General features: G+C 39.0%; 5 protein-coding genes across 6 annotated transcripts; 2 read left to right on the top strand and 3 right to left on the bottom strand.

The window, feature by feature from the left end:
- Nucleotides 1-2,084: 2,084 nt before the first annotated feature.
- On the bottom strand, nt 2,085-6,574 carry LOC137278727 (T-box brain protein 1-like). Its single transcript, XM_067811241.1, has 4 exons — nt 6,424-6,574; nt 2,845-2,960; nt 2,313-2,459; nt 2,085-2,171 (listed from the first exon to the last, which is right to left on the bottom strand). The coding sequence occupies exons 1-4, from the start codon at nt 6,572-6,574 to the stop codon at nt 2,085-2,087; spliced, it is 501 nt and encodes a 166-aa protein (XP_067667342.1).
- A 2,089-nt stretch (nt 6,575-8,663) lies between these two features.
- LOC137278726 (T-box brain protein 1-like) lies at nt 8,664-9,335 on the bottom strand. The gene has a single exon (XM_067811240.1). The coding sequence runs from the start codon at nt 9,333-9,335 to the stop codon at nt 8,664-8,666; it is 672 nt and encodes a 223-aa protein (XP_067667341.1).
- A 21,184-nt stretch (nt 9,336-30,519) lies between these two features.
- LOC137277551 (uncharacterized) lies at nt 30,520-93,236 on the top strand. Its single transcript, XM_067809335.1, has 29 exons — nt 30,520-31,226; nt 50,370-50,407; nt 52,991-53,212; nt 53,740-53,882; nt 54,886-55,011; nt 55,927-56,085; nt 57,539-57,706; nt 58,725-58,766; nt 61,322-61,494; nt 62,441-62,545; nt 63,297-63,331; nt 64,184-64,242; nt 69,128-69,190; nt 76,829-76,873; nt 78,904-79,028; nt 79,929-80,099; nt 80,944-81,044; nt 81,687-81,800; nt 82,461-82,707; nt 84,054-84,156; nt 84,614-84,717; nt 85,326-85,433; nt 86,165-86,261; nt 86,851-86,975; nt 87,599-87,691; nt 89,615-89,700; nt 89,957-90,026; nt 90,858-90,974; nt 91,656-93,236. Exons 1-29 carry the CDS (start codon nt 30,618-30,620, stop codon nt 91,782-91,784), a joined length of 3,777 nt encoding a protein of 1,258 aa, XP_067665436.1. The 5' UTR covers nt 30,520-30,617; the 3' UTR covers nt 91,785-93,236.
- Nucleotides 93,237-94,286: 1,050 nt separating this feature from the next.
- Nucleotides 94,287-110,460, bottom strand: LOC137277554 (uncharacterized). The gene is made up of 7 exons (XM_067809346.1): nt 110,405-110,460; nt 106,371-106,791; nt 105,692-105,783; nt 100,810-100,949; nt 100,051-100,211; nt 99,141-99,380; nt 94,287-98,946 (listed from the first exon to the last, which is right to left on the bottom strand). The coding sequence occupies exons 2-7, from the start codon at nt 106,731-106,733 to the stop codon at nt 98,845-98,847; spliced, it is 1,098 nt and encodes a 365-aa protein (XP_067665447.1). The 5' UTR covers nt 106,734-106,791; nt 110,405-110,460; the 3' UTR covers nt 94,287-98,844.
- Nucleotides 110,461-110,662: 202 nt separating this feature from the next.
- Nucleotides 110,663-141,660, top strand: LOC137277548 (E3 ubiquitin-protein ligase RNF19B-like). 2 transcript variants are annotated; one of them, XM_067809331.1, is made up of 10 exons: nt 110,663-110,826; nt 123,300-123,907; nt 126,064-126,257; nt 126,610-126,754; nt 129,956-130,118; nt 130,407-130,518; nt 132,688-132,849; nt 133,782-134,016; nt 134,615-134,779; nt 135,603-141,660. In XM_067809331.1, the coding sequence occupies exons 2-10, from the start codon at nt 123,345-123,347 to the stop codon at nt 136,324-136,326; spliced, it is 2,463 nt and encodes an 820-aa protein (XP_067665432.1). In that variant the 5' UTR covers nt 110,663-110,826; nt 123,300-123,344; the 3' UTR covers nt 136,327-141,660. The 2 variants fall into 2 exon arrangements, with proteins under 2 accessions (XP_067665432.1, XP_067665433.1); XM_067809332.1 differs by having other exon boundaries at nt 110,736-110,826; nt 126,613-126,754; nt 135,603-137,309.
- Nucleotides 141,661-144,179: the final 2,519 nt, after the last annotated feature.

Genomic DNA, 144,179 nt, shown 5'->3' with positions numbered 1-144,179 from the left:
CCTTCTCTTTGAAAAGAAACACAGTTCGCTCTCCCACCACGTACATTGTAACCGTACGTAAACTATAATAGTTCAGTGCAAAGGTGCATTTTATTACATTATACATGGGCGAACTGCAGAGCGAACAGTATTTCTTAACTGCATTGCCATTTAATACAAAGGAGTGCATGAAAGTTAATCCACTAGTTCACGTGGATTTTTTCCTGTGAAATGCTGATCACCTTAAAACATTGATAAATAAGAAGAAATGGTCTATTTACACTCCTGCTCTGACATACCTGTCGTCTAAAGATGGAATGTGTGGAAATGTCACATACTTAAATTGGTAAATGCGTTACTCGATGCAACGCAACGTCAAACTGACATCTGTATTTAGGTTGCATTGCCAGATGATATAATATTGATATGCTGTATGAGAGAAGACAGGCAACCAAAAGCAACAAGTCATATCATGTGATGAATGCTTTGCGAAAATGTTATTGAAATACAGCTGAAATAGATTAAACAGATCAAGATGATATTAGAATCCAATAGCCGAATTTAAGTATGGCGACAAATTTGGAATCGGTTTTACCAATGTACTAAGTCTGACTACTACAAAAATTCTTTCATTTTGCATGCCGTTTTCTCCAATGCCTGCACCGAGAGTCAACAATTCGTGGTCTAAGATTGCCTGCACCGAGGCCCAACAAGGCTTGGTGTAAGATTGTCTGAGAGTCAATAAGGGGATTCAAACATATCAAATTGAAAAGAAAAACGTAAGACAAAAAAATCGCTTTTTTCCATGTTTACTGATATAATTATGTTAAGATACGTTCACTCACTCACACAACAAACACAGCGGCCAGATAATGCAACAAGTTCAAAATACAACAATTTTTCCGACAACCACTCAGCTCCAGTGCGTCAGAGCAGTTCACCGTTGGATCCGTCGCTGTTTCAATATTACTTCCAAATTAAACAGTGAAATGTTCTGTGGCGTAAATATACATTACCAATCATTCGCCAGTGCCATTCAGATTCACAACAGCGAACAACACAAGTGTCTTTGACGACAAGTCACTCTCGGCATATATACAATTACATCACATTCTGCAGTTCTACGTAGCGATTCCTGAAGTAATATCCGCATGAAACAGCAAGCAAGAAAACATTCAGCATCGTTAGACGCATTCCATAACAATAAAACCTGTAACAGCAAAACTGGCACCTAATAGTACGGGCTTTCCGGAACTGGAATACCGTAAGGCGACGCTTCCGTTTTCAAGGGGGTTAATTCAGCATAGTTACTATGTTGGGTGTGAAGTGCATAGTTTATCTCCCCAGATTTATAGGACGTCATATCTCTGTTGTCATATAAAGCTACGGTGCTAGAAGGGATGCGTTCCTCGTCTTCCAAGTTGTAATCATGCCTTGGTCGAGAATGAAGCGGCATGTCGTCTGAATCATTCACGCGTTTTCTCTTGGACGGGTTGACGATGTCGTGGTCCACTGACGGAGTGTCCAGAGACTGCAGTAGAGCTGGTCCAGGATACATACTGTTTCCACCGCCAAGGCCGCTCAGGACGTAGGGATTAGGTACATATCTATCGCCGTTCTTTGCGCATGCCTCGTTATGCTGAAGGAACCCTTGAGGCTGATATTCTGGCTGGACGTTATTGCTCTCACGGTACTGATAAACACTGTAGTCAGGAATATGCTGATTTCTTCCGTACACGGCAGGTGGCGCTGTTGAGTAGGGCTGTCCAGTGTACGAGGAATATGGCCGCTGGGAGTTGCTTCCATATGGAGTTGGGGGCTGACCCACCATATATCCAAGAGGAAAAGGGATGGAAGTATTGTCTTTGGCGGCGTATGAATCTCTTGAAGGGGGTGATGGCGTCCTTTCGGTGGATCGGAACATGGCCGAGCTGAAATTAAAGCAAATATTAGTAGAATGACGGACCAAAATCAAGTTTAGTATTTGGAGGAACACAATGGATCTGGTTGTTTGTTGTTGGACGCCGCACTCAGCAATATTCCTGTAACATGACGACGATCTGTGAACACTCCTCTCTGGATCAGTTGGGGTTAAACTCAAAATTTCAGAATGTATCCACGGAAACGTACCTGTCATAATTATCCCGGAATCCTTTTGCAAACGGATTGTGGTCAATCTTGAGTTGAGTGATCTGATAAAACAAAAAAAACACCGATCAGTACAATCTGTAAAGCACATTAAGTTACATTATGGTCCCTCACTGCAGTTAGGACTTTTGGTTTTACAGTCGGATTTTCAACCAATATTTGACCTACAGATGAGATAAACTTACGTCTGTGTTCTGATAGGCAGTAACGGAGATGAACTGCGTTTCCGGGAAGCTGTGTGTCAGTAACGTTTTCTGCTCTCCAGGTGCGCATGCGCCTACTTCGATGACATGAAGACGAGGTTGATACTTGTGCATGGAATTTAACACAATCTGTAAACAAGAATCGCTTTAGTCAAATATCACGAGAATATAACAGACACTCATATTGAAATAATGATTCATGTATCTGAAACGCTTATTTTGATTAACATGTGAGACGGTGGAGGCTGTTTCATAATGGAAGCGAAGTCCCGGGGTCCGTGTCCCCAGGTGAGGACAGTAACTGTACATCCAGTGTTTGTTTATTTCTAAGAGCGGCGCAAAACATCATTCGTATACAACGTGTATACGCAACTAACCGTGTATACTAAGCATGTTCCCGTGCATTGCTTCATCATAAAACACTCAAAATATGTTTCAGTGAATTCATTCAAACCGCATCACTGATCCAATAGGTCAATAGCGAAATCAGAAAGTAGTATATGACATTACTTACGTGTGACTGGTCCGTATTTTTGTTATTGGTCAGTTTAAGTTTCCCGAACACAATGTCCTGTTTCATCCAATGAGAGCCTCTGTTAGGGGAGTCGGGGTGGAGGTACACGCGGCCAGCTGAAAGGGAGATAATTCATCATTACACAATTGAAACTTGGATAATTGTTTTAAAACAATAAAAGGACTTCTTTGCGCATATGCGTGGGTGACAAATGCCCCTGACATGATAGGACATGCTCACCCTGGCCATCCGAAGTAATCAATGATCTATACCTATAATTGTAACTGTCACGTTGCCTTTAGCACAGTTAAGTCTGTTTGACTAGTTACAGGCTAACGCTGGCGTTTTATTTTCTAAATGTCTGTTATTTTTTCACAAAGAGAGAAAGATCTGTTTCTATTTAACTTAAACGTCATTAGTCTACGTTGATTCAAAATGCACATCAAATATAATTATTTATACTCAACTGAGGCCTGATAGCTATTATTGGAGTGGGCGGGAAATCGGGGGTGGGGTGGGGGTAGGGGAGGTAGGGGAGTTGTGAGGGAGAGAGTACGGAGATGAGCAAATGTATGACATACAGTAATTGGGGATAAAATATGACTCATTTCCTTGCAAAAGGGTTTATTATGAGGAGGTGTACAAGTGAAACATGATTGTTGTAGGATAAAGTTTGAAGTCGGCAAAATCAATATTATTAATAATAATCATAATACCCCTTATCCATAATTTATAGTCACTCCCTGATTACTGAATAACCTAAGCGAACACCTGTTCTGTTGTTGATAACACTTTCAACAAGGAAGGTGTACCCAGTAATGAAATAAGCGGGTTACCTAGCAACAAGAAAACTGGTTGCTTCTCAACAGCATATATAATAATTTGTATAATACATGTCTTCATTTCCGTCCTTATATCTGACCATTGTGATCGTCATAACTTCTAAAATAGCAGGACCCATCTAAATGTCAAGAAGAGTGAATATATTATAAGCTGTATGCTTCTCTCGAGGGTAATCCGACTACATAGTTTCTTATTACCCTTAACATAAATTTGTCGAATTCCGGTTGTTTAATCGCCAAATTGTACGAATGACCTTGACCTTAGAAGGAAGGTGGGTGCCAAAAAGGCTGATCGCTTCCAAACGCTTGGGATGGCGTGTACAGTTATGCGTATAAACAGAGTACGTAAATCGTTGCCATAATTTCTATTTGCATCAATGAATATATCCCCCAATAATTCACTTTAACAAAACATTCGATGGGTTTTTTTATCATAAACAAATGAAACTATCCCAAATAATCTCCCTTTATGACCTTTCGGGAAAACTTATGGCTAGATGTTGTTGTTTAAAGATGAGCTAAATTAAAAGATCTTAAAGGTAATAAATTCGTCACACTCTGTAAATACAGAAGTGTCTTACAGTCCCGCATACCCTTTCCAAACACCGTGTGACTAATAATATGTTTTGACTATTAACCATGGTAACGGGTAATATTTTTTTCCATTTCCATTCCAGTTGTCACAGAAACTTAAGGTGTTTACATGAAGGTAAGCTATTGGATAATGGCTTGTTTCGTCACACAGTTGTCAAATTGTCATTCACGTCATTACCAAAAAAGGAAACATACAGTTTTATGGCAGACAACATACTGGTTATTGCATAGCTTTTAGTTTGATAACCATATAAGCATCTACACTGAAACGCCTCTCTACGTGATAAACAAGAAGTTGTTATCCATATAGCTGTGTTTCATTTTTGACTTACCAACTTCTAGAAAGCCCATCAAACAAGTCATTACCACATGAACACTACGACAGTGACAAAAACAGCTCCGTCTAGCGTTCTCACATCCCGCCGGATACCATAATCAGTGCGCTAATAACAAATCATTAATTGCAGCCCTTTCCTTATTAATTTCAAATATAGCTCTGCTCTCACAACCTCGCACAAATCAACTCCACGGCACCGTCAGATGCAAAGCGGCCTTCATGTTAAGAGGCTATATTACCTCACTCTCCTAATTAGCACATTACCATGGTCTAATCATTATATGACAATTGTTACGATACGCTGACGGCAAGGTTATGCAAATCCGAATCTTACAATATCTCTGTTTGAAGGAGTGGATCTCTTATACCTTTTGAAGCAACTCCATCTTAATTAAGCTACCAGTGTAACAGTAATTGGAACGGATCTATAATATCAAGTATTAATTCAAACGACTAAACTTAAGGTTACAAATATTCAGCTATGTTACCTTGATCAAACGCCATACATGTATTTTCGTTTTATGCTAGCTAAGTACATAAGGACAATATATATTTTAGATTATATATATGTACATAGTATAACCCAGGCAGCAGGTGCGCCCGGAGGGTTAATGTCATATGTTCAAAAGGGTTAATAGAAGTGATAATTGGCGGTAAGTGACCTACAGATTGAACCGGAGTATAGTTAAGGAAATATTGCTGTGCGAGTGACTAATCCCCTCCAGTGAACAATGGGTACTTGGGGGAAGCATGACGAACGTCAGATAACCTGCATTATTCCAGCTCTAATTAACGATCATTTCTAGGAAGACCAATGCCCAGTGCCTATTATCTTTTGTTCAATGTGTAAACAACATGGCCGGCATATTGTCGTCTGCCAAAACATTCACTGCGGGGTTTCTCCTCCGTGGTCGTCAGATGTTTTGGCAGACGATGTGTCGTTTCAGAAATGGTCGAAAGGTACGACAAACATTAGAACTTAAACTTTTGTTACATGTCGAGAGGTGGACCAAATTACCAAAAGGAAGCTTCTCAGCGGTAACCACCTCTCGGGGGACCCCTTCCTGAGACTCGTGGCAAACTGCGAACACAACCAAGACCACGAAACTAGCTACTTAATAAAGAAAATTCCATTTACCCCAAGCTAATGATACTGTAAGGAATTTCCTATTCTTGAATTCTTCAAAGAATACAGATTTCCTTGTTGAAAATTCGCCTTGAATTCAACATGAAAAAAATTCTACATGTTACTCTATCCCCCGGGGCGAAACTACCTAATTATACATACACATTAATATTACTAACATATTACTTATTAGATTGTAATAATTAAATTGTCATCATTTGGTAGAAACATTTAAGACGAACTGACACAGACTGCAGGAAAATGCTTTTAAAAGCAACGATTATTTACGTTTGTTTTTGTGAGGTTTTGGGTACTGAGCCCTTGGTTCAATTGCTTTTCACTCACTCTTAATAATATCGCGCTCAGTTTTACGTTGATAGCAAACGACCTGATCATCAAATGGCACAATACCACTTATATATTTGATGTTACTCGAAGTTCATCTTATTATTCTATTTACTTTGTAACCAAATAATTACAGTGGTTGACATAAACAGAATGTTCTTACCAGAAGAACGTTTTCCCCCGATGGATCTGTAGTGTTATCGGCAAAATGCAAATGACGTTCTTTCAACATAAAAGCATAAAAAGGATAAAATATGTTTAATTGACTTATATTTTTTTAATTTTATATTGTACGCCAATAATAGAAACAAGCAATAATATTTAAAGGAACTTACTTGTTGATAGTTGTTCCGCTTGTCCGCAAGCCACCCAGCGACCATTCTGAAATTTCCAGTGATTGGGATCGCCGAGGATCATGTCGACGAAGACGTTGTACTGCTTAGATGGGTCAAGACCGGCCAGACTGTATTGAAGGGTTGGGAACATTCGCCTACGGGACAATAACAGTTCACAGGTACACAAAAGTGTCTAGCAGTGAGATTCGGACAGTGTACAAATTATTTCGAAACAGGTGACCGTTCATTAACTACAGTTGAACAGAATATTTTAAACATAAAATATACAATTTCTCGTTAAATAAATTTTGGATAATATTTTGGATGGATGTCAGAAATGGACTGAAATGAATACACAAAACGGTCATCTAATACCTACAACAAAAAACTGGTTGTTTTATTGTTTCAACTATATTGAAGCTTAAATATTTTACGGGTATTTCTAAGAGATTTCTTGAAAAGCGACAATTTCAAACAAATACAGATTGATAGTTTGATTAGAAATGCAACAATCCAACAATTAATTGAGATCAAGGCCGCGCGCTCACACCTTCCTAAAATCCTTGAAAATACAACGCCTTGAGAAAACTGTACCGCCAATTCCGGTAGCTCCAGCTCCCGAGGAAACCAATTAAACGTTCTTTTATCTTAATTACGATAGGTGAAATGTTTATTTAAGGCACACGACAAAGGAAGTTTCGGGTAGATACATTAATTGTCAGTCAACAGACAGATTGGCATCGTCTTGCACCTCTCCCAAATCGTGTACAAACATTTCAAGCCCTATTAGCCGCAACAGATTATAGAAATAACATTCCATGAGCGCACAGCGTCGCTCGTGGGCAAATATTAGTGATGAAAGAAATATACCTTTATTAATAGCAACAGATTTTTGATGATTTGCTACTCGTAAACGCATTTAAATAGAAAGCATAAAGTATTTTAATTTTGTGCAATAGTATCAATGAATGACAGCCCGAGGTTACTGCAACAGACAAATCTTGAAATAGACATGGACAATTTTAGACAACTGTTAAAAAGCTCACAAGTACGAAAAAATACAAAGTGGATTTTCCGCATAATAAATAGCATTATTTCGTAAGCTAAAGATATGTACTTTAAAGTTTTAAAATCTATATTTCAATGAAGCGACACGACGAGGACATGTATCAGAAGTCTTCACAAACGGTGCTGGGCGATTAACGTCTTTGTTTTGACAAGAATTATTCAACAATTCTAAAAACAACTACTTTCATGTTCTGTCGGTGAATCATAAGAAATCTTTTAATCGGTTGTTTTCACAAAAAAACAACATCTTCTGGTAATGTTTTTTGCTGATACACTTGTATCGCGTGGTAAAGCTATATAAAAAAGATATATCTCAAATGTCTGAGTGGTCAATAAATTGTCTTTAAATAGATTTCATCTGCCAACGAAAAGGATTTATCGCATATAGTTATAATAATGTATTTTAAGCGTAAGTACATTCGGAAAGCAGTTTTCTAAATAGAATATTTCTAGGTAAGAAAGAAAGCGTGGAATTTATAACACAAAATATATTGTGCGGCTACGATTCGATCTATATGATTTTTTCCTACTTTCATGCGAATTAATCATTAAGTATGTTTTCCGAAAATGGGTAAATTGCTCGCTGTACATTAAGCCGTAAAATATGCGGTTTCTTTTCCCATAAAACAATGTTACATTGAACATTTTCTTTCTAAAGTAACATGCTTATGAATTATAATAGATGTAGTTTCATCACGCATCAATTCACACAGTAGTATGCATGTCCAATGTATATTGTGTTTATATATATAAACGCTGCTTAAGTGAGTTGTCATCGAAACGTGAAAAAATTAAAAGTTACCGTTTCATCGGCATTATTTAGAAAGAAAACATTCACTGATTCAGTATAAAACTGTCACATTTATGAAAAAGGAAAAAAAGGTACTTAAGAGAGTCGAATCCAAAGGTACCTAGATGCATTAAAATCAGAATGTACTGAAGTCAGTTAAAAATTCAACACAGTGAAGAGAGTTGAAATTAAGACGTACTTAAGAGGGTTAAAAGTAGCGCCTCACTGGCAGTATTTCAGTCATGCAGCGACGGTGGAAATTGGGAGCTTCAATGCGTAGAAGATTCTAGTTCATAGGACACACCTCTGCACAGGGCGTTGAAACATTATTATATATTTTCTGCTTGACATTAATCGGGTTTGGGAATCGATATGGGTGCATTTACCTTCCTTGCTTTGTGATGATCATTTCCGTGGTGTGAGCGTTGAACTTGAGCCACATCTCTCGGTTGCACAGGTACACGCACGGCTTGCCAGATTGTGCGCCGGGGGTCGAGGCTATCAGACTGGGAGACTCAGGGGTAAGGGGCTCTTGGGGCGGAGACTCCACCCTTGAATAAAGTCCCCCACTTTCCACGGTGGACGAGTAGGGCTGGTGGTATGGTGTCATGTATGGGTAACGTCCTGGAATACTTTCAGAAGGATGATAGGGAACCATGGAATCTCGAGACGACTCGTGGTCGTAGTGGGCCTTAGGGTGGTCATAGTGGGGTGGGGGAACGTCATACTGGGGTGGGGCCGCTGGGGAGTGGTCGTAGTGAGCCGGCTGAAGGGACGTGTAGTTGGTGGTGGAGCTTGTGGGTGAGTAGCTGTCTGTGTCCTGACTCTCTGAGTTGTCATCCCGACTGGCGGAGTCCGGACTCTGGTGCCCGTAGGTACCCTGTTGTCCCTGGACGTGTCCTTGGCTACAGTAGAAGGACTTGAGTCCCTCTAGAGCCGTCAATGTGCCACCGCTGACGACGTCGTAATACGGCTTTTCTCTCCTTGTTTCAGCACACGGTGCAAAGTCTGACGAATTTGTCACCTCGCAAGATACTGGTTCTGTGCGAAGCATGGCTGTCACTTTGGCTAGTGGAATAAACAATACTTGTTGAAGTGCGGATAGGTTGAAACACGCGTTCGCTCCTCTTCAAATCTTTCTCACCTTGTTCTGAGTGATGTGATCAACAGTGACGATCAGTTCAAGTGGCTTTTCATCAGAACGGCATGAGACTTTAAACCCCCTTGCTTCAATGTACTGACAAATTAGGCATGTAAGCTCAGTTTATGAACAATGCCAAGAGAGATCACTGTAAAAGCGACCAGCCTCGGAGACCAATTGACGCGATCTGATTGGTCGACTGCTTGATGACGACATACAAGCGCTTGGATGTCAGGTGACTGACAGCTGAACACAACCATTCATCGATGACAGCTGATAGCTTGAATTGATCTTGAACAAAATGATTTTTGTTCAGTTGTCATGTCGGAGACAGTTTTACAACAAAAATATGTACTATCAATTTTAAAAAATCGTAACTTTTAGAAATCGAGAAACAAGTGTAACTGACAGCAATAATGAATGGTTCAGGTCAGAAAAGGTGCAGTAGACATGATAACATGGTACAAAACAAAGTAAGGAAACTGCATCAGACGGGATCTTGGTCACTGATATGTCAGTCTGGAAATCTCCCTTGCCACAAACGTTTTCGAAAACTCAAGCGGAAATGTCAAGACGGCTAAGTTCATAGAACACACGTATAGTTACTGAGTTTGGTTTTACGAAGCGTTTAGCAATATTCCAGCAATATCTGGGGACACAAGACATGGGCTTCACACACTGTACCATTACGGCATGATGATTGACAAATTATAAAAGTCATCGTCGTCGTCGTCATCGTCATCATCATCATCATCATCATCATCATCATCGTCATCATCATCATCATCATCAGGTGGGTTTCAGTTTGGAAACCCATCTCCATTATGATTGTAATGTAAAACTGTCAGCTGGCTATAGCTGTGTATCAGTGACAGGTGATTGTTTGATCTTATAAACAGTCCTCCAGTGGGATGAAACTGACAAGGAAGACTGAGCGAGACATCTGGAATATTATTCTGAGACAAAGTCAACAAGAACATCATCGCTGCACAGGTTTCAGATTTAATGAGCAGTCTCTTCCCTGTCCCAACCTGAAAATTACACACACACACACACACACACACACACACACACACACACACACACACACACACACACACACACACACACACACACACACACACACACACACACACACACACACACAAACACAAACACAAACACAAACACACAAACACACAAACACACACACATATATATATTAGTTATATTTAGATTCTTGAGTGTTTCATTATACTATGTCATCGTACACCTGACGGAAATAGCAAACGTAAGCGAGCACATACATGAACGTGTTAACAGGTATATGTTTCAATCACATTTATTTCTAACATATTGTTCAGAACTGGATCGGCAAACAAGCAAAACGATTATATTAATGCCCCATCCCCACCCACCCATCCCTTTCCCCCCTCCACCCAGACTCAACAATATTTATACGACTTACATTTCATAACAATGTTACAAAAGTACAAGATATCATTAATATCAATAAACATACACTATACATGAATATAAATATCCATACAGACAAAAAACCTTTTAGTTCTACAAAGGGCCAGATGAAAACTTAAGACAATTTTAAATCTCCCTGAAATGGTAATAATGGTATGTACAGATTTGATAATGTCTAGGTAATTCTAAGTTACCATATAGAGCGTCATTTATGTTTTATCCATGTTTGAAATAAACTAAATTGTTTCTCATGGCATCATAATTTGAACATACAAAAAGGTAATGTAGGATGTCTTAGATAAATCTACTTACTTTATGGGCATTTTTAGTGGCTGCATTCTAATCAGAGTCTACAGTGGATTAAACTGACAGAACCTGTTTCCAATATTGATATCAAAAGCGAGTGAAGTATTACAAGGTGAAATTTTGTTTTTGAATACACTTGGTGACTGTATGAGACTGAGATCTTCGGGTGAAGAATTCCAAAGTTCAATGATAAGAAAGATTTAGCATATGAAGTCGTTCTTCTTGTGATTTTTGCAGATTTGAAGAGTTTCATGAATTATATCGATTTGCAACAAGGACAGATTCTGGCACGATATTGTTTAAGTAATCTGGGGTTATGTTATGTATTATTTTATGGAATAGAGTCAATTTCCGAATGCTTCTTCTTTTTACTAAAGGTTTCTGAATATAATTTATCATGACTTGTTCCCCTTGTTGACCTATATATTATTGTTAGTGTATCAAGCTGCAATGTTTCAAGCATTGATGCTTGGCTAACTGTACACCTATCCCATATACAACTACATTAATGAAATAATCGCAAAATAAAGGATTTATACATAACAAATAATGTTGTTCTTGATAATCGATATTTGTAACTCCTTAAACAATTTATCATTGGTGAAACTTTATCGAATAGAGAATTTATTTGTGCAGTGCAATTTGCGTCTTTTTAAAACCAGAGGCCTAAATGTTTGTGCTCAGAAACTTCATTTATATAAGAATATTTTACATAAATGATCTCGGACTAGTCTCTGTGGAACGCCTTTTACTAAACAGCACGGTTTTTGTTTTAGATGGATTGAATTTGACCTGCCACCGTACTGCCCATTGAGAAATCATTTCTAAATCTTTATTAAAGCACTTATCGTCTTCGGTAGGATCTATTCTGACATAAAGTTAAGTGTCTTCAGCAAAGAATCTTATATGACAATCTATTATTTTCAACAAGATCATTTATATAGATCTAGACAAGAATTAATAACGTCCCAAGCACAGATCCTTGGGGGACACCCTCTAAAACAGATCTATTCTCGGATTTTTAACCGTTTATAATAATGTCATGAACTCTTTCTGAACAAGCAAATCAGGCCTGAAGTTCACATGCATTCTAAATAGAACAAAAACATGTTTGAGATGAAAATGTTAGAGTGTTTGAGTTATGAGATAATGTGTTGGCCAATGTCCGGGTGTTATTGAGTATTTGAAGCACGTGAATGCATTTGGAACCGACCGCGTCAATACATGATCGACATCGTAAACAAAAATATAAACCGAAGGGTTTTGCTGTCCGCACTCGTTTACATCGAGTACGGGTACAGCAGTGAAGTGTCATAAGCTGGCCGTTTCAGCAGGTTCCCATGGTAGCATCAGCATTCTGGACCTGCTCATTTGTGACGTCATTCTGACTTTACGTCATAATATGATTTGAATGACATCGACACTGCTGATGACACAACAAAACAACTGTTTGCTCCCTTTCTACGTGTCAGTACGCAGCGAATAGTCTTTCCGGGAATCAAGTACCATTTGATCATATTTTTCAACCAATCAGATTACAGAACGCAGTGACTTTTGGTTTACAATTTAGTTTTACGCCGGATTCAGCAATATTCCAGCTGTCTCGCGGGTGAAATTGTTAGAATGCAAATGGTTTTATGCATAAACATTATTGCTCACAACACAAATATAAACTGCTGTTCTTTTATTACTAGTACTGCTACTGACGCATCAGACGCATGTCTTCAAACATACCGGCTACAGGTGCCATTTGACCCGTGAAGGTCCCGGGGTAGAATAGGCCTTCAGCAACCCATATTCCCCATAAAAGGCGACTATGCTTGTCGTAAGAGGCGACTAACGGGATCGAGTGGTCAGGCTCGCTGACTTGGTTGACACATGTCATCGGTTCCCAATTGCGCAGATCGATGCTCATGTTGTTGATCACTGGATTTTCTGGTCCAGACTCGATTATTTACAGACCGCCGCCATATAGCTGTAATATTGCTGAGTGCGGCGTAAAACTAAACTCACTCACTCACTACAGGTGCCATTTTGTTTTCATGTTTTCCAGAGCGACAAATTGAGCATGGTATTGGACGATAAATCGAATCTCACTCCCGTGTCTTTTGATATTAAAATTATCTAATATCAAAAGACAGCCAGTTGTGACTCTGTTTATAACAGACGCTCGGTTGTGACTATTTATAACACACATCCGGTCGTGACTCTATCTACTTTACGTCACAATATGATGTGAATGATAGCTGATGACACAACAAAACAATTGTTTGCGATGTTTCAACATGCCGATACGCAGTGAATACCCTTGCAGTTTCCGGGAATCTAATACAATTTGATCATGTTTTCAACCAATCAGATTACAGAACACAGTGACTTTTGGTTTACAATTCTAAAAGACAGTCGGTTGTGACCATTTATCATGAGTCCAACCAAAATACACTAACACTACTCATCGTGAGCGTGTGTGTGTGTGTGTGTGTGTGTGTGTGTGTGTGTGTGTCTGTCTGTCTGTCTGTCTGTCTGTCTGTATGTATGTATGTATGTATGTATGTATGTATGTATGTATGTATGTATGTGTATGTGTGTATGTACATGTACGTGCACACATACGAGTTATATGTATATTGAATTCATCTCATAGATAGATAGATAGATAGATAGATAGATAGAAAAAATAGATTGATAGAAAAAAATAGACAGATTGATAGATAGATAGATAGAAAAAATAGATTGACAGAAAAAAATAGACAGATTGATAGATAGATAGAATTGACGACGAGATATCATTAAATACCACCATAAGTGCACAAAACATAAATAAGACACATGGAACCTCTGCAACCCAAAAGGGTCAGAAATCTGACGTTTGTTCATTGATCGACCACGGAAAAAGTTGTTTCAAAATCTATTACGTAATATTGTGTTATTTTTACGCTTCACACCGGGGATGACAAACGACTGGTGGAACAGCGCCTGTCCAGCTTGGGTCTTCTCACACAGCTGATCTGAATTACACCTTAATGTGTACTGACTTCTATCTTGTAAAATTGCAACAGTATTTGGAGAAATAAATCCAAAATATTTACAAATGCGTCTACGGTATACAATGTGTTTCTAGTTTTATATAATTTTTTAATCATATTTTGATTGACAAATAATGGAAAATCAAGTGATGTACGCTACACCTACCACAGCGAGAATCATCTGTATTTTGAGGGACATGAAGTAAGGAAGTTGACATCCGTATTTTGTATGTATATCATTTCTAAATGCTGTTCAATTGTAATACTTTACAAAGACAACATTGTGTGACTACTCCCCGACAAGACACCCGAAACATGTACACCTTGTCACGTGCGGTTGCTGAAAGAAGTACTTACTCGGGATCTGTAGGAAATTACATATCCGTAAGGGATAACTTCTTAAAATGGACACCCCCTACCCCGACCCACCAGTGAGTAGAACTGAAATCAACGTGTTTGACCATTATGTTTATGATGAACCCCACCAGACACTGATATAGTGAATTTTGAAACAAATCAACCGCCTGGAAGTACCAGACACAGCGTTTAAGAGACAACGCATTCTTTGCTCCTGTTATGTTTAGGCGTGTATTTAAACATTGCCCGGAAGTACTGTGACGTTGTTAAGAGTTAAAGTATTCTTTGCTCCTGTTATTTTCAGGCATGTATTTAAACAATGCCTTGGAGCTCTGTGACGTTGTTCACGTAAAAATAGTCAATGAACAGTTTCTGGGGTCAGTGAACTGCTATGCCACAGCAACTGGTGCATGATAAGTGATGCGTGTGACTCTGTAGACGCTTCACAGTCAATGTTATTTGGCACACAAATGTTAGTAAGTCTCAGTGAACTTTCGATTCCTGTGATAAGCCTTTCCATCACTTGTTGGCACCATGTAAGACCTAGGCACACTTGTCCATGACTGCACTTGGGCTGGTATCCATGAGCTTTGCCACTGCAACATAACACTGTCCTCCGGTGTAAGGGGAGGTAACTCCTTGCACCCCCAGCCGCTCATCGTGGAACGTTTGTTATTCTTGTTTCATCTTGAGACTCTCTTTCGCGTTGACCACAAATCAGGTTGCAGCAGTGGAGGTGCTGTGGGTAACGTCGGTGTCAAACGGCGCCCCAAAAACATTTGTGCTGGTGGTAGCCCCGCTATATCCACAGGTGTGTTTCTTTGAGCCAACCATACTTTAATATGGTTCTTTTGCTTTCTGTATCATGCCCTTCACCGTTTGTACAGTGCGTTCCGCCTGTCCATTACTTTGTAGATATAACGGGCTGCTTGTAACAGTAGTCCCGAGCAAATATAGCAAAAATGCATACCGAGGACCATTGTCTCTCATCACAATGTCTGGGATGGCATATTTCTTTTCTCAAGGTCTTTTTTCACAGTTATTCGATACGTCTTAAACAGCATGCCGATCATACTGGCTATTTCATATAATTTCACTTGGGGATTCTTGCCATCCATTCTTTGCTTGCTGAATTTCTCCTCGGCAACTGGTAAGTATGAACACGGGGTGACACTGTTCACTTCCATGTCAGGCACAAGCTCTTTTTGGACTCAGGCATTAATTTGATACCTTTGATTGTTCATCATGAGATGCTGCAATCTCGCAGATCCTTGAGCCAATGGCTTTCTGATTATGGCTTGGAGGGGTTTGTAATCTGATTCAATCTTAACCAATCTGCCATAGACATTGTGATGAAACTTGTGACAGCAAAAAACTATGGCCAAAGTATCCTTTTCTATTTGGGCACACTTCTGTTGTGTTGGTGTTAGCGACTGCGATGCATACGCCGTGGGACACTCATCTTGCAGAATCACGGCGTTCAACACTTCTGAACTTGCGTCCACATTCAAGGTAAGTGGTTTCTTGTCATCAAAGTATGTCAATACCGGTGCTTCGGTAACAATTGTCTTCATTGTGAAGCTTTGTTATCGTTGGGTTTCCTAGTGCCATTCTATTTGTTTCTCTAATGGTTTTCTGAGTGGTGTTCTTGCTCAAATATTGAGCAAAGCCGAGGAAAGTCTGAAGGTCTGCTTTGTGGTCGGTTCGTCTGCTCAAGCGGTTGTGGGTTGTGCTCTCAGATTTCAAACCCCATGGTTAATAATTACTCATGTGAAATATATTTCATTCAACATTTTAAGCGCAACTCGTGGTATATCAGATCGCATCCTATCGAGGTACCCACTTCACAGCTGGGTGGACTGAGATACATAGTCACAGTACTTTATCAAAGTGTAATGCATGCTGCTGTACTCGCAACTAACTGTTTGTGCTTATTGATGCGGCCACCATCTGGTCATATACCGACGGATTCGTGTTCTTTTAAGTGCACATGGTTGTGTACTACACACTAGGGGTTGTGACAGCACGGAAAGAGTTTGGACACAAAGCTGACACCAAGGCTTTTGCACCCGGTCACAGGTGGGTTCGATCCCGACACCTAGGCCTCGCTGTATCACTAACCTGGCGCTTTTTCCAGCTCGCCCACTGCTACACTTTCTAGGACTTTTCTTCCTCTCAAGTGGACACATTTCCCATTAACATTTTAACTATGTCCGTTTGGCTCAAAACTGGACCGGTGACTTACAATCTATCTCGAAACCTAATAGACAGGAAAGGTGCAGTAGACATGAGACTAAGGTACAAAACAAAATAAGGAAACTGCATCAGACGGGATCTTGGTCCCTGATGTGTCAGTTTGGAAATCTCCCCTGCCACAAAAGTTTTTGAAAACTTAAGTGGAAATGCCAAGACGGCTCAACTTGATAGAACACACGTAGGCGTGTCATTTTTTAGAAAAGAAATTCTTTCTCCAGTCACGGTAAGTAGGCATTTGGGGATAGAATGAAATTCATTTGCAATAAGATTGTAATGGCAAAATCGATGGATAGCTGACCAAAGCTGTTAATCAATGACAGGTGATGGTTTGATATTGTGAACAGTCCCACACTGAAGTGAAAATGACAAGAGCGAATGTACTTAACATCTGGAATAATATTTTGAGACATATAAAGTCAATACAAATACCATTGTTTCAACAGTACTCTTGTACCTCGGAAATAGCAAACGAAATCGCACACATACATGAACTTGTTAACAAGCATCTAGCATAACGTTCACATGTATACTAAACATATGTACATATACATACAAAAAACATGTTTGAGATGAAAATGTTAGAGTGAATGGGTTTAGTTTGCCACCGCATACAGCAATATTCCAACTGCATAGCTGCTGAAAATGTTAGAAAGCAAGTGGTTTTATGCCATAGACATTGTTACTCATAACACAAATAGTCACTGCTGTCCTAGTATTACTAGTACTACTAGTACTACTACTACTACTACTACTACTAGTACATCCTAGGAGATATCGTTTTAGTCAGTTTTGAGATGATGGTTGAATGGTCAACATTTTCGGCCTACTTTCTCTCCAAAGATGCAGAGAGTTATTTGTGATGATTTGTTTAAACGACTTGAAGGTTTACTTAAAATGGCACCCAAAATGGTGAAACTTATGTATATAAACGGCGATCCTGCTTTTAGTGTGCTTGTTTCTATCACGTGATGACGTCACTCGCTCTCTGTTCACCACTCTTGAACACCTAGATGTGTTCATACGCATCTCTTCAAATGAACATACTGGTTACAGGAGACGTTTCGTTTTCAATTTGTAGTGACAAATTAAGCACGTTTTTTCATGATTAATCGAATCTCACTCCCGAGTATTTTTCACTCAAATATATTTAATATCCAAACTATATCACTCACCAAACTATTGTAGACTAGCATCTTACTTCAGTCAAGAGTTTAAAGTTAGATTTTGAAAAATATTCCACTCTGATTATAGGTACTGTTTACACATGAACTGATGTATTATATAACAAATTGGTAACGTTGAAAAGAATATTGGCATGATTTCGGTAAACGAGAAACGCTACACCTAAGTGCAGCTGTTCACAAAGCTTTTAAGTGATATACACTATAGCTACCACAGCGAGAGTCATCTTCTGTATTTTGACGGACATGAAGTAAGGAAGTTGACATCCGTATTTTGCATGTGTATCATTTCTAAATGCCGTTCAATTGTAATACCTGTGAGTGTTTTCAATCTTTACAAGGACAACATTGTGTCGTCACTACTCCCCGAAAAGACACCCGAAACCTATACACGTAGTGCGGTTCCTGTAAGAAATTACTTAGTCAGTTTAAAATGGGCTCCCAATCGACGCGATTTTACGATGTAATTATATTAAAAGTAATTAAGAAAAATACGTCTTCGTGTGGAGCCAAGCTGTTGGCCAACGTCAAACACACACAGACCAAGACCAACGCTGTGCGACATTTACAGAACATCTGTTTGGTTGGCATTTTAGAAGTTGATGAATAATAGCAGGGATACTCTACAACAGGGATAGGTCACTCGCTTGCTTTCCTTACCATTTGTACGAATTAACGTGTGTCTCGTCATGCTCCAACGCACACAGTGACTTGGCTCGTTCCCAGTGCGACTTCAGTTGTGTTTAACCAGGGAGACTATATAGAGTATATACTTTGTAGATTATCCCTGGTTTAACAGAACTTCAGCCATAGTATATTCCCCTCATAAGAATTAAAGGTGTATGTGAAAGGTGTATTTGAAGTAATAACTAGAAACACTCAAACAATGGCGTATAGTATTTCAATGGCGGATCAGAGCATATCGGCGATATGTCACATTTGCCACACACCTCAAATACACCCTAACATTCTTTTTCAGATTATGAAGTTATCACAATTACTTGTAAACACATTTCAGCTGATAGTATATTCCCCTCATATGAATTAAAGGTGTATGTGAAAGATGTTTTTTGAGGAAGTAACTAGGAATACTCAAACAACGGCGTATAGCATTTCAATGGCGAAATGTCATATTTTTCACACACCTCAGTTACACCCTAACAATTTTTAAGCCATAAAACTGTCACTATTAATTGCGAATACCTTTCAACTAAGGGTATGTTCTCCTTCTAAAAATTAAACGAATGTGTGATAAAAAGTTTTTATCGGCACAATTTTCGCGGTGAATCGAGAATAGAAGCCAGCGAGCTATAATTTACCGACCTGAAACTTTACTACAAATCTACTGTCCTATTACGGACACTAATACCAATTATTTGACTTAAACTGAAGTGACAAAATAGTTCACCTATCATATACATGTTGGATTTTCAGTTGTTATAACACTCAGCAAACTTAATCAGCTGTTGAAAATAAACCGGGCTCAATCTTAAATACTACGCTGCCACCATATTGGCTACACTGGTTACGTAACGACCCGAGATATACGGTCAGCGGCTTTTCGAGGAGTTTCTTCTCCCCCTCTGTATAGGCTCCCTGATAATAGCAATACTATAGAGGCGGTGTACATTCGAATGACGTCAGTGGTGTGCCGTCTCCACCATGGCTTGCATCCCTGGCTGTTCCTCTCTTTGCACTCTCCCCTCATAGCAAATAGCGAACTGTGTCAAAATCGTAATGATAGTTTGTTAAACAAGTTTGTTTTTTTCAGGACAAAAAGTCTGCAAAAGAATCACCGAGTTGGGCTGATGTTTTAATTATGACCAGCGATACGATGAAACAAATCTTACCTCTTTGAATAAAAGGAGACAATCACAAAAGCTGTTTATGTTCTCGTGCCTGAATTTTTATTACCTCCCTTACCAAATAAAGCATCCGGTTCAACCACTGTATTACTTTGATATAAAATCTGTTCATTGCAATCATTCCAGTACAAACGTGGAAACGAATATGGAAATCTCGAAACCTATGCACAGCTCCATACCTTTATCAGGTAGATTGTGACTCTATCTACCTTACGTCACAATATGATGTGAATGATAGCTGATGACACAACAAAACAATTGTTTGCGATGTTTCAACATGCCGATACGCAGTGAATAGCCTTGCAGTTTCCGGGAATCTAATGCAATTTGATCATGTTTTCAACCAATCAGATTACAGAACACAGTGACTTTTGGTTTACAATTCTAAAAGACAGTCGGTTGTGACCATTTATCATGAGTCCATCCAAAATACACTGACACTACTCATCGTGAGCGTGTGTGTGTGTGTGTGTGTGTGTGTCTGTCTGTCTGTCTGTCTGTCTGTCTGTATGTATGTATGTATGTATGTATGTATGTATGTATGTGTGTGTGTGTGTGTATGTATGTCTGTATGTATGTATGTGTGTGTGTATGTATGTATGTATGTATGTATGTATGTATGTATGTATGTATGTATGTATGTATGTATGTATGTATATGTATGTGTGTATGTACATGTACGTGCACACATACGAGTTATATGTATATTGAATTCATCTCATAGATAGATAGATAGATAGATAGATAGAAAAAATAGATTGATAGAAAAAAATAGACAGATTGATAGATAGAGAGAATTGAGAACGAGAAATCATTAAATACCACCATAAGTGCACAAAACATAAATAAGACACATGGAACCTCTGCAAACCAAAAGGGTCAGAAATCTGACGTTTGTTCATTGATCGACCACGGAAAAAGTTGTTTCAAAATCTATTACGTAATATTGTGTTATTTTTACGCTTCACACCGGGGATGACAAACGACTGGTGGAACAGCGCCTGTCCAGCTTGGGTCTTCTCACACAGCTGATCTGAATTACACCTTAATGTGTGCTGACTTCTATCTTGTAAAATTGCAGCAGTATTTGGAGAAATAAATCCAAAATATTTACAAATGCGTCTACGGTATACAATGTGTTTCTAGTTTTATATAATTTTTTAATCATATTTTGATTGACAAATAATGGAAAATCAAGTGATGTACGCTACACCTACCACAGCGAGAATCATCTTCTGTATTTTGAGGGACATGAAGTAAGGATGTTGACATCCGTATTTTGTATGTATATCATTTCTAAATGCCGTTCAATTGTAATACTTTACAAAGACAACAGTGTGTGACTACTCCCCGACAAGACACCCGAAACATGTACACCTTGTCACGTGCGGTTGCTGAAAGAAGTACTTACTCGGGATCTGTAGGAAATTACATATCCGTAAGGGATAACTTCTTAAAATGGACACCCCCCTATCCCGACCCACCAGTGAGTAGAACTGAAATCAACGTGTTTGACCATTATGATTATGATGAACCCCACCAGGACACTGATATAGTGAATTTTGAAACAAATCAACCGCCTGGAAGTACCAGACACAGCGTTTAAGAGACAACGCATTCTTTGCTCCTGTTATGTTTAGGCGTGTATTTAAACATTGCCCGGAAGTACTGTGACGTTGTTAAGAGTTAAAGTATTCTTTGCTCCTGTTATTTTCAGGCATGTATTTAAACAATGCCTTGGAGCTCTGTGACGTTGTTCACGTAAAAATAGTACTAACAAATTTACAGTCTATATTGATGTATGTTTGTCAGTCTGAGCGTAGGCTCGTTTTGTTTGTATCTATTTTCATCCGTTCAGCTTACAAAAACAAAGGTTCCCCGACCTTGCCTTCCTTGTCTTGTTGTTTAGCTTGACCTGGTACCACATGCTGCGCTATCTTCCACATGTACCAACAGCGTTGTAATGCAATGAAATATAACAGAGGAAAAGGAGAAAAATATTTAATTATTGTGCCACATGCTTACATACGGTACATAATGACAGTTCTATGATATTACGAATATGTCACGCATGCAACACCATACCAATCACATTCCTGGAAGGCGAGACAGAACAAGACCGCATGGAGGTTCTCTCTTATTGACTAAGCCAGTCATACGAATCAATAACCTAGGTACCATAGATTACATCTCATCTCCCTTTTTAAGTATAACCTCGTAATGCAGAATTTACCCAAGTTAAAACATGCATTAGGTTTGAACAAACTCTGACTGAAAATGAACAAGCATTAAATTCTGCACAAACGTCTGTCCTTTTTGAACTCAGTTCAAGTCAATGAACAGTTTCTGGGGTCAGTGAACTGCTATGCCACAGCAACTGGTGCATGATAAGTGATGCGTGTGACTCTGTAGACGCTTCACAGTCAATGTTATTTGGCACACAAATGTTAGTAAGTCTCAGTGAACTTTCGATTCCTGTGATAAGCCTTTCCATCACTTGTTGGCACCATGTAAGACCTAGGCACACTTGTCCATGACTGCACTTGGGCTGGTATCCATGAGCTTTGCCACTGCAACATAACACTGTCCTCCGGTGTAAGGGGAGGTAACTCCTTGCACCCCCAGCCGCTCATCGTGGAACTTTTGTTATTCTTGTTTCATCTTGAGACTCTCTTTCGCGTTGACCACAAATCAGGTTGCAGCAGTGGAGGTGCTGTGGGTAACGTCGGTGTCAAACGGCGCCCCAAAAACATTTGTGCTGGTGGTAGCCCCGCTATATCCACAGGTGTGTTTCTTTGAGCCAACCATACTTTAATATGGTTCTTTTGCTTTCTGTATCATGCCCTTCACCGTTTGTACAGTGCGTTCCGCCTGTCCATTACTTTGTAGATATAACGGGCTGCTTGTAACGCGGAGGCCGTAGTCCCGAGCAAATATAGCAAAAATGCACTGGACACATACTGAGGACCATTGTCTCTCATCACAATGTCTGGGATGGCATATTTCTTTTCTCAAGGTCTTTTTTCACAGTTATTCGATACGTCTTAAACAGCATGCTGATCATACTGGCTATTTCATATAATTTCACTTGGGGCTTCTTGCCATCCATTCTTTGCTTGCTGAAATTCAACCTGTTTCTCCTGGGCAACTGGTAAGTATGAACACGGGGTGACACTGTTCACTTCCATGTCAGGCACAAGCTCTTTTTGGACTCAGGCATTAATTTGATACCTTTGATTGTTCATCATGAGATGCTGCAATCTCGCAGATCCTTGAGCCAATGGCTTTCTGATTATGGCTTGGAGGGGTTTGTAATCTGATTCAATCTTAACCAATCTGCCATAGACATTGTGATGAAACTTGTGACAGCAAAATACTATGGCCAAAGTATCCTTTTCTATTTGGGCACACTTCTGTTGTGTTGGTGTTAGCGACTGCGATGCATACGCCGTGGGACACTCATCTTGCAGAATCACGGCGTTCAACACTTCTGAACTTGCGTCCACATTCAAGGTAAGTGGTTTCTTGTCATCAAAGTATGTCAATACCGGTGCTTCGGTAACAATTGTCTTCATTGTGAAGCTTTGTTATCGTTGGGTTTCCTAGTGCCATTCTATTTGTTTCTCTAATGGTTTTCTGAGTGGTGTTCTTGCTCAAATATTGAGCAAAGCCGAGGAAAGTCTGAAGTTCTGCTTTGTGGTCGGTTTGTCTGCTCAAGCGGTTGTGGGTTGTGCTCTCAGATTTCAAACCCCATGGTTAATAATTACTCATGTAAAATATATTTCATTCAACATTTTAAGCGCAACTCGTGGTATATCAGATCGCATCTTATCGAGGTACCCACTTCACAGCTTGGTGGACTGAGATACATAGTCACAGTACTTTATCAAAGTGTAATGCATGCTGCTGTACTCGCAACTAACTGTTTGTGCTTATTGATGCGGCCACCATCTGGTCATATACCGACGGATTCGTGTTCTTTTAAGTGCACAGGGTTGTGTACAACACACTAGGGGTTGTGACAGCACGGAAAGAGTTTGGACACAAAGCTGACACCAAGGCTTTTGCACCCGGTCACAGGTGGGTTCGATCCCGACACCTAGGCCTCGCTGTATCACTAACCTGGCGCTTTTTCCAGCTCGCCCACTGTTACAATTTGTAGAACTTTTCTTCCTCTCAAGTGGACACATTTCCCATTAACATTTTAACTATGTCCGTTTGGCTCAAAACTGGACCGATGACTTAAAATCTATCTCGAAACCTAATAGACAGGAAAGGTGCAGTAGACATGAGACCAAGGTACAAAACAAAATACGGAAACTGCATCAGACGGGATCTTGGTCACTGATGTGTCAGATTGGAAATCTCCCCTGCCACAAAAGTTTTCGAAAACTTAAGCGGAAATGCCAAGACGGCTCAAGTTGATAGAACACACGTATATATAGTTAGTGAGTTTGGTTTTACGAGGCTTTTAACAATATTCCAGCAATATCACGAATGGGGACACCAGACATGGGCTTCACATATTGTACCCATTTGGGGAACCCGGGTCATCGGCGTGACGAGCGAGCACTTTAACGTTTATTCAGTATAGTCCACAGGCCTGTATTTCATAACAATTAATAGATAAATACATCTGACAATTTACATGCGCACTAATCTCCTCAGTATAACTGCTAGAACGAGCTTTTTCAGAGAATGTATGTCACAGGTATCAACAATGTCCACTCTGTCTAGGCTCAAGGCGTATATCTTTGTGGAAAGGTGTGTTTCAGTTTGGCGTTAAAGTGAGTCAGTGAGTTTCGTTTTATGCCGTACTCAGCAATATTCTAGCTATATGGCGGAGGTCTGTAAATAATCGAGTCTGGACCAGACAATCCAGTGATCAACAGCATGAACATCGATCTGCGCAAGTGAGAACCGATGACACGTGTCAGCCAGGTCAGCGAGCCTGACCACCCTATGCCGTTAGTCGCCTCTTACGACAAGCATAGTAGCCTTTTATGGCAAGCATGGGTTGCTTGTGGTGGTGAAGGATATGCCGTCGTTAAAACGTTAAGATAAGGCTTCTTTGACTTATCCTGAACACTTACTTATTACATTTTTGAATCTTCAGTGTGAAGTGATTATACGTAGACGTGTCATTTTTTTAGAAAAGAAATTCTTTCTCCAGTCACGGTAAGTAGGCATTTGGGGATAGAATGAAATTCATTTGCAATAAGATTGTAATGGCAAAATGGATGGATAGCTGACCAAAGCTGTTAATCAATGACAGGTGATGGTTTGATATTGTGAACAGTCCCACACTGAAGTGAAAATGACAAGAGCGAATGTACTTAACATCTGGAATAATATTTTGAGACATATGAAGTCAATACAAATACCATTGTTTCGACAGTACTCTTGTACCTCGGAAATAGCAAACGAAATCGCACACATACATGAACTTGTTAACAAGCATCTAGCATAACGTTCACATGTATACTAAACATATGTACATATACAAAAAACATGTCTGAGATGAAAATGTTAGAGTGAATGGGTTTAGTTTGCCACCGCATACAGCAATATTCCAACTGCATAGCTGCTAAAAATGTTAGAAAGCAAGTGGTTTTATGCCATAGACATTGTTACTCATAACACAAATAGTCACTGCTGTCCTAGTATTACTAGTACTACTACTACTGCTACTACTTTCAGTCGCCGCAACCTGTCTTTGTTCATTAATACATGTAATAGAAACTTTGTCCTTGAATTATACCTCTATTGTATAGCATGTAACCCTAGTGTGCTGAACTAAAAATTGGAAAAAGAAAACACCGAAACAGAGATTTATGAACCCGAAAGCTATTGAAACTAGAAAGCATGCTTAAAAGCATTTCGAGGCACACAGTAAATGTACACATACAATGAATTACTGGGACAATATATATATATATTTATAGCCCAGTGCCGGTATCTGGAGGAGATATTGCTTGAAGAAGTTCAAGCGATACATCCTAGGAGATATCGTTTTAGTCAGTTTTGAGATGATGGTTGAATGGTCAACATTTTTGGCCTACTTTCTCTCCAAAGATGCAGAGAGTTATTTGTGATGATTTGTTTAAACGACTTGAAGGTTTACTTAAAATGGCACCCAAAATGGTGAAACTTATGTATATAAACGGCGATCCTGCTTTTAGTGTGCTTGTTTCTATCACGTGATGACGTCACTCGCTCTCTGTTCACCACTCTTGAACACCTAGATGTGTTCATACGCATCTCTTCAAATGAACATACTGGTTACAGGAGACGTTTCGTTTTCAATTTGTAGTGACAAATTAAGCACGTTTTTTTATGATTAATCGAATCTCACTCCCGTGTATTTTTCACTCAAATATATTTAATATCCAAACTATATCACTCACCAAACTATTGTAGATTAGCATCTTACTTCAGTCAAGAGTTTAAAGTTAGATTTTGAAAAATATTCCACTCTGATTATAGGTACTGTTTACACATGAACTGATGTATTATATAACAAATTGGTAACGTTGAAAAGAATATTGGCATGATTTCGGTAAACGAGAAACGCTACACCTAAGTGCAGCTGTTCACAAAGCTTTTAAGTGATATACACTATAGCTACCACAGCGAGAGTCATCTTCTGTATTTTGACGGACATGAAGTAAGGAAGTTGACATCCGTTTTTTGCATGTGTATCATTTCTAAATGCCGTTCAATTGTAATACCTGTGAGTGTTTTCAATCTTTACAAGGACAACATTGTGTCGTCACTACTCCCCGAAAAGACACCCGAAACCTATACACGTAGTGCGGTTCCTGTAAGAAATTACTTAGTCAGTTAAAAATGGGCTCCCAATCGACGCGATTTTACGATGTAAATATATTAAAAGTAATTAAGAAAAATACGTCTTCGTGTGGAGCCAAGCTGTTGGCCAACGTCAAACACACACAGACCAAGACCAACGCTGTGCGACATTTACAGAACATCTGTTTGGTTGGCATTTTAGAAGTTGATGAATAATAGCAGGGATACTCTACAACAGGGATAGGTCACTCGCTTGCTTTCCTTACCATTTGTACGAATTAACGTGTGTCTCGTCATGCTCCAACGCACACAGTGACTTGGCTCGTTCCCAGTGCGACTTCAGTTGTGTTTAACCAGGGAGACTATATAGAGTATATACTTTGTAGATTGTCCCTGGTTTAGCAGAACTTCAGCCATAGTATATTCCCCTCATAAGAATTAAAGGTGTATGTGAAAGGTGTATTTGAAGTAATAACTAGAAACACTCAAACAATGGCGTATAGTATTTCAATGGCGGATCAGAGCATATCGGCGATATGTCACATTTGCCACACACCTCAAATACACCCTAACATTCTTTTTCAGATTATGAAGTTATCACAATTACTTGCAAACACATTTCAGCTGAGTATATTCCCCTCATATGAATTAAAGGTGTATGTGAAAGATGTTTTTGAGGAAGTAACTAGGAATACTCAAACAACGGCGTATAGCTTTCCAATGGCGAAATGTCATATTTTTCACACACCTCAGTTACACCCTAACAATTTTTAAGCCATAAAACTGTCACTATTAATTGCGAATACCTTTCAACTAAGGGTATGTTCTCCTTCTAAAAATTAAACGAATGTGTGATAAAAAGTTTTTATCGGCACAATTTTCGCGGTGAATCGAGAGTAGAAGCCAGCGAGCTATAATTTACCGACCTGAAACTTTACTACAAATCTACTGTCCTATTACGGACACTAATACCAATTATTTGACTTAAACTGAAGTGACAAAATAGTTCACCTATCATATACATGTTGGATTTTCAGTTGTTATAACACTCAGCAAACTTAATCAGCTGTTGAAAATAAACCGGGCTCAATCTTAAATACTACGCTGCCACCATATTGGCTACACTGGTTACGTAACGACCCGAGATATACGGTCAGCGGCTTTTCGAGGAGTTTCTACTCCCCCTCTGGATAGGCTCCCTGATAATAGCAATACTATAGAGAGTGGTGTACATTCGAATGACGTCAGTGGTGTGCCGTCTCCACCATGGCTTGCATCCCTGGCTGTTCCTCTCTTTGCACTCTCCCCTCATAGCAAATAGCGAACTGTGTCAAAATCGTAATGATAGTTTGTTAAACAAGTGTTTTTTCAGGACATAAATTCTGCAAAAGAATCACCGAGTTGGGCTGATGTTTTAATTATGACCAGCGATACGATGAAACAAATCTTACCTCTTTGAATAAAAGGAGACAATCACAAAAGCTGTTTATGTTCTCGTGCCTGAATTTTTATTACCTCCCTTACCAAATAAAGCATCCAATTCAACCACTGTATTACTTTGATATAAAATCTGTTCATTGCAATCATTCCAGTACAAACGTGGAAACGGATATGGAAATCTCGAAACCTGTGCACAGCTCCATACCTTTATCAGGTAGATTTCCTGCTTTTGTAAAATACTAAGATATAAACCATTTAAGTCCATGATTTCGATATAAAACATAATTACATAATTTTGCCACATACGTTTTACTCTACTGCCATAAGTGTGATTGATATACGACATTATTACTTCAGTTTAATTACACTTGCCAACAACACTCAAATACTGTATGAACCTGGTACAGCTATTATTGATTTTATGTGATGAGAGAGGGGACAGAGCGAGTAATTAAAAACCACTCGACTGGAACAGGTTATGTATTGGATGGGTGGCATCATTCCGCCAATCCCGCTAGCCCCTTGTTGTTACAAGCCACTAGTACCTCTAGTCCATCACCTGGCTGTTCTGTTAGCTGTACTCACTCCCCTGTAACTTGTTTATTTAAACCTCACCTCAGTATGAAACAGAGTTAACAGTACAAAAAGGCAAAATTGAAAAGTTGAGCCAAGCTGAATTATGAGAGACTAAGTTCTGTAAAATGCACATTAAATATTTTTGTAACTTTGTTTTTAACTTTGTTGTATCAATGTTTACGTCCATGCGTTTGATGCCGACTGCCGGTAGACGAGTTGACATTCGAATGACGCCAGTTTTTCTACCCCCAACTTCTCCACTTTACTGCAGCAATCTACCCCACTGTCGGGCTATAAGTCTTTAGGTATATGGTTTTAAAATTAGATCGACAGGCCAGTTCTCTTCTTGTTCGTCGGTCAGTAGTGAAATGCTGTTTTCACAGTGTCAATAACAGGGCAGAGTTTAACCGTCTGTAAGCTCTCGCAATTGTGCGAATCACACTCCGTGTCTAGAAGTCGTGTCACTTCTGTCAATGCACCCTGATATATCCTTTCAGGTGGATTTCCATGACAGACGTAATTATACCTGTAGTCTTCGTACTCAGAGCCGTGTTCACACAACTTCATGAAGTGCAAGTCAATGGCGGTTTAAGTCCCACCGCGGCACGCCCGTAGTAGCTGGCTTTACAACGTTCCTCGTCCCTTTGGTGACGGAGAACTGACGCAATATTCACACCACAGGTGATTACCTCCCTTCCAATCCTCCAGTTCGACTTCTTGCACATGTTACCATACTACGACTTCAAACGTGAGTGGGAGTTGTTTTACGTCGCAACTTTCATGTGCAGTGAAACACAGCTGTATCGAACTTTCATGTACAGTGAAACGCATCTGTGTCGGTTATCTCGACGTAAAATCTTATTCTCTGCGAAACAGCTATATTCTGTACTAAACAGTAAAAGAAAAACAACTCTGTTCTTGTCAAGTTTAAATGGAAGGCACAAACAAGAACTTTTATGAGATTTCATTTCGTTTCGTTTCTTTGCTGTTAATGTTCAGTATATTCTGCGAATTATACATCATTTAGCGATTACCTCCGATAACTCGGCATGTACAATGGTCCCTTCAACTTCGATACATCAGTGTTAGACTGTAACAGCGTTTCCCAGAAATTCACTTCGTTGTTTGTTTCGAACCTGGAATCATCTATTTTCCAGGCCCTCGAAACGTTTCCAACTATCTATCGAAAACTGACTGACTATTTATTCTCGGATGAAAACTGAATATCGTGGTTTTCAAATGAATTTTCGGTAGGAATGTGCAAACTTTACTTGCCCACATGCAAAGTATTATCAACTCCAGGGATTAAAACCAAAGTAAATCAAATCATCTCACACACTCACCAAAATGCTACCTAAACTGTTTGAACAAAATGCAGGCTAAGGGAGAGAAAACGCCGAGGTCAGTCTTTCGTAAGAGAAGCCACATCCGTTGCCATGGTTAAATAATAGAGCATGTCACGACATTATCTAACTCGAGCCACCAAGCGAACTCAACGACCCGCTGGATTTTTCCGGGATTGTAACACAATATCTTAATGACAACGACAACATTAAAGACGCTTGGATGCAATCTTTGAAAAATATAATCCGTTAAACATGTATTCGCACAGCCCTGAACACAAATTTAACCAACGCCATTACTTTAATTTAGGCACTATATATCTTTACAGGTCAGGCGGTCCGCGGTCATGGCTAATTTGCCCGTACCGATCCTATATAAGTCAACAGTAATGTTGTTGTTACTATCCCCGCCGTGACTGACGCAGGTTACACAGATAATACATTGAACGTATAGTGTGCCGAGGCAAAGACGACCCACTCATCAGAGATAGTGAAAGTAAGAGCGACGCACTCTGTGCAGCTTATACAGAGATTACTCTGCAAGCCAAGACACCCTAGCGTTGTTGTGCTGAGGGTGGGGATGGCGTCTTTGGGGATAAGAGGCTCGACTGAGGAGAGTGGTGTCGAGCAAGGAAGTGATATCCTGGCGAGGTACCAGGACAGGATCAAGAGAGGAGTTACTTTCACAGAGACAGAAAGAACTGTGTGGGGGTCGGATGTGTATCCCAGCAGCAGAGAGAGAACTGGATGGGGGTCGGATGTGTATTCTGGCAGTGTGAGAAGGGACACCAATCTACCAACAGGAAGACATAGGGATGACCGACGGGACTTGTCTGACAGAGGAATGACGTCCATTTATACGTCAGAAAGACGAAAAAATATTGAAACTATGGAACTAAAGGGAAGCAATGTCACAGACTCTAGTTTCCACCTTCCTCGGATTATTGTCCGTGATGTAGTCGGGCGGGAGCTTGACACGTTCACGACGTTGCAGGAAGCTATATACAGAGCCCAGTGGAACGTGCGGACCACATGCGAGTCCCGTTCCCCAAGAGAATGGCGTCTCCCTAAAGCTCCCCTTCCTTCACGCCCAGACTACTCTAGGCAAGTACCTCAAAACTCCACAACCAGACCGGAGTACCGCCGTACCCCACGGGTAGCCCAGAGCGCACCCCCGGGCTCTGTCGTGGTAAGTAAGTCTGCTGTTCTGTGTAATGGTGATAGTGTTCGATGTATATTCAAGATGACGGTTTCATAAAGCGACAGTAGCAATAATTTCATGTGAAAGGCTACTACTCAAAAGACATCAAACAACACCCTGTCATATTGCTAAAACCGCCCTGTCCTGTGTCTTTAGAATAGTAATGCTGAAGAATCAGGTGTCCCGTTACCTCTGTCGATGGTATTCTCTTTTGCTCTGATTACACAATTAGTGCTGGTCGGTCCATGCTGGGTCTGGTGGATGTCGAGCAGTCCGGCAAAAAGTTCCTGTTCTCTTAACTAGTATGACCCACATTATGTGGTAATTAAGTATATTAATACCGTAGTGATGTTCACGTGCTACTTGTAAGATTAGTTCATACTTGCTGATGTGATGCTGAGAGGTTTAAGTACTTAGACGAACATACTGCTGTACAGTACACCACGTGCAATCTCTGCAGGTATATATACCCGTGAAGGTCCGGGTTAGAATTGGTCTCCAATAATCCATGCTTGCCATGGGAGGCGAGAAACGGGATCGGATGGTCAGGCTAGGTGACTTGACTGACATACGTCATCGTATTCCAGTTACGTAGATTCGATGCTCATACGTTTGATCAGTGGATTGTCTGGTCCAGACATGACTATACACAGACCGCCACCATATAGCTGGAATATTGCTGGAATATAACAACCGATCAACCAACCATACATTTACTACGGTTGCCGTGGAAACAACATCCCAACCAGGCAGTACATTTCTGTGGGCACCATTGTGACTAGATATCCTCTGATGATGAAAAAAGACAAAATTGGCCACCAAATATGTGAAAGAGACAAGGTAACTCAAGCACCCAGGCTGGAAATGATGCGTCTTTCGTTGCCACTTCTATGGAAGTGTGTACAGGAGTTTACTCCTTGGAAAATCTTCTGTGTTAGAGTACCGTAGGATTCAATTTCTTCCACTGAGGAAGTTGCTGACAAAATACATGCTATACTATGAACAACTGACAACACCAAAACGTCCAATAATCAACACATGACATTCTGATGAACTAAGTATCACAAAGTTTGCAGTGTGACAGGTTCCAAGCTTTCTGAACGTTCCATTATCAGCAGTCTTCGTGAGAATTTACCTCGTCCAAGTGACTGACCTATAGAGAAGGACTACAGCCATTCAGCAACCTACCTCCCTAAAGACCAAACCATTAGTGACCAGTAATCGGCAGTTGTGTGAAGATATCAATCTGTGATCCCCTAACACGCCAGGACCTGTGTTCGTGGGTTCAAATCCCTTTGTGAACATGAACATCCGTGTAGGTGGATGTCAGTGGTATAAGACTGAGACTTACATCCCCAGGACTTACATTATAGATTAAGCAGACACACGGTGACATAGCTGACGTCTTACACGTCACCATTTGTGTGTATCACTGTCTTTATATATATACAAAGTAAACACTAACAGAGAAGCATAAGTTCGGACTAATTTATAATGCATATACATTTGATTAAATGAATTCAAACAACGCTTTACCAACAAAATCCAATTAGATTACATAATATATCAATAAAAGCGACAAGGCCCTTTGTGAACATGTGCTCTTTGCTTTAGCTACAATATTTCAGTACAAGACTGTACTTTAACACACTTGAGGTTGAGCAGTTCACTTTTTATATACATACTGATATGCACGCATGTTTGGGGTCAAAATCAACTGTCGTTATTTCGCCATATCGAACGTGTTCTTCGCGTTGTACAGCAATCGTGACTTATACCCCTTGACGTCAGCAGGCCATCCTTGTTGTAAGTGGCGACTCACGGGATCGACGCTCATGATGTCAGTCACCGGATTGTTTGGTCCAATGTCTATTATTTACTGACTGCGTTTACTGCAGCGTTAAACAAGAATTAAATAAAGACGTGGCTATTGAGATGGTTTGTTATGTCCGTTAGAACGGCATGTCTTATAAATACACTGATATATTTCACCGTTGGCGTCCTGAGAGAGTGATCTACACTGAGGTCCCCAGAGCCGCCTCAGCCGACAATGCAGGATCGTTTCTTATCGTCGGACAATATACAGCCACACTAGCATTAAGCTTGAGCATTATTACTTGCACTCTTTCAAAGCATGTTTTTGTTCTGTCATTGTTTGTTGGTATGCATATATCTGTGTAGCTGATATAGTGATACCAATTGCCCATTGAGAACACGACAGTTCCAAACAGTTTCATGTGCCTGGGCTGTTTCTATGTTGCATTGTATACGTAGGGCAACAGCATACACGGAGGACGCCCTTGGTGTTGTTTATGTTCAGTTTGACATGGGATAAATCACTGACAGGGGAGTGATTGTTAGCTCGCTCTAAAATATATGTCTACAAGTAGGGTCAATATGGAAACTAATATTATGTGATTTATTTCAACGGATAAGCTAATGAAAGGTGGGAGATTAAGTGACAGGAAAACCCAAAAAATTCGTTACTGCTGACCGAGGGTAATGTTCCTTGGCTGAGAAAATATCATTTAGTGGCCGAAGTGCAAGAATTCATCGAAATGATATATGCCCGCTTCTCAAGATCTAACATGTTTAAATTTTGTGTCACCTGTGATCACAGTGTTTGGAATTCGAGATGAGATATGAGGGGAGGAAAGTAGTGATATATATCAACTATTAACACTAGTAGACACTGGAAACTAGATGACACGTTGGGTTCCTGGACAGTGTTTGCCCTTAACCCTAAGGACCCAGAACCACAAAAAGCTTTTGGCCCTGATCAGAATGTGTAGGCCTTATAATCTATTGGGGATGAAAAAGCTGTCGGGCATGTAGAAAACAAAAGCTCTGGGTCCGAGTAGTTTTCAGTCGTCTACGGACCAAAGAGCCGACGTTAATTTCGAACGATGTTCCAGGACATGCAGACGTGCGTGCGTGCCCACATTAGAGATGATTAGAGACTGACACAGCGTTAGCTATGTACCGGTGTACATATATACATATATACGTCATGCATATATAGTGTATTTGTACAAGTTTCACAACAGTCCCTGTCAGATTCGCAGTGTACCGCGTGTACAATTCCTGGTGTCCCTGTCGAGATATTGGTGGAACATTTCCAAATTATATGTATATCTCCACGCATACCGCTACCCTACCCGTGAAAGATGTATACATGAAGAAAATGTATAAGCGTTACCATAGTTAACCTATAGTTAGTTGTTTTGGCCACATCTTTACTGGAAGTTTAACTCACCAAACGATCAAGCAATCTATTATGTTTTCTCATAATCGAGCGCAAACAACGTTTGAACACTTTTTTTGTAAAAACAGTATTATCCGCGGGGTAGGTTTTGTCTGTTACATTTTATACGCACTATAAGCTCGTTCTAAGTCCTAATTGAATGTATGTGAAGACTCTAGGAAATTTATGTTCGTTCGTATATACTATTCATCCTTTAAAGATGAAATGTTTTTGCTATTTGCAAAAAAGGAAACAACCAGAAACAAAACAAACCAAAAGAACAATATCATCTATCTATCTATCTATCTATCTATCTATCTATCTATCTATCTATCTATCTATCTATCTATCTATCTATCTATCTATCTATCTATCTATCTATCTATATGGAAGCAATTATTTTCGCTGATTGATCGATTGCAATGAAACAATCATCAATTATGAGATTTAAACCAGTTCCCAACAATACTCACCATACACCTGAGACACGTTCGGGTGTATGGTTAGTTGTACTTTCGTGAAAGCATGTTTTTAATGTTTTAAAAATATCCATCCCGGAATATCAAATATTCTACCCCATATATATAATGGACACGGGTCCACGTTTACCGTTTACCTAACTGTGTTGACTATGACCCTGCCCGTATTTGCTTAAACGTATGTCACAAGTATGGAGTGTGTGTGTAGTGTGCGGTCTTGACAGCTTAGATAAATGTTTGAATAGGAGAGACGGGATGGGCGGTTAATATTGAAATATGATAGGACTTTTGAGGGTACCTGTAATATATAGGTTAATTAACATGTTTATCTTTCGATAGAATTTCAAATAATCTAGTATTTATATGTTAAAGTTGTCTTGAGTCATAACTGGAGGGAACGATAGTACTCCAGAATTGGAATATCGAAACCCGTTAAATTTAGCTATATTTTTAAGATACATTACCACGTCCCTGATAATCCACGTGACATTCCGTTCTGGGAGGGTACCTGATGTCAGTTGTCCTATTTAAAGACATGACGTGATATTACTCCACCGTGGAATAAACAATACAAAAACAGAGTTCATTCAATGATTCCGATCATGTGTCAAAGAATCACTGTCTGATGATGCGAAGCAGATCAGTGTTTCACGTAGCACCTGTCTCAACACACGCCAATCTTCAGTAACCCATGCTTGGCGTAATAGTCCACTAACGGGATCGGGTGGTCAAGCATGCTGACTTTCTTGACACACGCAAAGGCAAGTCATTTGTCTACATGAAACTGACACAGATAGTAAGTGATTTTGGGTTGTACGCCGTTTTAGCATTATTACGGGAACAGATAAGATATTATAAGGGAGCTCTTTATTATCCAAAAAGGAATTCATATTACACCAAACACAGCATAACATGACACAATAAAATATATGGTAATTACGATTATAGACGAATAAACAGAAACAAATTTATACACTCATTCACACGCATAATACATACATACACGCAACATAACAACACAAATCATATACGAGGGGATGTCAATGAGTTTTGAGCCTTGAGCATTTTTCGTACCCAGGTGTCACAGCCTATGGTACGACATTGAACCTTGGGGTGTAGCTGATGTGATATATAAGTTTTGGTATCCTACTCTCAGAAATTATTGAACAGCTCACATTGACAGAAAGAGATCCCCCCCCCCCCTTTCAGGGCAGTGAAAATGAATAAATTTGAGTATAGAGCAGTAATTAAGTTTTTAGTTCTTGAAGGAAACTCGGCGAAGAACATTCAAGAAAGGCTTTCAGCAGTTTATGGGAAGTCTTCCCCTCCATCTGCTACCATCAAACGATGGGTCAATGAATTTAAGCATGGTAGAGAGAGTCTTGAAGATGACCCCCGTCCAGGTCGCCCAACAACAAGCACTGACAGAGTGCATAGACTTGTGCTGGAAAATCGTCGAATCACACTCCACAAGTTAGAGGAGATCACAGGCATTTCACACGGATCCATCGAGACAATTCTTCATGAACATCTCGTCATGGCTAAGATGTGCGCAAGATGGGTGCCAAGAATGCTTACAGATGAAATGAAGCAAACAAGGGTCACCATAAGCAACTCCATGCTAACCAGATACAATAAGATTCCAGAAGATTTTCACTTTAGGCTAGTAACCTGTGATGAAACCTGGATCCACCACTATGATCCTGAGAGCCAACAAGAATCCATGGAATGGAAACATGTCACTTCTCCCAGGACCAAATAGTTCAAAGCCTCCAGATCAGTGCAGAAGGTAATGGCGACAGTCTTCTGGGATAGCAAAGGCGTCATCCACATAGATTACTTATCAAACGGAAGAACAATGAATGGGGAATATTACGCTAACTTGTTGAGGCAAGTGCGACAGTCAATCAAGGAGAAGCGCCGGGGCAAGATCAGAAGTGGTATTCTTTTACATCAAGACAATGCTCCAGTACACACCTCTCGCGTTGCAGCCACTGCTGTCCAGGAATGCGGGTACGAAATCTTGCTGCATCCCCCCTACTCTCCAGACCTGGCACCAAGTGATTACCATCTGTTCTCAAATCTCAAGGAACACTTGCGTGATCGTAGATTTCAGGATGATAATGAGTTTATTGCTGCTACTGAGGCTTGGTTTGAGGACCAAAATGGCGCCTTCTACAGAGATGGCATCAGCGCCTGGCAGAAAAGATGGAACAAGTGTCTTGACTCACAAGGGGACTATGTTGAAAAATAAATGTGGTTCATACCAATATTTTGTGTTTTTCTATGCAAGGCTCAAAACTTATTGACATCCCCTCGTATGTACACGTTTCTGTATTCACAGAAATCACATACATCAACTCAACAAATGTACAGATATATCAGCTGCCATGAACGCATGTAGACATTTCAAGTATTATTTTCAAAGGTTTTGCTTTAAATTGTAAAGCTACAAGGAACAGACGATTTTATTGTCCTAAACATTCTTCCAGTTCAAGTCAATTAAGAACATTTGCTGCCATTTACTGCAGACAATAGGGAGAGGTTATCGTATGTCTTTCTAAAGTATGTCTTTCACCTTTCTGTCTCTCTCTCTCTCTTCTCTCTCTCTCTCTCTCTCTCACACACACACACACACACATATATATATATAATATCTGTAAAGGAGTATATATATATTACAATTATCTACCACGGTCCATTCTTTAGGGGGGTTATTATTAACAACTCGATAGTGGTATACATATGTACCATCAAATTAATTTTTTTTAGGTCCATAAATGATAAGAATCCTATCTCTTATAGGTATCTTACCTCATGTACTCCTCTACAGAGCTAATCGCTTATAATAAAGTGTGAACCGGTGGTTAAACCATACCGGTTCAGCTAAAACAGTATGGATATCTTCAATATTGCTATTCAAATTCAGTCACTAACAGATCCAAGAGACTTAGATTCAGACACAATTTCAGCAGGAGCATCACGCGTATTCACAGGTTCTAGAGGCTTTCACCCCTTTTTGTAAAACGAAAGATCATTTTTTTTGTTTTCTAAACATTTCAGTGGAGAACGTTGTCGACACTGGGTAGTCAGTAAGATTGGAGATTTCTGATCGACACCCATCTTCGCGAGAACCATTCAATTAAGCAATGAGTCCAGCGTCGTCCGCAAATTTCAAAGCTGAACAACAGGGAGGGGTTTTTGGACCACAACCATTTGTATATGTAATGAAAAACAAAGGTGACAGAACACCTCCTTGTGGAGCACCAATATTGATAGTGACAGCTGAAGATTAACAACAATTATTGACTGTGTCCTGTTGGTTAGAAAATCGCTTATCCATTTATGATAAGGGATTGACACGCATGTTGATGAATTAGAGTAGCATTTCCCACACCAGCCTTGGCACGTATGCAAAATGTAATGGATCCAAAAGCCACATTGAAGAGAAGACCGATGCTCGTGTTGTTGATCACTAGACTGTCTGGTCCAGACTCGATTATTTACAGACCGCCGCCATATTGCTGGAATATTGCTGAGTGCGGCGTAAAACTAACTTCACTCACTTACTCACTCTCTCACCAAATTGCAAGAGAAGGGAAGCACTAATATCTCAAAATGCCATCGCCCCCGACGTTAGAGAGACGGGTCTGTAACCATTAGTTCTTTTGGTCTAGATCGTTTCGGAACTAGTATCGCTGTTAACTCTATCCATACCCTTGGTAATGCTGAACTTCCTTAGATCCTGGTAAAGCTTGCAAAACTTGATGGAAATTGCGGTAGATGATTAGGTTAGGCGGCTGCGGCAGTAAGCTGGCGATTATGTGCCTGACTCTGTGGGTATTGGTTCAAATCTCGAATGGGACTCAACCCAACAAAAGTGCTAGGATCTGTACTTTACTAAGAAAGGTTAATCTCAAGTATAATGTATGTTATATTTGACGACTTTCCAAATGGCATTGTGAAATCATAGCCTTGTAGTTGTTGAGTCGAATCTGGATACTAGGGTGGGTGAGTGAGTTTAGTATTACGCCACTTTTAGCAATATTCCAGCAATATCATGGCGTGGGACACCAGAAAATCGGCTTCACACATTGTACCCATGTGGGGAATCGAACTCGGGTGTTCGGCGCGACGAGCGAACGCTTTAACAACAAGGCTACCCCACCGCCCCTGGATACTAGAAGTTGATTGTCTTCACTTTCCTGTCTTGATATTCCGTTTGTAGGAGCAATTCTTTATTGTGGTCGGAAGTGCCAAGCGGTGGTTTGTCTTCTCTTTTGTAGGCTCCTGTTTCCATAGCACAGGCCCAAGGTTTTATTTCTCCTAGTTTGTTAATAAAGAAATTGATTTGATTTGATACGAATTAGGAGTTAGGTATGAAATATCTGCTTATGTAATACAGTATTACAAATACAGCCTGTAACGACCTGTACTGTCACGGTTCCACGTTTACGGCCTATAGCGCTCTGTACTCCTATGGTTTAATGCCTGCAGTGTACACCCTGTACTGTCACAGCTCTACGTTTGCAGTCTGCAACGGCCTGTACTGTCACAGCTCTACGTTTACAGTCTACAACGACCTGTACTGTCACGGCTCTATATTTACAGTCTACAACGGCCTGTACTGTCACAGCTCTATGTTTACAGTCTACAAAGGCCTGTACTGTCACAGTTCCACGTCTACAGGCCATAACGGCCTCTACTGTCACGGCTCTGTGTATACAGTTTATAAGAACCTGTCTGCTAGGACAGGTTAATCGTGAGGTGAGAGGGATTCAACTACGTGTTACTTAGGTATCACCCTTAGCCCATTCGTGCAGTACATCATTAACTGCCTGTTATACCATCGACCCAGTACACAGCGAGGAAACCAGTGTCGATTTCACTGTTTGGGTTTCTAGTCTCGAAAGGAGGAAAGCGATTACCTTGCTTGAACCTGTGAAATTAAAACACTCTGAAATGTAATTGCCTCGCGACAACTATACTATGTATAACCACACTTGAAAGTTGACAGCGTTTATATCCTGCTGTTGCGTTGTATAAAAGCCAAACTATCAGTCAGAAAATATTTTGCTAATAACTGAAAACATAGGGTCCTTTTCGTGGTGAACCTTTATCACAAGAAAAGTAAACGTACGTACGTATTATAGGTGCGGGGTAGAATAGGCCTTCAGCAACCCATGCTTGCCATAAAAGGCGACTATGCTTGTCGTATTAGGCGCTGACGTGGTTGACACATGTCATCTGTTCCCAAGTGCGCAGACCGATGCACATGCTGTTGATCACTGGATTGTCGTGTCCAGACTCGATTATTTTTTAACGACCGCCGCCATATAGCTGGAATTTTGCTGAGTGCGTCGTAAAACTAAACTCACTCACTCACTCACTAGCACAGCTTCTACTGTTTTGAATTCCCCGTCCAAAGAAATCAGTTTGAGCACGTAATCGAGATTGGATATTCTTTTGTTTGTATCATATAAGAAATAAAGACTTCTTCGGCACAAATATGTAGACTACTGTAGAAGCATGCATCACATACCTTCAATGTAATTCGTTTATGTTTTTCAATTCTTAAAATTATTTTTTAATTAACCACTGATCAACCGAGATGTCACATAAAAAAGCTACGATTATATTTGTATTTCGGCTACCACACCCACCGACACACACCAAAATGAACAAAAGGGAAATCTTCTGTTTAACGTATACTCCGTTAACTAGAGTATACATGTGGTGTGTAGTTGTTTCAATACACTTGACATTGTTATAAGATATATTGAATCTTAACAGCCAAACTATTACTCTATCTAATATATATCTATATGACAGGGCACCTCCTACTCGGTTCAAGGACTAGACTATAGTGTAAAGGAGGGGTTTGTGCCATTAAACCGAACTTCACAAGGAGGGCGATATTGCGCTTGTTGACTTCGGGAAAATAAACACTATGTAGGGCGTGGTGCTGTCATGATCCGGGAACTTTTCACAAGTGTGGCTTTCTTAACAGCTTGAGACAGCAAAAAGTAAATATGTTCTTGGTTGAATGACTATTCACATGAGCGAAAGAAACTATATCACATCTTTATCATATATATATATATATATATATATATATATATATATATATATATATATATATATATATATATATATATATATATATATATATATATATATATATATATATATATATATATATATATATGATACCCCTAACTTATTTATTACATGAGTGGTTTTGAGTGGTACACTGTACGTGTAATTTTAAAACGATAAATTTACTACACATCAAAAGTTGGGATTCATTCAAAACGTAGGAGATAAACATCATATGTTGGCCAAGTTTCGGGTAATATTTAGGAGATAAACGTCATGCTGACGCCGGAGGTTTCAAATGAAACATTCCCGTGCTTCAAATACTCAATAACACCCGGAAATTGGCTAACACGTGATGTTTATCAACATTGCAAACACGAAAGTAAACCAAAGGGTTTTACTGTCTGCACTCGTTTACATCGAGTACAGGTACAGCAGTGAAGTGTCATCAGCTGGCCGTTTCAGCAGGTTCCCATGGTAGCGTCTGGAGTTGCTCACTTGTGACGTCATTCTGACTTTACGTCACAATATGATTTGAATGACGTCACCACTGTTGATGACTCAGCAAAACAATTGTTTGCGAGGTCAATACGCAGTGAATAGTCTTGCAGTTTCCGGGAATGCAATACCATTTGATCATGTTTTTCAACCAATCAGATTATAGAACACAGTGACTTTTGGTTTACAAATTATGTTATGTACATATCGAAGATGAATTAGTCCACTAACTTGGGGGAACCAACTGCAAACCTACAGACGAAATGCACGAGACCCATACATCAAATTGCTGAAAAGCAATGTATAAATGTCATGCATGTCAACAGCTGCGTTTTGGTGTAAGACTTCGCCCATTTTCACAGGATTTCATCATTTATTGAACTCATGACAATAATCTTTTCGACGGCAAGGATGCTTTTTACAAATCCACTTCAGGTGTAAACAGTACCTATAAACAGTAGGGAACATTTTGCAAAATCCAGGTCAGAACAGTTGACTGAAGAAAGTGGCTAAGTTTACACTAGTGTGTCTAAACTTTTGATGAGTAGAATAGATAACTAGAATACCCAGTATCGTGCCCCCTGCCGTGAGTATGTGCACGAGTTGTATCACTGACCTCGACCTCCATAGAATCTGAAATGAAATGAACTTAATCTCAAATATACTGGACCGCAAAAGCAACGTCACAGTGACAGACACACTTAAATTCGCTCTATTTAACAATCAAAACGGAAGATTGAGTCCAAACTTGATATTATGGCCTCCATGGCATCGGTGACGGTGTTGCATCGACTATACATGGAATTAATTAGCCGGCTTATGAAGGCCATCGGTACCTGGATCCTTATTCGGCGAAATGCGTGATCGAATCCAGCCGGTGTTGTCAGCCTTGGTTGGAGGTCATTCACTTTTCTTTTAATCTATCCCTTACATGTTCTACTGGACTTAAATCCTAACCAAGTGCCGACCATTGTAGGGTGTGGATACCATATTGTCTTAGGAAGTCCAATGTAGCCTGGCATTGTGGGCACGAGCGCTGTCTTGCTAGAAAATGTGATTTCTGGCGCATCCACAGATCGGTACAACATGGGGTCAATATAGCGAGTAGCTGTCACCCCAAGGGCCCACCGATTGCACCCCACATCGTGATGCTTGGACCACCCTACCACTTGTAAAACCGTTCCCCTCGCCTTCCCCATAATCTCACTCTGACGTTGGCTGTAGAAACACAGAAAAAGCACCGTTCTCCATTGACTACAACACCAATTTCGATGCTGAGTTATCCATTGCAGTCGGTTTGGGCGGTGACTCATTTCTTAGGGCCTGGCGTGTTGTTTCCGTCGCTCCGGTTGCCTTCTGCAGATTGTTGCGCACAATCTGTCCGTCTTGGCTTTGTGATGTTACTGCAGGGTCGTCCACAGCACGTGCGGTTTGGGATGACGTTAGCGGCTTAATACCGCTCCTGCAATCGGTACATTGTCCTAACACGAACACTGAAACTGTTTAGCGATCAAACGGTTTCTCAACATTAGTGCAAGGGCTCCAAATGTGCTAGTTATGGGCGAATGAGGCAGATTCCCAATTCATTTGTCTTCTCTGTTGAGATGTGTTAAAATTTGACTGAGCGTTACCCGTATGCGTAATCATAGGTATCCACGTAAAGCATATGAAATGCTGTATTCACTGGATAATGTCGATCGCCATACATGGGCTTCATCGGTTAGGCAAGTTTTATTTAGTTACGGATTTAGTTACGTTTGGGTGTTTCAGGGTGTTGGCTGTCTTGAAGTATTTTTCAGCAGTTTGAGCAACGTGTTACTGATATTTTAACTCAGGATTTGGATCTCTAGTTGGTAGTGTAGTAGTAGACATGAATCTTATGCTTCTTTCAAATTGAACTTGCAACAGGAAGTGTATTTATCACATGGTGACTGTTCCTTATATTGTCCCAACTTGACAAAAGTGCGTATTGGCATGGATAGATTACAAGTTGAATTTGGGCGATATCATAACACAATGAGAACACTGCGACTGTGTAAAATGTGTAACTTAGCTAGGATTGAAGATGAATTTCAATTTGTTATCATATGTCCAGCTTATGAAAGCTTAAGATCTAAATACCTACCGTTTGTCTGTACATCCTGTAATATAAAATCTAGTTTTATTAACTTAATGGCAACTAGTGATGCAAACGTTATTATAAAGCTGCAACATTTTGTTCACTGTACACTACGTCTGAGATGTTAAATGTTGCAACATGCAAATCTCAACCTGCTGGTTATATCATCGGTATACTGGTGGTATTATAATGTAACAAGAGCACAACAACTGTGGAAAGTGTGTAAGTTAGCCATTATTGAAGATGACCTTCCTGCTATGATGTCCGGTGTATGATATCAAACGATACCGTTTGCCTGTACATCCTGTGATATAAACTTATAAATACAAACGTTATTATTAAGCTAGAACATCATGTTCACTACAAAGTCCAACCTGCTGCTGTAACTGCATGTAGGCCGGGGGCCACACATGGTGAATAAGCAATTGAATTGAATGAACATTGTAATGACTGGCTACCCTCCGTGCAGTCTGGAAATCCTCCGAGGCTTGGTTCCTCGGATCTCTCGTAAGTTGTGGAATGGCGATTGTGTGACAACAAAAATGATTTCAGGAGAGTTTGTGACTCACTTTCATTGATATGGTTGCCATGATGTATGCGTACGGGCATTTTAATTTTCACAAATTTCACACGGAACCTGTTGACGCGATTACCTTTTAGGTGAGTTTGATCGATATGCTCTTTCAAACACGCTAATGTTGATAAGAACTGTCAATTCTGACTGAAAAACGCGTTAACAAAACGGTACAATCTTTGTAAAACCCCACCTTCTAAGAACAAAATTTTGCATTTATTTTGAAAGGGGACGTTTCCATTGCAATTCAGTTTATAACATCTCATAAGCTGAACCGGGTTAGAATTGTTCTTCAACAACCCATGATTGTCGTAAGAGGCGACTAACGGGATCGAGTGGTCAGACTCGCTGACTTGGTTGACACGTGTCATCTTATCCCAGTACAACGCTCATGTTGTAGATCACTGGACTGTCTGGTCCAGTGTCGACGGTATATAATTCGTTACCATATATCTGGGATGTTGCTGAGTGTGTTGTTAAACAATCAACCAGGTAACTAACCAGCCACCTTACCAACAAGTCACGGATTCGTCATGATTTCAGTGTAGATGTAATGTTAGTCTCACCGATTAGGCAGGAAGGAAGCCTACTTTTTTTCCGTTTTCTACCTAGGAAACACGTATGTTTGTATGTATGTTCCGGTAAATGTCACATCACGTTGGTTTTGGTATCTGTAGGTATGACGGTTGCCAACAGTCGGGCCGGATACGAGGACCAAGTATTTTTTTAATATTTGTATGTGTGGTTCGTACTGTTCGTACTGTATGTGTCTTTTTCGTACTGTTCTTTGCGTCAGGGATTATTGATCTGTCTGCGCTCACTGACTTTCAGACACTGAACATCATGTGTTCTATAGGACACCGTGAACACAACCATGCAACCGAGTTACCCATGATAATTACGCCTTGATGCACCTTAGTATGTTTATTGTTGCACTATCGTCACAAAAGGTGACATGAGCACAAAGTATTTGACTAACCTGCCCACAGTTAAAAGATACCTGGTCCTACTCTACTGTCCCAGTTTTATGTACGGGTGAAGTACAACATTTAACTTGCGGTGGTTTTTATTCTTTAATCAACATGCCACACATATGGTAACACGGCAACTGTCAACACAACAGCGTCCCCACTATATAGAATCTATTTTTCTATTATATCCATGTCATTAACTCCTGGTCCCGTTATAAAGGCACGTCTTATCTAGGAGAGTGTCTTAAATCAAACCGTTTAATTTCCCTCCAGCTCTGAATGAGATATTGAAATATAATAAACTGACTCAGGGAATATTGACTACCAGGGACAGACGCAACTTCATAGCAAGTCGAGCTATGAAATACATTCACATGCCGGGCGTAATATTGACACAAATAAGACACACTGATATATTTGCTTGTCCGATTCAGCAAATCATGCGATATGCGTGAGTGAGTTTAGTTTTAGCTTTTAGCAATATTTCACATTTGGTGATAACAGACGCTCGTAAGATACTATAGTTACGGGGTCGCGAAAGTATGATTTTGGAGAGGACGTGTGGGGGGGGAGGGGGGGGAGGGGGGCATCTAGACTCAAAAACACCATGCGGCAGACTTATCATGGCAATCGGGGTAAAATGAGCGATTTTACCCTGTCCGACATGTTATTCGCAATGATCGTTATTGTCTCTTTATGAATGTTGCATTGATGTGTATCGCCCTGTCGCACACGATGTCAAAGTGCATTGGGTGTGTAGTGAGATCAGGAACTGAGCCCTATTCACAGTCCTTGTACGGTGTTATTTCTGCTCCTTCAAGGATTTGGACGATGTCAGATGTTGTGAAGACCGTCGGATGTTCTGTAACGCAGGTCGATATAACGCTGGGCATCGCAATGCTGGTTAATGTAATGCTGGGCATACAAATTTCCATCAGTGACATTCTGTCATCATCAAACAGTATCCTCGTGAATACAAGGAGTGGTTCAGTCTCCAAGATGCACTGTCGTACAGAGAGCTCTGCCAAACGGAAACCTGGAAATCGTGGAAATCTCAAAACGATTCTCTGCCGCTAGAAAACCTTGGCGGTCTGGTACGGAACTGGTGTTATATCAATCTCATTATGTATGACAGAACTACACTGAATAAGTGCAAAAGCACTTAGCAGGTGTAACCAGTCAGCAGATGCATTGTGAATCATTTCACCTCATGCCCCGTCTGTGATTTCTTAGTTAAGGTATGCTGCCTTACCTCGACACAGAATATAGAAATACGGTGATATTAAAGTTTAAAATTAAAACTCATTTGTAAATACCATTTTCTTATGAAACAAAAAATTGGAATTCAGAGTTGTTTCTGGTGTCTTTTTTCACTTTCACGCGAGAAAATTGGGATCCTAGTCTGCATAGGTTAATGAGACTCACATTTCGGTGTGTTGCAATTTCGTAACGCCATCTTGTGTAAACACGCCATCATGGATTAACCGCAGGAAACCTATTATATTTGTTACAGTTTGTCGAAGACTACATTCACAAACATAAACTGAAGGTATTTCATGAAATATGATGTATCTGTCACGTGAAAAAAGTGATATTTTCACAAGTGTTCATTAGTCACGTGGAATATTCTATTCATTACAAGATTACGATTTTGTTTAATCACATTTAAATGTTATTAATCCGAGAACTTTCAATTAATGAAATCTAATTTCTCCTAAATGTAAATTAAAACCTGATTACTTCTTCGTTCAGTCACACATATAAGACATAGTTAAGTATTTCAAAATATGATAAATAATGAGAAAACACATATCTGTATTAGTTAAATGGCATTGTTAGAATAGGACCACGTGTTTAGGATAAGAACCTTAAATGATGCCCTTCAGTCTAAGTAAACTTAGCCTCAGTACTTTTCGTTATGTTTACGAATAATGAATAACACTGAGACTAAGTTTACTTAGACTGTGGTGCCTTTTAACTTAGGTCAACATATTTTATGTGTTTCATATGAACGATCGGCAGGTCGGGTTAAATTAAACAAAACAAACTTTACATTAAAAAAGCCATATCGCCATCGAAAGAGAAAACAAACTTTGACTATACAGTGTTTGACCAATTTTGAAAAGAAAAGAAAAACATGTATGCATAAACACCTGTTTTATTTCAATAGAATATTAAATTCTATAGCGAATGTACACAATTTCATTTGATGTAATGTCTAAAGTACCGCTTGAATGACTCTTCAAGACACGTGGTATCACAGTCTGAACTTTTTCACAAATCAAGGCGTTTTTGTTTCTGAAAAATGTTGAATCAGTAGTGAGAATGGTCATTGCTTTCAATACACACCTTCGTGTTACATCAGAAAAAGTTAACGTTGTTTCGGAATTTTGGTGACGTTCAGGGGATTCTTTAACTTTTTTGTCCTGTAAAGGATGTGTCTGTTTGTGTGTCGCATGGCTCGATTTACAATCGGTCAGGTGATAAGAAACACAGAAATAAAATTGTTACCCTTAGCAACGTCCAAACCAGGTGCCGACGCACAAATACATTTGGCTGGTTGGAGTTTCTGGATATGAGAGGCTTCTAGTTGTTTACTGATTTTGTAGTGCGTGTGATTACTGGCGAGTAGATTGATACTGTTCATTATCATCAATATTTTACTGTTCAAACCTTGCTATGTATACATATCACCTAGCCTTCAGCATTGTATATCCCTTGCTTGATAGAGGTGTTTGAAGGTATACCGAAACGTCGCTCAGTTTACGTAAAAACTATTACTTTAACTTTGATACTTTTTCAGGGGGAGTCATTGTAAGAAAAAAGCAGGTTAATCCTTGCCAAGGTAGAGACTTTGATTGTATGACGGTTTGATATTTTCGTACCATGGCACGCAAAGGTACCAGCAAAGGACGCTCTCAGGCGTTTACTAAAGACAAGTAACAAATCTAAATAGTTTAATATTAAAAACTGTTTAGGAATTTCATTTAGGTAAGTTACATCATCATGTTTTCAAACAAAACATCTGAAACTTGTATTCACTTGAATACAATGTAACGATCAACTAACAAAATATTTTGTGCGTGCCAAAGAATTTGCACAACACGTCACTTCCTGTTGTAGTTTCAGGGCGGAAAATATGCAAATAACCTTGTAGTTGTTGCAGGAATACTATTGACAAAGTAAGTGTCGATTCATATGCCAATGGTTATGGAAGTTACAATCGTTACTAGCAACCCATGCTTGCCATAAAAGGCGACTCAGCTTGTCGTAAGAGGCGGCTAACGGGATCGGGTGGTCAGGCTCGCTGACTTGGTTGACGCGTGTCATCGGTTCCCAATTGCGCAGATCGATGCTCATGTTGTTGATCACTGGATTGTCTGGTCCAGACTCGATTATTTACAGACCGCCGCCATATAGCTGTAATATATATATAGCGTAAAACTAAACTCACTCACTCACTACAATCGTTACTAGTTTTAAAATATACCTGAAGTTACAGCAAAGATGAATACTGTAACATTTTTAGGATTAGACATGACATTCCAATAATATCAAGCACGTTTTCAAGAGAGATGAAGTTATTCAATATCTAACATCCGATGCAGGGCGTCATATTTTTTTCTACTTTGATGTTTTCACCTGCGATGCAATGCCGCGATCAAGATCGGATTATATTTGAGGGCAATTTGATGTCTCACTGCTTCAGTTTTTGCCTTTTTCATCCAATGAAGGCTCGTTGTTATCTTTTGTTGAAGTTTGTACAGTACTCTGTCGTCTCCACGGAAGACTGCCAGGGGTGTGCGGTAAAGGCACCTCTCGTATCAAGCGAAATTCGCTGTTAATGGTGTCTCAGGAATCAAATTCTATTGACTGGTAATGATATATATGTATCTAAATTGTGAATTCAGTTAGGGATTGAGTAGAACTAACAGCTACAGGTCACATATGAATATCTTATGCACACAGCCATGCGATAGCCATGTTAACCCAGACTTCTGTGGAACCTCTTTTTGTCCAATCTAGTTCAGCTGATCGGACAGGCAGGTATGGACTGTTGACGATTGTGCGAATGCTTCAAGCATTTTCCACTTGTGCACAGCTCAAGCTAGGGTTGCCAGAACATTTTGATGTTTAATCATAATTATTTCGATTTTGACTGACACTGGAAACATTTTCTAAACATTTTTGTGTGTTGCTGGATTTTTTTTCATTTTGTGTGAATATGAGAATATTCAAGTCAAATGTTTATTTATGAAAAAAGTACACCCTGGTACACCCATGACCCACATGGATACAGTGTGTGAAGCCAATATCTAGTGTCCCTTGCCATTATATTGATGGAATATTGCTAAAGGTAATGCAAAAGCAAACTCATTCACTCACTCACTCACTCACTCACTCACTCACTCACTCACTCACTCACCCACCCACCCACTCACTCACTCACTCACTCACTCACTCACTCACTCACTCACTCACTCACCCACTCACCCATGTAGATACATGTGAGAAATGATCTTCAGCAACCTATCCAATGTAGGTGTGTTTTACAGAAATTAACACCTTTGATACAAGTATCTTTCTGTTAATAGAAACATGCTGAAATATATTTCTATGTCCATTCTCTACGTTTGTGTGTGACACATAAAACCTTGGATTTATGAAATGGACAGTATCACATATATTCAATAGGGTCATTGACATAATTGTCTATTCTTCATTACATGTGTGTGTTACGTATGTTACACAATTCAAAAATGAAGAAAAATGCATTGGTGTAAGTTTCGAAAAAAGGAGGCTGAGATGTTGCATTGTTGAATGTGATGATTTAGAAAACAACAATAATTTGTATTTTGTTCTGATTGTCTGGACAACACAGGGATGCTTCTTTTATGTAGGCTGTCATTAGTTATAGAACAGCCTGACCATGATGTATCTTAATCTACATGTAAATATAGATTGGACATGAGCATTTCATACACAGTTTTGTTTTATTTTGTTCCATTTTGAAAATCTGAGATCGATGTAAATCTGCAATAAGAGACTGCCAGTTTTTTTTTTAATTTCTGATATATGATTGTGAAAGTGATAATCAGATGCTTTTGTATATCATTCTGTTAATCTATTCTCTGGTTTTTTTTCAGGAAATTGGTGTCGAGGATGTTTCATTTGTGGCTGAGAGGTAAATATTGATGTGTTCCTCTTACAATAATTACATAACCAGATGGTAAATTATCCACATATATACCATAATTAATATCAGCATGTAATTTCAGTAAACTAGACTTGCCAACTGTTATGGACACACAAGGAATGTATCAGCTATATACATTTTAAGATCCTTGATCTCTGTCACCTTATCTGAATGCACAACTATACTTTATTTTCATAAATGGTTATATTGCTACAGGGGTTAAAAAATCCCATCACCCGATGCCCAGGACAAGCCAATTTTCATTTCGGGCAATCAAATAATGGTATCTTACTTGTCCATGGACTACTTGATAATTTCCATTTATGGTTTCAAACTGCAAATAATCTTGAATTTCATTTCATATCTGCTCATAGTGAAACTATTGAACTTCACAATAATAATGAAGTAGAGCTAGAAGAGAGTGAAATTATCACTCTTCGATAAATAGCCTAATGAACATTAACATCAAGCATTGTGTCATAAAATCAGGGCAAGTGGAAAATTACTCAGGACAAGTTACTTTCTTGACGACACTTGCCTAATGGCAAGTGGCTTTTCAACATATTTTTTAACCCCTGTGCTAAATAAATGAGCACAGTATCTTGGTGAATCATGCAACTTATTTGATTCAAACAGAACTGTAACCATGGAATAAATGTAATACAAGCCATTTCTTTATGAAAATAGTCTATATACACATGGAAACAAATAAGGGAACATGAGCAATATATACCTGGTGAAGAAACATGGTAAAAGAATAAAGGAACACTTGAACTTCCATTTGTTCTCTTATTTGTTCCATGAGTATATATTAATTCACTAATAAAATACAAATTCTGGCATTACAGTAGATTATTTGCAAAGAAATATTAGCTTAATCAGAGACAACATCATGACTACTCCTTGAGTCATTACCTGTCTCATTCAAACTGAAGTTTTCTTACTGGGAGAGTTAATGACGTCATTCAACCGTGGAATATGTTTGGAAGTCCACACTGATCAGGGTATCTGAAGTATCCCAAGATACATGATGCAAGGAATATTGTCATGTTACTGTAAGACACAACCACACATGTCTCCACTGGAATTATTTGTTCAACTTTTCGAAGACAGTTAACTGGATGGGTCAGATGTCCAAAGATTTTGCAAAGAGTTTGACAGTGAAATTGCAAAGTTTTTTTTAAGTCCAGATCAGTTTCACCTCTTATTTTAAAGTCAGGAGGGGAAAAAATATAGATAAAATCATCAGTCAAAGTAATACCCCTTCTATATGCTGAAAGTATGAAGTGTGTGGGGAAAAAACAATGTAAAAAACATATTTAGTATACAATTTTGGTAAAAAAAAAATGATTATATTGTTTGAGCAGGTTAAATTAATCTTTATTTTTTTCTCTTTGAAAAAAATATCCCTTGCAGATTTCTAAAACGACAACAAAAATTGGTCTGGCCTTACAGAAAATGCAAAAGGAAAAATGCATTGTGCAAGAATGAATATATGTATTTCAGAAGTTTGGATGTCAATGGTGCAAGATACATTATGTTGTCAGAGTTTGGTTTCCTTGCATGAACAATTTACTGAAAATCATAACTGATAAACTAACAAGAGAGGAATCTTTCATAACAGTTTGGTTGGGCCATGGTTCACTGAACTCATCCATCACAGATAATCTCCCTCTCTCCTACTGCTGTGTTTTCTCAATTGTGTTGAACACAACATGTGATGCCAAGTTATGAAATTGTTTCCACCAATGACGTTTAGGTCAGGATCGAATCCTTGTCGAACATCAGCCACATTCAAACTGGGTTATAAGAGGATTTATCAGAATTAGGTGTCTTGTGTTGATGAAATGGATCATTTGTTGTTTAACTCTCCAACAGCACGCTTGACTGAAGTCTCAAGGAGAAGCATTTAGTAAACATCTGTTTTGTTCACATACAGCTAGAAACATCTGACTTGGTGTATTTGTGTGGAAGTTCCTTTAGTGTTTGTGTCAAATATTGTATCCTTATGTGATGATCATCTGACAGAATGTGATGGCTAAACAGGGTATTTCAGTGGAATCTGTCAGACAGCAGCCTAAAGTTGGAGGGTAGGTTGACTCCTTATGTGATGATCCTCTGACAGAAAGTGATAGCTAGACAGGGTATTTCAGTAGAATCTGTCAGACAGCTGCCTCAGGTAGGACAGGTACTGTGACTTGCCATCTGTAGGTTTGAATATTGTGTTTTAGTCTATTTTCAAATCCTTTTTCAGCTTTATAGAAAAAAACATTCAATGCCGATTGTTTCTTGATATGATCATTTACATGTATATCAACATGTGAGAGGCAAAATGGAAAGTAAGAATATGTCAAAGTTACTTTGTGGTACGCATTCTAGAAAGCATGTAAGTTTTATAAAAACAAAATGTGGCATATAGGTAACGTACCCAGCTGTGTGTGGTGTTACTACCCATTACTTCCAGCACGGCATTGTCAATTCATCATTGCACAATCGATTCCTTCTTCTCAGCGGGAAGTTTGAATGGCAAGGACAGACAAAATGTAAGATATGATTATCATTCATTTCCAGTCTACGTCAACTTCCAAAGCTGTCAACATTCCACAATCTGTACAGCCAGATTGGTGGCAGCAGTGACCGTATCTACTTCCACATCGTCGCAAGACTGTTGCTGCATCAGAAAGTGTTCCAGGCAGATGACAAGCGAGAGGCTCTGTATGAGTTCCCAGGGTTCTGTAAAGGGTGTCGCAGGGCAGGGTTCTGCTATGGCTGCAACAAGGGAGCCACATTCCAGTAAGGCCATTTTAATCACTGTTTACAAAGCAATTTATTAAATATAAATATATATAATAGTGAATTATCTGTGAAGTAAGGCTATGGTTGTGATGAGGATTAGCAAATTTGTGACAGATGGAATTGTGAGTCTTTCAAGGTTTTCCAAGTTCACATATTTTGTTAAAATATCAGTAATAATGAAGTCAATAAAATCTTTGTGGCTTCTGGTTTCTAATCTTCCTGGATCATCCATATTGTCTCTGACAGCTAACTTGAGGTTTTGTCTTGCTGACAGTCTTTTGTCTTCAAATATGCCCATGATCCTAATGCTTTCAGGTTGTTAGATTATTATCCTTAAAAATATTTCTTGAGACATTTTATCAAGAACATATTCACGATGTATCGCAAGTGCATAGGTTCATTTTAAGAAATCATGAATCTGATCTAGAGAGAAAGATTAATCTTGACATAGTGAGTCCACTGTGCTGCATGTCTATTCCAAGGAGTCATGTAAGTTGACCCCTCTACAAGTTTCTCTGTTGCAGCATCCACCATGACCAGCCAGTGAGAACTGGGGGAGGATACACCTACTGGAAGAGGGACCGACCAGATGGAGAAGACGAGTCCAAACACCCATCCCGCTGGATGCTGCAGATACCAGAAGAGGAGCTGAGGCTGCTTCTGGAATGTAAGAAGGATGACATGTATGGTGGTTAGCTCAACTGGCATATAGTGAATGAGTGAGTGAGTTTTTAGCAATATTGCAACAATATCATGGTATGGCAAACTCCATGTGGGAATCGAATCCGGGTTGTTGGCATGGTGAGTTAACACTTTAACCGCCAGGCCTTCCCACCACCCAACTGGACATGTAACAAATATAGAAGTGACACTCTCCAAGATGATGTCCTTTGTATGATTTCATTCATGAAATCTTTCATAGTCATCATATGACTGAGATTTGAAATTTTTACTCACTCTAACTCACTCACTCACTCACTCTTCAAGATGATGATGTTGAAAGTTGTTGCAACCAAATGCGCTGTTATTTATGTTGATTAAATGTTAACGAAATGATTTCAACTGGTGTTGAAACAAATAATAGGTGACAACTTAGTGTTAGCTAATGCCTTCTGGAGTCATGGTGATGGTGAGGGTGTAATGGGGTTGAATGTCGTACATAAGATTATTTCGCTAATATGACAATGTGCGTGCATGTGTATGTGTGGCAGTATGCACTAGCCCGGACTGAAGCTGGCTTTACATGCCGCGGTAAATCATGAATACCAAGCTCAGACATATTGTACTGACTTGAAGGCCACAAGTCCTTCTTCCCATTAATGCTGAGTACCATACAGGGACCAGTTAGTACCAAGTTTTGACATCTTTTGGTATGACACAGCTGGTTATTGAACCTGCGACGTTTTGCACTTCAGACAAATGCTCTTAACACTACAGATAGTCCAGGAGTTATGGAGTGATCTCAACTAATTTCAAATGTTCAAAACAACATGTGTAAACTCCTTCAAAATTTTTATTCCAAGGTGCATATCTGAGTATTAAGTGTGGGACTGATTTTTTTCTGATACAACTTATTCTTCTGAAGAGTCACATCTGAACATACCAATGTTATTCCCATCATATCTGCTGAAAACAGTGTTCACACATTAATTTGTCTTTCTTTAATGTAGCGCAGCATGCCATGTCCCAGGCAGCAAAGGACGCATTGTGGCAGCGGCTAGTTTCTCACTATCCCTGGCTGTATGACATCCCTCTGAATGAGCTAACTCTGGACAAGATGAAGGAATTAGGACTGGGTAGGTTTTGTCACTAGTACACCACATGAAGTTCAGTTTTTGTTAAATACTTTTCACATTTCCATGTTGTGTTATGTGTACACTCGCTTGATTTCAGAGGCTAGCGGCAACAGCATTTACTCACCAGACCAAAGGTCTGGGTTTGATTCTTATCAGTGTTATGGTGTGTGAAGCTCATTTGTCACTCTCTGATATTGCTGAGTTAATGCTAAATGGAGTTATACTGTACACATTCACTCTTTTGCATGTGCATGCCTGTCAATATTGGATGCAAGTTTGAGCAAAAGTAATTTAAACGTTAAATTTGTGCCAAGAATATTAGCATTTTTTATATTTTTTTTTTTGATCATTAATTATTTTTAGGTGGAAATTGCTCCCTATTAAAGCTAGTTCTGCCACTACTTACCTTGCACCATTCAGTACTATGTTTAGTGGTAACGGAGGAGTAGGGAGTATCAGGGAGACAGAATATACTAAATGGAGTTCAACACATTACTGTTGCAGTGTGACAGTTTACAAAATGTTTTGGAACTTTTAGACTTTTGTAGAAGTATACACCACGGTGGAGTGTGTTCAAACATTGTTCTAAAAATATCGGGGGAAGGGAGGTTATATTTTCTTTCATAATTTCTAACTACTGTATTTTGTGAAACTACTCAGTTTGACTTTGCCGAACATGACGAATGTTGTCTTGTGAAATACTTGATGTAAATATTACCAGTACATCAATTTGTATGTTGTTTAACAGCACACTCAGCAATATATATCCTGCAATATGGATATGGGCAGTTCATGAAAGCATCAACATGTGATGAATCACATTGCCATTATTGTACTCATTGTGGAGCACTCTCTGTTATACAAATTATACCATTCCAATGTGTTGTATAACCAGTGTATTAATGACTGTTCCAGTGTCAACTGCAGTTGGAGGTGAAGTTGAGAATGATGTGTATGATGGTTACAAACCAAGTATGGCCAGGATTTCAGAAGGGGACACTGATTCAGACAGGATGTCGTACACCAGACTGGACAAGATCCTACAGACCAGGGATGCTACCAGGAAGAAGTACAGTAAGTGATGGTTGGACTTTATGCAAGATCACTGATCTTCTGTTTCACTACTGTCTAGCAGATGAGTGAACATGGTTATCTAACACCTTCCTGAAATAGAGAGTCTCAGGATCTCCCAAACTTGGGCTCACAGGTATTGTACAACTGGGATATTTAAAATTGAAAATATTTGACAAATATTTAAAGAAAATTTGAAATCAAGTTGGGAAGGGTCAACGTAGTTGGAATTTACCAGGTAAATGACTTCCCTTGCAGAACAACAATTTCTGAGAATTGCTATGCTTGATTAAATCTTGTCATTTTGTCAATAGAAGGGAACCATATGACATCGGAAATGGTTCGAACAAGTACCCTCTGACATGTGCCGTTTGGAATTATTATTTAGATATACCGATATTGGGTTGATGGTTGGCTTAAGGTTAATTCACGAAGTCATTTCATCAATGGAAGAACCTGCTGGTATGTAATGGAGTACCAAAAGCGCTTGGGACTTATTGGTATCGGGATAATTTTATTATCTTTGCTGTCCACTTCATCCTTGTACACACTACCAATAAGGCCCACTCCCACCTGTTACCACATGAGCCACGCCTGGATTAAGTCTACCTGGCTTCCATTTGTCTATTATACCCCACCCCATCTGACTTCCTAGTGTTTATCTTCCTATTGTGTATCCTACCTATTATGCCTGGGTTAACAACCCCCTGGCTTCCACTCCTGTCCAGCTACCAATTAACTACTGGCTTCCTTTGTCATACTGTTGTTGTTACTACATGGACATATATAGGTGGCTGTACTCCATTGTTTCATTCACCTGATGAAGAACATACTTCGAAAAGTCGTGACTCTTGACAATAAAAGACATTGACATAAAAACTCTTGTCTTAATGTGTAGCACTTCTAAATGCCCTTCAGAGACTCAAAAGGGACTAATGGAAATAACTTGTTATTCAGATGGTATATGAGATATTTTGTATGACATAGGACATTATTTCAGGGGGAGGAGTCAAAATTGTCTTTGGTTCCACTTTGTTATTTGTTCAGTGAGTTGTAGGGGATTCTACGCCCAACCACCAACCATTTATGTCAGATGTTCTCTTTATATGATGAGTGATTGGCTCTGATGAATTTATAGTATCAGAAGTTGTCTAAGAAAGCAACAAGTTCCTCCATGAAGTTTGTGTGTAGGCCAGAAAAACTAGACAAATATCTGAGGACCTTTGTGTGAAAAAAACTTCTAAAATAGATGGACTTGAACACCATATTCTCCCCATCCAAGACTGACAGGTATTCTCCTCAGCCTAGGCTCACAGGATCTCCACACCCTACACTGACAGGTATTCTCCCAACCCTGGACTCAAAGGTATTCTCCCCATCTCAGACTGACAAGTATTTTCCACATCCTTCACTGACAATGTATTCTCCCATTTTATCATATTTTTATATTCTGTAGCTTTCAGGTTGAAGAAGAAGGTTAAGAATGAGGAGCGTGATCCTGTAGAGCCCACTGTGAAGCAGACCACAAATACCTTTTCAAGACCAGACTCAGACCAGCTTCAAGGCTGGGACAGTGACAGCATGCATGATGTCAGCAACAACATTGACACTGACAAGGAGGAAGGTGGTGAATTGATTTGAATATGAAAGATAATATGTCCTTTGAAGAGCACATTCAGTACAGAAGAACCATATGCATGTGCCATGAGATCATGTATTGGTGAAAGACGTGTGTTTGTCATAAGAATAGAATGTATGATCAACAGGTTGCTTTGTTATCATACCTTCAGTGAACCAGAGAACGCTTGACATTTTCAATGTACGCCACTCTACCCAGTGGAGAATTCATGTCGTTCAAAATTAGGGATCATATTACATTGACAGGTTTTCTCCCCAGCCAACATTGACAGGTGGTTTCCCCATCCTACATTGACAGGTATTCTCCCCATCCTACATTGACAGGTTTTCTCCCCATCCTACATTGGCAGGTATTCTCCCCATCCTACATTGGCAGTTATTCTCCACTGACAGGTATTCTCCCCATCCAACACTGACAGGTATTCTCCACTGACAGGTATTTTCCACATCCTACACTGACAGGTATTCTCTCCATCCTACATTGACAGGTATTCTCCCCATCTTACATTGACAGGTATTCTCCCCATCCTACATTGACAGGTTTTTGTTCCATCCTACATTGACAGGTATTCTCCCCATCTTACATTGACAGGTTTTCTCCCCATCCTACATTGACAGGTATTCTCCACTGAGAGGTATTTTCCACATCCTACACTAAAAGGTATTCTCCCTATCCTACATTGGCAGGTATTCTCCCCGTCCTACACTGACAGGTATTCTCCACTGACAGGTATTTTCCACATCCTACACTGACAGGTATTCTCCCCATCCTACATTGGCAGGTGTTCTCCCCATCCAGGTATTCATGTTGTTCATAGTTGGGGAAAACAAATGTCAGTGTATGCTGGGGAAAATTCTTTTCCTTCTTGGCTGGGTAAAATAATCATGACTGATCATAACTGACTGGCTTGCACTTGCTGTGGAGAATCTTTGTCTTAAGTTCCTGTGACTCTAGACTTTCACTTCCACTGTTGACTTTTTATATATTTCCATAAATATTTCAGATACTACAGACACAGATTCAAAGAAGCAGCGTTTGTATAAAGGTATCTTGATGTGTTGTATGTCCACAGTGATGATGGGGTAGACTAGTGGTTATAGGATTTATATTTAACCTTATCTATCTCACATCTTGTACTCTCTCTCTCATGTTCGACAGCGGTGTGAAAACAAATTGCAAACTTTGTTTTGGCCTCTCTTGTACCATATGCCCTAGCACAACCCTGTTGCTCCCATATTTGAACATTCTGGCAGTTTCTGAGAAGCATGCAGCTTGTCCTCTGGTTGATCATGTGATCCCTTTTGTGCATTCATTTTCTTTCTTGTTGAATGAAGGGACTGATGTGTTATAGACTGATGTAGTGAATTCTCTGTAGAATCCTAATGACATAGGGGTAAAGAAAAATCATCATCTTGGAAAAGGAAATTTTACCTGTGGTGTAAAAACACCTTCTGAATCTCTGATGCATTCGTTATGCATAGAGTGTTTAGGACTATGTGACTGGAAATCCAGGTGCTGTTTAAGCCATTAGACCTCGATGATGACAAGTTTGCTAACTACAGGAGGCACCTTGTGGACCGAGACACCTGACACAGATTCCAGCATTCCAGCAACTTATCTGACCAATCTAAAAAGTTCCAAATTCAGGTCTGAGATCTGTGAATCATCCTTCAGCATCTTGTCTCAGGCAGCTACGAACCTCTGTACAAGAATTGAATTGAAGACTTTTTTCCTGGTAGCTTTGGCTATTGCTGCTCGTATTTTGGAACTCCATGCTTTGGAAATTAACTGGTTACAGTTTGAGTGGAATAATCACAGCAGAGCTTTCCGGGGATCTTCATTGGAACTTCTACTGCAAGGGCAACCAGATAGACTCATCACTATTCCACCATACCTGAGCCTGACTACATTTAACATCTCTCGCTCAGCTCAGAAAGAGCTTTGAAATTGAAGATATACATCTCTGCCTCAAAAGACCGCTACAGCTTGAAAAGTGCCTCTTTATCATGCTCACAACAGCCTCTTCAATGGAAATGTCCAGTGCCACGTTGCCCTTCTGGATGAGATTGACCATCCTGCAAGCTTACACACTCACTGGATGCCTCCCCTCCAGCTGTATCAAACTCTCTAGAGACTCAGGCCTTAGCATCAATGATGGCTCTTCACTAGACTGAAAGGCCAGTCTTGTGCTGCCATGGATTGGTGATGGACTCATACTCATTGACCTCTGCTCTAGCATGCAGTTATGTCTGTGGAGTATGAATACCAAGTTCTATTGGATTTTGATGCATTCCACTCCTAAGATGCTGAACACATTCTTGATCAAGCTAAAGAGCAAGGGTTTTTCGATGATGTTTGAAACAGAACCTTTAAAAAGACCCTGGGTAATCTGCATCCTGCTGTCCAACCGTGGAATATTAGTGCAAGGCGTCTGAAGGATAAGCTTAAAAGTTTGAAAATTTTAAGTATAAGTTATGATCAGCTGCACAGATAGTAACTGCTCCAATACCAGAATGACAGCACTAAGGGATCACTTGATCAACCAGGGGACAAGCAGCATGCTTCTCAGAAGCAACCAGAGTATCCAGATATGGCAGTAGTAGTGTTAGGGTGATTTGTTCAAGAGACTTGTTTGCAGTTTGTTTCCGCTCAGCTGTCAAAACAAAAGAGAGTGCACTTTGACATGAGATAGGATAAATATTATAAGTATGCAGTTTATAGTTAAAATTTCAAGCTTGTCGTAACCATGGCTTGGGCTCAATCCCTGACAAGGGTAGATAGTATGAGCACATTGTTGGTGTGTTGTGCAAAGCAGACAACCACACTTCTCTAATGATGAATAATGCATTTCTCTCAATAATACTAATTATCAGCCCTCGGGAAGCTACCATATAATTTATTCCCCCAAAATTATGTATTCAAATTACTGTATTAAATTTTAAAATTTTAATGAATTAACACAATGTTTCATTAAATTGACTCTTGCACCCTCTATAGCCGAAAATTATTTCAAGCAGACCCAATAGAGTTATGCCCCTTGGTGCACTATTTATGAATATCCTGTAACTTTTTGGTGACAGAGGTTAGTCCTAGACAAAACATTGTGCAACTTGTGATTGAAACCAGTTTGGCAAACCCTGACATTCTGATACATGGAGCAGTTGTTTACATTCTGTTCTGTATATGACAAGTGTTCTGTTTGGTAGCTGTTCGCCTCAAAGTTTCAGTCATCGATTTCAGGCAAGCGGTAAGGGATAGTAAGTTGTATATTTGATCAACAGCAAGTTTAAAAGAGTATTCCCCATTGTTTGTATAATACAGGCCAAACTGTTGCTGAAAATATGTGAAATTGTGCCTTTAAATTTAAAGGTGAGTTTCTGCAAGTGGCAGGAAGATCCATGTACGTTTTCAGGCTGTGAAATGATAATTGAACCATAAACAAAAGCCAGAAATGATGCAAGTCTCGGACATTTACTACCAACATTTGAAACCAACAAGACTGTTATGTTGCTGATTAAGCAAAACACGTAAGAGGGTTGAAAAAAAGTAAGAGAAGATTACCTTCGTTTTTTTATACCTGTGCTCCATCCTTCTTGTCAGCACCAAGGTTCTTCAAGGTGAAGAAGAGGCAACATCAGGTCGTCATATCAAGGTCTCCATTTTCTACCAACCGCCAATATGACATCCCGAAAGGGAAACCTCTTGACATCAAAAAGGGCAACAGGTCCACCACACAGTTTGTGGAATTCCAGAAATCTGCATCAACCTGGAAGGTTGGTCTGCTCTTTGTCATTGTTGTATTCTTCAAGGTCAAGCTGAAAACTGCATCATTAATCATGATGAGAATGCTGAAAATATTTATTGATACTAAATCTGTTGCAAAAGAAGTGGGTAGGATTGGTCTTCAGCAACCCATGTTTGTTGTAGGAGGCGACCAGCATATTAAGGTGGTCAGACTCATTGACTCATTTGACATGTCATTGTTTCCCAATTGCATCGATTGATGCTTATGCTGTTGATCACTTAATTGCTTGGTCCAGACTAGCACTTCTTCTTTGAGAGGCTTCTCATCAGGAGATCAGTAACATGTCCCACTCTTCAGCGCCATACCACCCACTGGCCTCTGTATATATCCTGTCTTATCTGCCTCTTACTTGCTTGACAACGTAACAACAAGCTGTGTCGAAATTTCGCTCCAACTGATTAAAGAAGTTGCTAATCCGTAAAGTTTTGTCCTTATCAGACTGGCACTACGTAACTGCAATATTGCTCTGTGCAGTCTTAAACAACAAGCCAGCCAATCCAAATGAAATGAATAAAATATACATCTTTATCAGCCATGGCAGATTTTATGTGCCATAATGTTTGTAGTCTGAAATAGGAAGTATCATCTTACTGGAAATGTGGGTCACTTTCCTAACAGCAGACAAAGAGTGAGTCAAGAATTAACTCATTCTCCAAAATCTTTAAGCGATCTGTTTACTGAGACATAAGTATGCAAAATAAATCTCAGAATTGACACTTCATCCTTTGCAATCCCTGCTTCAGACACTTCATCCTTTGTAGTCATGGTTTCATCCTTTGTGATCCCTGTTTTGGCCACTTCATCCTTTGTGATCGCAGTTTGAGCTACTTCATCCTTTGTGAGCACCATTTCAGCTACACTATCCTTTGTGATCACTGTTTCAGCCACTTCATCCTTTGCAAACACTGTTTCAGCCACCCCGAAAGTTTGAACTAAAACATCCTGAGAAGAAGAGTACTTCATTCTGGCAACCAAGGTCAGGTGGAGGTCGGGCCCAGAACAAAGGTCAAACAGAGGAAGTATGTTGCAGGAAAACAATGATCATTACAATATCATAACATTATTACATTATTACATTATTAATATTACATAATCATTATCAACAATAATGTCATATTCTTTTTTTGAATGATAAAACAAAAAATTCTCTGGTCTTTTACGTAGTTCACCAGATGAGAATAACCAATCACAATCACTTCTATTCCCTGGGAATTAGGTTCACTTAACAAACCTGACCTTATAGTTAAAACAGAACAAGGAAATGTCAACAAATTAAAAGATTTGCAAGCAAAAGACACTGTTTATTTGTTGATATATATAAGAAGTATAAACTGATAATTATGATTACATGGCAATTTATTCAAATCCAAATTCTAATGATATTTGAGACTGAGCATGTTTTTACATGCATTAGTTTAGTTTAATCATGTTTCACTGTGTCCTTGGTCAGAAAGTAACATCCAACATATTCCGTTCTTATAAAACTGATATACATCTGTGGACAGGAATGGACAATAACTTGACATGTCATTAGAACTTGTAAAAACATTTATGTAATTTCACAGAAAGAATTTGAAATTTAAACTTAATTCATTTAAAACCTTTAATGCCTGTCTTATCTCTGAAAAACGTCAGTAGCGTCCAAAAATATTCTTATTTTGGTGATACTAATACTCTTCCTGTCTTGTAGAAAGACATAGTTGACCTCATGATAGATAAGTTTTGTGAAAGGAACTCTTTAAATTTATCTGTGATAAATATGTGTTGCAGGATGAAGCAAATGTTTCGGCACTGGAGAGGAAGCGGTAAGAGTCAGTAACTACCAACTTCAGAAATGCTGCCTTTGTCTGGGTTAGCTGGCTAAAGTGAGAGGCTAGTGATCCAGTGAGGTTGAGGTGTTTGGATTGAGCCCCCCCCCCCCCCCCCCCCCCCCCCCTGTGACAGGGTCTAAAAACCTGGGAGTCAACTTTGTGTGTAGACTCTTTCACAGTTGTCATCACCCCTGGTGTACAGTACACAATCCTGTGCATCTAAAAGAACCCACAAATTTGTCTTTATATGACCAGATGGTGGGCACATGAAAACATGCAAACACCTAGTTGTGGGTACAGCAACATGCAGTGAACTGAGACAAGGTACTGTGACTGTGTGTCCCATTCCACCGAGCTGTGAACTGGATACCTGGTTTAGATGAGAGAGCCACAATAAACTTGGTGTGCCTAGTGGCAGCGAGAGTTATATACTCCCCAAGGAGTTGAAATTGATCATACAATGTGACACTGAGATTGACATCCAGTGATCGAGGCAAACAAATACCAGCGCCTTGTAGCAAGCACTAGTTTCTTGGATATGTGCCCTACATAAATATACTGTAATAGTTTACACAGAGAAAAGCCAGTGGTGTATAAACTGATTAAACATTGTTCTGAGGGCAAGTGAGGGTAAGCTTTAAGCAATATTCCAGCAATATTCCAGTGACGGATACCAGAAAAGTGCTCCAGACATTGCACCCATGTGGGAATTTAACCCGCGTCCTGTTGCAATCTGAATTGTGGTACATCTTGAACAGTAGTAACATGGATGGTAAGTTGTGTCATGTGAGCATGTGATGCCAGTCACCCATGCAACAGTTTTGTTATTTCTACACTTCCTTTCAGGAGGGAATTCGAAAGAAGCTTGTCCCCTGACTCAGGACTGGATAGTGAGGTTGTGACAGGTACGTCATTTCAGTATCTATTTAAAACACGACCTGACTGACTTGTGACTATTAGCACATTGCATTAAGTGTTTCCATCTAGACGCCACCAGAAACGTTAACCTCCTACCTTTATGAATTACTTAAAAACTACCAGTGTTACAAGGTGTTAGTTTACAAGAAAGCTGAACAACACAGCTTTATGTAAATCTCAGATGCATGCACATTTGGTGAAATGCCTCTTTTTCAGAAGAATTAAATTGTAATATTTTCAACCATGCCAAAATAAACCAATAACAGTGATTTAGATGTCCAAAGAAAGGCTGAAATAAACTTCTGCTTTGAGACAGAGATAAACTACTTTAAGTTACCACTTTTCAACTATTAAAACAAGAAACAACTTTTGTAGAGTGTGTAAAATTGTTGAAGAATTATTCCTATGGTTTCAGTCTTTCAAAACATCTTCTGCTGATGGGGATGAGTGGAAACTAGTAAAACATGTCTTTGATATTGAGAAAAAGTGTTTAGGAACAGCTAAAATTATCTGTGTTAGCATGTATTCTAGCAGAGTGACATTTTTCCATTTTCTGTTCATGCATACCAATATCAATCACCTAATCAGTATTTGCATCTATTTATTGTGAAGAATAATTATATGAGGTATAAAGAGAGACTAGCATGCATGATATGATACACAAATATGTATGTAGAAATATGCCACAAGTGACAGATGAAGAGAGAGAGAGAGCCATTGGGATGGTGCAGATGCGGTCAACATAAAATGCTGATGCCAACGCATATGGATGCAACTGTATCATGGTTATGAACTTATTCAGAACTACAGACAGACAAGGGTTACCGTCAACAGTCCGAAAAGTCAATGCATGACTACACCAACTGAAAATGGGTACCTCTGTCACAAAGGAAGCAGTGTAATGTTTCTCTTGGCGTTTAGTGTATACCCCAGCCAAATTTCTGATCCTCCTCTGACTGTGACCTCTCCCAAAACGGATCTCCAAACCAACTGTCAGACGAAACTTTCTCCTTTGCCAGCCCTTAAATGTGTAACTCCAAAGGAAATCAGGAAAATTTCATCAAAAGAAACTGTTGAATCTCTGCTAAAGATCTATCTGTTCACTGCTGTCTTTCCACAAAAGCTGTGTGAATTATTTCCTTCATCAGTACTGTCACCAAGAATGCCACTGAGCATCTCGGCAATATATGTCATACTCGCAGATAGCCCACCCACAAAATGTCATATGTTCAGATGACTCACGCACAATATATGTCATAGTTTCAAATGACCCATCCCCAATATGTCATACTCTCAGATGACCCACCCACAAAATGTCATATGTTCAGATGACCAACGAATACTATATGTCAGACTCTCAGATGACGTCATCTGTTGCTAAGACCCTCCATCTTGTAACAAGTATTCCTTCTCTCTTCGCAGTTGACTCTTGTTTAGTAGAATCTGTTTTGCTGACAAAACTGAATTGCAGTTAGATTCTCGAAGCTTTATATGCTTAGAGGGAAATATTCAAAGGATTTCAAAAGAACTTTTGAGCATTTCTGATACTGAAAATTGTTAAACAAGTAATAATGTGACTTTTTAGAACCCATGACATTATTTTATGGTCCAACCAAAACGGATAGGTCAGGTTGAACTTTTTGCAGGTACTGAAAAAAAAGGATATTACATCCTGAGTGATTTTAAAGGTGACATGCAGATACTTTCAGATGACCAACCCCCAATATATGTCATACTCTCAGATAGTCCACCCACAAAATGTCATATGTTCAGATGACTCACGCACAATATATGTCATAGTTTCAAATGACCCATCCCCAATATGTCATACTCTCAGATGACCCACCCACAAAATGTCATATATTCAGATGACCAACGACCACTATATGTCAGACTCTCAGATGACGTCATCTGTTGCTCTCATACTCTCAGATGATCCACCCCCAATATGTCATACTCTCAGATGACTCACCCCAATATATGTCCTACTCTCAGGTGACCCATCCCAATATATGTCCTACTCTCAGATGACACCCCCAATACATGCCATACTCGCAGTTGACTCACCCACCATATATGACATATTCTCAGGTGACCCACCCCCAATACATGTCATACTCTCAGGTGACCCACCCCCCAATACATGTGATACTCTCAGGTGATCCATCCCAAATATGTGTCATACTTTCAGATGACCCATCCCCAATATATGTCATACTTTCAGATGACTCGCCCATAATATATATCACACTCTCAGATGACACCCACAAAATGTCATGTTCAGATGGCACACCTGCAATATATGTCATACTTTCAGATGACTCCTCCTCAATATATGTCATACTCTCAGATGATCCACCCACAAAATGCCATGCTTTCAGACGACCAACTCCAGTGTGTGTTATACTTTCAGACAATTCACCCACAATATATGTCATGTTCAGTTGACCCACACCCAGTATATGTCATACTTCAAGATGATCCATCCACCATGTACATGACCAGCTGAGAATTGCCAAAAGCTTCTAACAGTGATTAGTATGGTGTTAAATATTTTACTGATGTGGCTCACAGAATACTTTTAGTATGTATGGTGGAGTGTGGTCCTGTGCACAGAGCGCAGGTCAGAAATCATTTAAAGTAAGTGATCAGTGATACATGTTATACATGTGTTCTGACCTTAAGCAGGTGAGTTTGTTAAAAATTGACTCTGGGTACCCAGTTGGACCCTGGGTACCCAGTTGGATAAAGTCATGTGACTACGTGTATAACCTTCTAGGGCCAGACAGACTGCTTCGGTTATCTGGGGTAATAATAATCTGATCTTGATTAAGTGCCACAAGCAGTCACTTGGTGTTTGAAGACTGTTGTTATCATTATTATGTTTTATTACATTTTTTATGTTGAATTGCTGACAAAATCTTTTCTATTCAATAAGTTTGGCCACCTGTATGATATCAGAATCACAAAATTGAGGCTGGTTGTAACTAGATGATGATTTGAAGATTTAATGTGTGCTCTCCAACATAATGCATAGATTGCACACAGGTTGTGGCCATTAGAGATACAGTAGATGATGATATGGAGAGTTCTCAAGACACAGGTCAGGATAAATTGATATAAATCCACAAAACAATGCTTAAAATGGTAGAAAAGGTGGATGTTATGTAAGTTTCTTTCAGATTGCATGAATTTTTAATTGGTGAGCTACAGAACTTGTGGCATTTTTTGTTAAAAAAAACTGTCAGGAAGATAAAGAAGGATGAACATTTTTATCTACATTCCGAAACAGAAAAGTTTCCATCATCGAAGGGCGCTGCTCCCCAACCACGTACCATCAGAAGCACAAGGCTTTTACCCCAAACCACAAATATTGCTTCATTTCAACCCAGAAGTGAGGAAAACCTGTTTAATGCCCGGGTATTAAACTATACAGTATACTCCCATCTGCCTACTGAAAGAAGGTTAAAAGACAAAAGGACAACCCTTAACTTAAGATTTGACTGTAGACTAAGGGTAGACATCAGGCCCAGTGAGACTGACACAAACACAGGTATTGAATGCTGTTCTTGGACCAGCATGCTGTGGCCATTACTACATAACTCTTGTCGTCATCTGTTGCTAAGACCCTCCATCTTGTAACAAGTATTCCTTCTCTCTTCGCAGTTGACTCTTGTTTAGTAGAATCTGTTTTGCTGACAAAACTGAATTGCAGTTAGATTCTCGAAGCTTTATATGCTTAGAGGGAAATATTCAAAGGATTTCAAAAGAACTTTTGAGCATTTCTGATACTGAAAATTGTTAAACAAGTAATAATGTGACTTTTTAGAACCCATGACATTATTTTATGGTCCAACCAAAACGGATAGGTCAGGTTGAACTTTTTGCAGGTACTGAAAAAAAAGGATATTACATCCTGAGTGATTTTAAAGGTGACATGCAGCTGGATGGCATAGTTGTTAATGACTTGAAGCATGGGTTTGATTCTCTTCAACTGATGATAGTATGTAAAGCACAGTGCTCGATTCTCGTACCATGATATTGCAGAAATATTACAACAATAGGTGTCAAACCATACTGAGTCATAGCACAATCAGTTTGTCATGCTCACACAGACACATATAACACACATACCTACTCACTCTCACACACACACAACCCTTTGAGTAAGTAGGAGCTAAAATAGGTAAAATGCATGTTCTACGGAACTGAAAAGTTGGAGTCTCGTGAGCAGCAAGCGTTCTTTCATTCTTTTCGTAAGCACTGTAACTACTGCAGAATGAGAGTCAACATTTTAGAAAGCTGCTTGGTTTGAGTGCTGTGTTTTGTTTTAAGTGTCAAATTCCAGTTTGAAAACAGCAAATGCATGATTGCCAGTCTATTCGATACTAATTGTGCCCACTTTGCTTTTAACATGCAACAAAATATATTGAAGTTGTGCATTGCTACCACTTACCTACTGGCCTCACTGTATATTGGAGATAACTCGTTAATATACAACACTGTAACATGTCAAGAAATTTTGTGAAGGAATGTTGATAGAGACAGAAGATCAGATCCTCTTAAGATGTCAGTGTCCTTGATCTAATGAGATGTAACAACCCAAAGCGTGTGAATTACAAAATTATCTGATAATTGATTTTTAGCACTGATAAGGAATGAGAATAATTTTCTTGTGGTACATATGAATTGTTTTAATAAGGAACCCTTCATAAGTGATTGTAGTGATGATGATTTTCACAGAAAAGCATGTACAATATGAGTGACTCCCCCTCCCCACCCTCTAAAAAAATGTATGTACAACATATGAAGTTTATAACAGCAAACTTGATGTAGTAACCAAATTATGGATTTATGTGAAATTTGCTACAGTTTCAGAGTCACTAAAGGAATCCATAGAGGACAATTTTAAAGACTTGACAAACCAGAATACAGGTAAGTTAGTTTTCTGTATATTCTGGTATTTCTTCAAAGACTGTTTTCTTGCCTCTGCATCATCATTTGTGTATTTTTAGTGTGATACTTACTGACACTGTCATGTTGACATGAAATATAATGATATTGTGTTGTAAAGATGTCAAGGCTTGATGAACAAACATGTTAAGGTAATAACAAGTCTTTGAAGGGCATTTACAAGTTGAATGCATAAGAAAAGCAATATTTATGAATGTCAGCATCTTTATTGTGAATAACATGACGTTTCAGAGTCAGCATGTGCTCCAAAACATTGTGTTATTCACAATGAAGAAGTTGACATTCATAAATCTTGCCTTTCTTAAGGTAATACCAGTCGGTAGAAAAGTCTCATGAGACGTCAGTCTTCTTGTTTAATAAATGTCTAAGTGCATGTCAAAGACTTTATGTAATGTCAGCAGTCATTTCTTAACCTCCACAATACCGCAGTCTAGGTTATATCATTGGATACAGACAGGGACAACCATAAACAAATTTCTGACAGTCACATATGTCATGTCATGTCATCAGAAATAGTATATCAATAAACAAACATATCTGACTCATATATATTCATGTCATCAGAAATAATATATCAGATCAATAAATTCAAATCACACTTTTAATGTCACTAGAAATAGTAAATCAACAAGTAAACAAGTCTGCTGTTGTGCTCAAGCTAAGGATTACAGCTGTACTATAAAGTGTTCATTGTATGTCTATATTGTATATATGGCTTTTAGGCACTAAAGGGACCATTAATGAGTTATGGCGGGTAGGCAGGGGATAATGTTTTCATGGAGAAGCGTGTACAATGTGAGTCATCCCTACCCCACCCTAAAATTAATGTATAAAGTAAGTGACCCCCCTGCATGTCATGTTTAAAATCAATGACATCTCACCCCAATCCTATATATTTTAAGCACAGTTTTAAAATATTTTAGGTAGAAAATTGCTGACCTCCAGCTTCCCATATTTTTTAAGCATAATTTTTAAATATTTTTTTAGCACAAATTTGCTAATACATCTATACAATATTGATGAAAGAAGCACCTTAGACATGCCTACTAGGTTGATTACTTTGTACCGTTTTTAAAAAATGATGTTGCTTTGTCATTAATGATCTGATGTATGGCACAGGGAGTAACAGTTTGTTTTAGGTGTTCATTTGAACTATCAAATTACACCTTTGAGTCATTCAGGTAAATTCATATAAGTAACAAGATAGGAGGACACTTAGACGCAGTAAGAGCTACCAGAACTGATGGAACCATGCATTTCGACGTGTTTCCTGGCACAGCCAAGGGAGACAATTCAGACAACAGTTTATATTGTCTCATATAACAGTCCCATATGTGCCCCTAATTTATCTTAATGTTCTGCAAGTATGTACTAAGTTGCCTCCATGTATAATGCATTTACATTCTGATTTTGCTGCCATCATGCCAAGATTGCTAGCGTCTCAAGTATGTGTGTCTAATTAAAATCTCCTGGCTATCAACTTGTCAACTATATCACACCCAACTGACAGACACTTGCATAAATTTACAACCATTACTAACCATGAGGGCTGTTATTACCTGTAACATGTACAAATGACTTCTTGCTATGACATTTTTTACACAATAAATAATCTGAGCAGTATGTGTGCACTGACCTGTGCGTCAGCGACCCAAGACAAGAGGCAACACATAAACTTCACAGCCACTGACAATAATGTATTGTAGACAGTTGGCAAACCCAGTAGCCTGTATTTATAGATCCCTAAATGAGTTTGAATGGTTGATCGAAGAGATGATACGGGATACCCTCGCTTGGGCCATATGAATTTAAACAAGGACAAAAGACACCCTTTGAAGCTCTGTTTGGCTTGCACAAGAACAGCTCATGCTGATATACCATGGCAGAGACTAATAAGATAGCCCATCTACAGCTTTTCTGCGGTGGAATTGAAGTGTTCTCCCACTAACCCTGTTTGCCCAGGGGAGATAGGGCTGGTGATAGGGTCGCTTCACTAATCCTCTTGTACATTGGGCAACGTACGTCAGAACTCCGAGAAGCACAGACAACTTCAGCAGTGGTTTAGGGTTTTTGGAAAAGTTCTCAATTGAGATTTATCTAGTTCTTATTTTGACTATCTTGGTATTGGACTGATCATCTGAAATGGCAAGTTTGATTTTGTTTGGTTCTTGAAGTGAAAGATTGGTGGAATTGTCTAGAATATGATGGTTTTCATGGTGATTGTCACTTGTGTGGTTATTTTGCTGTATTGTTTTCTGTTTTTTATTCATGATGATGATGATGGATTTGAATATTATTTCATATGGATAATATGGATGATGTTTCAAATTTTGACTTTGTCTAAAACCTGTACCTTTTGTCACTGAATAATCACTTCCATTTTGTGATTTGACATGTAAAGAAAGAATTCAGATAATTGAAGATGACTTGAAGGAATGTAGATATGTGGGAACAAACAGATACAAAATCTGGCATTGACCAGTCAAAAATATATTAAGCATGGCTATTAGCTTTGGCTTGTACTTGAAGTCTCACATCAAATCCTGTAACCCTAATTAACTAATTGTAATGTTGTTTGTATGATTCTGTGTTTCTGATTTCTAGACAGTCCCAAACGACCCTAAAAATTGCTATGATGTTTAACATGTACACACATCTATTCATTTATTCTAGATTTATATCATAACATTCTGCAGATAATAGAAAGAAAACATGAATTTGCAATGAACAGCTGTCAGCATGTCATCAGAAGGATACCTTAAAAAGGAAAGTGACCTGTTGTTCTGTGCATTTCAAACATGTATATTAACATGTTGCCAACAGCAACCATTTCAGAATTAATACATATCGGAACACCCACAGTGAATGCATACATACACCTTTAAAAACTGTTGAATTTTACCAGCTGATTTGAACATTGGATGATTTAAACAAACTGTGAAAGTTTTTCGCACCTATTTATATTTTCCAGTGATGCCTTATTGTTATCAATTTCAGATAAAGGTACTTTATATTGTACAAGTATTTTTAATGCTCCACCTGTTCCTTTTGAAAAAATCCATGGAGATAAGAGCCCACAAATTATATGGATGTATAGCATTCTTAATGGGTGTTTTGTGAGAGAACTTTCATTTCCTTTCCTTGTTCTATAAATGGAACCATAACTTTAATGCTATGGCTGTTGAAATAATTTTGAAACTGATGACTCAAGGTGCACACTGACCTATTTAAACAATTTTGAGACTCATGACTGAAGGTGCACTACAACTATTGAAACAATTTTGAAAGTGATGACTCAAGGTGTGCAATGACTGTTTAAACATTTTGGAGACTGATGACTCAAGGTGTGCATTGACTATTGAAACAATTTTGAAACTCAAGGTGCACTATGAGTATTGAAACGATTTTGAAACTGATGACTCAATGTGCTCATTGACTATTTAAACAATTTTGAAACTGATGACTCAAGGTGCTCATTGACTATTGAAACAATTTTGAGACTGATGACTGTTTCATCAATGACTGACATGAATTAGCAAGATAAACACATCTCATGTACATCACAATCCATATGAAAATCAAGGTCAGCAACCCTTGTGTATTCCATTAGAGATGTGAATCTGTAATGAGTCGTCTGTTTTGTTATATTAGTTGTTGCATGCATTGTATTCCAGTTGCACTGATCAATGCCCATGGCATTTTGTATGAAATAGATCATGTGCTGACTGCCATCATATAGCGTTAATATATCTGAGTGCGGTATTATACAACAAACAATTTAGAGAAGGTTACCTCTTGCCAACTGTCAGTCAAAATGAGTGAATGCGGTACTTCCAGAGATGTGCTGAATGTAAATGGTGATCTGTCTAAAACCAACTGGCGATGTTTTCCAGTTTACTGTGTGGTCCAGATCAATATGATTTTAAAGGATGAGGACTATTTTCATGTATATAGAACTTCTTTATACAGTATAGGCAGTGTTTGGACGGATTCTAATGTTGTTAAGCAAGTGATGACCTGAAGTAAAATTTTGGCCAAAGCAGCGTCACCTTCCATCACAACAACAGGATTTCAAGACGGTTTCAGTTAACAAATGTTTTAGTTAGTATTACACTTTCTTAGTAAAGCACAAAGTGTGCTATTTTGGAGGGGTTAGAAAGGGGATTTGAGTCTCTTCTGGGATTTGAAGTTCTACTATCACATACAAATGCAGTCAATGAGTGAGTAACTTTGTTGTTTTTTTAATCCCCCCGGCAGTTAATGCCTGTCTGTCCGTCCATCCATAATCATTTTGTTTCCGGAGCATAACTCAAAAACTGTTCAATATTTTTAGACCAAACATGATAAATATAATAATCTCCACCTATAGTTGACTTCTTTTTTTTTTTTTTTTTTTCCATGGAACACTTTGGTGTTAGTCTAATGGTGGGGTGGGCTTCGTTTCCGGAGCAGAACTCAAAAACTGTTCAATATTTTTCTGCAAAACTTGGTAGATATATCAGTCAGAACCTGAAGTGGTGCCTTTTGCTATTTATAGGTTTTTGTGATTTATTGTTTTCTCGGTTTCCATGGAAACATTTCAGACATAGTATGAAAAGTGAAAGGTGTGTTTCGTTTCAGAGCAAGACACAAAAACTGGTGTATATTTACTGCAAAACTTGGTAGATATATGTAGCACACCCCAACGGTGCCTTTTGCTATTAACAGATTTTTGTGATTTATAATTTTCTGGGTTTCCATGGAAACGATTCTGACTTAGTCACAAAATGGACGGATGAGCTTTGTTTCTAAAAAGACATTAAGTAACTGTCAGATGATTTGTCCTTTCAAATATGTGGGGGCCAGGGGGATATGTCATCTTCTAATGACTCTTGTTTTTACGTCTAGTCATCCGTGAAAACATATTAGGAATAAAATATGCAATCTATAGTTAATTTTTTACTGCCTTACATGTTCTTACTGAACTGCACTGTAACATTTTTAATAGCTTTTAATGTTTGTATATGGCCTGAGATTTTTAAACAGAAAGGAATTGTACTAGAGTCAGGTTTTGGACCTGTGGCTCAAGTCACAGACAACTAAACTCATGTTTTTACCTCTGAGCATGTGCTTATGAGAAGCTATACTTTTGCAATTGAAAGCATGGAATTCAAAGCAGAATAATTCCTCAGTAGTCCTTGCTTGCCTCAAGGACTGACATGATTGCAATGTTGTTTACTCGATCTGACATAGGAGGATCATTCAGCATGGTGTCTGCCAGGCTTGATCATTCACTGACTGACTCACTGACTTCCTGACTGACTGACTCACTGACTCACAAACTAGCCCTTCAGATAGAAAGGCACATGTAATTCTTTTGCAAAAAGTAATCAGTCAATTGCAGTTTGAATTCAATCATATTTTTCCACCTGAGGATTTATGCTGAAACCTGTACAAAGTTAATTCACATTTCAGTAGAAAAACATCATTGAAAGCTTTCCATCACAGAAATCAGTGACACAAATGTACTGATTTGTGTTTTTGTGTTTTTTCAGGTTTTTTTCAGGTTTTTTTTTTCCATTTTTAGATCTATTTTTTTAATGTGTTGTAATGCACACATAAATTAAGACTTTCAATGTGCAACAACCTTGCCAATAAACAGCCTACATTGTTACCATAAGGACTGAACCATTTAAAACATGAACATGTCCGTAATGAGTTTACCCAGCCCTACAGGCAGATTTGCCAGCATTGTACTTACAGCTTACCAACTGCATAGCAGGGCTGACACTGATCTATGGCAGTCGTCCCGGGGGTAGAGTCAGTCTCGCAAGGAATCAGCTAATGATCTGCCACCATTCAAGGCATCATATAACATACTTTATTGCCATGATAGATTGGAAATAAACATGCATCTGAGCAAACTAATCTCAACACTAACAAAGAAATCTGGCTTCATTGTAAACAAGTTCAGTTACCACAGTCAAGGGTTGATGAGATTAGGGTGTGAAGCATGATACAGCAGAGAGGTTTTATTGCTGGATTGCATCTGTGTTTGCCAGTGCTTCAAGAGTCGGGCCAACTTCTTGGTTTATGTATTCTATTTCCATACCTGATTTCAGTTATTCATATTAGAGCAGGATTTCTGACTTACAGGAATTTCAGATTAATTGATATTTCTGTGTTGTATTCATATTAGATCATGCAAGTTGTGTTGTACATTGATTCGAGGAGAGGATCTGTGACAGACAACAGTGGTGCATGCACTAACCAAAAGTCTGCATGAACTACAAGTCAAAAATGGACTGTTGATGCGTCAGATGTGAGTCATGTCATCCACATGGTGCAACTGACTGGATTTGTTTATCCCAGAATTTTATTATTTTCTGGAGTCGTGTCTGCACAAACTAACTAAGCCATTTGCTACATTTTCACAGTTTCTGTCAAAGTGATGACTTGTTTCACTTAGCAACTGAGTTGATCTTTTTGCCCATGTAAACTGATCCAAGGTTCTTGGAGACAGTTACATCAGCAACAATCAGTTTGATATGAAATAAGTTCCACTGAGAACAATACTGCCCATGTCAATGTGAAATGGACAAACTTACCTAGTAATGCCTTCTCCCCAGGAAAAATTCCTGTAGAGAAGGGGACAATTTCATGACAAGAATAGATACTTTCTTACAGAAGTCCAAGTCATTCAACACCATACCAGATCATAATCTTGAAACACTTAAAGAGTTAGAGATCTAAAATCTGATCTAGCAATATTTGAAGAGAGAAATAAATGAATATTGTATTTGATTTTGTGAATATGAAGAGTGTGTTTATCAGTTGTTGAAATGTGTTAGGTTATGATGTGGTAGTACCACAAGGGATTCATGGTTAGTTAACGCATGGAGAGTGGAACTCCATGTGCCAAATCAAATGCCTCTTCAGTGTACAGGGGGTGCTGTTATTTTGCTAACTATAGTCAACGTAGTGTATAACATGCTGATGGATGTTTAAACGGTTAGTCTTTTCCATGAGGTACCATGTTGAGGTACATGTTCTATCTGTGTCTTACAAAAGAAATCTCAAGTTGGTATCATGTTATCATTTAAAATAGGAAATAAAATCAAAGGATTTCACCATAATGGAACAGGCTCGAGAACGAGCCCTCAAGATAGTCTCACTGACTAGCTCTGATGCTGAAAACACTCTGGATGGTAGAGGTGAGTGAAGGCAGACATATATAACATAGGCTGCATAAAAAATTTAAGTGTTTCTTGGGCACATTTTTTTTTTAAAGTGACAAGGGAGGAACACTTTTTTATTTGTTTCTCTCAGATATACAACTTGGGAAGTTTAGCACGTGTTAATGAGTTGTAGATTCAGTCACTCTCGTCCTTACAGTCACACATTCTTATAGTAGACAAAAAGATGATCGGGACACGGCCAAGTCGAAATTATTTTTTTTAAATGGCTATAAAAGACTGCACTCAATGAAAAGTGACGCACCGATGACCAAGAAACATTTCACTTTTTTTATTTAGCCTTACCTGTAGTTTTTCTCAGTGTCCCAAATTATGTGCATGTTAAAATTTAGTTAACCAAGCTTTTATAACATTCCTGTTACAGAAACTGATTTAGAGTTACCAGGTCTAGGAGAAGATGAACAATATGGTGAGTGGCTAATTATTATTATCTGGCTAATTACTATTATCCCCCAGGCATGTAATGTTGTCGACGCCTTGTCTGTCCATGCATCCCTCCGTCTAATCATTTTGCTTTCAGTTCTTAACTCAAAAACTGTTCAATATTTTAAAACCGATATTGGTATATATAATAACATGCACCTATGGTTGTGCCTTTTGTTGTTTACAGATTTTTGGTATTTTTATTTGTTTTGTTTTTCCATGGAACGTTTTGGTGTTAGTCTAATGGTGGGGTGGGTTTCGTTTCCAGAGCATAACTCAAAAACCGTTCAATATTTTTCTGCAAAACTTTGCAAATACATCAGTCAGAACCTACAGTGATGCCTTTTGCTAATTACAGGTTTTTATGAATTATTATTTACTCAGTTTCAATAGCAACGTTTCAGACTTAGTCTCGAAAGTGAGAGGTATGTTTTGTTTCCGGAGCACATTTCGAAAACTACTTAATATCTTTCAGCAAAACTTGGTATATCTCAAATCTTGAAGTGGTGCCTCTTGCTATTTAAAGAATTTTGTCCTGTTTATTTTTCTTGGTTTCCATGGAAACAATTTGTACTTAGTCTCAAAAGGGAAGGATGGGCTGTTTACTGAGTACACCTTGAAAACTTCTGAATATGTTTCTGCAAAAGGTGGCAGACGTGAGCTAGACGCCTAAGTGGTGCCTTTCGCTATTTACAAATTTTAGGCATCTTCATTTTCCCGGTTTCCATGGAAACAATTTGGATATAGTCTCAAAACGGAGGGATGGGCTTGGTTTCCGGAGCACAAAGTGAATACCATTTCGTATCTTTCAATCAATCGTGGCAGATATATGAGACAGCTCATGAAGTGCCGCCTTTTGCTGTTTACAGATATATGGCATTTATATTTTTCATGATTTCCACGGATTGGATTCAAACTTAGTTTGAATTAAGAAAACATCAAGTAACTGTCAGATGATTTGTCCTTTCAAATATTTTGGGGCTTGGGGGTTGGGGTGGATATGTCATCTTCTGATGATTCTTGTTTTTTAGTGACTAAGCCTGTTGTGAGTAATTGAATATCATGAGTGATGAATCACCCATCTTACGTTTCTGTTATATGCGTTTAGTATTATGTCATGAAACAACATGACAAGACTCTCTTTCTCTAAAAAATTTTTTCCATTTTTGGGGGGAAAGCAATGCACCTTTGAGAATATGATCTGGATATTGGCGCTGTATCAATCTGTATAAAACTATATAAACTTATCATGCTGGGAGACGAGACATACCTTATTGATGTACTTAATGGCAGAATTTCTGCCAATAACCTCTGCCTTGAATATACCTTGTGTATGGCCTTTGTTCCATCCAGACAAACATCACTGATTGTAAGTGAAAATAATAATGTATTTCAGCTTCAGTGTGAATAATTCCCCTGTAGAAAAATAAACACAGGAGGACTGGATGATTTCATCCCATTCAGTGGATATTTAATGTCAAGGTCATGTGCCATAAATGCATCCCTAGCAGTTTGCAGGAAGGTATAAGCACATGCTGAAATTGAGAATTATGACCTCTAAATATTGACTGCATGAACACTTGCTGAGGTCAAGAATTATGATTTCTGCTTGCTGACTGCTAGGCCTATGTTCCCTGACCCTATCTTGATTCCCAGGGTTATGTCCCTTGATTGTATGTTGATACGGTTATGTCCCCTACCCCCCATATCTTGATGGCCAGGGTTATGTTATGATAAAGCAGAGTTATTGTCATCTATCCGTATCTTGATATCCATTGTTATGTTCCTTTACCATACCTTGATGTCCAGGGCTATGTCCCCTAACCATATCTTGGTGTCCAGGGTTATGTCCTGTAACAATACCTTGATGTCTAAGGTTGTGTGACTTGACCTTATTTTGATGGCCAGGGTTGCGTCCCTTAATGGTATGTTGATGGCCAGTGTTATGTCGCCTAACCATATCTTGACGGCCAAGGTTATGTCCCAAACTGATGATAACACTTGTACTTTACTCAGACTCTGGTAAGGAAGCCAGCACAACAGAAAGTCCATGTCAGTCCCTCAGCCCCGCAAGCCCCAAGAAGCAGAGATCAGCTATTATCAAGAAAGAACGCTCACCAATACAATTCACAAGACGGAAGGTGAGAATTGCTGTAAATATCAAAAGCTTTTTGTGATGACTGTAAGGAGGGCAAGGCACTTTCACATCTTACCGATGTATCTATAGGTAACAGAGTCAAAGTTACTTACACGTTAGTCCAAGCCAACATTTAGTGGATCAGGGTTATCCTTAGCTAATACAGCATAAGGTGATATGAGTGAGTGCGTGAGGTTATTTAACACCACAGTCTGCAATATGACGTTGGCCTGTAAATAATTGAATATGGAACAGACAGCAGCATCAGCATCGATTTACGCAATAGGGATACGATGACGTGTGTCAAACAAGTCAGTGGGGATTACCACTCAATCCTGTTCACCTGTTATGACAAATATAATTTATGAAGATCAATTCTAACTGGATCTTCACAGGTCTGATGTAACATAATCTTCTAAGCCTGTATATGTCAACAATAAGTTGGTCCAGTTACTGGTGTTCCTCTGTACAGTCTTCGTTAGAAACTTGTAAGGGAAACTAAAGGGCATTTAGAAGTGATGGGCACGTGTCAAACATTTTTGGATATCAGCTTCCTTATCTATGAAACAGTGTTTCTATGCCTCCTTCAGGTGAGAAATACAAAATGGTGAGACACAAGGATGCATGCACACAAACATGCATCTATGCATGCATACATATTAAGATAACAAATGATGATAGCCTAGATCAAGAGCATTTTATAGAACAAGTGGATTACTGTAAAGCCAGGTAATTTGAAGGAGACAATTCTAAAGGACCCCTTCAAGTTACTAATGGCAGTCATAGTGCTAACTGCCCAAGCTTGTTCAGTTAAGCTCTGATGTGATACTACTATTTGGATTGCAGTCCATGCAGACTCTGTGTTTGTTTTTGGACCATATGATGAGGTGGGATGAACTTTCAGAGCCCGGAGGTTACCCCTCAAGTGACCCCTGAGCCAGAGGAGACCAAATCTGTGGATGACTGGAGCCCTCTGCCCCCTAGCAGAGAGAAGACATTGACTCCACCCCTTCAGGAGGAGTATGTCCCCAATGTCAGCATGCCAGATCTACCACAGTATAGACAGGAACAGAAGGTGATATTCCTGTCCAAGCAACACTGTTATAATCATTCTGTAGATAATTGTGAGTGAGTGAGCGAATTTAGTTTTATGCCACTTGAAGCAATATTCCAGCAATGTCACAGCAATGGACACCAGAAATGGGCTTCACACATTGTACCCATGTGGGGAATCAAACCCGGGTCTTCCGTGTGATGAGCAAACACCTTAACCACTAGGCTACCCTGCTGCCTCAGGATAGGTAAGACTTGGCCTCAAACTTGGTAATCATCCTTCACCACTCTACATAATTACGTGTATCAGTTAACATTATACTTCCATCCTACATTTGGATTGTTCCCTTCTCTTTCTCATGATGACATTCACACTCTGAATGGGTGTATATTCTGGCAGAAAATGCTTCAGGACTGTGGTAAGTAGCTCAACACCCTTGACATGTGAGGTGTTGTTGTGACTTGAAATAATGACAGCTCTTATCGACAAGTTTCTTATTACTGAGTGATAAATTAGGACAATTAAAATCCCCAATGGTAGAAGAATTATAGAGCCTCATACCAAATTGGAAACGGATAGCACTTCTAGTTTTAAAGTAAAGTTACCAAATCAGCTTCAATTCCCTCATGGGTGCAATGTCTGGAGCCCATTTCTGGTGTCCTCCACCATGATATTGATGGAATATTGCCCAAACCAGCATAAAATCATACTCAGTCAGTCAGCCTTGATGCCATGATGAGCAAATTTTTTAACTGTATTTCTTGGTGTGTCCATTTCTGTCTCACCAAGGTGGAATATTTAATCATGTTAATCTTTCAGGTTGAGTTTCCAATTCTCACTTGTTCTCTCGTGTTTACTCTTTCAGGAAGGAAAGAGGTCCAAGGCGCAGAAGTTCTTTGTGGAGGGACCCCCTGAAATGAAGGCTCCCCCAAAGAAAAGGAAATCACCCCCAAAAGTGAGGAGACTGTAAGTGCTACACCACATTCAGCAATGTTGTAAGTTTGTCCTGCTTGTATCTTGCCCCTATAAATAACGGCAAATGATTTGTCACAGGGTTCTGGTGCCCGTGAAAAGTTCAGCCTAACTATGTAGACACCTTACTTGCACTGGTACTAAGTCAGCTTTAAGTTTATAATATCCTAATAATATCTCCATTTCTTTAGAAAGTAAAATATCTGGGCAAGCAGTCTTTATTGTGAGCAATAAAGTAATGACACAGCACAAAGTTCCCTCCTGCATATTTCCACTTAATCTTTAGGGAGAATTTACAGTTACAGATTTAAGGGGGAAATTACAATTACCAGTGTGTGAGTAATTTGTAAAGGGAAATGTGTGTTGTATCACAGTTTAAAGGATTTCTTTATACCAGTTCTACTTTACACTGCTGAACCTCACCTGTTTGTACTAGTGAATGACATTGTACATAATGTGAATGACATTGTTCTTAGGAGGCACTTGCTTGATAATGGTGTTAGAACCTACACCGAAATGTTGCTCTCACTGCAATAAAGAAGTTGCTCATCCATACATTGTTGTCCTTCCTGACATTGTACATGTATTGTGCCACAACTGTTATCAAAATACCATGTGAATCACTCTTACTTACAGTCCCAAGATGCACTATCGTAAAAAGTCTCGGCCAGCTGAAGCCCCCATGTCAGCAGGTGCCCTGCAAGAAGTCAGTGATCCACTTGACTTCCTTGCCAAATACTGCATTATCAAGTATGTCCACAACTTGCACTTCCCAAAGCATGCAGTTCCAATTTCCAGGCTCCATCTGTTCAGGACTGCTAAGATGATCATGAGAGTTGGTTATTGGAGAAAAATAATTGTATAGCCTTGAGTATTATCATACTGAACACACCATGAAGATCCGGTTAGAATTGGTAACCCATGTTTGTTATAAGAAGCTACTAACTGGATCAGATGGTCAGACTCACTGACTGGGTTGGCACATGTCATCATATCAAAGTTGCATAGATTGATGTTCATGCTGTTGATCACTGGATTATCTTGTCCAGATACGATTCTTTGCAGACAACTGCCATATAGCTCAAATACTGCTGAGTGTGGCATAAAACTAAACTCACTCACTCACTGAAGCATGTTTCCTGTGATCTTGTAAACACTCATTTTGTATAAGACTGTATGGTGTATTTGATTCCTTGCAAAATACACATACATTCATGACAGCTCTGAGGAAATTATTGCCTGACTTACTTGAACAGTTCAGCATTTGAAGTTTCATAAAATACCTAGCACCTTTGAAAGCTAAATTTTTATTTCAATTAAATATCGTTCATAATATTATTTTCATCTGTTCATGTCACAGAATTTTTTTGTCCATCTTCATTTCACACATTAGTCTATGTCTTCCACTAGTCCCAACCGCCTGCCCTTCTATGAGGTCATCTTTGACAACATGGTAACTGACCAGACACCAAGATTCAAACGCCCACAAGCAGCTGCCGAACCTGTGGAAAGAGAGGTCAGAGAGGTGGTCAAGATCAAGGGCAAGGGCAAGAAATCATCAAAGAAGTCAGAGGAAGACAGTTTGTCTGAGCACGAGCTGAAGTTGGCACGGGACATGCTTCTTATCAACCACAGACAGAGCATAACAAGCAATATCGTGAGCTTATTGAGAGAAGTCTAAACTTGTAGTTTGAGTTGTCCCCCTTACCTGCTGTATCAGTGTCAGTGTGTCTGTACCTGCCCTGTTGAGCATTGCCTCCAGATTAGGATCTTACTGTAGTTCAGTGGTAATCAATCAGCGGATTAACTTGTAATGTGTGCCCAGTATGCTGTAGAGTGGGGTAGCCTAGTGGTTAAAGTGCTCACTTGCCACACCAAAGACCTGAGTTTGATTCCCTTCATGGGTACTATGTGTGAAGCCCATTTCTGGTGTCCGTCTCTGTACTATGGCCGGAACATTGCTGAAAACAGCGTAAAACCACACTCACCTACTCACTGAATTCACCATGGGTGTTTCATGTTAGAATAAGAGCTGTGTTAAGAGCTTACAGTGTGGATCATCTGGTTAGGCTCCGTGACTTGGCTAATTATCCCCCGCAACAACGAAGTGGCGGGAGATATAGAAACGAGTTCCATCCGTATGTCCATCTGCCATACTTCGTCAGAAGCATATCTCCTAAACTATTCATGATAGTGTGACCAAACGTGATACGAACATGATCCTTAGATGTGCCTTTTGGGGTTACACACAGATAGCAACTTTTTTTTATTTCTTTTTTATTTTTTTTTATTTTTTATTTTTTTTGGTTTCCATGGAAACATTACTAAGGCTGTGACTATTACTGATGATGAGGATGTCATGTTGTCCAGAACAGATCTTCCAAACTATACACGCTAGCTTCATCAAACTTGGTACACATATCATGCATAATCCCTAGATGTGCCTTTTGGGGTTTAGACCGAGATATGAGTTTTATTTTTGCCGTTTCCATGGAAACATGATTTAGGCTGTGACTGTGACTAATAATTAGGATGTAAACTTATCTGGAGCAGATATTCCAAACTATACATGCTAGCTTCATCAAACTTGGTACATATATTGGGGTTTACACTAGAGCAGAGCTCTAAAACAGTTCACTATTTCTTCACCGAACTTGGCACATAGTTAGGTCTGGTGCCTTTTGGTAGGTTTGGATTTCTGAATAAAATAATTTTGCATTTCCATGGCAACACGTTTGACCTTGATTGAATTTGGTGGAAGTGTTCTTTTTCTTAGCAAAACCGAAAAACCTTACAGTACTGTCCTGCTGCTGTGCCATATGCACACTAAAACATTGGCATGCTGTAATCATACTTTGTAGATATATTAATGAACAATATTTTGCAGTTGCAGGGGATATTGTGGACTTTGTCTTCTTGTTTTTAGTCTTTATGGAATTGGACTTATGCTTCTTGTAACAATCACTGGCTTGTCTGGTTCAGACATGTCTTGTCATTGTGCAGGGACAGAACATTCCTGAGGAGTACCGCGAGAAGATTGTGTATACCCTGGACAGTCTGCAGCAGAAGGCTGCAGGCCTGGAGGCTCAGCTCACCCAGCTAGATAGTCAGTATATACCACAGCTATAGCATGGAATATCATGCCTTATTGCATACATGTATCATCGTTTCCAATAGCATTGGTCTTCCTATCAACTGATGGTTTATATATTGCTGGCATTAAACATTTACTTCATCACTCCTCCTTCAATGTCTTTATCATTTAACAGAGTTTTTGTAATACTGATTGCAAAATGTTTTGACAGTTTTTAAGAACTTAAAAGTATGCTATTGTTACACAATTGTTTCTTGTTAAACAGTGACCTTTTAGAAAATTATTCTTTACAAGCCTAAATTATGTGTAATACTAGTTTCCAGAATCAACATGGAACATTTTGTTGTCCCTAAAGCTGGGGTAATGAGTACAATACTAGAAAGTTTGTTTGAAATTTATGGAAGTTATAATCAATTATGTAGAGTCGTTGATCAGGTAAATTTATGTCAGTGGATCTGTGCTTGTACAGTGCAGCGAGTGTCAATGCTGGCAGAGAGCACAAGGACCCTGCATCCAGATGTATGTGCCCATGATTATGTACCCCCAGACAAGAAGAAGGGAAAGAAAGGGAAGGTAGGCAGACAACCAACAGAAATAATTAAAATAATCAACTAAAAATACCATTGACAATGTAATAACCTGAGAATCGGTCTGTTGGACGACTAAACTGTGCTGAAAAAAATTTAAAAGTCCAGTGAATAAAAGTGGAAAGAGTAATGGTGGATATTGGCATCTTCCTTGGGTATCGTGGTGTAGGAAGATGTCCTCTGTCACTGTCATTAACCATGGGGGGATAGGGTTGCCTAGTGGTCAGACCTTTGGTCGTCACTCCGAAGACCCAGGTTTAATTCCCCACATATTGCTAAGATGCAGCGTAAAACCATGATCACTCACTCACTCTGTCTTCAATCATTTCAAGTGATGTACATTCAAGTAACATGCAACATTCCTAGAACAAGTGAAATTCAGTTTCCTGTAATATTCATAGCTTGCCTAAAATAAGACATTTTTCAAAGGCTGCTGTTAGTGAGACATTCCAACTTAATTTACAAATGTATTTAATCTAACAGAAATTTCACAAGTGGTATGAAATTTGAACTTTGGAAGGGAGGTAACTGTTTGCCTTCTGATGATATTAAAAGAAAATGCACTGAAAAACAGAATGCACATTTTCCTTTCAGAAATCTAAAAAGGACAAGGAGATGGAGATGGCAACGCCCCGGCGCCGAGGTGAACCAATTCCAGATGTGGTGATTGTGGAGAGACTGACTGAGGCCCAGCTCACCATGGTCAGTGCTGCATGTTACTTCTGTCTACTGACAACACAGTGTATTGGTGACAGGAGAACTAGTAGGAAATGTGTAACGCTGTTGTCAGTGTTAAGTGAAATAATTTAAAAGCATGCACTGTCAAGCATCCTTCTTAATTAGAAGATATTTAGTTATATCTGACTATGATTGATATCTACCTCCAACACAATGCAAATGTCCCCAGAGTAATAGTGTTTTAGGATATTATTGAGGAAGTCATTAGACATGTTGAATTGTTGAACTGGAATTGTGGGAAGTTTAGGACATCTTGTCCTTCTTTCCCAGTATCATTCACAACGGTCTAAAAGAGTCGGCATCATACACACAAGTCATAATGCACACAAATAGAGTGAGTGAGGGTAGTATTATGCCGCTTTTAGCAATATTCCAGCAATATCACACTGGGGACACCAGAATTGGACTTCAGACATTGTACCCATGTGGGGAATTGAACCTGGGTCTTCGGTGTGAGGTGCAAACACTTTAACCATTAGGCTACCCCACCATTCATCTTATGATTGAAGAATATGATGTACACAATAATCAGAGTGAAAATGTCATCAAGGAGATGGAATGGGAAGAAGTCAGCATACATAACCTATAGCTACTCTGTGGTGTTAAATCTGTACTACATGATGCTAAACATACAGAGTATGGTGTTAAACCTATACTATATGTTAAACATACAGTGTATTGTGCTATGTGTCCAGTTGAGTTCAGATCCAGAGGTCCGCCAGCTGAACCTGGAGAGGGAGAGGACCAAAGAGAAAATCCATGATATCCACAACCGCCTGCAGCAGCTAGAAGGTAGGTACTATCTCGGTATCCGATGAGAGAGTAAGGTAGACTACTCCCAGTGTCACCCAGCAATAACTCTGTGAACACAAACTGAATCTGGCAATAACCCAGCATCCCTTCTATCAATATTTCGGCATCTCCAGTTGTAATTCTGCATTTCACTCTGTTATAATTCCCTTTTGCATCCTGCAATAATTTTGCATTCCTTGATCCAATATTCTGCATCCCTTCCTGCAATAATTCGGCATCCTTTCTGGCAGTTATTCTGTATGCCCTTCTGCATTAATTCTGCATTCTCTTTTGATAGAATTCTGTATCCCCTTTTGCAATACTTCTGCATCTCCTTACTGCAAAAATTTTGCATCCCCTTGTGCAATAATTCTGCATCTCCTTCATTTAATCGCGCTGCATCCCTTCCTGCAATAATTCTGCATCTCCTTTCGCAATAACCCAGTGTCCCTTACTGAAATAAATCTGCATCTCCTTTTCTAATAATTCTGTATGCCTTCAGCAATTTCCATGCATCCCTTCCTAATAATTCTGTGTCTCCTGCATCAGTATCGCCATGCTGTGACTCTATGTTTGCCTGTGTTCCCAGGTGAGAAGCTCCTTCTGGATATCCTCAGTAACGAGGTGTTCTTCTCCAGCCAGGCAGACAACCAAAGGTCATCAGAATTCCGTAGACAGCAGAGTCATCTATACAACAAGCTCCATCCAGACCCGGTGGGTTATGTACTTCCATCATTCATGTGCCTTGAAAAATGAAAGCTTGTGCAAAACTTCTAAAATCAGAATGGATGTCTTATGCTGTTCTATGCTTTATTTACGCATTCAATTAAAATCAGAATTGTTACATTCATGATGACGTATGGATTCATTGACAACTTAACCTGATGTCCTTTATACCTACCCATGTATTGGTTTGTATTTTGTCCAGGCTCACTCACACTACTGATTTCTGGTTTGTCTGATCCAAACCTGTATCCTAGCTGCAAAGTAAGAACAAAATGTAGATGAACTGACGTGCGTGTATTTTATTTTATATGCATGTATTTTTTATCCTCCTCCCTGTCTTTAAACTTTTGTGGAACAACTCTCCCTGTCTTTGACCATCCTTTCCCTTCCTTTCCCTGCATCTGACCCTGCCTTGATTCCCTCTATCTGACCCACTTCCCTCTGTATCTGACCCTGCCTGAACTCTCTGTCCCTCTATCTGACCGTCCCTGCCATCCTTTTCCAGTGTTGGACCTTGTCTTGTCTCCTTCTCCCAGTGTCTGGCCCTGCCTTGCCTCCCTCTCTCAGTGTCTGACCCTGCTTTGACTGTGTTTACCTGTGGATGTTGCCAGGACTACGAGTTGAACCTGGAGCTGGTTGAGGAAGCCCTACAGCAGATCAACAACCACCTGCTGACAGACCAGGAGTTCAAGTACCTGTACTTTGTAGGTTCCTCCAGTTTTATACACTTTAAACACTTCTGGACCACTTACACAAAACAAGTTTTTGAGCATGGTTGCCTGTGTCATGTTAGTGGCCACAGTTCATTTTGCAGAGTTGCATCCCTTGGAGGGCTAGCAAACTGTTATTGTGGCATGAAAGAAATTTGCCTGATTATGTTTCTAGGATTTGTATCAGTATACTGCCATGCTCACCAAAGTGGTATAAACAATCTTAAACTTTCACTTCTTTTGTTAACAACACACCATGCTTTCCTTGAAATGCTGTTAACGTAAACCAAACCACTCACTCAGTCAGAAAGTGTTTTTGCAAAATAGGTCCTTAGTGAAATATTTCAAGTTTTTGTACCTTTTTAAAGATTGTATATAACTGTACAAGATAATACTTTTTGACATTTAATGCTGGAGTCTTAAAGACTGAGATTTCTGAGTTTGAAAAAAGTTATATTTTCTGTGCAGTGACAGAAATTTGATATGTTCACTGCATTGAAAATATTGGTTTGCCAGAACTACTTAATAGCTCCACAAAATATTCTGTTCAGTGTCTTGTTGCACACCCTTGTAAGTGTTAATGTAAACATACACGTATGATTTTTATTTCATTTCAAATACCAAATATTAAAGCTATGTTAAGACATGAACATCCATACAGATAAACAAAGAAATGTTAAGAAAGCCAGATAATAATGGGGATGTGAACTGGGTATAGATACAATACTTTAGATGTGGTTTCAGTCATATATGAACAATTTATTTAGTTTAATTTAGTCTTCAGCAGACAGTTTGCTGAACCAAAATTGAATCTCAGGTTGTTTGAATAAATGCTTTGTAAACAACTTGTATAGATGTTTTTGAGTTGAGTCAACTTTGAATTGACTTCAACATCACAAAAATAACAATTTCTGTTAGCATTTTTTTGCATATATTTGGCATTATCTTTCCAAGTTAATTTAGAGTCAATGATAGTATCTAGATACATGTAGCTGCTAACATCATTTCAATTTCTGCACATTTCTAATATGACGGTTCTGAGTTGTATTCAAGAGAGACTAATATTGCTGCATCATCAGCACTCTTAACAAGAAAACAGCTAACGTGTTTGCAGATGCATTCATTAGTGTAAATGATAAACAGTGTAGGAATGATGACACATCCCACTGTTGCCCCTGTAAACAAGGAAATATGGGATTACAAGTTAGCAACATCCATTCATATGTACTAGTATATGTCAGAGGCTAATTGTACTGGTCTGTGGGTTTGATAGTAAGAGTTTCAGTTGTGTGCTACTTTAATAGCAATGTTCCAAAAATATCACTGTGGGGGCCACCAAAACTGGGCTTCACAGATTGTGCCCATGTGGGTAATCAAACGTGGGTCTTTTACCTGGGAATTGACCACTAAGCTCCTTTATTGTGAGATGTCAGCAGAGTAATTGTACTTGGATACTCCACATGATATGCAGACTCTTAAGCGCCTTTCACATGGCAAAGTAAAGTTTGACAACACATGTTGTTGAAATTTTTAAAGATGTCAAACTCACACTTTCACACTTCAAAACACATGTCAATCTTTTGTGTCATTTGAGTGCCATGTCTCTATCAGTGTGGTCACAAGACAATTTTGTTGACTGCAGTTGGTCATTTCCGCTCAAAGTATTGCTCAAATAATCAAGTGACGTGAAGTGATACGTAGGTAATAAAATGAATTTTATACGTCATCAGTTTCTAAATTAACATCACATTCCCTTCCTGGTTCTTGCTAGAGATTCTAGCTACAACTGTCAAGTATTTTTTTGTTGCTAAAAATAAGAAGTGCAGTGTTGATAATGTTGCTTTTGGGGCAGAGATGAAAGATTTGATATTTCAGTATTGCAGTAATGACTTTTTTTGCATTGATCATTATATTCAGATTCTGGACTTACCTGGAAGATCCAAGATAAACTTCCGCTTGTTTTCTGTGATAGCAGCTCTGTCAGAGAAGGTCACACAGATGGAGTAAGTTTTGTTTTCATATTTGTTGTCAATTGTTATTGATAGCATGTCTATACTTTTTAGCACACCTATTTTGAACCACATGGTGGACTTGAAGAGTTGTCTCCCTTCGCCCACTAAATGCTTTTACTTTAAGTCTCTATGCATCATGCTCAGGGCTTCCTCAGTCATAATCTGACTGATAATGTCCTCACATTTCAATACTCAGCCAGCACCAGTATGTCAACATAACTACAGGAGCCTGTTATTTCTCTTTCAGTCCAATATTGAAGAACTTACTCAACAAGTTTGACTATAATGCCCTGGACGTCAAGATGGAAAAGTGCAAGGTATTATTTTCTCTGAAACTATTGAATAACAAACAAACAAACAAATCCGTGGCCAATCATATCTAGGCACATGATCACACTTGCAGGAACTGGGTTGACAGCTGTGCTATATAACTGCCCAAGGCTGGTAGATCTGTGTATAAGCTTGTGACAACAATGGAATGGCAGGCTTGGGTATTTCACAACATTATTTATGTGAATACATGTGAAGAATTTTGTACAAAAGTCTTGATTCAGATTTCACGTTTTTGTGAGTGCGTTTGGTTTTGTGCTGCACTCTGCAATATTCCCAACATGTCACTGCGATCCTCAAATATTCAAGTCAGGACAGTGACCAGAACTAAAAGAAAACATTGAACGTGCTGAATTCAGAATAAATCAGATGAAAAGTTTCTTTGTTAACATCCCTTTAAATCAATATTTTGAGTGCTAGCAAATTGTTGCATGGACTTGCTAATTTATCACTAAAGCACTGATGTCTTCAGACACAGTGTTCGATGGAAAGGACAAAATATACCTTTTCTTGCTGCACAAGATTCCTCGTGAAGTTCACGTACTGCATAAGATTACCAGAAATTAGAGTTTCTGTTACAGGTGGTAGTTACAGGTTGTTGATGGGTAGCCTATCCAAGTCATAGATTTTCAGCTATGGTAGTGTTTGTCAAATAGAAATAGACATAGTTGAGAGAATTGTCTATTGACATTAAACATTTGCTAGATAAACAGTTCCTTCATTTTAAGTTAGCCTTTGACAGTAGTATAATAAATATACAGCTGTCATATTACAGCAAGACAGTGGTGACTCACTACCAACTGTTTGTGATGTTGTAGGAGTTGTTCAGCCTGCTTGAGGATGATGACATTGGTACCCCTGCCGGTGGAGCTCCTGCATCCACCCTAGCGCTGGAACTGACCGCTGGAGGACTGAGGCCTGAACACATCAGCTGTGTAAGCATACCAATCGCATACCAATTGTGAACAATGAACAATGAGATTTTGATGATGAGATCTCATGAATAAAGGACAGTGAACGACAAAAGCCACTGAAATGGAAGGCAAACAGGTCATTCCGTCAGTTCACCATACATTCAGTTACATGAGCTGCACATTTCATGAGTGACAAATATGAAGTGTTATCTCAGTAAAGGAACTTATGTTTTCTATTTTAGTCATTATGTGGAGACTACTTTGGGAATATGTAAATGTTCCATGACAGCTGACAATTTACAGAGGTGTGATTTAGAGATGAGTTAGAATAAGCCTTCAGAGACCCATGCTTGTTGTCAGGTCAAGCTGATAGAATTGAGTATTCAGGTTGTTTTTCATGATCATCATATCCAAATTGTGTTGATAGATTGTCATTGCTCGACAGATGGATGCTTGACAATCACAAGATTGTCAGGTCCAGACTTAAATATGACAGACCTCCATCATTTAGTGGGAATATTATTATGGGGATATTCATACCCCACTCTAGTCCATCCCATCCATGTGCATGCTCAAAACTCTTTAATTATTGCTACATGTGGAGTCAGTCAACAGGATTTGGCACATATTCACAAACACTCTTGTCGTCTGATGGCCATATTTACATCAATGACTTCTGATATATTATTTGGGATGTGACAGGTGCTGAGCAAGTTCAACCGTGAGGGGAAGGGAATGTTTGACTTTATGGACTTTGTGACGTACATCCCACTTTTCATCGAGATCCACCAGCGCATCGTGCACGACCCGCTCTGTGTGGAACACATGTGATTCTGTAGCTCTTCTCTGTCAATAAAATCTCTTCTCTGTGAATAATCTGATTACCCATAGCACATGGACCACGACTGACCCATTGCTCCTCTTTAGATGTGATACAAGCTGCAGGGCATGGGTTTGAACCCCAACAGGATGCATGTATTTTATGACTGAAAACACTGTACAGATTCTGAATGTGCTATTAAGATCAGGTGAGGCACCATAAGACAACCGTCATCAATTTTGATATGTAAAGTTTTATCACACTGTGGTTCATAAGAGGTGATGGTAAGTACTGATATCTTTTTTGGAACAAACAACCTAATCAAGTATTTCTCTGCAATTATGCTTAAACGATGGCATGACCAGCAAGTTTGAATTTCAAATTTATATATTTTGTTTTTGATCCCTTACACTGATAGCAACATTTAAACCAAGTCATAAGTAATAAACAGACTAAAATAGCATGTTTCATGCATCTCAGAAAGAACTTACATTATTGTTGGGATAGGATTGTATTTAGTGATTGGCAAGCTGTGAATGACTAGGTTGCTGACTCACTGATTCTGATTCATCCTTGTTACTCAACACTCCAGATGTAGGTCACCTTGAAAGGGCACTAGGCAATAATGGTATGTTTCCAAGCACCTGCCAGCTTTCTGCATTGACCACTGTGGATCTGTTAAACCCTGAAAGGGCACTAGGTAGTAACAATGTGTTACCAACCACCCGCCATTCCTCTGAATTGACCATTGTAGATTTGTGAAACCTTGCAAGGATGCTATGTAATACCAAAGTGTAACCAACCATCTGCCATCCCTCTGCATTGACCAGTGTGGATTTGTGAAACCTTGAAAGGGCACGAGGTAATACCAATGTGTTACAGACCATCTTCCATCCCTCTGCATTGACCAGTGAAGATTTGTGAAACCTTGAAAGGATTCTAGGTGATAATGATATGTTTCCAACCACCTGCCAAATGACCCAACTGTACAGAATATGTGTGTTGTATGGATTTGGTCGCTAGTTGCAGTCTCAAAGAATGAATGTCAAAATTCTCATGTATTACAAATGTATAACATGAAATTTCCATGCAGTATTTTAGTTGTTTCCATTCATTTGCTGATATATTATGGCAGTAATTTAAATATTATGCAGTATTTTGTCATTTTCCTGTGGTTAATTAAGTCAGGTAATGTATGAGTAGCTAGTAATTCTTCATAAATGAACATAGGAACCAGCTGTATTGGACTGTACATTATTTGTCTAGTTGCAGAAACTTGTTCATTTTTCTCCACTGAAGAATGTAGATGTAGTGATGGGATATAAGGACTTTTGTGTCAGTGTTTACGTTTCTAACCATGTTTTCCTTGTTCTGCTGTGCAATGCCTTCATTTTGTTCTCTGTGATACTTGCAATCATGTATTTATATGAAGGTCATGACTGTGATAAAAGATTATCGTCTGACGTTCATCGTTTGTCTCACTGCTGTTGTATTATTTTTACTACACGCAGGGAAGGGCAGTAGCCTCAACAAGTATCAAAATATACTGTGAGTGAGTGAGTTTAGTTTTACGCCGCACTCAGCAATATCCCAGCTATATGGCGGCAGTCTGTAAATAATCGAGTCTGGACCAGACAATCCAGTGATCAACAACATGAACATCGATCTGCGCACTTGGGAACCAATGACATGTGTCAACCAAGTTAGTCGCCTCTTACGACAAGCATAATTGCCTTTTATGGCAAGCATGGGTTGCTGAAGGCCTATTCTACCCCAGGACCTTCACGGGTTTCAAAGTAGGCAGACATGACATTGACTGTAACTAGGTCCAAACAACCCAGTGAATGATGACATCAGCTCTGAGCCAGTCATGGTACGTTCACCTAGGTGAAACTAACTCTGAGGGTTCTGTACATTGACTCTGATAGCATCCCCACTAGGAGACTAGTGTTGGATGCTAAGCACATGGATTGTACAGTGACTAGCATTGGGTGCCATTCACATTAACTGCCCTAGAATCCCCACACAGAGACACAAAGACTACCCTAGAATCCCCACACAGACACTAGCAGTGGGTGCTGGGCACATAGACTGCCTTAGAATCCCCACGCAGACTAGCATTGGGTACTGGATACATAGACTGCACTGGAGTCCTCATGTAGAAACTAGATATTGGATGCTGGGTACCTGCGTCTTGTCTGTGAATAATCGAGCTGGACCAGACAATCCAGTGATCAACAGCATGAACATTGATCTATGCAATTGGGAACCAATGGCATGTGTCAACCAAGTCAACAAGCCTGACCACCCAATCCTGTTAGTTGCCTCTTACAACAAGCACAGTCACCTTGTATGGCAAGCATGGATTACTGAAGGCCCATTCTACCCCAGACCTTCATGGATCTGGATGCATAAAGAGAGAATTGTCCGTCATTAAATTCTTTCACTAAATATTTCCCTTGAATAGTCGTTAGATTAAGTTGCCTCTTCAAGAAATGTGCAGCACACAGATGTAATAAGAAAGATCTTGTTCTTTATTCAAAACATGATTGACAGTCTCACTGTAACACACAATTTGTCCCACAACCTTGTAATCATCAACAGACATACTGGATCAAACAGTACATCAACATTGTCTTACATACATAAAATACATATTCTGTTTCAAATTTCATTAACATGGAACCACAATGATATTTGAGGAAAAAGAAATTTACAATTCTTCTATCAACAGAATAATTATGTCCGCAACAAAATTTGTGAAAAAGAAAGATAATTAGTAGAATGTACAACTCACTCAGTGTGTGAAATAGCCACTAGCCCATGGCTAGTAAAAGTCCACTTGGGCCAGTAAATCTTCGCAGTCACAGGCAAGTGAATTTTCATGGGTCATTTTGTATATATATTTATATCATGCTTGTTATGCTGTAATACGCTTTAAATCATGTAAGATCATTGCCTTATAAAAATGTTCATCATATTAGCAGCTTAATAATTAAACCTGTGTCCAATCTTCGGGCTAATGAATTATTTTGCGGGCTTGTAACCTCTAGCATAGCTAGCCTGACTGGCTAACAAAATTTGGAAACTATTTCACACACTGCTGACAGTCACTGTTTCCTCTGGCTGACTGGTTCAATAACACTCCCATTGAGAACTAATTCACTATTGACTACATTTGAAATCACTTTGTTTCCAAGTATAATGGATTTCATTGTGAATATTACATGAGGTAAAGCAAATATGAAACAGGGTAGAGCCTATCTGTACAACAAGGACATAAATTTATCTAGCCTTATATGTTGCTAAAAGAATTAAGGAGCACCTCATAGTAACATTAAAGAACTGGGTGATCCAGTAACTTCTTTTGGCAAGTATGAAAAACATAATACTTGTATAGTGGAATGTCGTAATGCATAGATTTATTCACTTCTCTGTGATCTTCTGCTTACAAGCGTTATACACAGGTAGAATGAGTAAACAGGGTTTTCTTCAATCTGACAGCCATGGTTTGCAATTGTTGAAAACAGTTGGGCAGTTCTAGTGGTATCAGTTTACATAAATAAACCTGATGACTGCCAGATACAGTTTTGTGTCTTTAGTTTCATGCAGCACTGAGCATTATTCAGCTATATGATGATGGTCTTTAAATAATCACATCTGCACCAGGCAATCCAGTGATCAACTGCATGAGCATCAATCTCAGCAATTGGGAAGTGAGTTGAAGTGAATAGGTTTTTATGTAGCATTCATAATTCACTTATACAGCAATATGTGGTATGTGGCTGATAGTGGTTTCGAACTCTCATGCAGAAACACCATGTTTAAGTTGAATAACCCACACTGTCCCTGACATGAGTCCTTGTTCTATCCATAAATGCACAGTTACAATCAGGGTAACAAAAAGCTCTATCTCTTTACATCGGTTGGTACAGCACAACCTGGAGATTGAGATACAGATGTGCTGTCAGTGTAACAACAAGTACTGTCTCTTTACATCTGTTGGTACAGCACTATCTGGGGATTGAGATTCAGATGTGCTGTCAGGGAGAACCCTCTTATCACTAGACCAAGGAGTAGACCATGACACTTGGAAATGCATTCTTACTGGAACATTTGAAATGCCAGGCTCACAAAACAGAATGTGGTGATAAAAGTATATAAAACGTGCCTCAGTAATTCCTTGTATCTTGCTGCACAAAACATGCATGCCAATAAATTATGCAATTTTTTAACTAGAAATAAAAAAATACATGCAGTGTCAGTAAGGTGCCATAATACCCCACCACAAATTATCAAATCAAACTTACGAAGTGATGAAAGTGAAGGTCATGGCTCAAGATGAATTTAAATGTTAATAAAAACATCCCCAGTCAACCTCTCTGTGATATCTTGCTCTGTAGTTGTTCAAACACCTAAATATGTTTAAGACACACTTTGACCTTGACATGAGTGAGTGAGTGAGTTTGGTTTTACACCGCTTTTCGCCTTCAGCGATGTCACAGCAAGGGACACCAGAAAATGGTGACTCACACACTATACCCATGTGGGGAATCGAACCAGGGTCTTCGGCATGAGAAGCGAATGCTTTAACCACTATGCTACCCCACTGCCCCAACCCTGACATGAATGTTACGGTGTATGAAATATGGAAGAACAGTAACAAAGAAATTGCTGATCAATAAACATTCAAGACAAGTCTTGAAAGTCTATGAAGAAACTCCAATGAATGGTTCTTGAGGTATCTTGCTGACAAGCTTAACATGCTGAAATCTTCAAAGTGTTGCCATGAAAGTAATATGAATGTCACTAAAATTGACTGGGCCTTGCACCTTCCCTAGATGATGTTTTGATGTCAAATATGAGGAAAATCCAGTGAATGGTTCTTGAGGTATCTCACTGACAAGCAGGTTAACACGCTGAAATCTTGAAACTTACGTGAAAGTCACCAATATCAACTGGACCCTGCGCTTTTCATAGATGAAGCTTGGTGTCAAATATGAAGAAAATTCAGGGAATGGTTCTTGAAGTATCTCGCTGGCAAGCTAACATGCACGTTATCTTGCTACCATCTTCAAAGTGTTGCTATGACCTTGAAAATTATGTGAAGGTCACCAGGGCTCAGTGCCTCCCATAGATGAAGCTTGGTGTCAAATGTGATGAAAATCCAGCAAATGGTTCTTGAGATATCTTGCTGACAATCGAAAACCATTAAAGTTCCCTGTGACCTTGAACTGATGGTCAATGTCATTAAACTGACCAGGACCTTTTGCATACTGTGATGAACCTAGGTACCAAATATGGAAACAATGTAGTCCATCATTCTTAAGATATTCCAAATTGTATGTAAGTACGTAATAATGGACAGAGGATAATACTATATCCTGCAATTGTCGCTAAATAAGTGGCAAGGGATAACAGTCATCAACAGTCACTTCCATAATCAGCTATCAAAACAATCAAATTGTTTGGTTCATGGTTAATGCAGTAAACAAATATATCCAAGAAAGCCCAGGTAAGTCCAGAATATGCAGCAAGTCTTGACAACAGTGTCAGGGAAATGAAGTAAATCTAAGCTCCTTTTCATTATATTTCATGATTATAACTTACTAACTGTTTTTTCTGTTAAGATATGTTCATTTCAGAGTCTCGATATTTGTCTAGTCCACAATAAAACAGGCATGGGAGAGATTGGATTGGTTGTGCTTTCACCAACACATGAGGAAACAAGAAACAGTTATGCCAATTATAAATGCATATGTTAGAAAAAACATGAAAATTAAGCATGGAAAAGAGGTCACGTGTCTAACTGAGATTAAAATGGACCAAAAAAATATCTGACTGCAGGTGACCTTTGCATGGAATGTTTTTTTCAAGAATACAGCTTCACAACTTTTAGAAAGTACACATGATGAGTGAGTGAGTGAGTTTAGTTTTCGACGTGACAAGCGAACACTTTAACCACCAGGCTACCCCACCACCCCCATGATGAGACATACTACAGTGAAATATGGGGGTGGTGTCAGATCTTCATGCAAAAAGGTACTGTCCTATAGTTTAATTTTAATCTTCTACAATGAGATACTTTTTGATACTTTAGGGTAGACTACAACATTTAACTGATTCATCCAATCTGTTTGGGTATTCCATCAACTGTGATATAAACAATGATAAGAGATCATCAAAACAACAGTATATATTTTGTGTCAATGGGATGATATAGGTAATAATGGAATCATCAAACAAATGGATGTCATAACTTCACAACTTTTGTCATTCTGCGGAATATGACCACAAGGCACAAAAACATTTGAAATACTGAGCAGGTAACACCCTACTGGCATTAACAGATCTGTAATTTAGCAAGAATAACCAACTTACTGACTACGGCTGGACATCAAGCACACTGTGATACAGACTTTAAAACAGAAAAATATTGTCAGTCATCCTGAATACATATCGTACAAAAATATACAAACAAAATAATTTCATTCATTTTCTCACCAAAATATATATTACATTATTTTTGGAAGATCTAAAATGTGTTCTGCCAGAAATCTAAGAGTGTTAGTATTTCAAAGAATGGTACGAATATCTGGCTACAATAAATCAACATAGACCATATCAGCTGCAGACACTGGTACATCCACATGGTTCCATGTCAACCGCAGACAATGGTATGTTGACACGTTCCAACATCAACTGCAGTCAATGGTATGTTGGCTCATTCCAACATCAGCTGCTGACAATGCTATGTTGATGTAATCCAACATCGACTGCAGTCAATGGTACAACATACCATATATCAACATATATTCCAACATCAACTGCAGTCAATGGTATGCTGACACAATCCAATGTCAGCTGCAGACAATGGTATGTTGACACATACCAGCATCAACTGCAGACCATGGTATGTTGACATATTCCAACATCAGCTGCCGACAATGGTATGTTGACACATTCCAACATCAGCTGCAGACAATGGTATGTAGACACAATACAACATCAGCTGCAGACAATGGTATGTAGACACATTCCAACATCAGCTGCAGACAATGGTATATCAGTTTAGTTGCAAGCAGCTGGTGTGCTAAAGGTGACAGAGTAGTAGCATCGCTCCTTTTCTACAAGCTTCACAATACGATCCTCAGTACCACAGAAGAAATGGATCTGAAAGTAGAAAACATCATTTAGAATGTTATAATATATACTAATAAACAGACATTAATCACTCAAACACCACTAGTACAATCCAACATTGATACAAATATAACATGCAGTTAATCTATTCTCTTACTGTTCAAAAACAAAATATATGTGTATCTTTATATTTTTTTTCATGTCCAATTTACCCTACTTCCTACCTTAGTTTTTCGAGGACTACCTAGAGGACACAGTTTGGCATCTCCCTCGGTCATGACCAGCACATAGTCCCCAGGCTTTTGCTTCTCCCATCGTGGGCGCTGCCCCAGGGAGACACGAGGGTGGGGGAACTTCTGCTGAGTGACGGATGAGAAGGGGCAGATGGTGTATTCATACTCTGTGGTATGGTGCTGGAAACACTGTTTTGTCAGCTGGTAGAACACTCCCTCTGGACCATACTCCTGCAGCCACAAACAGGGTCAGTATGTAGTTGGAGGGTGGAGGGAGAGTGGACAGAAAATGGGGGTGTGAAGAGTGAGTGAACATTGCTAAATGCTGCATCATAAATCTTGCAACTATTCACGACAGTGTAGACAGAAGAAGAAGAGCAGGGAATGAGTTGAGGAGTGAGTGAGTGAGTGAGTGAGTGAGTGAGTGAGTGAGTGAGTGAGTGAGTGAGTGAGTGAGTGAGTGAGTGAGTGAGTGAGTGAGTGAGTGAGTTCAGTTTCACACCACTGGGGACACCAGAAATGGAGTTCACACACTGTACCCATGTGGGGAATCGAACCTGGGTCTTCAAAAAACACTTTGACCACTAGGCTACCCCACCACACCTAATCAGTATTAAAACCTGTGAACACGTGGGTTAGAATATTGATCTTCAGTATCCCATGCTTGTTGTAAAAGGTGACCACCCAGCATTGGGTGGTCAGACTCGCTGATGTGGTTGACAATGTCTTTGGATCCCAATTACGGAAAACGATTCTCAAGCTTTTCATCACTGAATTGTTTGGTCCTGACTTGATTAAATGGCCTCCACAAAATGGCAAAAATAAATCAGCTCAGGACACATCATCAAACTATGACATTGGTGTGCACGTGCCAGTGACACGGCCCCATACCATCACCCACCTGCTGCTGAGATGCGGGGAGTGACTTGGCCAGGTCCACATACTTCCTCCTCTGTCTCTGTCCCTCATGTCTGATCTGCTCCTCCTTGCTGCGGAGGTGCACAATCTTCTCACAGTGGTTGCTACACGGAGACTGATAGATGTTCTTCTCCTGAGATTCCTCTAAAAGTGACAAAGTGACAAGTATTTCAACTGAGTATTGTGGTTCAGCTACGCATCATGGTGAAAGAAATTTTTCTGAAATTTTAGTAAACATATCCACATAGCAACAGCATGACAGACCAATTGGTATAAAAATGTCAATCTTTCATCAACTGACTGTCTAAGCATGACTTTATATCCCTTTCAGCAATATTCCTGAAAAAAATGGTAAGAGTGGGCTTCAGACATTACACCCCCCTTGGGAATTAGACCCTTGTCCTTGACGTGATGAATGACTGGTTTAGCCACTAGCCTACCTCTAGAAAACATGATGACAGTGAGGCATTCAACTGTTTACCCTTCATTATATAATGAGGCATAATATATTGTTGATGCTTTGTTAATGACCACAGAAGCAAGTCTATATTACAATACAGACAAAACAAGGAGACTGAAAGATCCAATGGGAAGAGTACAAGAGAAACCAACAATTTGGAATGTGCTTTGTGTTATATTGTGTTACAAATCACAACCAACAATGTTATATGAACATGAGGCTGCAAGGTGTAAATCTGTTTCTTCACCTCAGATATTAGGGTTAACACATCCTGTGACTCACCCGTCAAGTGCATGTGTCCTGGTACCCTGTGGCCCTGCCACTCATCACTGCCATCACAACAATCACATATCCCATCATTCACTCTGCTTCCGGGTACAAACTGGACATCTTCATGGGGAATTTGGTATGTGCAGTAGAATCTGTAAAGATTTATGTAAACTGTTTCTGTTGCATCTAGTGCTGCATTCTCATGTTCACAAGAATAATAAACTCCATTTAAACAAACACATAAAATGTCCTTCCCACATATAGTTTTCATGAATTGCAATTAGAAAATACTAAGAAAGTAAACTTATATGAAACAAAGTAGAAAATGGAGTCTTTCATACAAGTTTGTTTGTTGCTTAAAGGTCACATGCAACCAAAAAATCAAACATAATTAAAACACATTAATCATTTAGTCATGACATATAATATACATTGCTGCTTTTAAAAAAACAAACAAACAAAATTATAAGCGTACAATTGTGATTCAAAAGTGCAATATTTTGTACTTGAGCTTACTTCCCCCAAAACGAAGTCCTCAGGGGACAGAACCCAGTCATGGCGGGTGGCTGTGCAATCAAGTATAACAACGGCTTCCGATTGGCTGTTTCATTTGCTGATATGCTGAGGGTTCATTGTGTGTACAGAAAGATGATCTGTTTGATGGCGAGTCACAAGAAAGTAACATTCTAGATTTATACAACGTGGGGACTAGAAGCCAGTTTTGATTACAAAAGCACCTAAGCCATTGGGAGCAGAATCTTGTGTGAACTGTTTCCAATTCAGTTATATAGTTATACTTGTAAACACATATAAGATGATCCACGACCTGACAAATGACCCCAATTTGCATACTTGGGAACGCCCCACAGAACGATCCACTGGGAACAAGAGGGAGACAGGTTGTCTGATAAATATCGAGAACTTCATTTTCCCTGTGCGTTTCACGCATGAATTGTTATGGCACACTCGATTTGGGAACAGGTACAATCCCAACGAATTGAATCAACACAATATACTGATCAAATATGTTTAGGACCACCGATCCATTTCAAGAAAGCAAATGACATTTTCCTGGGGGTTTTTTAAACAAAATCGTTGAATATCTAAAATGCTTGTCAATGCCCCAATCATCTATTTGTCTTCGTCTTAACTAAAGGTTAGCGTGGAATATCAGTATCTTATGCCTGAAATTGCAGTCTTATCATTCGAAGGAATATACGGTGTTGTTTTAATGGGTAAAGTTGACTTTTCATCTGCTAAATATTAAATAGATAATAACTACATATAGTTAATTGTGTTTCATTTAACTATTTAATATGTTAAAAGTTATCTGCTACTAAACGGTGGTGGCTAAATCAGAGTAGCAAGGGGGAAATATTTTTATCCCATAATTTTGTTCCCATTTCTCTGTCCAGGCTGATTTTCGTCAGGGTTAGCGGTGTTGATTTCATCTCACGGTTAGCATGTATTGCACGTGCATAATCGTCAAACTACCTGTAGCAGTCAAGTGTACTCGCCAAATTTGTTGTATCGCCTCTCTGGTCACAAATGCGTTTAGTGCGCAGGATCATCTAATACGTGTCTAGCAGTAGTTTTGTCTACGTTTTAGATTTATAGCATATTTTCAGCTTTTCAGCCTTTTGAGTAAATTTTAATTTTAATATTGAATATTGATTCGAATATTGTTAATTATTTGCCAATTTGGCAAGAGGTTTTTAGTTATGAAACGCTTTATGATTTCATAGTTAGACAATGGTGTATTTATAGATACATGACACACTTTATGGATAGTAAGTTATTTTCATTCTCTTTCCCATCTACAAATCCATAAATCCATCATCAGTACAACGTATCATGTATTCATGTTCTTCTGACTTCTGGGTGGTGGGGTGGTTAAAGTGTTCACTCATCACATCAAACACCTGGGGTCAATTCCCCACATGGGTACAATGTGTGAAGCCCATCTCTGTTGTCCCCTGCCATGATATTGCTTGAATATTGCTGAAAGTGGCATAAAACCATACTCATTCACCTAAACTTCTAAACGCATTTGAAGAGCTTAATGGTTTACATAAGTTAATATCTGTTCGTTCAAGTGCTGCAGTAGTTGCTTGGTTGGTCATGTTCATCACCTAAAACACTGACATGGTCAATGTTTGACAAACAGGTCATGAAGTGCTGTCAAAATGGCTATTAGTTATGCCATGAATACTCTTTGGTTGTCAGGGAGTCTGCTGCATAACTTAGCTTGTCTCATGTGTTGCTTGGGCATCAAAACCTGTGTGTAATGTGCCTTGGGCAAAGGACCAATCAGTGTAAATGTGGCAAAAATTAGGACAGTGTTCATGAGTTTGTGAATGAGCAAGCCAGTCCATGAATAAGTGAGTGAGTGTGTGAATGAGTGAGTGAGCAAGTTCATAAGTGAGCGAGTTCACAAGATAGTTAACGAGTGACTGAGTTCATGAGTGAGTGAGTGAGTTTATGAGTGAGCTCATGAGTGAGTGACTGAGCTCATGACTTCATGAGTTCACAAGTGAGTGAGCAAGTTAGTGACCTGTCAGCAGTGTTTCAGACAGCATTGTGTCAGCCTAACGCTCAATGAATGAGTGAATGAGTTGTTGGGGGCTTTTTTGCCCTGTCTGTCCTGAGTGAATTGGATTCTATGCCCTGTCTACAGTATATGAGAAACCTGAGAGACAGCCTGACATTGAGTAAGTGAAATGGATTTTATATCCTATCCATAGAATTTCATATGGCTGAGAAGATTGTATGTCAGCAGCATAATAAACTGTCACTGTGTAGGTGTGAGAGCTGGATTTAATGTCAAATCAGCAGTACTTCACAAAAAGAAAGGTCTCAGTGAGATAGGTCACAGTGTTTATCCAACTGGCCTTATGTCACTTGTTGCACTATTCCAGCCCTATCAGAGCTGGGATACCAACAACAAACATCACCCACTGTATTCATGCAGGGAATCAAACCTATGTCAGGCACAGTAAGTAAATACTTGAACCACAATAAACCTAGGTCAGGCACAGTAAGTAAAATACTTTAACCACAATAAGCCTAGGTCAGACACAGTAAGTAAAATACTTTAACCACAATAAACCTAGGTCAGGCACAGTAAGTAAAATACTTTAACCACAATTAAGGATCAGTGTCAAGGTGAACTGACATTATTCAAATCCAAGATCCTAGCTGAGCTAACTGATGCAATCCTCTACAGGTGGGACATAAAATTGCCATGCAACTACATTCTAGAAAAGGTTTGAGCTTCATCCAAATGTGAAGCAGGTTTTCTTTCTACTGTTCAATCTCCAACAACAAGCTTAAAATGTCCTCATTGTTTTACTAGATGCTCTCCTTCATGAATTCTCTATGCAAGTGAAGCTGTTTGGATGAAGCTGTAACAGAGCAAGCTGCAGCTCAGACAGGTACAGATCACAACATCTCTATTTACCATACACATTTTAACAAAATTTTCCTTAAGGAATTAAAGCAAGGTCAATTAATGTTGAAACTATACAATCCAATTCATTTCTTTTAGAGGTTTTTCAAAAGTTCTGAAGATGAAGGAAAACCTAGTTCTCTCTTCAACTTCTCAATTGCATGGAGGGTGACATTTTGGTGATGACCAGCTCAGGGACAGTGTTTGTACCTACCGGTACACTCAATGACAGTGTAAGTACCTACCGGTACACTCAGTGACAGTGTATGTACCTACCGGTACACTCAGTGACAGTGTATGTACCTACCGGTACACTCAGTGACAGTGTATGTACCTACCGGTACACTCAGTGACAGTGTACGTACCTACCGGTACACACAATGACAGTGTACGTACCTACCGGTACACTCAATGACAGTGTTCGTATCTACCGGTACACTCAATGACAGTGTTCGTACCTACCGGTACACTCAATGACAGTGTACGTACCTACCGGTACACTCAGTGACAGTGTACGTACCTACCGGTACACTCAGTGACAGTGTACATACCTACCGGTACACTCAATGACAGTTTACATACCTACCGGTACACTCAATGACAGTGTACGTACCTACCGGTACACTCAATGACAGTGTACGTACCTACCGGTACACTCAGTGACAGTGTATGTACATACCGGTACACACAGTGACAGTGTTTGTACCTACCGGTACACTCAATGACAGTGTTTGTACCTACCAGTACACTCAGTGACAGTTTTCGTACCTACCGGTACACTCAGTGACAGTGTACGTACCTACCGGTACACTCAGTGACAGTGTACGTACCTACCGGTACACTCAGTGACAGCGTACATACCTACCGGTACACTCAGTGACAGTGTACATACCTACCGGTACACTCAGTGACAGTGTACGTACCTACCGGTACACTCAGTGACAGTGTATGTACCTACAGGTACACTCAATGACAGTGTACGTACCTACCGGTACACTCAATGACAGTGTACGTACCTACCGGTACACTCAATGACAGTGTAGGTACCTACCGGTACACTCAATGACAGTGTACGTACCTACCGGTACACTCAATGACAGTGTACGTACCTACCGGTACACTCAGTGACAGTGTACGTACCTACCGGTACACTCAGTGACAGTGTTTGTACCTACCGGTACACTCAGTGACAGTGTATGTACCTACCGGTACACTCAGTGACAGTGTATGTACCTACCGGTACACTCAATGACAGTGTATGTACCTACCGGTACACTCAGTGACTGAAATGTTGCACTCATTGCATTAAGGAAGTTGACTATCCATAGAATTTTGTTTCCTTAATCCAATTCCTTATCCCTAACACCTGGTTGTTGCCATGAAGCCGGAATATCACCAAGTGAGTCATTAAATAACAGTCAGTCAGTCAGTCAGTCAGTCAATCACCTGGAGTCTGGACATGCTGAAGTTCCCGGCTCGTCGCTAGAGTCCTCACAGTCACAGTAGTCATCATTCACATATTCCCAGGGAATCTCATCCTGTAACCAACACATTTACATCATGATTTATTTCATGGCACATTACATTTTTGTAAATTATCTTGTTTAGTAGGTGCAACATAGTTCGCTATTTTATGAGTGAGTGATTGAGTTTAGTATTATGCAGCACTCAACAATATTCCAGCTATATGGCGATTATCTGAAAATAATCGAGTCTGGACCAGACAATCCAGTGATCAATGACATAAGCATCGATCTGTGCAATTGGGAACCAATGACAAGTGTCAAACAAGTCAGCAAGTCTGACCACCCTATCCCATTAGTTGCCTCTAACGACAAGCACAGTCACCTTTTACGGCAAGCATGGGTTGCTGAAGACCTATCTACCCCGGACCATCATGGTCAAGCATGCAGAGTAAAAGAGTGGTTACTGTTTCTTGCCACATGTATCAGTATTCCACTAGTTACTTACCGATATGCACTTTATCCCAACATATGCACACTTATATGTTGTTAACATTTAGGTTTGCACCCAGTAAACATGAAGTCAAATATTCTCGTTGAGACTGTGTTTCAACTTTCTTTTTCCAGTCTAAAACAATTTTAAAAAATCCCTGTGTGTTTACCTTTGTTTTAATACACGTGAACATGTATCGGTCATTTGGTTTGAATAGGTGCGCATCATCAAGATGAACTCCTCGTGGAACATCATCCTGTCTCACATTATCCATCACTTCCTTGTGGGTGTCAGTTTCTTTTGATTTTGAAAATAGTTCACCCGTGTCTTTGTCAGGTGTTCCTGTCCCTCTGCCAATTTCGTTCTTGTTTCCATATAGGAGGCTCTCCCCTTGCTGCTGATGGAATATGTTCAGTTTCAACAATGAGAACCACTGCATCAGACAGAAAACCAGGACAACAACAGCCAGTACTGCCAGAGTTTGTTTCTTTCGATTAAATATGATACGTTTGTTAAACAGTTTAACTGTCATTTTTGGTACATCCTCTGTTTTATCCTCAGATACATCTTGTAGACTTCCATGTTCTGTTCTGAAACAGAAACATCAAATGTGACTTTCAGGTTCATGCTCACAAGCACAGCCATATTAACTGTAATAAATACAACTGTTTCTTTTAACATCTTGTAGTACAACCTCCAAACAAAGAGAGAAAAATATATTTCTTATTGCCTTTTACTGATTTCATTTATGAGCAAATTCCTTTTTGAAAAAATAATAATAATTCTGATTTTAAAGCATTTATTTTTTTCACGTGGCATGGAGTCAGGATGGGTAAACCAATTCAATCAGTCAAACCTTCATGAGAATACTTAGCAGCCTCAAGTACCTCATATCAGGGACGAATGCTTAGTCTCCAAAAGTATAGATATTTGTTACAGAGAAAAAAGACTCTTTTTAAATTGAAAAGGAACACCCTTTGATGGGGGATTCAAGAAATCTAGATTTATCTTATTTAGGGATTTTGCAAAGTAGAAAGGGCTTGGAGGAAGGGAAAGCAATGTGATGCAGAGACGTTGAGACAAACTATATGTGGCAGTGCGATTCTAGTAGATGATTATAAATAGCATAACCCTATTCTGATCATGTGTCCGGCTGTATTTTCAACATCAAAATTCATGACACATGTGGGTGATATCTATTTACAATGTATAATTTGTTCCCTGTGTTTGAAATCAGGGAGACAAGAGACATTTATTCTGTGAATGAGGCCTCATGCAGAGGTTAAAAAATCCCATTGCCTGATGCCCGGGACAAGTCAGTTTTCATTTAGGGCAATCAAACAATGGCATCTTACTTGTCTGTGGGCTACTAGATAATTTTCACTTATGGTTTCAAACTGCAAATAAACTTGGATTTCAATTCATATCTACCCATAATGTAGCGATTAAATTTTGCATCAACAATAAATTAGAGTTATCCTTCTTTGAAATTCATCACTCTTCAATAAATAATCCAGTAAACATTATCATCAAACATTGTCATAAAGTCTGGGCAGGTGAAGCTTTCATAGTGAATTCCAGCAAGCCAAATATGGTTCCCATTGGTTTAGGTGGAGTGGTTCCACCAGGTGTCCCTCTCCCACAAATACATCTTCATTTTCTGCAGGCATGCGTTCGACATCCTTAAGGTCAATTTAGCAATGCTGTGTTCATAAACTGAACAGCTCTTGAAACTAGGTTTGGCTTGTAGTCTTCATCTGTTACAGCAATCAGCACTTCGTATACTTTGTTCTTCTGTGGATTTTCTACCAGCAATATCTGTTGTCCTCGTGGTTAGATTTCAGTCTTGTTGTAAATGACTAATGTCCCTGTAGTCTGTACTGACTAGTAGACCACCACAATCAAGATGAAAGTTCATAATATGCCTTCCAATGCGATGTTCATGTTCATGTGTAACTCATTTTATATACCCATGTCAACTGTCAAGGCCAAACTGATCATCACAAGCATAACCTGTGTTCACTATAGCCATGATAGCAGGACTGCTCCTCTACCACTGCATGTATGGGCTGCTTCCTTGCCATACACATTGTTGTACTGTGGTGTCTTCTCTTGCAATTGATGCAGATTTTTCAAAATGCTTGACACATATATGGCCCACAGTTCTGTCCACAATAATCACAACATTTCACATTCTTCCTATTTGGTCTTGATTCTTTTCTCATTTCTGGCGTATCTTTCTGACCAAGTGAATGTCCTCAGGTCGTGTAGCATTCATTGCCTTGTTTTGATACCGACTTCATATGCATACACATATTTTCAGTGTCAGTTCTCTTGTTTCCAACAGCTTTTCCTTCAGGTTTCATCTTTCGCATCCACACAATCTGATCCTTTAACAACCTTTCCTCCACCTGACCAAACTGCATGACATTATCAGCTTTCTCAGGTGAGATATTGAGATGACAGTGCATTCACTTGGTGCAAATTCCTGTTTCATTCACTTCCCTGAGACAAAATTCAGAGAATTTCTGTAGCACTATCTCAACATCTGTTTTGTCTCTTTCATTCCCAAATGGCACGCCATCATAGAAATCAAGCACCTCGGGGTCAAGTCAACAGGGTAGCAGTTCTAAACAGGCAATCCTCCTCATTCAATCATGTGACAATTTCATAATTATCCCACATACATTGGAATTTTCACCAGATTACCTTCTAATTCTATTTAGTCAGAGGAGGTACATTCATGTGTCGCTACCTGTAGTCCATGTGCCATCCTTCCTCGCCACATGCTTTGGCGACTCTTTCGTCTGGTGCATCTGACATTGCAATTTCAGACAAAATGTTACTATCTTTAGACTTTAGTACTGACACCATGTTTCATTATGCATTCTTTCAGAATAGAGGTGGCATCTTCAAGAAAAGACAAGCTTATGAAATTCCCATTTATTTGTAAAAGCCGCCATCAAAAGGTTCCCAAAGCATGCTGGGATACACGGAATCAGACACTGTAGTCTATGGGGACAATTCATTGTACCCTATCATAACAAGTCCTTTTTCTTTTCAAATACATGGATAGATTTTCACATATGTTTGGGATTGTTAGATGTTAACAATTCATACAATTTTACTCTTATAGGAAATGGGAATTAATATGAAAAGACAGGTTGTTCTCTCAAATGCTTATTATATGGACAAACTAATGTAAAGTGATACTTATCTTCTACAACACTCATGGTACAATTAGAGTGTTGGTCAGTATCAATACCGTTATCATACCTTATTTATACCTAATTTAAAAATCGTTAATTTGTGTGACTGGAATCTAAATTTACAAAATAGTTGTGACAAATCTTTATGACTAAACAATTCAATGACATATCTCTCTGTGTCTTAAAAAGATTTAAAAATGGAATAAAAGGACAAATCACTTCTTCTCGATAGCCTGCCATGCCAAACCTCTACTGTATATCCTTACACCATGTTGAAAAAGTTTCATAAATATATCGTATTCACCCAAATCCTGGGTTATCAAACATAACAAAGACCCATTGAAAACAACAAGATATGGACTCCTGTTACCAAATTTGATGTACTATTACTATCATGCAACTTTAGTACTTCATAACATGCTTTAAAATTACAACGTGTTGTATACAATACAGCCTCTGTTTAAAATCACATCTTTTAATGTTTCGAAAATCTGTCACTGACACTACTTGAGCGCAGGGCTGTACAGTAAAATGAGAGCCAACTGTGGAAATTCAAACTGAATACACAAGGAATTAGACAACCAGGAACAATTTGGGGGAGAAACATATGTAAAGCTAACTGTTCGAGTTCAATTCAAAATTATGAGTGTTTTTTAAAAAAAATAACTACTCTATTTACCTTTTATGTTCTTGCATTGCTATGGCTTGAAGTAAGCCTTTTCAACATCCCCCAAACACAACACGTGGTCTTGAATGATAGTCACGTTGTGACAGAGACCATATCGGTCTCGGTATATATGGTCTCTGCGTTGTGACTAGTTTATAATTACAGTGTCATAAGTAATCTACCGCACACATTGCATGTAATAAACCCCATGCCAAATGAATCCTCCTTTGTTTTTCACATAAAAGTGTACATGTCAACTATACGCCCAAATTAAATTCATTAAGCATATAGATTTTCATTTCAAGAAGTAAAAGAATAGGTTTGTACTTGTGTTTTATCCAAAGGTCAGCGTTTCCTGCGTTGGGACGGTAGTCGCCATTTTGAATGCGGTACAAGTCACATGACTTTTCCAGGGTAAAAATTAATCACGTGATATCATTTTACTGTTTCTTTTTATTGGATATAACTTCAAAAATTAATACCAGTTCGAGATGAAGATGTATTTTAAATGATAATTAGGTAACATTGTTTTGGCTAACTCAGTTTTAATAGGCTATGATAGCTTCGTCTTCTTCCCTTCCGGTTAACGAATCTGTCGGCCATTACAGTAGAAAATGGTCGGATTTCATTTTCGGAATGTTAGATTTCGTATGCCAAGGCCGAGATGGCTATAAGATGCGTTCCATTATGACGACTATTTAATTTCAGTACAGTGAATCAAATGATCAACATTCCAACTTTATTAAGGGGTAAGTAGATTTGTACATATACATTAAACCCCTGAAGTGAGTTGCCAAAACAAACTTCCGCAATACGCCCAAATCTGTCAAATGCAAAATATGACAAACCTCTTTTGCGTGTGCACTTTTCTCGTATGTAGTTGGTTCGGAAATAAAATGGAAACTACAATTACGGGGGGGACGATAAAAACTGAAATTAAGCAAATCATAAAGTTTTAACATTTTGACATTTTAGAAATCAAACGTCTTGATCCTAAATACTCTGTAATAAACGTAATGGCAAAGATAAATTCTGCAGTCCTTGATTTATACCTTAGTCATAATTTATATTGGCCCTTTATATTCAATTACCAGCCTTCCTGTCTGTTTGTCGCAGTTTCCTGACATTTACAACCTAAATCAAAGTGAGTTAAGTAGGCCTGGTACTAGTGGAAATACTGGTAATAGTGGTATGCATCATATTCATATTAGGGCTTGGAGGGGTGCAATTTAACTACCCCACCCCCAATTACCATGATTACCCTACTTTACCTGGATACCCGTCATGCTAATGCCGACATCAAATTTGTGGGAAATAAGAAATATTCTTCAGCTCAGAGGCTATAAATTTTGAGTTTGTTTAATATAATAACCATGTATTATATTCCAAAACAGATGGCTGTACAATTGTGTCTAAAACTTCTAAGACAATAAAACCTTTAAATCGTGGAAGAATAGCATATTACATTGTTTAAGCCGTTAGTCACATGATCGTAATAGTTCAGGGTATTAGGGTACCCAAGTCAGCCTTATTATCCACCAGTCCCAGGTAATCAGTAGTTGTTGTCCGTTTAATTGAAGTAATCAGACTTTTCGCAGTGACTATATGACCAAGCAATCGGTCAGGTTTTCTCATAATCAGACACAAAGAAAGAGAACACTTCTTTGCATTATGTTCTTAATACATTAGGCATCATTTAAAGATGTGAAATTTGCAAATGTGTTTTGTACAATTTGCTGTAAAAAAAACACCAAGGAACTGCATGGTTTTTTTTTTCAATAACCAGCATTCTTAGTTACAAGCTGTCTTAGCCATAAAATTGCCCTAATCCACTTGCACAAGGACAGAAATAAGACAGCATAGATTGAAGGATAAAATGAAGAATAAAATCAACAGAAGTACTCTTAAGAGTTGTCAAACAAACTTAACTTACTATTTTTCATATTCAAGTGATATCTCGGCTTTCATCGCTTCGAACTTCGCACTCAGACATGATGTTTAATGCTAAAATACATGCATAAATACATCCTCTATATTCCATATATGCATTTAGGTGGTGATTTTTCTTTGTAACACGTTCAGAATAACCTGATTTAACACACGTTACCAGCATCACCTAAGGTACAGTGAACAGGGAACAGTACTTTATGATATCAACTCAAAACATGCATGGTTCACTACCGCATGTAATGATGTTTCATACCTTATATCGATGCTGCTTTCTCCGTGTTGTTGAAGTCTTGAGGCGTATCATACAGTTTTATGCAATGTTACAGCAATCTCTAAACCTAAAACTGATTATTTCCATGAAGCAGACACGAACTTGAATGCAGTTTTGTCACAGACTACAATGTTCTTAGCTCCTTATAACTGGTCCAGACCAAAATTGTAAGTTTGATTCTTCTTATCCTACAGTTGGTTTGTGCAAGTGTGTGGCAATTGTAGTCAAAGCTAAAGATCAATTTTGAGACTTTAACCAGTTCCCAGACCCGCAAAGTTCCAGGGTGGAATAGCCTTTCAGCAACCCATGCTTGCCATAAAAGGCGAATATGCCTGTTGTTAGAGGCAACCAACAGGATCGGGTTGTCAGGCTTGCTGACTTGGTTGACACTTGTCATTGGTTCCCAATTGCGCAGAATTGCTCTGCAATTGGTGCAGAATATGGCAGTGTAAAACTCAACTCTTTCACTCTAGTGTAATACAAACTATAAATGTCTGTATTCCTACTCATACACCCTTAACATTGTCGAATAATAATCTCATTTATGGAACTTAGTTTAACTATCTGAATAATATATGTTGGAATTTAGTAATAATTAAGGGATAGTATTATTTTTTCTCTAGTCAATGATTATTTCCTTAATTATAGAATTAAGTAGAAGTAGCATTATTTTCTTGTGTGGTTCATAAGGCCATGTTGTGGTTCTGATTACACGTCTCTGAAGTTCAGGGTTGGTAGGCACTAAGGTAGGTAGGATTTTCATTTATTTTTTATGTTTTTAGGAAATAAATAGTTTGTTAAATCAGACTTGAGGTCATCATGTCAACTTTATCAGAGTGATCAGTGTCCATCACTGCTGGGAAAAAACAATAGTGTCTGAAAGCTTATTTTATTCATACTGATTAAAAAAAATAGAGGCGGAACCAGAATTCAAGGGTTGGTCGGGTAATCGGAACCACAACATCCTTTTTATACCCCCGGCATGTAATGCGGGGGGATATAGTCGATGCCTTGTCTGTCCGTCTGTCCGTAATCATTTTGTTTCCGGAGCATAACTTAGAAACCCTTCAATATTTTTAGACCAAACTTGATAGATCTCAACCTATGGTTGTGCCTTTTGCTATTTACAGATTTTTGGCATTTATATTATTTTTGTTTTTCCATGGAACATTTTGGTGTTAGTCTAATGGTGGGGTGGGCTTTGTTTCCGGAGCAGAACTCCAAATCCGTTCAATATTTTTCAGCAAAACTTGTTTAGATATATCAGTCAGAAGTTGTAGTGGTGCCTTTTGCTATTTACAGGTTTTTGTGATTTATTATTTTCTCGTTTTTCAAAGAAATGTTTCAGACTTAGTCTCAAAATGGAGGGATGGGCTTCGTTTCCAGAGCACAACTCAAAAACCATTCAACATTTTTCTGCAAAACTTGGTAGATATATCAGTCAGAACCTGAAGTGGTGCCTTTTGCTATTTACAAGTTTTTGTGATTTCAAATTTTCTTGGTTTCTATGGAAACGTTTCGAACTTAGTCTCAAAATGGAGGGATGGGCAGAACTCAAAAACTGTTCAATATTTTTCTGCAATACTTGTGATTTACTACTTTCTTGGTCTCCATGGAAACGTTTTAGACTTTCTCTCAAATTTCAAAAGTGAGAGGTGTGTTTCATTTTCTGGAGCAGAACTAAAAAAAGGTTTTTGTGAGGTATTATTTTCTCAAAATGGAGGGATGGACTTCGTTCCCAGAGCACAACTCGAAATCCGTTTCATATCTTTCAAAAGATCTTGGCAGATATACGAGACAGATCTTGAAATTGTGACTTTACTGATTACAGATATATGGCATTTATAATTTTCATGAATTCCATGGAAACAATTCAAACTTAGTCTACAAAAAAAACAACGAGTAACTGAGATGATTTGTCCTTTCAAACATGTGGGGGCCGGGTGGGATATGTCATCTTCTGATGACTCTTGTTTTCAAACCTAATTTTCCAAGGATGAAAAAAAAGTGTTTTGAATTTAAAAAAGTTTCTATGTTTTAAATTCCAAATTCCGATTTCTATCATAAGGCCATATCTACATATAACGTTTGTTACAAATAAATGCATGGGTGTTATGTTGAAAACATTTGGGTTCACACTTATGAATCATCATCAACAAGTAGCATTAGTGATACACTGAATATTTTGCAAGGCAACTTTCACAGATGTAACATATTGCAGCGACTACACCACAGCTTGTTCTTGAAAATTGCCGTTAGCAAGCCTCTTCAAGGTACTTATGCCAAAATTTGAATTAAGCCTTGTCACTGGAATATATTCAACATGAATTATACAAAGCTGATGTGTAATATTTCTTTCTGAATTTTGCTGCAGCCATTTGTAGTTATGAATCCAGGTTCTTAGAAAGTTTCTACCTCTCTCACTGTACAAACATTCTGTTTGTGGATTGGTCATACTGCTGTATGAAATGTTTATGAATATTTATGACTACACATTGGAAAAATACTGGAATATTGCTTTCTTCAAAATATGCATGTCTTCAAATCTGTTTGAATTTGTTACATCATGGAAGCATAAGTAGCATCTTTTGCATTGTCAGAACTACAGTGTAACCTGTCAAAACTTGTATCTGTCCAATCTGTTGTGAACTCTGGAATAAAATCTCAGTCCCATCCATGGCTTACCTGAGCAGCATTCTTTAGACATGCCAGAAACATATGTCTTGGATTTGAATGCAGAGATTGAGTATCTCACAAACATGGTGAATATCTGACCGAATGACTGTACATTGGGTTTAACACTGCTTAAAATTCAAAATCTGAATTTTCTTTACGTCTTGTCAGAGGAAAGCCAGGTCTAGGATAAATCATTAAGTGACACCTAAAGAAGCACTGGTATGGCCACTATGGTGCAAACAGCCTTGAAACATAATAATGGCAGTTATTATCCATTGTATGACTGAAACCATGTTGAAATGTTAAAACCTATCTCTCTCAGTCATCATTATCCCTGCGGCATGTAATGCAGGGGAATAAAGTCGACACCTTGTCTGTCCATCCGTCCGTAATCATTTTGTTTCTGGAGCATAACTCAGAAACCGTTCTATATTTTTAGACCAAAGTTGAGAGATATTTTAATCTCAGCCTATGGTTATGCCTTTTGCTGTTTACAGACTTTTGGCATTTATATTTTTTATTCCCCCGGCATGTAATGCGGGGGGAATATAATCGACGCCTCGTCTATCTGTTCATCCATAATCATTTTGTTGCCGCAGCATAACTCAGAAACCCTTCAATATTTTTAGACCAAGCTTGATAGATATAATTATCTCAACCTATGGTTCATCCTCGATATCTCCAGGGTCCACGTTCCGAAAAGTCTCCACTATACCCTGGACGCATCTACGGGTCCGCCCGATAATTTTATTACCTCCCTTTGCTGACTCCGCTTTCTCACAGTAGCCAATCAGAGTGGTCGCCGTTATAACCGAATTTGCCAATGTCAAGAAAGGTAGCAGTTGCAACTGCGAAGGTTTGCTCGCCGTGCGACTCACAATTTGAGGAAATCATACATGCAACTTTATAGGTCCGAAATCTTTTTTAAACCATATGCAAGAAATCCATCTAATACTTTCAGAGAACCTACACATGGTTTGTTTGCCAAGTTTATTCGGTTAGAGAATTTAAAAAGCGAAAGTGAGTTGTGATTGGTTCGCTCAAATTCCCAGCGTAGGCACCTGATTGGATAAAAAGCCAGCCAAAAGCCAACAATTCAGACTTGGTCTAAAAACACTATAAGTTACTGTCTGATGATATGTCCTTTCAAATATGTGGGGGCCGGGGGGATATGTCATCTTCTGATAACACTTGTTTTACATGATAACATGTAAAACAAAGAAGGTTAAACACGTCTAAGTATGCACATGTAACTTACGATAACTGAGCCATGGGCAAGATGCATCCAGGGTATAGTGGAGACTTTTCGGAACGTAGACCCTGGAGATATCGAGGATGCCTATGGTTGTGCCTTTTGCTATTTACAAAGTTTTGGCATTTTTATTTTTTGGTGTTAGTCTAATGGTGGGGCGAGCTTCGTTTCCGGAGCATAACTCAGAAACTGTTCAATATTTTGCTGCAAAACTTGGTAGATGTGTGTGGCAGGCCCCAAAGTGGTGCCTTTTGGTATATACAAGTGTTTGTGATTTATTATTTTCTGGATTTCCATGGAAATGTTTCGGACTTAGTTTCAAAATAAAGGGATGTGCTTCGTTTCCAGTGCACAACTCAAAAAACGCTGAATATTTTTCTGCAAACCTTGGTAGATATATCAATCGGAACCTGAAGTGGTGCCTTTGGCTACTTACAGGTTTTTGTGATTTATCATTTTCTCAGTTCCATGAAACGTTTTTGACTTAGTCTCAAAAGTGAGAGGTGTGTTTCATTTCCGGAGCAGAACTCAAAAACTTCCAAATATCTGTCTGTAAAACTTGGTAGATATGTGTTGCAGACCCCAAAGTGGTGCCTTTTGCTATTTAAAGGTTTGTATGATGTATTATTTTCTTGGTTCCATGAACAAGTTGCCGACTTCGTTTCTGGAGCACAACTCGAAAACTATTTCATATCTTTCAAAAGATCTTGGCAAATATACGAGACAGATCTTGAAATTGTGACTTTTCTGATTACAGATATATGGCATTTATATTTTTCATGAATTCCATGGAAACAATTCAGACTTGGTCTAAAAACACTATAAGTTACTGTCTGATGATATGTCCTTTCAAATATGTGGGGGCCGGGGGGATATGTCATCTTCTGATAACACTTGTTTTACATGATAACATGTAAAACAAAGAAGGTTAAACACGTCTAAGTATGCACTTGTAACTTACGATAACTGAGCCATGGGCAAGTTAATGTAAGGAACCTGTAACGCTTTTTTGGGGGGAAAATAAAATACAGAGTGAAAAAAAAGATAAAGTGCTGTTATAGATGAAACTGACATATTAGTTCTTATTGACAGCTGGAGAAGAGATGCTGCCAGTTGGTTGGTTGAGCCAGTGTGTTGGCTTCAGGACAGACAATCAATTAGTGCTGCCAGCTAAGCAGGATCATAAACAGGGTGTGAAAAATGAGTCATTGTTTTTCAGATAACCAGGATACACCAACATCTGGTACTTTGCTGTTATGGATGATCACATGACCACATGATTTATTTTAATAACTGTGGAAAGTGGATAGAAATTGACACTAACCTGCCACCAGAGTCTGTTTGATGTAGGATCATGGAAATTGTAGACATTTAAGGCTTATGTTACAGTAGAGGCCTGCATATCCATTTCCTGATCGGGAATTTCAATTACCATCAGTGGTGTATACACACTATTGTGGCACTTGCCGGAACAACCATGCCGGATGATGTGAGGGTATCATGGTATCCCCAGTACCAGATTGATCTTGCTATGACACATGTTGTTTGTATATCTAAAGTGATGTTTACTGTATGTTGTAACTATTTTTTTTTGTTTCAAAATTTCATTCAGTATTGTTTATATTAATTTCTTTTAAATTGTTTGTGGATGGAAGGTTCTACCAATTTTTGCATCAACCACATTCAAATTACCAAATTACTGATGACTGAAAAAGGTTAGTCCATAGAAATTAATACATATTGGTAATAGCCATTCTTCGATGCATTAAATACTTTTATTTGTTGTAGCCTGACTATTTTATGCCAACATGACATTTTCACAATTGACATGCAGAGATTGAAATAGTGCTTAATTTGCATGCCATGGAACGTGATGTGGTGGCATGACTACTGTTACAAGAATAAAACTGTGCTTCATTTTATAGAAAATGCAATATCGTTGGCACTCACAGCTTAACATGCATAACTTACCATAACAGTAGCCATTTTTAATGCCATGGCATATAACAGGAAATCAGTCTGGATGTCCATGACAAATTAACTATTCCTGCTGCCATAATAGTGTATAAAAAGTCCAGCTGTCAAGCGTACAGGTTTACATGTCAGATGCTTACTTGTCATTAAAACATATATGGAAATGACATAATTGTGTGATGTTTTAAAATAATTTGTATCATCAAAAGGTACTGGCACACATACTTTTACACAAAAAATCTAAATTATTTCTCTGGTGTCCTATTGCACCCTGAAAAAATTGCATTTCTATCCCTGACAAGACTGCAGGAAGTCTCTGACTGATATGATTGTTATGAAATATTAGAAAACCAGTGTTTAATCTAAGCTGTGCTCTTGCACCATTCATGCATTGGTGCATAAATACTGGCAGACCGCGGGCCCACTCAAATGACATTAAATGTAAATCTGAAATTCATTGAAGGACTGACTGTGTGTTTCTTTCGTTGCATTGAGGTATGAAACTAAAAACCAATGTGCAAACTGTATGAATCCGTATAGCAGATTATTGTAAAAGTTTGCACCTTGGTTTTTAGTTTCATACCTCAATGCAACGAAAGAAATACACAGTCAATTCTTATAATTAAATTCAACAACAAATACTAAAGGTTTTCAACAATATTTCTTTAAACATAATCAATTCATCGAAACAGGTATCTTTGTTACCTCCAATTAACAATTTCGGTGTAAGAATTCGGCAATGGCGTGACATGACTCAGGTGACTCATTCACATAAAATGACACACCTACCAACATTAGCCAGTCAGCATAGAGCATCCCCAAACTGCTGTCAATTAACCAAGCTAACATCAGGTGGCGAATCAGAACGGAACAACACAACGTGACACGTTCCAGCAACAGCAAAGTTTCAAGTTCAAACATTTGAATTATTACGAGCGAACTGAAAGACTCAGTTTGAAAAGTGAGAATTGGAAATGAAGCCTGATGACATGAAGATAGTGGAACTGAGATTGTTAGTGGCAGCAGTATTTGCGCAAGTGGAAAGAGGCTGTGATGTGACTTGTATTGCGATGTTCCATCGTGCACATGCTCTTGTCGAGACGTTACAACATCATTAACGCACACGGATAATTTTGAGTTGTTTGTTTATGTTAACCAGAGTGTATCACTTCAATGTTTATCCAAAGTTCATTAGGGTACCTGAGTGTAAGGGAATTCCCTCGCCATGTAAAGGTATTCCCCGTCATTCCCCAGGTCCGAAAATAGTCTGGTTTGGTGGGCGTGGCTTAGCTTTTTAGATTCATTGGGAAATGAAATCAAAAGAAATGTTCCCACTGAACCAATCAGATTGCCAGAATTTTATTGAACACAATAAAATTTTAATTATTAGTAGTTTGTTTTCAAAATTTACTCCATCCTCAATATCTCCAGGGTCTACGTTCCGAAAAGTCTCCACTATACCCTGGATGCATCTACGGCTCAGCCCGATAAATTTATTACCTCCCTTGGCTGGCTTTTTATCCAATCAGGTGCCTATGCTGGGAATTTGAGCGAACCAATCACAACTCACTTTCGCTTTTTAAAATCTCTAACCGAATAAACTTGGCAAACAAACCATGCGTAGGTTCTCTGAAAGTATTAGATGGATTTCTTGCATATGTTTTAAAAAGATTTCGGACCTATAAAATTGCATGTATGATTTCCCCAAAGTCGCACGGCGAGCAAACCTTCACAGTTGCAACTGCTACCTTTGTTGACACTGGCAAATTCGGTTATAACGGCGACCAATCTGATTCGCTTCTGTGAGAAGCGGAGTCAGCAAAGGGAGGTAATAAAATTATCGGGCGGACCCGTAGATGCGTCCAAGGTATAGTGGAGACTTTTCGGAACCTATACCCTGGAGATATCGAGGATGAATTTACTCATGCACAACTCAAAACACAGGTTTATAACTGTAACAAAGCTACCTTTCCTCACTGAAGCAAACTGTTGTTTTGAATACCAAGAACACTGTATACCACTTTCATTTGCAAACTGTTTCAAACGACAATGCAAAACATACATTTCAGTGCTATGTGAAAATCTTATGGGTTTTGTAAAACAGATTTTGGTTGGTAGGTTTCTTTGAGTGATTCAATCATGTTGCATTGTAGCAGTTTCATACTTTTGTTGTCATGGGTGACACAATCACAATTTTGATGTCAATCAAAAATTTGTTCTGTTTTTGTGAAAAAGCAAATGCCTTGTGGTGATGACGATACAGAAATCTCAACCAACCGCAGCAATGATAACCAAAGAGGAAATGAGGAGCGATGCCAGCCAGGATAATCTATCACGTCCACATGTTTTCTCAAAAAATGTTGTTGCAACTTCTCACATACAGTGATTATGATAGTGATTCTGTTCAGATATATTGTTCTAATACTTCTATCAGGAAGGCTGAGAACAATATCTTTGTTGAGGAAACTGTTAAGCATGACAAGTATTCAATTTTCACTTTGAAGTTGATTTTGAAACTTAAAGACTGACATTGCCTGATTGTAACAAAATGAGAGTCATTTTATCGCTAAGCACCAACTTGCACTCTATACTGTTTACAAAACTCTCATTTCAGTTTTGGAGTGTTCTCTTTTCAAATTCATTTTGATTAATCCAAACTGTTCAATAAATGTTGAACAAATCTTTGGGGTTTTTTTGTTTGCGGTGTTCAAATTGTTGACATTGTCTGTATTGGATGTCAAATATTGTATGAGTAGGTGAACTTATATTAGTAACTACTAGGTACTGTATATCTAACAAGTCTCAGCATATTGACATGGCCCACACTATTTCTAAATGGCCCACGTGACTTAGGACAGGTGGGCCATAGCCATTGTCACTATTTCAACTCAATATTTGACTACTTATTTATATTATTTCCACACAGCCAGAACATAATTTTGACTCCCAACTCAGAGCAGTTTCGAACTGCAAGATGGCAAAAAGTGATTGGTTGATGCAAGGCTAAATATGTAATGACAGTTGTTGGTAGACATTGCCAAGTTGACAGAGTATTTCACGATAAACAAAGCTGACTCTGAAAGTTAAATGAAATCTGAATCTGATGTTTTCATTTCTATGAAGATTTGAAATGAAAAAGATAGTATCAAGGTCCCTGTATGTTGAAAATCAAATTGAATCAAGGTGTTGGTGAATCATTGCAGCCCATGATGTGATACATGCCATGAACATTGCCAACAGTTGTGCCGAAATCATAAATGCTACCAGGATTATTGTTGTAATTAGATAATACAAGTCAAAACAAATATTATATGCAGGTTACCACTAATTGCCTGCATGTGTGAACTCAAATAGGATTATTTCTGGTTCGGCACTTGTTAAATAGTGTGGCCCTGGGCATCAGATGGAGGATTTGGGTGTTCCCTGTTCAGGTGATATGGCTAGGCGACAATTGTGATTACATGTGGATCTTCTATCCAATCACTCTTTGTAATGATTTGTATTTCTGGTCCTGGACTAGGCTAATAGTTAATCATCCTTTAGAGATAAAAACTCACATCTGATGTAAGACTGGTATGTACAGAACAATAGTTAAACAATGATCAACAATTTACTTTGTTGTGACAGCCATGCTTGTTTGATGACATTTAGAGTTTGTTGTGCACTAGATGTTATTGATTATGACAGAGTTGATTACATCATATCTTGTTTGTCAATGTTTGTAGATGATTGCAGCAATTTTTGTCTGCATGTTGTATGCTGCTATTAGTAGAATCTGAAGTAGGTGTGATTTGTTGTAGATAAACACTGTTACAAGCTGTGTTGTGTGTGCACTCAGCTGGACCATGTCACTAACAGTTGGTGCACAGTTAATTTAAAGCTGAACAAGTCAGGCCCATCCCATGGACACTGTGAATTAACTCTGGTTCTGTATGTTTATATACTGGACAGAAATAGTTACGGATATATTACTTACTTACTTACTTACTTACTTACTTACTTACTTACTTACTTACTTACTTACTTACTTACTTACTTACTGAAAATATAATGAAATATCAATCATAAATATATCTATATCCCTAAATTATTTGTCTAGTTTATAACGACCCGTGAAGGTTCTGGGGTAGAATAGGCCTTCAGCAACCCATGCTTGCCATAATAGGCAACTGTGCTTGTCGTAAGAGGCGACTAACGGGATCAGGTTGTCAAGCTCGCTGACTTGGTTGACTCATGTCATCGGCTCCCAATTGTACAGATCGATGCTCATGTTGTTGATCACTGGAGTGTCTGGTCCAGACGCCATTGTTTACAGACCGCCGCCATATAGCTGGAATATTGCTGAGTGCAGCGTAAAACTCAACTCACTCACTCACTAATATATAACATTATTAATTCAGGACATTGTTAAATGTTTTTGAATGGAAATTAAGTCTCCTGTGTCATATTATAGACAAGCAGTAAACAACCTTGTATTATGATGCAAGAATACAGTTATGGTCATTATGTATATGTATGTATATAGTCACATGTATGTTACTGTATATGTACATATGTATATGATTAGTGTAACGACTTTCTGAAGAGTCTGTGTTAGAACAATACATAGACTGGTGGCTTTTTGTCTCAGACATTTGTAAAATAATTCTGGATCCCTTTCATGTACAAATCCACAGAGATAGTGCTAGAGTCACACACAGATTTAATCCTTCAGTTGTGGGCTTGTTTCAGAGCTACCAGCTGGTTGCTCAGCATGTGTTATGTGGGATGTCATAGTTATGGCACTCGTGCTTAATCCTGTCAGCACGATGCGAGTATATTTAATATTAAGAGCCATTCACGTTGTTAATCAAATTAATTCATGACTTGTGTCCTAAAATGTCATGTTTTAATGGTGAAAGTGTATCATGCCTCATTAGTTAGTATACAAATGGGATTCATTGATTTTCAATTTACAGTTTGTATATAATACATTCCTCAAGAAAGTCAGACTACATTGTATTTGTTATCTATATGTTGCAGTTTGCTTTCATTGGTTCAAGATATATAATATCGTGGATGTGATGTTCTGCTAAATTGCTGTTTGTCTCTCCTTTTAGGAATCTGAGCTTCACATCCCTCCATATCCTGTTTTTACATCAGCCATGAAGAAGCGAGACAGTGAAGTTATCTCAACCTCTTCCGGAACTTCCAAAGGGTCTGATCACCGGAAGGGCTCAACATTTTCCTTAAGGAGAATATTTCATGTACGGAGACCTCGTAATCGGTCCAAGTCACACGCCAGCTTGGACTCTGATTCTGCTCGATCTGAGACGAGCCTAAATGTTGTGACTGAGCCTCCACCTCCCCCCTTGCCTATAGTGCCATGCCCTCCTCCCAGTGTCACTGCAGTTGCCCAGTCAAAGAGAAAGGACAACTGCCGAGAATGTCCGGTCTGCATGGTGGACCAGGATCTGGACAATTTTCCCGAAATCATGACCTGTCACCACCGATCATGTCGGGACTGTCTGAAGCAGTACTTGCAGATTGAGATCTCTGAGAGTCGTATCAATATTGCATGTCCAGAATGTGCTGAGAAATTCCACCCGAATGACATCCAGATGATCCTTCGAGATGAACTTCTCATGACAAAGTATGAGGACTTCATGTTGAGGCGTGTCCTAGCCATGGATCCTGATGCAAGGTGGTGTCCAGCACCAGACTGTGGGTAAGTCATCACATTTATGTTCATGAGTATTTGTGTTTTCCTAAGTTCACATCTGAAACAAGCTTGTCTACATGCAATCACCTTGATTGCTCCAGGAAATGAAAACACAGGTCTTACTAGAGACCTAGCAGCATTATCTTGTCCATTTCACTTCTGGATTTGCTAGCGAAAGACACAAAAAAAAATTGTGTTAGTAGAATGAGATTGGACACTAGATATAGGAAGTGACAGTTATTTACCATTTAACGTAAGGAAGGTTACAACATATAGTTTGGAAGAAATTATGATATTTTAGTGGTTTGAAGTTTCAAAAAAGACCTACTCAGTCATTTTAAATATGCACCAGTAGATCACTGCACAATACATGCCAATAACTGGAACGAACTGTTTTTGATGAACGTATAAAAAATAACTAATGTTACTTAAATATTTTGGTTCTAAATTAGTAAGTACTTTTGTAATTATAAATATAAATATAAGGAATGATGTCTCATATTGCTGTTCAAGTCAGTATTATCATGGGAATGAAGTGTGACCTGCAATACTGCAGTATTGTTTGCATTGTTAGTGATGAGTGTGATACGGTAGGCTGCAGAGGCAGGACTATTTCTGTTGTGGTTTTCTTTGCTTAAAAGCAAAATGGCTGGCTGAGAAATATGGTTAAGAGTTTTGAAAATTGCTGACCTAGGAAGAGATGCTGTCTGTTTCTAAATCGATTTCTGCTCAGAAAGGTCCAGAACTGTGTTTGTTATATAGCCGCAAATTTAGTTACATGTACAGTTACCCACATTCTGATTCAACTTGTTCGGGGTGGAGGGGAGGGGGGTTTGTTTTTTTTGTTTAGTAAAGAAATTCATTATGCAAACCAGCTGAAAGTTGCTCAAGATCAGAGAATAATCATATCACTTCTTAAACTTGCACTATCAACAGAAAAAGTAGTTTCTTTCATTGTTATGTGCACTGACTAATCCTGACTTTGTTGAATAAATCATAGTGTTAGAGCTAAAATGGATGGAATTATCAGGAAACTGCCCTCTAGTTAGATGTGAGATGTTTGAAGTAAACCTACAATTAAATATATGATACTATGTTTACTTTTTTAACACCATTTCCATCCATTGTGCTATAAGAGGGAAGCTAATTGAAGACCTAAGGCTTCTGCAAATGATAAACAGCACTACCCCTATAGTATAGGGATACATTGAAAAGTTTTTGTTAATCAGTTGTCAAATTGTGACTATATGCTGATTATACAGTTAGATAATTATAGCATGGACCAATCAGAACTTGTGTTACATACCAAGCGGAATTTGAATACACCATTATATATCCACTTTGAATATATTTTGGCAAGAAAGCATTCTCCCCAACCCCATTCTCCCCTACCCCACTGTTTAGCAGTATTATAACAATTTAGGAGTCATTATGACACCCTGGTGTCATAAAAGTAATTCATGGACATGTTTGTGGGAATCAAATAAGCAGGTTTTCTGCATCCATGCTTAAGAATTCAAGAGTCATCTTGGTTGGCCCTTGTGTCATGGACATGTTTTGGGGAGTCAGATACAAAGGTTTTCTGTGTCATGGCAAACACTGCAACCCTCCAAATGGAAATCATGTTACAGTTCTTTTCCGAGTTTCATATCCTATCATGTTTTTCTTGACTTTGCAATTTGTTACAGAGATATGGCCCTCATCATGCATTTTTTTCTTTCATAGTGCCTAGTATCTCCAATGGGGATATATTTTCTCAGGAACTGTGTAGATATGGAAACTTGGTATGTGCTTTTAAGGTATGAATGCCTTGATGGAGTTGGAAAACTGAAACTGTGTTATGGTTCTCTACAGAGTTATTTCTCTTTTCATGTTTTTCCTTGACTTGGTACAGTGTCCCCAGTAGGGACAGATTTTTTCAGAAACCCTTATAGATAGGGAAACCAAATTTAGTATATGTTTTCAGGACATTAGTGTCGTGGTTGGACCCAGTAGGAACAGAACAGTGTGGCAGGGTGGTGGTGGGCTGGAGGTGGATGTCCCACAACATATATTAGGGATGGCAATTATCTGCTTGTTTCTGCAATCAGTCGATCTTGAGATTTGTCTAAATCCGATTAGAAAATATTTTGGGGAATGATCCTACATACTGACATTTTCAGGTACGCAGTGATTGCCACAGGTTGTGCAGGGTGTCCGAAGTTGAAGTGTGAGAGGCCTGGCTGCAACACCTTCTTCTGCTACCACTGCAAGCAGCACTGGCACCCCAACCAGACCTGTGACACAGCCAGGGCGGAGAGGTCCCCCAATATACGATCATCTTCACTCAGTTACAGTAATGAGTCTGGATCACAGAGTGAGTTATAAGTTGATCAGTTAGTCCTCTGTTATATATCTAGGACCCTAGATTGAATAATGACTAGAACTGTGAACTTGCAGAAGTACAGGTGTCTGTATTGCAGTTCATAGAGCAGCTAAAGTGTTTGCTAGCTGTTTTCATTGATAATACAAGCAGACCATGTTTCACTGAAAAGCATAAAATTTTACAGCCTGGGGGATTGTTTTGTGCGCAGTCATACCTTTTTATATTCTAGTTTTTTCAGTGGAACTGTATTCACTGAGATATCATATGTTTAGAAAGAAGAATTCTCCAGTGCCAGTCAGAGAATTTGTTGAACATTGTGTCTTAATTGTTTGTTTCATGACAGAAGATGACATCAAGCCATGTCCAAGGTGTGGAGCATTCATCGTTAAAATGAATGATGGGTCCTGTAACCACATGACATGTGCTGTGTGTGGGGCAGAGTTCTGCTGGCTGTGCATGAAGGAAATCTCTGATCTGCACTATCTCAGGTGACATGCTTGCTTCCAACAATTGAAACATATATGTAGTGTTACTGTTAGAAAATTAATGTCATAAAATGTTTTTGAGCAATATACATGAGACAAGTCTGAAGTATTCTACTGTATGCTGAATAAACCGTGAACAAGGTTACAATGAATGACAATACAGATTTCAAGTACAATGCAAATGAGTCACAAATTTAAAATTTTGGATCACAAATCTGAAATATTAACTGACCACAAACTTGGCATTGACAGTGAAAACAGAAGGTTGTTGACAATGACAGCAGTTAAATAGACAAGTGTGGTAGGTCCTGAAACATTGATAATGTTCATGATGGTAGACAGATGTGTATAAATCCGGAGTCCCGTCACACAACTCAGCTATCATGCTTTATAAAGCACATGGCTTCTACACAGTACACAAGCATTCTAGCAAATTAGGCTACATCGCTGCCCTCTCAGAATGTCATAGAATGTAATTGAAAACACAAGACACCACAAGAGCCATCACTGGAAGTAGAAAAAAATATATAAGCCCACCAAGGGCAGGCAACTCAGAGCACTTTCTATTTACACCCTGTGACCCATAGAAACTATGAGTTCATCAATGTGATATTACATCTCACAAGAAGCACACTCTTATAACTGAGGCTGGGGCCTGGTTTAAGAGATTGATAAACAGTAATATCGTCAATGGGGAGAATTATTAAAGGTCACATGCAACCAAAATAACAAACATAATTCAGTCCCAGTTATCACATATTCATTGCATAAAATACGCATTACTAATTATAAAAATAAAATAAACAAAACTGTATGCGTTCAACAGCGAATCGAAAGTGCAGTATTTTGTACTTGGGTTGACTTCCCTCGGAACGAAGCACTTGGGAGACCAAACCTGCTCAGAATAAGTTGGTGTGTATCAAAGACTTTTCACGGGCTGGTTCATTTACTATTATGCAGTGGACTCTGTGTATATAGAGATGATCTTTTTGGTTGGCATTTTAGAAGTATGGTGAGTAATAAGAAAGTATGATTCTTTATGGATAACAACGTCTTTTATTGTATATGATGCGATGTTTTGGTATGGATTCCCATACAGTTGTCAAGCAAGAGTGATGACCGTATAAGAATCCATACCAAAACATGGCATCATATACAATAGAACACGTTGTTATCCATAAATAATGTTTTGTAAATACATGCTGTTTGCATCTGTGTTTGATCCAATCAACAAACACTGAGATGGTGAACTACTGCATGATAGGAAACTCATTCCAAGTACAAAGCATAACTTGAAACCAGTCATCCAGGAAAAGTGGATGCAGTTTGTTTGCAACCTACAGACATTATAAATTGTTCATTGGTCACGAGGGGTCATGGGTTGCGGTACCGTTGATGTTTGTTTATGTTCCCTGAGCCCAAAGGGTGGCATATTTATCTTACCAAACACCTCAATGTTAATTTTGAACTGTTTGAAGCATGGGTATCGGATCATACACTACAACCAACCTGTGTGAATCAGACGATTCAAATCTTGCAACTTGCTGTTTTATCCCATTGGTACTGTCCTGGTAAAGTCTGCGCGAGATGTAATTCTCCTTCTTAATATTCACAGGGACTACATTTGAATGTTTAGTCAAAATTTATTTATTGGAAAGAGAGTCAAGTGTTTTCATAGTCATCGCTAGATTTTGCGGATGACACAGAAAACAGGTTAAGAGTTATCTCCCTTGTATCGATTTACATTCACAAAACATTGGTCATTTCCATCCATCTTGCATTATTTGATGTTATTCAAGATAAAAAAAAGTAACTAGCAGGAAGTACCGAATGAGCTGCCATTGGCAGCAGGCTGTATTACAATGCACCTCACTTGTACATGGGGTACCCTGATAATAATAGAAGAGCGCTCAGCCAATCAGACAGCGACATTTATGTGTGAGGTAAGATAAAATAACATGTCATGTGTACAAGTATCACATCTGCCTGTCTGTGTAATTACATAATGTGACAGAAACAGCCAAGTGCGCAATCCGTAAATCAGTGTATTTTGTTAATGGTGTATAGCCTGATAAGTATTAAGTGCAAATGGCATGTGGTCAATGATTGAAGTTGTGTTAGTTGTGTTTTGCATATTGTCTTTAGCAGAGAGGAAAACAGATGTGTAGGTGTCAATAAAACAAACATGAACTGTTGTATCCAATATCTTCAAATTTGGTGACAACCTACATTGGGGGATAATGCAGACACCTGTCAGTTTTGGTGACCTTGACACTTTGGCCACTTTTCAGATTCTTGTTACCACGATATCTCATGAACTATTGTACCCAATATTTTCAAATTTGGTGACAGCCTACATTGGCAGATTACGAAAACGCCAGTCAGTTTTGGAGACCTTGTGCTTATTTTCAAGATCACCACAATTCAGATTCTTGTTAACGCGATATCTCATGAACTGTTGTACCCAATATCTTCAAAAATGGTGACAGCCTACATTGGGTTAAAATAATTGCTTATGATGCTGCAGAACAAGGGTTGATTCCCCACATGGGTGCAGTGTGCAATGTATGAAGCCCATCTCTAGTGAATCCAGACTCACTGAATCACTCCATACACAAAGCTGTGTATTTGTTTATGGCCTCCTCATAAACTATGTTCATGATGGTGTTTTGTTTACAAGGCATGCATAAACGTAATCCATCATTACCACTGATGTAGAATGTTATAATTACTGTCAAATTTTGTTCTTGGAAAGGTTACTTCAACAATTATTGCTAATTCCTGGATAATCAATGATTATTTATCTCTGTTACCTGTACTGATAGGCAGCCATTCGCGCGGTTGATTTCACTGCTCAAGTTCCAGACTCCGCTGACATAGCACACATAATAAGAAACTGTACATATTTAGTTTAACAGCTCCAAAATAAAACCTTCCATTGTTTTTTCTGTGTATGCTACTCTGTAGGGGTTTTGGAACACCTGATTTTCTTAACACCTGAGCTGTTAATCTGTCACAATAGGTGGGTACAGCCATACATGTGTCAGTGCTGTTTAGCATGTCTTAAGTAGTGTATATTCGCATCACATTTCTACTCTTCAAAGTGCACATTTTGTATTGAATACAATGACAGCATCAAATGTTATTTTAAGAATGAGCTCATGTATCAAACGTTTATGGAGTGTTTCTTTCTGCATGTTGCAGTCCCTCTGGCTGTACATTCTGGGGGAAGAAGCCCTGGAGTAGGAAGAAGAAGATCCTGTGGCAGCTAGGGACACTAGTTGGTGCTCCTGTAGGTATTACGTTGGTGGCAGGTATAGCTGTGCCTGCAATGATCATAGGAATCCCGGTGTGGGTTGGTAGGAAGGTAAGCCATCTTTCCATTATTTGTTGAAACTCTGCAGGAAAGTGACATTGATTTTGTCATGGCCCAAATGCTAAGGGTTAAAGTTTAAGAGTGCCTTAGAAACAAATGCAAACAGTTTTGCCCTTTTACTTACTTTCGAACATTGTCCATGACTCAGATTATCAGACTATTGATGATTATTTTTGTCAAATAATATATTTGAAAATGAATTTTATGGAGAAACCACATTTCTAGTAGATCTGATATGTTCTGTGTAAAGCTAAAGGATATTTGCATACCTGTTTCCAGCTCCATTCCCGATATGAGAATTCCACCTCCAAACATCGGCGTAACCTGGCCATTACAGGAGGTGTGGCTGCCTCCATCTTGGTGTCTCCTATCATAGCAGGCCTGGCTGTTGGTATGTCACCATTTTGTGGTTCCTTTTTTACTTCTATCTGGAAGAAATGTATAATAGGCACATATAAAAAAGTTTGTACAATTATTTACAATCTAAATTTATCAAACCTTTGTAGACACAAAAGGATTTAAACTCAGAGATTAGTGACATGTATCCAACATGCATAGACGTGCCACGTTCTGTGACACGGGTGGTTTCGTCATTGAGATGTGCAATACGTTGTTGCATGTGCATTCCAAGAAAGAGAAACAGCGAATGCATGCCACAACACTGTCACTTTAGAAAGCTTAACCCATGCTCTTGCGATCGTTCAAAACATTAGTCGACTATTGAACCGTATACCATGCCAAGGCTAAACATCTGTGCAAGTTCATGAGGCCATTGGGATGGTCCATGGTGGAATGTCTCAACAACAAGTGGCTGCACACTTCCACTGCCAGAACACCATTTCTGCACTGGTGAGACACTACCAGAACACAAATGATGTCGTCAGTCGGCCACGTTCTCGATGTCCACATGTAACAACGCCAAGACTGGACGGATGGATAAGGGTGACCTGTTTTAACTACAGATTTCAGACTGCAGTGATGACTGCCCGGACCATCACACAACTTTGCTGTATTCACCCCAGTACAGTTAGACAACGTTTACATCATCACAGAATCAGACCACAACATCCCACCATACGATCTGTCCTGACACGTCATCAAGAAGCTTGCCGAATGTGGTGACGAAATCATGTCCGCAGCCCTTTGTTTGGGTGGAGAAATGTTGTTTTTACAGATGAATCCAGGTTTAACATTTCCCACTGTGATGGATGTCAACGTGCCTGTGGAGGCACGGGAGAACGTTTTTGCATAGGCCTGTGTCTTTGGAATCGCTTTGGTGGTGGTGGTAGTGGTGGTTCCGTGATGATTTGGTGTGGAATAACAGCACACCAAAGATGATTTGGTGATTGTTCAAGGCAACTTAACTTTTGTGGGCTACAGGGATCAGATTCTTCGACCTGTGGCAATTCCTTTTCTGCAACGTAATGGCCCCGGGTTAACATTACAGGACCATGCGCGCATTCATACGGCAAGGGTTGCTATTGATTTCTTGCAGCACCACAACGTTGACTTTCTGGCTTGGCCTGCAAATTCACCGGATCTCTTCCCAGATAGAGCATGTTTGGGACGAGATGGATCGACTTTTATGCCTTGTCTTCATCCACCAGATAATGTCCTTGACCTTGCAACAGAACTTGCACGTTTGATGTTATTCAAGATAAAAAAAAGTAACTAGCAGGAAGTACCGAATGAGCTGCCATTGGCAGCAGGCTGTATTACAATGCACCTCACTTGTACATGGGGTACCCTTTGGGGAGCCTTTGCACGTTTGATAGGCTCTATGCGTCGTCAGTGCACTGCTGTTCTCAATGCTGATGGTGGACATACCAGTTATTTAGCTTGTGACATGGTGGGCGAGCTGGCCAAGGCGTCAGGCTAGTGATCCAGCGAGGTTGAGGTGTTGGGATCGAGCCCACCTGTGACCGGGTGTAAACACCTTGGAGTCAACTTTGTGTGCAGACCCTTTCAGTGTTGTCACAACCCCTAATGCACATAAAAAGAACCCATGAATCCATTGGTGTATGACCAGATGGTGGCGACATGAATACATGCAGACACCTAGTCGCAGGTACACCAACGTGCAGTGAACTTGGACAAAGTACTGACTATATGTCCCAGTCCACTGTGAAAAGGTACCTCATTAGGATGAGAGAGCCCCAATAAATTCAGTGCGCCAAGTGGCAACTAGAGTTATATACTCCCCAGGGAGTTGAGATTGAAATACAATGTGCTGTTGAGATTGACATCTAATGATCGAAGGAAAAATACCAGTGCCTTGAGCATGCACTAGTGCGTGGATATGCGCTCTGTATAAATATCCTATATCATGGTCGTTTGACCCCTGTCCCTCTTGTGGACTTGTGACATCATTGTGTTTGACTTTTCAGTTGAAATTCTCCTGACTTGTTATGGTCTTAAAGTTTATATGTGCCTTTGATAATGTTATCGTACTTATCAACTGGGATAATATTTTGACAATGCACAGTTTCTTTTTGTGGCTAGTATAGATAGTAGAGGGTGCTTTCTTTCAGCAAATGTTGATTGTCCTTTCATGCCTCAGGTATTGGTGTTCCCATCTTGTTGGCATATGTCTATGGAGTGGTTCCCATCTCTCTCTGTCGAAGTGGAGGTTGTGGAGTTACAACCACCAACACGGGCGGAGTTCGTTTCGAGTTCGACGAGGAGGCAGAGGGTACTCAGGCTGGGAAGTATGCAGATACAGGTAGGCTGAATGTACAGTCCTCGTGCATTGATTATAATAGTTAAGGGCAAAACTATACTTTATTATAAAACACATTGGAGTAGAGCAAACGTGTAATCAGTAAACGGCGAAACCCTTCTCTAAGATGCTTCGATGAAAGATCAAAGGTGCCAACAGTACTTTATCAGACGATCATATGCTCTTTTTGGATTGTGTCACAATGACTTTGCATCACTGTGCCATTCTAGTTTGCCCCTCATTATCGAACATTTTTGCATTATGTCACAATGAAACTGACGTCACAGTGCATGTAAGTTGCCATCACCTCATACTGCCTGCTACAGTAAACTTACCGTTGCATCCTGTTTCTTGGTTTGCAGTTGCAGCACTGGTGGAAACATTACCTTTATATTTTCCAACAGATAAAATGTCACATAATTTTACCCACAATTTTCTAGTGACACAGTAACATTCGCAGTGTTTTCATTCCCACAGTGCAATCATGGAATGTCGCTTCACTAGTCAGCTTCATCTATATGTACTGATTTAATCTGGTGTTGGCAGTAGAAATGCAACATTCATATTGCCCAATACTGTTTACATTAATCACCGATGTAATTGAAATAATTTGGAGAAGTTATTTAACCTGAACGTAAATCATCACCAAATTGTTTATCACTTGTTTTTTCTGGTAACAATCATCTGTCCATAGGGCGACAGACACATCAGAGGAATGGCACATCATCATAATCCTTGTGCTTTAATTATAGTAGTTCAGGGCAAAACTATACTTTATTACAAAACACAATGGGGGTAAAGAGAACTATATTTCCTAAATCTATCAGTTCTATAAAATTTGATGAGAGTCTGGGAGGAAGTCTAGTGAGCTGCTGATCCTTGTTGCATATATGTCATATCAGTCATTGTCATGTCCCATTTTCATCACACCACAGGAGACAGCCACAGTGTTGAGACTGGTCACCATGTCGCCAACCCAAGCATCGCCCCTAGTATCGGTGAGGCATCAGTGGGGATGACCAACAGTCTGAGTGCCAGCGGAAGTCACATGGACCGCGTGGGCGGTATACGAGATGAGAGTGACCGGGATTCTGCCAGCAATAGAGCCATTGCTGGCTCAAGTTTGAACGGCTCATTGTGTGGGAGCACATACACCACATACCAGAACAAGTAGGTGACATGTGCCTGTTTTTTTCTTTAAAAATTTACATTTTTGCAATATTAGTACATGTAATGTATTTTACTAATTAGGTTCCCAGTAGCCCACATATGTCACTGAATGCTTAGGTTTGATGGTTTTCAGAAGTCAAAATTGCATGTTATATGTAGCTCAGGCATAGGCATGCGTAGCTCAGACTGGATTATGTCCAGGCTTCTGTGCTGTTACTGGAATATTGTTGACTGTGTCTGAAATAAGGCAGACCTGTTTCATGATTAGGGTTTCAGAAATTCAGTTATTGTGACAGAAATTTCTTTAATGCATTGTATCCACAAGACAGTTGTAATTGAAGCACCCTTGCATGTGATCCTGTTGTTGAGTCTTTCCTGTTCTTTAGAACGCATTGATGATGTACCAGTATATCATCTCTAGAGACAGTGGTTAGCCCACTTGTTAAAGTGTTTGCTTGTCACGTCCAACCCCCCAAGTTCGATTCCCCACATGAGTACATTGTGTGAAGCCCATTTCTGGTGTTCCCTGTCATGACATTGCTGGAATAACAGCATAAAACCCAACTTGCTCACTCTCATCCTTCCTTGTTTGACCTAGACTGGAGGTGCAGGCTGACGTTTCTACCAACCACATGTCTCAGTGTAAGAGAGCCAGCTTCAGCAGTGAGTCTGCCAACATCAGCCTCAGTGAAAAGTCAGCCACAGTATCTTTCTATGACGATGCCAGCACAAAGGCACTGGCAGGGTCTATTGCAGGCTATAGGTGGGTACACAAAGTCAAATGCTTACAGCTGTGTAACATGACTGTCATCTCATCAGTCATCTGTACGTTATTGATCCCTGAACACTGTCCTGATCTACCTAACAGGAAATTTTCATGGAATATGGTGTACATGTATAGTTTTCAGTGTGAAACAAACACTATGGCATGACCTGCCAACCTTGCATGAAATTCCTCTACAGAGTTAATTCGTACCATACATGAGATTCTTCTGAAATTTTTAGGTGTTTGTAGGATCATTCTCAGTCAGTGTAATCATTTCCTTTTGAAGCATAAGTTGCTTCCAGGATTGAAATAATTGCCAGTACGCAACAAATTGAAACAAGAGGTGCAAGGTGAAATAAAACATTGAGTTTTACATGTCGAAGTAGTTTTAGTGAGAAAGACTATTAGCATGACATTGTGGACTTAATATGCAAAGATGATGTAAGTATTAATGATAACTAAAGCTCAAAGCTCCAAGTACCAAGAAGAGACTGAACCCAATGGGAAAGATATCCAGCAATTCTTTCATAATGACTATGGTTAAGATTCAAGTGAACTGTGTGCAATCACTGCTTAGTGAATTAGGGTTGGTGAAGCAATGATCCTGGATAAGGGATTGCCTAGTCTCAACTGTGTAGTAAATTAGGGTATTCGTAGCCAGATGCACAAGGAGTATTGCTCAAGCTTAGAACCCATAAACCTTTAGCCCAAGATCCATTTATGTATCCATCAAAGCTTTTAAGATATTTTTAGTTTCTCATGGTAAGCCAGTTATGAAATACTGCTAGTGATAATAATTTATGTCTTGTATGTGTTACAGCAACAAGGACAGCACGTCCCTGTCCTCACCACCCTGCGAGAGTCACACTGGAGATGACTGTGTGTCCCTGTGTCAGGACTGTACGTCTGACAACAAAAGTCACACGTCACACTCGGAGTGCCCTCGCAAGTTCAGCGCCTCGCAACCAAACTCCCCTGGACTCTCCAGAAGTGTCAGTAACTCCTTCGATGAAGTCAAACTTCAGAAGTGCCGCAAGTGCACACGTTTTCAGGATGTTGATTCCCAAGAGAGTCTTCCTGGCCATTATCAAGGGGAGATGAATAGCAAATCTGACTCGGACAAAGGTATCAGAGTGCCGTTCGTGACAGTGTGTGAGCAAGCAGCTGCTGCTGGTGATTCTGGGTACAGGGAAAGTGTCCTTAGCAGTGAAGCAGGAGGTGATGGAGGTTACCTGCGGGGAGGGGCCCATGCCGAGAGATTAGACAGTTGTTCTTCCCACGACAGCAGTAAAAGTGGTATGAACCTACCCGAGGTGGAAACGGACCGTCCATCCACTGGCTCGGACACCTCACAAAGTGCTATTTCTTTGATTCCACAGTCAGCCAAAGTGAGTGATAGCTGTTTGCCATTCCCACAGGCGTCGCCAACATCCTCCTGTTCAACAGGAGACTCGGCAGACGAAACTACATCCATGATTCGGCGTAGACGCAGCTGTGAGCTGGCCTACGACAATGGTCGTCTTTCTCCAACAGAGATGAAATAAAGCACCCTCTGTTCAAAAGGATGGATCCTAGACTTTATTGAGGTTTCAGTGCTTTGTGTTGATTGAAATTGAGTTTTTGACTCTAGGTTGCACACTAATACTTGCTTATTTTCTTTAAAGTTAATTGCCCCATTAAGTTGTGGCCTAAAATTTTCATCTGATTTTCTTGAGGTGTGTTCACTTGCATGAAAGTTGCCAGTACCAAATTGTACAGCTGAAATCTCAAGCAATTTTGATATTATTTTCCGTCATGTATCATTGGTGGTAACCATGGCCACAGGAGATGTCAACTCCATGTAATGGCTGTGATTATCATGGGGACAACACAGTGTCGTTCCTTTTGAGGCTGGATACTGGTGATATTTAACTGGAATGATCTATCACAGTTCACACTAACTAAATGGTTTATGTTGTAGTCTCAAGTATATATGCTAGTGTAGATGCATACATCTATTCGGTTTGGTCCAGATTTCTATTAAGGGATATTTCTGATTTCAGAATTGTATAGATTTTGTACATGACAAAATGGACATAATGAAATACACATTTCACAATTAATCTCACATGACTGAAAGTCAAGAGAGCACTGACATTGTCAACATCTTCTCTGAACCTGAAAGAGTATTGAAGTTGAACCTATGCATCAAACATGCTGGCTAGTGGCAGCAGTAGGTAGCACCATGGACATCACGAGGAGGGAACCTAGACTCTTGTTTTATATATTTTACTTGTATTTTCACTTTGTATGACCTTTCTGATCTGATGTTATATTTCTGACACATTCTCGCTTTGGATAGTTCTAATTTTAAAGGCTCTTCAACCAATTCAGATTCTAAGCACTGACCCTTTGCCTCTGTAGAGAGATACTTAGATTTACATGTAAAATGCCATGCTACCCTTCACCTTGAGCAACAAATAAATGGGTATTCTTCATACACCATAAGTTACCTTAGCCTTAGTCAAAGAAGAAATAAATATGATCTTTCTGATTCTTTTTGAATGAGAGGATAACCTTTAAGGACTAACAATGAGCATATGGATGATGAGTTTCTACTTTTAAGAACAATTTTGTTGAAATGTTGCAACATTTGCATCACTTGAATCTTACTCATGCCTCCAGCTGCCTTGAAGCTCAAGTTCACAGAGCCATACTATCCATCATATTGACATGTGTAATAGGAGCTGACCCTTACTATCCAGCAGACATACACATTCAGCTGACCCTGACTATCCATCATATTGACATGTGTAATAGGGGCTGACCCTTACTATCCAGCAGACATTCACATTCAGCTGAGGCTGACTATCCATCATATTGACATGTGTAATAGGGGCTGACCCTTACTATCCAGCAGACATACACATTCAGCTGATGCTGACTATCCATCATATTGACATGTTTAATAGGAGCTGACCCTTACTATCCAGCAGACATTCACATTCAGCTGACCCTGACTATCCATCATATTGACATGTTTAATAGGAGCTGACCCTTACTATCCAGCAGATATACACATTCAGCTGACGCTGACTAGCCATCATATTGACACTTTCCAGCAGATGTACTCATTCAACTGACAGTGGATCTCCATCCAATGTACACATTCAACTGATTGTGACTATCCATCTTATGAACACATTCAGCTGATCATGACATTCAATTGACATTCAACTGACAGTGACTATCCACATGTGTTCATTCAACAATCCAGCAGATGAACACATTCAATGGATTGATGGCATAATGCATTTTGAGATGCATGCAGTGATAAGCATACCTTGTCAGACACGCACATGAAACATTGCACAGCAGTTCAAACATGATTCACATAGATTTTACCTACCATGCAACTCTTCCGACAAACTCAAAATACTGTTTATCTAAGCATGTGTTTTGAAATATGACTTATGTTCCACTCAAAACACAGTATGGCTAAGCATAAGTTTCTCACATACAATGTCAAATTCCATGCTATATACTTCTATACCACTGTCATATGCTCACACACAAAGCAAGCAGTGGGTTGTAAGCTGTGTTCAATCACACCCCACCCCCACCCTCCCAAACCGCTGTATGTCTAAACAGGCAGATTTCTGTATATAACTGTATGTTGCCAGTTACCCTACACAGTACCATCTACATCCCTTCTTTGTGCTATGTACCTTGTCAAATTTTGAACACCAAAGGGTATGACTCTACATAAATCTCTGCTGTACACATGTCAAAAGTACAGACACTCCCAATGACTTCGTGTATCTATTCATGGCACATGTTTTGTGCTGGAACACTTTATGAAGTCAAGAAATAATATGGTCCAGCTTTTTACAATATGGTTCATCTTTCTCCTCTGAAGCTTTTGTTACATGCTGTTTGTATGGAACATATTTGTATATTTTCATGTCTTGCCTATATTCATTTGCAAGTGGAATAACTTGTGATCTATTACATATTGTCTTTCCAAGAATTATTTGTAAAGAAAAGTATTTTTACACTGTTTTTCTTTTCTGTAAATTGTCTGTCTGTCTGTATATGATGTAAAAGAATATATATATTTAACTGTTCTTGTTGCTTTGTGATATATGCAAGTTTTAACAAGATAGGGCCATTCAAGATTTCTGTCTCTGGTCAAGACTTCTCTGGTTGGTTTTTGTCCAACATAGCATTTGACATTGTTAGTACCCAGGTGTCACGTGTGAATTTTCCCAGGTAGCATTGTTTCGGGTTTTTCTAAACAGCCTGTTTCACATGACCTTGGTTAGTCTATTGGTTAGAAACTACAGATGGTTTGAAAATCTTTAATTGCTGCTTCCAAATATATTTTTGTAAACAAGATTATTGGAGCAGGGCATTTAATGCACTAAATACAGTATGATATATATAACCATTGACATTTTGGTATATCAGTGGCACAGTGATTGGATATTTTGTACACCAAAATACCAAGAGATGAGGCTTTGTTTGGTATCATTTTGAATTTATTTTTCTATGTCTTTTTTATTAAAGAAATGTGACTCAATGCTTAATTTCACATTAGAAACTGTTTTGTCATAAGGAGGGGAAGCTGCTGATTTGGAACTTAATTGATCTTACTGATTATTCAGTTTGGATGTATTGAAGTATAACCGAAGCATGATATGTATGGAATGATATACTGAAAGCCCCTCAACACCAATATTGCCTCAACGCTCTGAAGGCCACTTTTTCACGAGCCATGTGGGTACAATATGGGACTCCCTATAGTTTTGACATATGACTAGACCCTTGCTAGACACATCACAAAACCTTACTTCTTTGATACTAGAAACTTTCATCAAGGGATACATTTTGTGGATGGTCAGATAACATATATTCTGTCTTCCTTCACTCCATCAATGTCTCGAAGCAAGTTTCACATAGATGTTATTTAATTTCTTTCAACAATTATGATGGCCCTGGGGAGAAAAGTAACTTTACAGAAAGTCATGACTCTTTGAAGTTGATGTAAATAGGTTTATATAGTTAAAGGCATTAGGATTATTTTACCAGTTACTTTAATCTTGAAAGAAAGAATTGTAAGTGCTAAATGTTAATAAGTGTCATTTGTGTGAATGTCTTGTATAAAACACAAGATATGATTTACATTTTGTATATAGTATTAGTCTGTGTAATCAATTTTCTTTATGTTACAGATCTTTATTTATTTATATGTTGTTGGACATGTTGACATTGTACATTACAATTGCTGCTTGTTACCCGGTAATAGGACATCATTAAGAAAACATTTTGTATTCAACCTTGATTTATGAAGTCATCTGAAGAACTTTCTTTTATCCTTCGACAATTTGTGTAGGTTAATTTGATTTCAGCTGCTGCCAGAACAGCACAAGTATGCAAGAGTGTGACACAACATTACATGGACTTGTTTTTCCTTATGAATATACTGCGATATGAAACTTGCTGCATCTGTAAATTTCCAAATTTGTTAATATGGTATATATCAACAAGACCAGTACAAATGTTATTGATGTTTTGGTGTTTTTTTAAAATTCACACATAACATGCAATACGAGGAACATTTCCTTGATAATTGTCATACGACTGCCTTCATTGGTTTCAACAAATTGTACTTATGTCACTATTTATCCTGTATATGTCTTCTTGATATAACAATATGATAATGTACTGAAAATATTCTTCATTTGCTGGTTTTGTATGCTGTGATATATTGTGTGTTATCATATCTCTTTTACCAACTTCTATAACGAAATTGAAGTGTAAAGATCAACTGGAACAGGTTTAGACATCAGAACAAGGCATTGGAAGTTTCATGCTCACACACAAGTTGAAGGAAATTAACAATGGATGTTGTTAATAATCTTTACTATGTTTTCAAATGTTGTAATGCGGCATAAGCATTAACTGTTTCCAAATTTGTACTAATTAATTGAGAAAAACAAAGATGAGATTAACTTATTTAAATGATCAGTCATAAGTAAGCATTATTATTTAAGCTTTTGTATTACATATTTAGTTCATTTGATTGTTGTCTTTTAATGTTGTATGCATGAGGCATGTGAATTGTTTGAAGACTATGGGAGTATATATGAATGTATGGCAAGACTGACATTTGGCAGAGTGTATTTCTCCAGTGGATAAAGTATGTGCCAAGTCATAGGGTACTTTCTGATACAAACACGTCTCTGCAAGATATGCTGCAGAACCTTTTGATTATCCAACTCTGAAAACAGATTTAAGGAGTTAATGCATATCAGCAGTTTTAAGTTGAAGGGTAATAAGATCATTTCTTATAGTGTTAGGTGGAACGTGATTCTGTAATGACCATTTTACGTCATATAACTGTGCTCTTGTGTCTGACAGCAGGTCAGGAATGGATACATGGCCAAATGATTCCACAGTCGCCCATCCTCTAAATTCATGAACCCATTTTCATTTGCATCTTCTGCTAGTAGAGGAAGCTTAAGAAGCTGGTACTATCAATAGTACACAATATTAGCCCATAGTGCAGGTCATTGCACAGTCAAAAGTCAAGTACAACTGTTTCTGGTCAGCATTACCACTACAGCATGTCTTGGTTAAGTTACAGAGCTTACTGGAAAGATTGTCATGAATGTATGTACACGCATTGCAGTTATGACAGCTTGCTCTGTTAACTTGGCTCAGAGTTCAACTCTGTGGTAGAAGGGTAATATTGTAGATACTTTCTTAAGTGAATACAGAAAGAATCAAAGTTAGGTTTTTGAGCAAATTGTTAAGATGAATTGAGAGGTGTGAAAGACACTGAAGCATCAGTGAATGAATGAACATGGTTACAATAAAGTATCTTCATCAGTCTAGTTTGAGAGGTATTCTTTTTCATCACAAATGGACAACAGCACGAAAATATATTGACGAGAGACACACCCATGGATGTACCCTTATGATGAGAAGACTTGTATTGGATGGGATCTCTCATCTTAGTAACTTGGGTTTCAAGCGGTGCTCATTCCTTAAATCCTTTAGTATCATACCAGCTGTTTGCAGAATTGCAGCTATGGCCAAACTGTCTCCTATATTACCCTTTCGTTTGTTGTCAGACGTACCTTCAGTGCAGTGTACATGTGTTTTAGAATTTTACAGTTAACTACAATCCTTTAAAAAGTTATGCAACTCAAATATTTAGTCTCATTGCATTTTCATGGAATGATGCAATAGAAAGGTGAAACCTGTATATACGATTGGCAATGAAATGAAATGGTATTGAGCAATAATAGACTTACAAATCATCAAACGCATGTACCCGTGGAACGCGCAAAATGTGCTTCATGGATGGAGCAAAGCATTAACATTAAGTTTCAGGTCAGTTTAAGACCGCGCAGCAGTGTTCAGTAACGGACATGAGCGAAAATGAAAGCCTCTGCGAGTCTTTGCATTGACCAAATGAGCCTTTTAGATTGCTGTTGTGGACTGTTCTGCCACCTTCTCTGTAACTTCCGCTCAAGTTCATCCAGAGACTGGGGTGAACATGGTGACCGTAAGCACTACTTCCAGTGATTGTGTTCGGCTGATGTTTATGTTTTCTGACAAATCGATTTGACAGTCACTAAAGGTTATGTATTCTTTGAATATTTAACTTTCAGTAACATGTCAGCAAGAATTGCTATCGAGAGTGATAAATATATCACACTGAGAGTACTTTTTGCTTAATATTTTGTGAGGAGTATAGGATCGTGTTACATATAGGAGAAATGTTCCGGAGAAACGTGCCGAAACTATTACATTGACTAAACGAAGTCGTATTGACTATACAGTTATCACCATTACAACTGGTTCATACATCAGTCTTGAGGAAACAAATGGTATCATAGTTACCATGACAACAATGTCAGTGAAAGTGTCATTCAGGACTTTGCCCAACGTGGGCAAGTATAACGGGAATACTATTCATAGGTGCGTCACGTCCATCTCCTTTCAGTTCCACAAGTCTGATACAGCAAAAGTCTCTTCAAACCGGCGTTTATGGTCACTAATGACCTTTTCACCTGTAAATAGTTAACAAGGATGTTGATAGCCCGAACGAACTTATATATCTGCAAATCAATGATGGAAAACTTCCAAAGAACGGAAGGACGGGCTTTCCTTCCCTGTATTTTTCACACAACTCGAAGAGGACCCTGTATGTAATGAAGTCGCAGCAGTTAACTTTGAAGGAAAGTCGCAATATGGAATCAGTGACGATTTCCTGCGTGAAATCAGGATAGCCAGAGAGACACTTTCTGGAGAACTAAAAGAATGGAGGAAGAAAGGGAAGGAGGCCACTATTGCATATCCTGCTCGTCTTATTGTGGAAAGGAAAGTTGTGCGCGAGGCACCAGTGTTTGGCACACCTCGTAAGGTCACACCGTAGGGGATACGACCCGGGGCCACAAAGATAATCTCCTGGAATGTGAACGGAAGTCTGACTAATAAACTTCAGTGGGAACAATATTTGAACATTATCAAGAAAGCTGATGTTATTTTGCTGTGTGAAAGTTGGACTAATAACTATTCAGTTTTTGACCTGGATGGGTATGATTCGTTCTCTAGATACAGACAGCGAAAAAAAAGTGGGGACTCGGAGGTATGGTGGCATAAATTTCAGTCTCAATTTCACATGGCGTTACGTTCAGTGATAGTGAGTGTGAAGATCTCATGATATTTTGTTTAGATAAATCTGTATTTCTGGAAAAAGATTCGTACCTATTATTTTTTTATGTTACACCAGTCAGTTTATCTAGAAGAGATGTTAACTGAGGACTTGATACATATGACAGTTTGAATTATTATACAACCAAGTTTAAACAGCTTGATGTTTCAGTTTATGGAGATTTAAATGCAAGGACTGCTTAAAATCAAGGTTATGTTCAGTTTGAATCCTACAGAGATCTGGATATTTTACCTTTACCCTACGATTATGTGTGCGATGATATTGACTTAGAAAATGACTTCTTGAATATAATGGGCATGCCCTCAAGTGTTCATCAAAGGATATGGTAATTAACGAAAATGACGTAAATTATTAGATTATTGCAAATCTCAACAAGTAAGGAAAACGCTGGTAAAGATAAATGCATAGGGGAATATACTTACTGCAGTAGTCAAAGTGAAATTGTCTATGTGTTGTTACATATAGACATGTTTTCAATGGTCACCAATTTTGATGTTGGTAGTAGTTATTTTTCCTGATCATAAGCCTATAATCATTGATTTTAGTATGTGTCCCCAAAGTGTAGATGTGGATCTGATCTGTCAGAGAAAGACAAAAAGCACTATAAATGGAAAGAAGGTAAACGTGATATATTCGCAACGATCTTTTAACAAGTTGCGCGCAAGATAG

Source organism: Haliotis asinina, chromosome 3 (assembly GCF_037392515.1).
Source record: "Haliotis asinina isolate JCU_RB_2024 chromosome 3, JCU_Hal_asi_v2, whole genome shotgun sequence".
Lineage (NCBI taxonomy): Eukaryota > Metazoa > Mollusca > Gastropoda > Lepetellida > Haliotidae > Haliotis > Haliotis asinina.
This window is presented reverse-complemented; position numbering and strand designations above follow the sequence as displayed.

Bases quoted from the DNA above. Each gene is read 5' to 3' on its own strand.
- LOC137278727 (XM_067811241.1), bottom strand. From the start codon at position 6,574: ATGTTCCCAACCCTTCAATACAGTCTGGCCGGTCTTGACCCATCTAAG. The intron at 2,460-2,844 runs GTAAGTAATGTC...TCTTGTTTACAG, and splicing joins AAAATACGGACCAGTCACAC to ATTGTGTTAAATTCCATGCA. The intron at 2,172-2,312 runs GTAAGTTTATCT...TTGTTTTATCAG, and splicing joins CTGCCTATCAGAACACAGAC to ATCACTCAACTCAAGATTGA.
- LOC137278726 (XM_067811240.1), bottom strand. From the start codon at position 9,335: ATGCTTCGCACAGAACCAGTATCTTGCGAGGTGACAAATTCGTCAGAC.
- LOC137277551 (XM_067809335.1), top strand. From the start codon at position 30,618: ATGGCGTCTTTGGGGATAAGAGGCTCGACTGAGGAGAGTGGTGTCGAG. The intron at 64,243-69,127 runs GTACGTCATTTC...AATTTGCTACAG, and splicing joins GGATAGTGAGGTTGTGACAG to TTTCAGAGTCACTAAAGGAA. The intron at 82,708-84,053 runs GTGAGCTTATTG...GTCATTGTGCAG, and splicing joins AGAGCATAACAAGCAATATC to GGACAGAACATTCCTGAGGA.
- LOC137277554 (XM_067809346.1), bottom strand. From the start codon at position 106,733: ATGACAGTTAAACTGTTTAACAAACGTATCATATTTAATCGAAAGAAA. The intron at 105,784-106,370 runs GTAAACACACAG...TGTTGGTTACAG, and splicing joins TCACGTGTATTAAAACAAAG to GATGAGATTCCCTGGGAATA. The intron at 100,212-100,809 runs GTGAGTCACAGG...TGTCACTTTTAG, and splicing joins AGGACACATGCACTTGACGG to AGGAATCTCAGGAGAAGAAC.
- LOC137277548 (XM_067809331.1), top strand. From the start codon at position 123,345: ATGAAGAAGCGAGACAGTGAAGTTATCTCAACCTCTTCCGGAACTTCC. The intron at 126,755-129,955 runs GTGACATGCTTG...TGCATGTTGCAG, and splicing joins TCTGATCTGCACTATCTCAG to TCCCTCTGGCTGTACATTCT. The intron at 134,780-135,602 runs GTGGGTACACAA...TATGTGTTACAG, and splicing joins GGGTCTATTGCAGGCTATAG to CAACAAGGACAGCACGTCCC.